At 35.9% G+C, this 144,179-nt stretch overlaps 3 protein-coding genes across 5 annotated transcripts in view; 1 reads left to right on the top strand and 2 right to left on the bottom strand.

Moving 5' to 3' along the window:
* The window catches only part of LOC129746801 (protein outspread), a 609,098-nt gene extending 561,531 nt beyond the window's left edge, over positions 1–47,567 (bottom strand). For 2 of the 3 annotated variants that reach the window (XM_055740681.1, XM_055740684.1), the window contains exon 1: positions 45,173–47,567. In XM_055740681.1, the coding sequence (XP_055596656.1) occupies positions 45,173–45,292 (120 nt within the window). In that variant the 5' untranslated portion in view covers positions 45,293–47,567. The remainder of the gene's footprint in view (positions 1–45,172) is intronic. The other variant, XM_055740680.1, reaches the window with a different exon arrangement.
* A 27,544-nt stretch (positions 47,568–75,111) lies between these two features.
* Positions 75,112–142,035, bottom strand: LOC129744219 (ATP-binding cassette sub-family G member 1). The gene is made up of 7 exons (XM_055736632.1): positions 141,219–142,035; positions 101,301–101,418; positions 100,632–100,821; positions 88,172–88,999; positions 87,937–88,105; positions 87,776–87,876; positions 75,112–76,225 (listed from the first exon to the last, which is right to left on the bottom strand). The coding sequence occupies exons 1-7, from the start codon at positions 141,412–141,414 to the stop codon at positions 75,725–75,727; spliced, it is 2,103 nt and encodes a 700-aa protein (XP_055592607.1). The 5' UTR covers positions 141,415–142,035; the 3' UTR covers positions 75,112–75,724.
* On the top strand, positions 107,032–109,318 carry LOC129744220 (uncharacterized). The gene is made up of 2 exons (XM_055736633.1): positions 107,032–107,623; positions 108,086–109,318. Exons 1-2 carry the CDS (start codon positions 107,442–107,444, stop codon positions 109,188–109,190), a joined length of 1,287 nt encoding a protein of 428 aa, XP_055592608.1. The 5' UTR covers positions 107,032–107,441; the 3' UTR covers positions 109,191–109,318.
* Positions 142,036–144,179: the final 2,144 nt, after the last annotated feature.

The raw sequence follows: 144,179 nt of genomic DNA, 5'->3' as shown, positions 1-144,179 counted from the left end.
CTCTGATTTTTTGACTTCTGATGATTCTGTGCTGAGATACAGTGTCCACCGCAAATCCTGTTTTCTAAAAGGCATCCTCGAAAATGCTCCGTCACCGGCTCATTTTTCAATATTTTTCTACGAAAAATTTACTAAATGTTCTTTTAACAATGCTTTGTATAATGCAAAAAAATTGTATACATTTGTTTGAACGATAGCTCTAGAAAAAAATCGTGAAAATGGTGTTTTTTTATACCCGTTAGACCCTACCCCCCCCTTAATAATATGATTATCGTTCATTCCAGATTTTTTTTAATATACCCAAGCTTGCCCATAAATCAAATAAAGAATTTCAGATAAGGCCGAGATGCCCAAATAATGTTTAAAACTTCCAGGATTTTGCCCGGGTTTATTCAGATTATTGGCTTAATAAAAAAAACTTAAATTTCTCTTAGATTTTTTTTAAAATTTTATGATCCAGAACGACTTATAAAAATAATTAAAATTAAAATAACTTTTTGTTTAATCCTTTGATATGATTTTAACTCTGCTGCTGTAATTTTATGAAAACTACAAATTTAAAATAATTTTTTTCTTTAAAAGTTTTAAAATAATGCCTGAATTTTGTTCAGATTTGCCCTGAATTGCCCGACCATGTGTTAGAAAGTGTGGTATGCTTGAGGTTAAAGATCATCGTTGTTTTAAACAACTATTTTGGAGAAATCTTGATCAAATTCGACCTTCATGAATTACTGCGAGGTTCGAAGTAGGCCTTGGTTGAATAAGCAGCAAAAAATATTTGCTCCTGCCAAAATTCCAGAAATATATTAAATGTTTTTATTTTGTAAAAAAATTATAAATTTAATTATCCTGTTAAGTTTAGTGCACGTAAGTAACAGCCTGCCATCAGTTATTAAAGCGATCTGGATATGTGAAAATTTGAAGAGGAAGCAGCACATCCGATAGATACCGCAAGAACTTCCGACAATTAGAAGATGCACGAGAAATGACAAACAAAAAGCAGCGGAAAATTTATCAGCTGCTAAGTATTTTTATATTTTTTTAAACTTTGATATTCATTGATTGTTAGGAAAGTCGGTTTGTTTCCGCGTTACTTTCGGGTTCATGACTTCTTTTTCTGAAATGTTGCATGTAAATTTTGCTACCTTATACTTTTTACGCCGAAAGATCAGTCAAAAAGATATCAATGAATTTTATTTGGGAAAAGACTAGTTTTTTCAGTTTCCTGCCTTTTCTTAGCGGTTACCAATATATTTTTTCATGAATTTGTTCACATATTTGGAATGTTTGAACCGTTGCCAAAAATGGACCTCAAAAGTTGCTTCAAGGCCGGACCCCTAAAATATAACATGGAGTTTTGCCTCATTGTTTCAAGATTTGAAGTGGCATTACAGGTTCCTTTATACTCCATGGTTGTAAGCATCTACTCGGGTTAAAACAAAACATTGGTAAGCTCTTTCAATTTTATTTGTTTATTTGTGAATATTATTTTTTTTATTCATCAATCCTATCTGTTAAGTAGGATTTCCCATCAAAACAAATAACCTTTCCCTTTCCTGTCTGAAACAGCATCTTCATATGTAGGGTCGTATGAGTTCTCTGCACCTGAAAAGTTATTTTAGCTGTTCAGACTATCCCTCTATGATTACATTGACTTGCCACGGTGTACATTGTGGTACCACACTGATTCTCAATACCAACACTTGAAATGAGTATTGAATCCAGGTACTCATTTCGGCATCTTGTGTTGGGCTTGATTATTAGTTGTACCTCGTGTATCAGCCAATGCAAGATGTGTGTAGTCACCCTATGCTATGCTATCTTGATCAAATTCGACCTTCAACTATTTCGATATAAAATAAGAAAATTCGAATTGATTGGCAGCTGTATCGACATGTTATGTCCCAGATTTTACAGGAACCCAATATTCGGCCAAATATTCGTTTGGCCGAGTAGTTGAAAAGGTCAATTATTCCCCTCTCTCTAGTATATACTGATTGAAAAAAACTATTCAAACCTATTAAATATGCAGAAGTTATTTATTCAAGTTATTCAAATCGTTTTTCACTTTTCTTTATTTTCCCCACGATGTCATGGTTTTACCAAAAAATCAATTCGGAAACGTTATCTTCTTAAATTTCCTAAGTCTAGCAAGGAAAAAACTCTCACTTATAGGGGTTTTACACTTTCACTCACTGCAATAGGTCTCTCGTTTAACCATTTATTGCTTAACAGGTTCGACTGTATCAAGGTAGAACAATCATTTTCTCGACCCAGTTTTTCAACAAAGTTCGCGGAAAAATCTGGAAAGGAGTCTGAGCAAATATGTATAAATTAGGGTTTTCTGGTATAGACGAATGTGCAGTATACGGTTTAAAAGTCGCTATGGGGCCGTGGGAGAAAAAAATCGAATTTAAGCAATTTTATTAGTTTCAGAAGCTTATGTACAACATCACCTGCAGGTTTAGCTCTTTTTTTGGTTCGGGACATCCCGGGATTTACGATCGTTTCACGGGATTCGGGAATTCCCGAAAGTTTTTGACTCCCGGGTATTTCCGATCGGGATTCCCGCGAATGAACCCTGTAGTCACCAGATGCAATGGTTTTGCAAAATTCGACTATAATTGTTTGATATGCCTTATTTACTTGTTCAAAACTCATTTTAAATTCAGTTTGGGCATTTCCAATCGTGCAGCTAGTTGAGCTTGAAGAAATGAATCATTTTATCTATCTACATGCCTTTTTTAATTGAACTTTTTCAACAACAAAATACTTACTTTTGACGTCTTCAAATTTTCATGAATTTCGCTCCGCATTTTAAAGGGCAAATAAAAGTGTTCTTCAACTGGAAGCATGATCCCCATTTACGCAAAACGAGAAAACCGATGGTATATGAAAGTTATCGTTAAATGATCATATTAATAAAAAATCTATCCATCCTAAACTGACAAAATTTTATTTCCTTTGTTTACATTTTTGTCACCCAATATCGAAAAGTTCACAGTTGGCAGGAGCGGAGCTCAAGCAGGCGGTTGCCACCCGTAAAAGTTGTCAATGTTGGGGGTAAGGGTGACTATAGCAACCATGTCAACCATAAAGGGCGAACACGAAATTATTGCGACACATTCAACAGGGTATAACTTTTTTACCATTGGGTAAAAATCAACCAAATTTTGCACACTTGCTTATTGATGTGTTTTGTTTACATGCTGTCAAATTCGAAGTCGTGTTTTTCGATTCAACGAAAATGGAGGTGAACCAACGCAAGTCGAGAGAACAAAATCTTTTCAAACACCTGGAATTTTCGGACCTGTCGCACCGGTAGTTGGGAAAAATATTGAACATTCACCATGCAACCGTCTCCAGAGTGTTGAAGCGGTTCCAGGAGCAGTTGACGTTGAACCACGGCAAAGGAGCTGGAAGAAAACCGGGACCGGAGAACAAAAAGACGGAGGGAAAGGAGAAGGGGATGATTAAAGCAAATCCCAACGTCTCAAGCCGTGGTTTGGCTTAAAAGATCGGCATGTCGTAGAGCTACGTCCAGAATGCAAAGAAGATAGCTGGACTACATACATACAAGATAGAGAACTTCCCAAATCGAGATGAACGGCAACGATCGACGGCTAAAACTCGGACACGGAAGCTCTACGAGAAGATGCTGACAAAATATGGCTGCTGTGTGATGGACGACGAAACGTATATAAAAGCCGATTTCAAGCGAATTCCGGGGTTGGAGTTTTTCACCGGCAAGAGCAAGTTCAATGAAGACTACAAATTTAGGAAGAAGTAAATGTCGAAGTTCGCCTCCAAATATCTCGTTTGGCAAGCCATTTGCTCTTGCGGACTGAGGAGTGAGCTCTTCGTGACAAAGGGCACAGTAAAAGGCGAAATCTACAAATCTGAGTGCCTCGAGAAGCGCCGTTTTCCGTTCTTGCAGTAGCACGACAAAGCTTCGCTATTTTGGCCAGATTTGGCATCATGCCACTATTCTAAAATTGTCCTGGAGTGGTATGAGGCCAATTCTGTTCATTTTGTTCAAAGGAAATGAACCTGTCAAACCGTCCGGAACTGTGTCCGGAGGAGCAGTACTGGGTAATTATATAGCGGGAACTTCGTAAGAGCGAGAAGACATTCAAAGACGAGAAGAACATGTTAAGAAGAACACTTAAGGAAGACACTGTAAAGACTTTGAAGGAGGACATCGAGCGAAAATTCGTGCAATTTTGCACTTAAGGCTCCATAGACTAATTTTTCCTTTGATTTTTTAAGTAAATGTATGAATGAAACTACGCTGAAATTTTGGTTTGATCCTAAACATTATAAGAAAATTGGCATGATATTTTCGGTGTCGCAATAATTTCGTGTTCGCCCTTTGTATTTGCATCATCCCGGGTGACGATTTTGTTTGTTTATTAAGAAAAAGTTTTGCCCCGCGCCAGTGGAGAAAACAGAAACGGCAATAGATTTTGTTATGCTATTGAATCGACGTTTTCAGGTTTCAGGTAATTAGGCTTTCAACTCGCCGAAATACGTCGATTAAATAACAGTATAATAATAACAATACTTCGCTCTGAGAAAATACAACTTAACATGGATTTTAAATGAAAATGGTGGCTCGAAGAACGCGGAAGCTTGGATAAGCGGGGTTCTATTGTAATTCAACAGTCAATTTCAGGCTGTTGCACAATCAAAAAACCTTCAAGGAATACAGTATTTCATAATGTTTGATATTGTTATAGCATAAATTCATATAATACTATGTGTTCAAGCCAATTGAAATGAGCTTGAAGAATTTAAAGGTTCCAGAATATTCTAGAATTTCCTTGCTGAATTTAGCCACGTGTTTTCGAAGCTTCTGGAATCTTATTTGCTTCGTAAGCATTCGCAGGGGTTCCAGAATCATCTTGTATCTTCAAGAGTTGAATGCCGGGAACATTCTAGAAGGATCGATGTGCTAATAAAGGGAGCCTCGCGCTGTGAGGCGAGGTCAGTTTCATTTAAGAATCGCGCGCGTTTATATCGTCTGTAATTAAACCTTCCAAGTAATGTAAAAAGAGAAGAAAATATAGAGAAACTTTAAGTTGAAGTGATTTTCTATCTTATTTGAAGAACAAACCCAAAATACAGTCCATTGCCCAAACACTATGCCTTCAGCATATTCAATTGGAAACATTCATTTTACTTTTCTTTGCATATTTGTCATGTAAATCACATAGCTGGAAACCAATTGGAGGTATGTATTTGAATGGCTGAAGCTGAAAATATACTTTTTTTTTTGAATTTATGACGTTTCTTTCTAGTCTTTTGGAATTGGACTCAATGTACAATTTTTGGTGTTGCCGATACCATTGTTACCATACCCTACCTTACACCATACACGAAATATCAACGAAATGCGATAAAAATCACTCATTCAATTGCGAATATTCCACCACAGTAAATCGTATCGCGTTACAATCTACTACAAACTTATTCTTCATCGATTAACTATAAATTCAGCAAATTCTGAGCTTTAAAGTATACTGAAGGCATAATTTAGAACATAAAGAGTGAAGGTACGTTGATTTTTCATACATTATGTCAAGAATTTCAATAAAAATTCAAAGTAGATTACACCAGCTCGTGCTTAACCAGTTGAGCTAAAACTTTCTGAAAGAAATTTTTTAAACTGTGGCACCAATGCGGGGTGCTGCGTTGAAAAAAATGTTAGATAAATTATCCCATACTAGGGTAAATGTACCCGACATTGGCACCTAAGGCATGGTTTACCCTTCTTTTCGACATTCCTACCTTCCTGTTGAGTGCACCATATAACATCCTTTGAAGAATTTACTTGCTAACTTTCTTAGAGTTCAACAAAAATATGTTTTCTCTATGGAATTTTCATTAATGTGAGCAAAATGCATCCAAAGTACTCACTGCGGTGCTCCAATTACTTGGCCGCCGTACCAATTGTTTGCCGTTTCGATGATCCAATTCTTGGCCACCAGCAAAGTGCAATAGATCTTTACCAACAATGCTCAATTGACAGTTAACAGAATCGTTGGCTATTCTGAATATAAGTCCACTGACAGAATGACGTCAGCTGAGCGTAAAGTTCTATGCGACGATGAAACACCGGGCTTCACTCATACAACAAAAAGGCTTTCGAAAACATTAATGAAATTTGGTTGGAAGGAAAGCACAAAATAAGCTTTCATTTCAAAAAGTCGGAAGTCCAGAAATTCCGCAATGCGATTGCGACACATAGGGTTATTTTCACTACCAAACAACCGTCTTCATATTGTGGAGTTTGGCTTCATAAAGTAAGAAATTGAAAAATTCCTTGAATGGTATTTTAAAATTTTGCCCTTTTGAATTTGTTAGCTGAGATTATGAGCTTCTAGCAAGAGCCATCTCGAATGCCCGGGGCGTTGCGCAGTGGTTTGACACGCCAAACAGTTGTTAGAATATAAACCTTGCTAAAACATTTTTTTTAATTCGACTCACATCAAATATTTAAAGGAATAATTGGAAAGCAATCGATAATTTCCTGAACTTCCAACTTCTATTTCCATGAAAAAAATTAGAACAAAAATCCAAAAAATTAAATCTGAGTAGGTATATGGTTCCCAAGCAATAGAAAACGATTCCAAAACTCAATTAATTATGTATTTTATATACTAAAGTCATAAATTGCCATCGATCTAATAATTTTTAGATAAGAAAAACATCTTAAGTCTTGTGAGATGCTTAATTGAATTTAGTTTTTTTTAATAATTCGAACCACTGTGTTCTGTAGGAGACCACGTGGCTTTTGCTCGGCAGACTGCAATGCAAATGCTGTTCGCACGCATACCAATGTACTTTCGATTCATGGTTCCCAAATAGCGATTTTTGCATTTTCAATGCTCGGATATGACTTTTATTTAGTCGAATCACTTATGTCCTCCAACTTATTTCGAAGCTAAAGTTGATAGCAACGGTCTTATCATACAACCCAATTAGTATGGAAACATTTGTGCGTAGTTTTAAATGAAGTTTTAGGGAAAACATCAGCCCAAAAATACCTCTTTAATGAACATATATTTTTTCCAACTTCCAACACTGGTGGTGTATTTCGATTGAAGTTGCATGCCAAGAAAAGGAACAAAATTAGTTTTAAATTTTTATTCAAAACCTGAATAAATATTCACTCTTTAGTCTTTCTAGTATTTTTTGATTTTTTGCCGAGTTTAACTGTAAGCATGAGTATTTATTGTCAATTTTTCAAATGCATGTCCGCGTTTGAAATCGCATGTGAATTTAACAGTTGCACTAGAAAGGTGAGTTCATCTGATTTTCATACGGTGATTTCCAACATAATTTCCTCGGATGCAGATCGAAAAAAATTTACTTCTTTATTAAAGTACAAACAATCAAAAAGTTCGGTATGCACAGATTTTAAACAAATTATTCTCTTCGCAATGAAAATATATTCAAAATATTTTAAGCTCAATTTGGACCTGAAAAACGTGAAAACACATGTTGGCATGCCAAGAAAAGGACCATGCCAAAATAGGGCTCACTGACCCTAATATGGACCACTCTAGTGAACATTGCTAAGCTGTAACCTGGAATAATTGATTTTTCGGCTACAGTTTTTATACCTCAATAAAGCTCTCCTGATTTCTATTTCTCATTTCATAAAAACTGTGTTGTATTTGGATGTATCGCCGCGAATGTTTGCTCTAGGATTTTATCGACTTTTTTCGGCGAGTTTTAATATCAAAAACCAAAATTTACCAGTTGTCCAGACGTTTCGAGCTACTATGGCATTCACTCCTCTTCAGTGGACACTAAAATAATATTTTTCTTTAAACATTCATGAATGTCCAAAATCCAAGAGCATTTCATAAAAACTAAAACTATTTATAGTAGGAGTGCACTGAATGAAAAATTCTCTAAAATTTACAACAAGCCATAAACGCTTCAGCCGCGCCTCTGTACAATGTTTAGCAGCAGCAATGGCCTTCCGCAGCTTTGAGCGGCCATTGCCACGTAACATTTTGAAATTTGTTGCGTCGTCGTCGTCATTTTTACTTCCTCACCCGTTTATGGCCAAACATGTGCGGGCCGGAAACGTTTGACGGTGAAAGTGATCGTGCACACGCGGGAAAGGCAACTCCAGCTTAGCTTGGCTCAACTTCGTTTGGCTCTCCATCGATCGCTAGATACCAGCCAAAACGTGTGTGGTGCAAATGGCGCGCGCAACCAAAGCCCATGTTTGGACGGTGCCTTTTTCGGGTGGTCAAAGTTTAAATCGGCACTGCACGACGACAACAACAACAGCAAAAATCTGCCGGGGCTGCTTCCTATATCGGAGGTATTGTGACACCGTGCGCCGCCTAAAAACCGTGCGATCCCGGGTGCGTTACAGGCGAACAGACAACGGCAGGCAGGAGGCGGTTCGTTGACTCTCTTGGGATATATCGGGGTGGTCAGACACGTCTCGGAAGAAGAAATGGTGCGCTGGCTGTGTGTGGACATTCAGGAATTTTGTTACGTACTACGCACGATTCTCTCCGCCCTCCACGCCTCTCGATCGCGGCCATAAACGGTCGATCCGTCGATCTGAATTTGGAGAGCTCGTGATGTAAGATTAGTCCAAATCAATCAAACTGGATGACGCTGTACAAAGCTTTGGAGATTTCGAGCTCTTTCGGAGATGTGGGAAGTGATTTACAATCGATCCGCAGACACGTTTTGTACCGATCTCAGTCTCTTACGGAAAGCGTCGCGTCGTCCTTGGTCGTCAGCGTCAAACGATCGTCGTCGTTAGAACGGCGAAGAAATAAAAAAAAGAGTAAATCGAGCACCTCGCAAGAGAAGTCTTAAATGGTCTCGTTACCATTAACCGGTATCACCGTTTTCGATCGAATGGAACATAAATTATCGACCTCGTTCTATCGAGCGCGCTTCTCTCGTAGGTTGGTAGGGAACGAACCAAAAAAAAAAGAAATCCCAAGTGTTATAACTAACTATAGAACCGCTATCTAAAACGACTAATTTCAGTCCGATCTTATCGCGTCGAGATGTTTTACACCATACGAAATAAAGCGAAACCTTATTAGGATCACTTAAGATCTTATTTCACCCAACAACAGAAAACATCTCGCGATCGATCGATCGTTCAGGGGTGAAAACGCAAAGAAGAAAAACGCTGCTCCCATGTTGGAAGATCGCCGAGGCAGCAACGCGGCGCAGCATTGTTGCTGGAAAATATTCTCTAACGTTCAGAACTGGATGCTCGGAATTTGAGGACAAAAAAGCTGCGAAACATTTATCATAGTTGTTCAAAAAACTAGGTGTGGAAGCGAAAAATAAACTGATATGATGAAAGTAATTTTTTATGATATCAAATTCCGCTTCCCTGGAAGTTGGGGTTGCATGAAGCTTCTGTAAGCACATCAAGTGAAAATCATTAACTCGAGTAACTTACTTGTACCTACCACTGATAAATTTTTCAACAAGTTTATGTTTTCAGTTTGCCAATAATCGCTTCCATATTTACCTGAAAAGAAGAAAAATAAAATACATAAGATGAGATCTACCATCGATCAAAGAAAACGTTAAATGGGAGTGTCAATTTATTATATTTAACTCTTTACTGCATATACACAATATACAGGGAATCCCCGATTTTGTCACCCCCAAGAACATTCTAGGGTGACAGATGGGGGCAGTGACAAAGTCGGGTAATGTTAAAAAGCACCTTTTTTTTAAATAATTATGTTAATCAGAAAACATAATTACTGCGTCATTCAAAACAATGTAGGGTGTTTTTTGTGTGTGCTATCAGATGATAATTAAAAAGTTAATTGTCTTTTTCATCGAAATATAATAATTTTTTTTTGCTATGCTTCTTAAAACACTTTGTTTTGACCGGTATTATTGCATAAATTTACCTGATTAGTAGTACACATAATAGTTACGGGAAAATATTTCCGCTTTATCCTGTGAAAAAGTTCAGATAAAGTACGAAACGTCGGAATAATAAGTGAAGGTGTTTTGGATCCGTGAGTTGACAGATAAAGCCGAGATATTTTCCCGTTTGTACAATTTCACCAGTCGAAAACATTTAAAAAAAAACACATTTTTAATAGTTACGGTTTAAAAATACTCCCACCACTTACAACTACTTGTAGCTGAACTAACCGACTAAATTAGGAAACAATTAGGATTTACAAACAATATTTGACGATTCACAAGTTTACCTCGTCACACAACTCACTAGCACACTTGCTCTGCTAGACAAAATCGGGGGCAGACATAATCGGTGCGTCACAAAATCTGGGATTCACTGTATTGTGAATCCGTTGAGAATAAAAATCCGTCAGTAACATTATTGACCTCTTACCACCTTTATGCAAAAAAAAAATGTTTTTTCAATTGCTTTTATTGTTTATATAGTTTATTAATGAGATATAAAGTGTTTAATTTTTTAAAGGTTTCAAGATTGCAAATTGAATTTATGATGCATTGAAATTGTTCGAATTCCTCAACATTACTAAAAAAAAAAGCTTAAAACTGTGTAAAAAAATTGGGTAGAGTAGAGGGTTAAGGGTCAGCCGCCGTCCGTGGCCTAGAGGATAGCGTTTCAGTCTTCTAAGCCAGAGGTCATGAGATCGAGTCTCGGTCACGGCATACATAGTACTCTTTCTGTGGGCTGGTGGTGTTAGCATTAGTAAGATGCTAGCCATTATAGCCTTGAAAGATGTACGCTTTAGTCTTAAGAAAAATTTAGATCTCTTCAAAGAAACATGAAGTTTCACTGAGATCCTATATGTGTGTGTTCGTTTCGCATTCGCATTCGCATGAACAGTCGCCTAAAACTTCGGTTGGCGCTACTCGTCAACTCTCCGTTTTATGAAATTGGAGTCTTTGAACATTGCACCAACTTCTTTCCTAGATGATGTTACATTTTCTGACTTCTAATTTCAAAAGAAGCAAAGTCTTCCAATTCGTTGCCTCAGACTATTGAATCTCTTAAATTGAAAAACTTGCCACCACAGAATGTTGAAGGTGCCCTAGCCGAACCCTGCAGACTGTGTGGGGAAAGGGAAGGGTATATTAGTCGCTTCAAGTGACTATAAACGCTTACTTAAACGGTAGATGCAGAGATCTCTACCATCCACCCATAAACGTGGGGAGGTTTTAGAGAGGTAAGTTGGGGAAGGTAAACCCTGGGAGATGCTAGGCCAGCATTGTGTGAGATGATTTTGTCCTACTCCTCCTATACTCCTTAAGTTTCCTACTGAAACTTCTAGCACTGACAGTGAGGCTTTTTAACAACTATGTATAAAATTGAATATAAATTAGTAATGTTTTGTGAAATGCATTAATATTAAAATTAAAAAAAGGAAGGAAACATTTATGAATCCTTCGAAAAAAAATCAAGTTCATGTATCGAAATCTTTAATCATTTTCTTACATATCCCTGATATACATATAAATTTTTAAACTAAGTATTATTTTGACTTCAAAGAAACATTTTTAAACATATTTATGTCAGATCATATTCATTTAAATGTACTTGAACAAAATTGTAATAAAATTGATCTTTAAAATTTTACTTCAATACTTGTTTTAGAAATTTGTAGTACAATTTCTAACCAGCCTCAATAAAATTATTTATTCTCATCCATCAGTAGATAATAACATATTTTACAATCTCAAAACTAAGATAAGAAAAAAGAAAAATTAAGTAGGTTTTTAGAAAATCTTGGATGTTTCAATGAAAAAAATTTGTTCTGAAAAGAATATTTAATATATATAGAACAGCGTGTTAATATAGTTTTATCTGAAGTAGATCAGAATTGAAACACAAATGTTTGCGAGTGTTTTCTTCGACTTTGAAACATAAAACTAAAAAAAAATCCCTTTCCACTCTAAATCTACACTCAAATCTACTCTGAATCTGAGGGAAAAATTCACGTCTAATCAACCAAGAAATTCTTTTCAACAGTTATGATGTGAAAGTAGATTTTTAATACTTATCTTAAGGGCATCTTACTCCTACAGATTTGACCGATGCTGTACCGATAGACCCACAATCTCCTTTAAGGGCACAACTTTCCACCCCTGGATAAGCTCCCTTGTAGCTTATGACCATGACCTGTCCTGCAGGATCCATCCACACGCATCAGTCGCTCCATTTAAGGCCTTCCGTATCGGCAAAAATAACGATATCACTTTATTTCTATTAATTTATGTTTCTTTTTAAATTAACTGGCGAAAATTAGGACCTTAGAAAGAACTATAATCTACCAAATTTTCAATTCGCAAAAACAAACAAACGGAAAAAACGTGACGACGGAAAAAGCGCGTCCGTTCTCGAGCACGGATTGCTGCGATCTCCCCTATATGTGTGTGTTCGTTTCGTTTCAAAAGTGAAAAAATGCTGTGATTCTATGATTTTACCCAAAGATTCTGTGGTGAATTTCATTTCGTTAAACAAATGGGGCCATTTTAACAATAAAAATATTTTTTTTGAAATATTTTTTTCGAATTTCATAACATTTTTCTGGAGCAATGCAAGGAATATTTAATAAGGTAGTGCCGAGAGCCATATTGGATTTTTTTTTTGTGACGTCACAAAAACGATTGTATCGAAAATGTATATGAGAATGGTAGGAATTTCAAAGAAAAACACGTTTAGAACGAAAATGAATTCCAATTTCGTTTCGATTATGTTGTAAAGCCTATATTTCACTATTGTATGAAGTTTTTTGGTCCTTTGAAGATTGCATTATGTTTTTTTCCTTATTTTATTAATGAATGCAATGTCGCCTTGAAGCTAAAACGTGCAAAAATGAAGAAAAATCAGCTTTTTAAAGGTCTAGCTGGTAGTTATTAAGTGTTCAGCTGATTGTCATGATTATAATTCAACCGGTTTACCATATACAATTCTTATGTAGAACAATTAACATCAATAAATGACTGTTAAATCAGTTTACTAAAATTCCAATAAAAGATTGTTGTTTTAGCTTAGCTTGGTTGACTACTCATATCCACCTTAAATCATTGAACTCGAAATGCTTCATTCAGGTTTTTTTTTTAAATTGATTCTAGAGGAACATCGTATTTTTTACATTTGTTTTTTACATTTCGAATTCCATGATCTTTGGCGTGGCTAAGCAGAACATGTTCCACATCGCCAATGGTTGCTACTCCGTGATTAATCGAGGCCATCAATTTTGCACAAAGTCCAAAAGAATGGTGCTTGGGATTAGTCATTCTCATTGTACAAAACTGATGCTCTCCCTTTTTTATATGATTAATAACGGGGCCGGCCACGTCCTAGTAGTCAATGGGGAAAAAGGAAGGATTGTTAGTAAGATACTATTTAAGTTCAACTAGCAACCTCTCGCTACTGCACTCCAAAAAAAAATTTAAATAGTCAGAACCAGATATACGCTTGTATTACAAACTATAGAAACTGTCTATACGTCTGCGAATCCATATTCAAGTATCCAAGGAAGGGGCTGTGTAAGTTGGTGAAAGGTAGAGATCAGGATCCATTTTGGTAAATGGTGCGATCATGGGTTTCCTACACCTCCTATGCTCCTAGACATTCCCTATGGAAACTCCTATTTCTCTGAGGCATTTGATAAACGTCCAATTAAAATGGATCGAGTAAAATATTGAAGGCAAATCAATACCATCCAAATTTCTTCCTTGATAAACTACCATTTTTTCCTAAACATGATCCCTGTTGAACCAAAGAGTTTGCAAAAGCTTTAATGGTTGGAGACGGAAAGTAACTTAAAATTACAATAAATTTTTCCAAATTGTTTTTCTATGAATATTGAAAACTCTTTGATGGTATGCTTTTTTTTGCCTTACATTTTAGAAGTCTTTCTCATCAATAGTAAATCAATAGTAAGTTGTATTTATTAAAAACATATTTAATCTGGAATAATAAAACATGATGAAGAAAACCAATGTATCCGTGTAATAAATATATCTTTGAAAGGTTATCTTATCAATTTATATGTACTTCATTAAGTAATTTTTCTGCAACGGAAATTTCCGAAAACATCTCTAATTTTCTCTCACTACAAATCAGTGAAACCTTTTATTTTCTTCTCTTGCACTCCCACGGTTCTTAGTCAATCGTCTACGTTAGTTAAGACAAGATGAGACTATTGTTTTAAGAATGATATATATTTTTTATAAATGTTAAAGTAACCCTTTTGAACTAATTTTTCAAGGAAAAAACATTAAAATAAAGAATTACTGTTTTCATGATTAAATTATGATTGTGATTTTTCAATAGTATTTCAAGTGGCTTAACAGTACATAAGAACGATTAAAAATCGAAACTGCGAAATAATAAAACCTCAATGAAAGTATCTAATTTCCCTCAAACTGGATTATATAACACTGACGAATTCGCAAAACGGCATAATAAATCTCATTTTTATTCATCCATTTTAAAAATGTGGAACCATCTGAACTCGAATCAATAGATCAAATAATATTATTGTTTTAAAAACCTTAAAAATGTTATTTCCACTTTACCATCTTGTGATCGATAATAAAAAACGATAGAGGAAAGGAAGTGCAGTACCTGTGATGATTTGTTTTACGGAGACCGGCTGTACGCCATCTCTCCACAAATCTCACGCTAATGTTTGGGGTAATGCGTTATGTTCTGATAAAAAAAGTATTCAATTTAAAAATATTGAAAATGACAAATGTGTTATATAAAATTTACTCAATACTTGATCATGGAAGAAATCATTAAACCTAACCTCAACCTATTTTTGATTTATTTTTTTCCATTTCGAACGTACCAAACTTTAAAAAAAATATCTGAGTATCGATCAACAAGTTCAATTTTCCAATGTTCATATTACAAATTGTAATATTTCAAAACTCCATTTAGCATAAGAAATGTATGAAATTTCCTTATTTTTCTTGCATATTGATTGTTCCAGTTTATAGTTTATCAAGTTTAATTAAGGCTTTTCCTGAATTTTCAAATTTTACAAAGTAAACTATTTTCAAATTTCCAAATATTGGATATCAAATGCAAATTTTGGAATATGTGTGTATCTTGAACATTCGAAATATCTTGGGTCTGAAATCATAAAATGATTCAACTCTCCAGCTTTTGATTTTTGAATTTTCATATTTTATTTTTCTGTCAAACTTTCTAATTAAAAAACAACAAAAATTTCGAACATCCACTTGTTATAAAAATTCCATTGTAATTATATAAAGTTTATCAAAAATTAAAAAAAAACCATTCCGGGCTCAAGTTTCGAATATTTTTATCTCAAAAATGTTTTAAAAAAAACAAGTTTCCTAATATCCAAATTACAACATTTATGAATAATTCAAATATTTAAATTTTTCCAATTTATAACTTCCAAATTGTCTAGAAAACCAAAAGTTAAGAAAATAAAAACAAATCACAAATATTGACTAATTTTAGTTAGTTTTAACATAATTATAAAGTCTGGATCAACTCTGAAATATGTAATTAGAAAGAGAAAACTATCATCTTTAAAAACCACCTTTATTAAGTAAACTCTGTACATAAATAAAAGTTCGTCACATATAAAATTGTTTTTAATTCTCTTTTTATGGCACTTGTAAATCCGTCACAAAACATATATGATTGAAAATTGTGTGGAATTTATAAACCATTAAATGCCGTTCAACTACATCAAATTTGTAAAGGCAGTATATTACTATCGTTTTTAGGAACGCTTACAAACATGAAAAATTAATATAAAGAACGGGCTCACCGGAAAATCCAAATGAAATGACGATCCTAGATGTTGGAGGAGTACGCCAGGAAAACTGCTTGAATCTTCGAAAAGTTTAATTTCCTAAATTTCCTAATGTTTCCGTTCCGATTTAAAAGTTGTGCCGATTTTCCAAATCTTGAAATTTTCAATTTTTGATGACGGATAAAAAACGCGCCCTTTCCACTCAGCCACAGCCTACCAAGCTCAATAAAAGATTGTTGTTTTGCATAAAAATTTGTGTTTAGATCACCTTGTTGTAATAAGGAGCTTAAAAAGCACTGACTTGAACATTTTCATGGAAGACTTTGAACTAATTTTAAAGTTTTGCAAATTTCAGTGGTGAAAATCTATCATTTTTTCTAACTTCGGTGGTCTATTTTATAAAAAAAAATATTCGGAAATACAACTTTTTTGTACCGATCTTGAAGAGCAAGAATCCTTCTACAATATCATGTTTTCAAAGTGGAAAATTTCCAGCAGATTCTTCGAATTATCAGTGAAAAAGACAAGTTTCCTAGTAAATTAACAGATTTGTCGTGATTGTGACGTCTCAGACTGTACCAATACTAAAGCAGAGCTGCCTTGGCACTACCTTCTCTTAATATTCCTCGGGAACAATGTGAAAAATCCTAGCTTAACAGTGTGATAACAAACGATAACTTGAAAATGGGTCTAAAATTTTTAAAATCTTTGTTGTTTTTCATTTAAGTTTTGCATTTTTTGTTATGACCAAGTAATGTTGTAATTATAATGATGATAATAGATTTCTGACAAAAAAGCTTTTACACATTGACTCTTTCCCAGGAGAAAATGTTGCATTTAACAACCATTTTACAGTAATGAACTGGATGTATTCAGATTTGTTCTGCTAGAACTTGCCATGATAAAAATTTAAAAAAAATAATGAAACAGTTGAATTATTTGCTCAGTCGAACAGTTGAAAAAGTTACTATTTGCCGAGATGAGAGTTGAAGAGAAACACTCGAATTATTTTTAAAATAGTGAGTGAGAACCTAATGGGAAAATAATTTGTGTGTAGGTGCCTACTATGTTGTAGGTAGTTTTTAGAATGGTATGGTAAAATGTATCACATTGAAAAAAACGATTGCTACTTGAAGTGGCTATAATGTTTTCTTTAATTAATGTATCAACGTAAGTTTGAGCGCTGGCAACACAGTTGCCAGTTGTCCGAAACACTTGAAGGCATCAAAATCAACAGATCAGAGCAGCGGCGCAGAGAAGAGCCGCCACTTGGCTGAAATCGATAAAATAAATAATTTATTTCAATGATCTCAGTCAGCGAGTAGCCAACCGCATTTTGGAGTCTCCCTCCGACTCTTCATCGATAGCATACATATTTATTCCGGACACAACCTTGGACTAACGGACTTGGGCTGATTCTTGATGATGATCCCTTCCCTTGGCTGCCCTGCTGCCACTGCCTTTACTAAGTTGATATCTCTGATCTTCTGATCTTTGGGGGCAGTCGATGTGTTGTGCTACATAGAAGAATTAAGAAAGAATTTCACTCGTGCCGACTAGCGTTTTTTTCGTAAATGCTTCTGATGATCATTATGTGAAGAGATGCACTCAAAGATTCACACATCAGAATCCCCTGTGATCGCATACGAAGATAGAAAACATGTGAAAGGATCTATTATGATTATGATCAGAAAGTTTTCTGAATTTTTATTTGCTCGGAAGAACTCCGCGTTTTTTATTCTTATCAACCGTTAGGTACGTTTTAAAAGATTTTATCAGCTAGTACATTATACAAAATTTCTTTTTCTTTCTTGGATTTGCTATTTAAGTTAAGAGTTGGTCTGATTTCTTGAATTTCAAAATCAAGTGCAATCAAAACAGTACGTTTTCCCATCTAACATTCCATCTTTGCCCTAATATTGCACTTTGTCATCAAGTGTTCGCTTTTTATCGCACCTCCGAGGTGAGTGGGAAAAATCCAAAAAAAAAACGTCGAGCGGATGCAAACCATCACGAAGGTCGACGACGTCTGCTATTCAACAAGCTGTGAGCAAGCACCGAAGACGGTAGTGACGCCACTGACATTGCGCTAACACGCCAACGCCGCCGCCGACCAAAGTAAATAGGGGAAAGGTTTCCTAAATGGGCCTATCGGGTTAAATGACCCTACGGCTGTTTGATGAAATGGCTGACTCGACAGCTTATCTGACCAATGCATTTTGAGGGTCATACGCTTAGAACATAAGGCAAGAAAGAATTTTATGATTTTACAAACTCCAAAAAATTTATAAAATCATACAAGGTTTTGATACATTTTGATGTAATATTTCGACTTTTAAAATTTATACGTAGAGAAGCTTAAAACAAAAACTAGGATGGTTTTTATTTCTTACTCAAATAAACTTAAGAATTTAAACATATTTCAGCTTTTGTGGAGGTTTAATAATCTTATAAATTATATAGTGGCATAATAGAGTGTTTTTGTATGCTCCCATCATGTTTGTAAAATGCCTCCATCCTAAAATAACAGGTTAAATAGAATAAATAATTGATTTTTATCATTGAACCTTCAAATCTAAGCTCTAAATAACATCTTAAGAGAGAATTGAAGATATAAAAGCAGATTTGATAAAGTTTTTCTCATGGATGAACTGCCTCCATAGTATGGCAACCCTAACTTTTGTTTTATTTCATTAAATTATAATATACATGAATTTTTATCAAACTTCAGCTTTTTCGTACGGAAATTATTACTTTCTAGCAGTTTCAATGAAATTATACGGAAATATTGCCCAAAAAACATAAATTTTGTTCAAAACATAAATAGGCGCATTTAGCCCGCACGGTTTGAGGTTCGGCATTTTAGACAACACTTACAATAAATTCGTTTTCTTGGAAACAGAAGAAAATTTTAACATAAAAATTACTCCATTGTATAGAAAACAGATGCCTGCACACGTGTATATAGTTTTTGTACACATATTCGAAGTGATATTTGATTAAATCAGTGTTCTGCTTAATGGGCGCATATAGCCCGCTCCTCCCCTACCTACAGCAAGTCATGTGCTAAGCTAAGCGACGCGGCAGCGAAGTTTCGGCAAAAAAAAAATGAAAACAAATGCAACCTTCGCAAGGGAACCCATTATTCCGAAAACGGTTCGAGTAGCAAATGCTCCATCAGACACCACAATAACTAAACAGTCCCCCACGAAAACGAAAGGCAACAGGCCAAGGAACGATGAAGCGGGCCCCTTTGGCTGCCGTTAAGTTGGCTCAGCTCAGTACTTTCTACAATATCGCGCAGAGGGCCTAATTAAAAACTAATCGGAAGCAACTAGACCACCAGCTGTTTGCTCATTGAAGAAAGCCGTGCGTTAGGGTGACTTTGAGCTGTCAGAAAACTTCTTTTTTGAGATTTTGAAAAGATCATGAAAAACGTGTATTGTATTGTATTGTATTATCACAATCCCGATCAGGAGAGCATATCAAAATAATAGCTCAAGCGTATCTCACCAAGATATTTACATCTGATTCAGTTATAATTAAGTACTACAAATTATCGATTTTATGTTTCTCCAATCTGAATTATATCTTATTCTGATTGAAGACTTGAATGGGGTTGAGCTCATTTTCAATGATCAGGATTTTTTTCGGATAGTCCTAAAATAAAATGATTATATCTTATTTTGATATACTTACAACTTTTTCTGAAACACGGGCATCGAAGTCAACGGCCCAAACCGTACGTTTATGAGTTACGCTCAACAGATTCATAAAATTGAATTTAAGTTTTGGAAAATTAAAAATGGGGCATGGTCTTAGCAAACAATGTGGTTAATTGACATTCCACTAGAAATTTTTCTCGAAGCTCTCATATCTTACCTACCTACCTAAGGGTCCAACGCCGATTGACCGGCGCATAGGGCTGAGATAAAAGATCTCCACTGCTGGCGATCCGGAGCCAGCGTCTTCACTTGCTGCCAGCCAAGGTTCTCGTCAACTGTGCGGATTTCAGTGGCTAGACTTCGCCGCCACGAGCTTTTGGGCCTGCCTCTTCTCCGATGCCCATCTGGATTCCAGTCAAGCGCCTCTCTGCAAATCTCGTTTTCATCTCTTCGCAGCGTGTGCCCAATCCATCTCCACTTACGTTCCCGAATCTCGATTTCTAGCGCCTTTTGATGACACCGGCTATGAAGTTCAACGTTTGAGATCCAGTTGCCAGGCCACCAAGCGCGGATGATGTTCCGCAGGCAGCGATTCACAAAAACTTGCAGTTTTCGCGTCGTCACCGCATATGTGCACCAAGTTTCACACCCGTACAGCAATACGGATTTGACGTTTGAGTTGAAGATTCGAATCTTAGTTCGTAGAGAGATCTGGCGTGACCGCCAGATGTTTCGGAGACTCGCAAACGCAAATCGGGCTTTTCTGATCCGGGTCTCGATGTCCTTCTTGGTCCCACCATCAGGCGTAATCTGGCTACCAAGATACTGGAAGCACTCCACTGTCTCAACCTGTTGTCCAGCTACCACGAAATTGGAACGATTTTCTGTATTGATTTCCATCGACTTGGTCTTTCCGACATTGATTTTGAGACCTGCTGCCTTGGAGCTTTCGGTGAGGTCGTCGAGTTTGCTCTGCATGTCTTGTTGTGTTTGGGCGAGCAAAACAATATCGTCTGCCAGGTCAAGATCGTTAAGTTGCTCCATGGTTGAAGGATTCCACGGCAATCCTCGGTTTGGTCTACAGTCAATCGATCCAGTCAAGATCTCATCCATTACGATGAGAAAAAGCAGCGGTGACAAAATACATCCTTGTCTCACTCCAGCAGTTACCGGGATTGGTTCAGACAAGACACCGTCGTGCAAGACCTTGCACGAAAACGCCTCGTACTGTGCTTCGATGAGATGGACTAGTTTCTCTGGGACCCCTCGTCGTCTAAGAGCAGCCCAGATGTTTTCGTGGTTCAGTCGGTCAAATGCTTTTTCGAAATCAACGAACACCAGCAAAAGAGAGTCCTGGAATTCGTTGATTTGTTCCAGTATTATTCGTAGCGTAGTGATGTGGTCCACACATGATCGTCCGGATCGGAATCCAGCTTGTTGCCGTCGGAGTGTAGCGTCGATTTTCTCCTGGATCCTGTTCAGGATCACTTTGCAGAGTACTTTGAGGGTTGTACAGATCAAAGTTATGCCACGCCAGTTACCGCACTCTGTTAGGTCTCCTTTCTTTGGGACCTTTACGAGGATACCCTGCATCCAGTCGGCCGGGAATGTTGCAGTATCCCAAATGTCAGCGAAAAGACGGTGCAACATTTGTGCTGATAGGGCAGGGTCGGCTTTGAGCATTTCAGCAGGAATGCAATCGATTCCAGGCGCTTTGTTGGATTTCATGTCCTTGATTGCCGCTTCTATCTCAGCCAGCGAGGGCGCTTCCGAGTTGACGCCATTAATGCGACTTACTGTGGGCGCCTCGAGCTGCGGGTTCTGTTGGCCATTGCTACTTGTAACTCGGAAAAGTTGATCAAAATGCTCAGTCCAACGCTTGAGCTGATCTGTTCGATCTGTCAGCAGCTGACCTGCTCGGTCTTTCAGCGGCATTCTTGCATTAGTCCTTGCACCACTAAGGCGGCGAGAAATATCATATAATAATCGGATATCTCCAATGGCGGCGGCTCTTTCTCCCTCTTCGGCTAGGGAGTTTGTCCAGGCTCTCTTGTCTCGTCTACAAGCTCGTTTAACTGCCTTTTCCAGCTCCGCATATCGTAAGCGGGCGGCTGCTTTGGCTGACCCGGTACATGCCTGCTCAATTCCGACTTTCGCCTTTCTCCGATCATCGATCATCCTCCAGGTTTCATCCGACATCCATTCACTTCGTCTTCCACAAACTTTACCGAGAGTACCATGGCTCGTCGTGATAAAGGCATTCTTGATTCCACACCACTGTTCTTCGACTGTTCCGTCTGTCGGCAGCTCCGAGGCTCGGGATTCTAGCTGTTCAACGTATGCCCTTTTCACCTCTGGATTCTCCAACCGGCGGACGTCGTATCGACACCCGACTTTCTCCTCGCGCCGTTGGACACGCGCAACTCTCAGTCGTATCTCGCCAAGGACGAGGTGATGGTCAGATGCAATGTCTGCGCTTCGTTTGTTGCGGACATCAAGAAGGCTCCTTCTCCATTTTCGACTGATGCAGATGTGGTCAATTTGATTTTCTGTTCGGCCATCTCGGGATACCCAAGTGACCTTATGTGCTGGTCGATGGGGGAAGAGCGATCCACCGATCATCATGTTGTTGTTGCCACAAAATTCTACAAACAGTTCTCCGTTTTCGCTCATCTGTCCTAGGCCATGGCGCCCCATGATGCGCTCAAAGTCCTGATTATCGGAGCCAATCTTTGCGTTGAAGTCGCCTAAGTGGATTTGAATGTCACCCTTCGGAATTCTCTCAACCACGCTGTTCAATTGACTGTAAAACAGCTCTTTCTCCTGCAAATCGGCAACGTCTGTTGGCGCATAACACTGGACCATTGTGAGGTTTCTAACCCGTGTTCTGAATCTGGCTACGATTATTCTTTCGTTTATCGGTTCCCATCTTATGAGGGCCGCATGGGCCTGCGGGCTTAACAGGAAACCAACTCCTCGTTCCCGAGTAGCATGTTCTCCTCGTATGCCAGAGTAAAGCAGTACTTGCCCGGACTGTGTCTTGTGTTCTCCAGTGTTAGGCCAACGGACTTCGCTGAGTCCCAATATCTCTAGCTTGAGGTGGCTAGCTTCTCTAGCAAGTTGAGCCAGCTTTCCTGGCTGGGCAAGGGTCAAAACATTCCAAGTTCCAATTCTAGTCCGTGTTTTCATGCTAAAAGTCGTTGCCAAAGTTCCAATTCGGTTATTTCTTCTCTCAGTTTCTGTAACAATACAAGATATCAGGAGCAGTAGGTTGTTAGCCTAAAGTCCCTATCCCGCGATGGGGCTGCCATCTTGGACTTAGCTGGCGGGAGCCGCATTTCATAAATTCAGCCGCTTGCTGCAAGACAGACGCTGTTTGAGCCGCCCCTGACCTGGAGAACAGACGCTCGGTTGTTGTTGCACGCCGCCCCTGACATGGGGAACAGACGCGTGCGGCCACCTTCTCAGTCTGCATGCGACCAAAGCATCCACCGGGGTTGGGTACCCGATCTCCGCTTAGGTTACTCGCACCCCAGCCGGCACCACGGGGAGGTAGAGATAGGAGTTGTGGATAAGAGGTGATATGACCACTATGGGGTCTCGTGTTGCACATTATCCACCGTTTACCAGCCCATATCTTGATAAGTTATCTCTCATATCTTGATAAGTTATAATTTTGATAGGTTTTGTTCTGCCCGATATCAAACTACGATATCTGAACGAGATATAATCTTGTAAGGAGCATATCTAAAATTGATATTATTTAGCTATGATCACATAGATTTTTTAATATAATTTGAGATATTTTAACATCCTACGAGTACTGAATAATAACTCATTTAAATAGGAAAAATATTAGTATCAAAATATCTCATCTTGATATAATTTAGTTTTTACCTCCTGATCGGGATGTCACAAGAACGAAAATTGTCAAAAATTTAAAACTTTCAATAATTAAAACAGTCGAAATTTTCAAAAATATTAATTCTCCCAAAATTGATATAAAAAATTACATTGATTAAATGAACAAGTTTGTCAAAATCGACAAAACAGAAAAAATAATAAAAATTGGCAAAATCGACAACCTTGACCAAATTGATAAAATTGATAAAATTGACAAAATTGACAAAATTGATAAAATTGACAAAATTGAGAATATTGACAAAACTGACAAAACTGACAAAATTAACAAAATTGACAAAATTGACAAAATAGACAAAATAGACAAAATTGACAAAATTGACAAAATTGACAAAATAGACAAAATTGACAAAATTGACAAAATTGACAAAATTAACAAAATTGACAAAATTGAATAAATTGACAAAATTGACAAAACTGACAACATTGACAAAATCGATAAAAGTGATAAAATTGACAAAATTGATAAAATTGACAAAATTGATAAAATTGACAAAATTCACGAGATTGACAAAATTGACGAAATTGACAAAATTGACAGAATTTACAAAATTGACTAAATTGACTAAATTGAAAAAATAAACAAAATTGACAAAATCGCCAAATCTGACAAAATTAACAAAATTGACAAAATTGATCAAATTGACAAAATTGACAAAAATTACAAAATTGACAAAATTGTTAAAATCTACAAAAACAAAATATTTAACAAAATTTACAAAATTTACAAAATTTACAAAACTTACAAAATTTACAAAATTGACAAAATAAACTAAATTCACAAAATTGACAAAATTGACTAATTTTACAAAATTTACAAAATTTACAAAATTTACAAAATTTACAAAATTTACAAAACTTACAAAATTTACAAAATAAACTAAATTTACAAAATTTACAAAATTTACAAAATTTACAAAATTTACAAAATTTACAAAATTTACAAAGTTTACCAAATTTACAAAATTTACAAAATTTACAAAATTTACAAAATTTACAAAATTTACAAAATTTACAAAATTTACAAAATTTACAAAATTTACAAAATTTACAAAATTTAAAAAATTTACTAAATTTATAAAATTTATAAAATTTACAAAATTTACAAAACTTACAAAATATACAAAATTTACAAAATTGACAAAATTGACAAAATTTACAAAATTTACAAAATTTACAAAATGGACAAAGTTTACAAAATTTGCAAAATTGACAAAATTGACAAAATTGACAAAATTGACAAAATTGACAAAATTGACAAAATTGACAAAATTGACAAAATTGACAAAATTGACAAAATTGACAAAATTGACAAAATTGACAAAATTGACAAAATTGACAAAATTGACAAAAATTACAAAATTCACAAAATTTACAAAATTCACAAAATTGACAAAATTCACCAAATTTTCAAAATTTACAATTTTTACAAAATTTACAAAATTTTGTTTTTTCTTAGAATTTTTTTTTCGGCCAGAATTTGTTTTCACGATGCTGAGATCCTGACGTTTCGTGCATTTGGTTTCAAGTTATGTATCATCAAAATCAATAATTATGTTTCCCAGTTTTGTTTGGTCGCCAGGTATCGCCAGGTCACCCAATTTTGCTTTTAACAGTTTATTTTTTAAGGCAAATCAACAAATATTTACCATCAGTTTTCGAAATTTGAAATGGCCATTTTGGCTGATAATACCCTCACGAAAAGTCACGAATATTGATGTCAGATTAAATTTATGTATATAAAAATCAGATGAACGAAATAGACGATGGTTGGTTATGTTTTTTCCGCTCCGCCGCGGTGAAAAATTAAGTATTAGAAGTTTAAGCACGTTTAACTATTTTGTTATTGTGAAATTGTTGATTTTTATTGACTAAGTGGATTTAGCGTAGTGATACATCATTGCATGTTTCTTTCTTTTCAGATTCTCCGTTGATTTCATCCACCTCCAGCAGTTGACATCGTTAAATGATTCGCCAGAAGAGAAAACACACTTCCTACTTCTAAAATCTGTGAGTTCGTTCCATATTTATTATTCATAACTCCTGAACTGATGTTCCGGGAATTTCTACCTTAGAATTCTCAGGTGCCTACAAAATTTGGAAATTCTGATAATTAATTCATGAAGAGACGTGAGTTGATCCCCCGCATTTTGTAGAGAGCGCAGAGGAGTTTTTTTTCTATTGGAACCTACTCTCCACTAAAGAAGAACAATGTCGGAAACATTATTAAGTTTCATGTATAAAGCTGTGTTGAAATAACTACTTATTTTGATTTTAAAACAAGTGGCTGGAAGGGAAGTGAGATGGGTATAAGACAGAAATCGTCGAAAGAATCAGGGGATTCTTCAAAAAATGTTGCGCCTCGGAACTCGACAGTTTGTTCATGTGCTTCTTTGTATAAATAATTTGCCAAGTTTTGTGTAAGTAATGGATGTATGGCTACAGTCCCCAACTTTTAGTTTTAGTCTCGATGTTGAAACTTTCACATTTATTGCGCAAAATCTTTTGGAAGAGTTCATTTCTAAAGATTTTGTGGCAATACTAAATTTTTCTTGGTTCTTTCTACAGTGAGTGAAATAAGAAAAGCACCACTATGTGTTTTGCTTGTAAAAATATGAATTATTGAAAGTTACGAAAATTGTCTTCCACAGTTTCTTATGAAATGCTTAACAGATAAATCAAGAATAAGTTTACTTTTTTTGGACGTAGCAATGGACGGCATTTTGAGGACCAAAAAATGTGAAAAAGGGGTGCGAAATAAGAATAGCACCACTTGAGTTTTTCAACAAAAACAAGATTATTTTTAAAAATTTACTGGGTAAAAGTGAATAATAATGCTTCTAAATACGAATTATGTTGTACGCAAATTCGACCACTGTGCGTCAGAAAAACATTGATGACGGATCGATGATGATTGATAAGATAGGTGTAGAATTGTGTACAGAATAGGTATAGAATTGTGTACAGAAATTTGTGTTAGTAAAAGTATGATGAATGTTTACACCATTTTGTTCTGTTATGAATTCGGTTTAGCTAGAAAGAGTTTGTGATCAAATTGATTTGGAGTAATTTGAGTGATTACGGGCACTGCCGCTTATCGGAAAGTTTTAGCGAAACTCTAGACTGGATCTGTAAGTAGAAAGAGTAGAGAAAAGGATCAAGTGCTAATAGGAAGCTTTTATTTAGATCGAGTGCGAGTGCCGTTGAATCGACAGGAATTACTGAGCAAATTGATTGAGTCCATGCGTACCCTAAGTAACCGAATTTCGGAAGGAGAGCAAAATTTAAATGTTTATATGTTTAGGTTTAATGTGATGAAAGCCGTGTATTGTGGAAAGAAGTTGGCCAGTCTCATCTCACGTGACGTAAGTTTTTAGATTTAGTTTAAAGCCTAGCCTAATAAGAAAATTATTTAATAGGACCTGATAAAAAGCAGTCGTAGTAGCCATCGAGGAAGTAATCTTGTGTGAAGTAGGAAACTTTGAATGTAAGCGACCATGTGATATGTTTTTTTTTGTATCTAATTGTAATTCAATTATAGCTTTGAGTCCTTTTGAATCCATCACTACAAAGACTTGTTTCCCTACCCTTGAGAAGTCCGAATAACAAATTATTGAATAGATAACTGCATTTTAGGGAGTGTTCCAGAATTCCAAAGGTTTTCAAAGGTATTAAAAGGGGGTTTTGAGAGATGCTCCTCTCTTTTCATACTTTAATCAAGAGCGAGTATCGGCGGTGTATCCAAGGTCAAGGATCAGAGATGATGGTGCACAAAAATTCGAAATAAATATTAGCGCTTGAACTTAAGTTCAGACTTTTATGCAAGAAATTTTAGCATTTTTATGAATTTTTATTCTGAAGCGCATAACCGATGCATTTTAAGCTACAAAATACTGAATCGAGATTAAAGATTAAAGATTTCAACAAACTGTGTGTAACTGTGATAGCAAAGTCACTCTCCCCAACGGTCGCGGGGTACTTGAAGGGAACTTGCCGAACAAACAATGCGAAAAGTTACACGCGACGACGACGACCGCGACGTTTGAAAGCTTTAAAGCAACCGCAAAACTCGCGCGATTTGGATACTACCTTCAGAGGTAAGTAGGTATGTACCTACTCTTGAAAGGAAAGTGAACGTGCGCCATCGTAAATGACTTTTGATGAGAGTGCAGAAGTGGGAAAGAAACTATTTAGGGGAGGGGAGGGCACCACACTTAAAGTGGCGTTTAGGGCTTTACTCGGGCGCGTGTGGATAGAGTTGTGGCGGATTGTTGATTGTGAGCTGCTGCATGGGAGGCTTATTCCGAAATTTCTAAAAAAAACCGCACCATCGGAATTTTCGCTTGAGTTTCTGCTGTTGCTGTGTTGATCAAAGGTTACATTAACCGAACCCGGGCGTCGTTGTTTTGCGGACTTATGTTCGTACACTCGAAACAACCCCGGTATTCCAACCAATTATCGATGGAAATTGAACCCTTCATTCGATCGGCCACCCTCCAATCGCCCTGAGATGAATATACCATTTTCTGGTGGCTACCTTTTCAGTGGTAGGCGATCGATCTTATTTTTAGGGTGGTTTTTTCATTCAAAACGCATAGCTTTGCTAGTCTGTTAAATTTTTACTATTTCAATCTCATTTGTACAAAACAAACACAATCTCAACCAAAGCAAAATTAAATAACACATTTCAATTTCAATATTTACATTTTTTCGAGGAAACATACAAATTAATGTCAAATGTGTAAAAGGACCATTCAAATATTACGTAACGCGTTTAGGGGGGAGGGGAGGAAGTGTTACAGTTTGGATAGAAAATATGAAATGAATGCGTTACGTAGGGGAGAGGGGAATAGGCAATGATCGAAAATTATGTTACGCAATATTTAAACGGCCCCAAACAGATCAAAATATTGATCCAAGTTACGCAGCAAAAAATATTTTCTGTCAAATTACGCAAATGTCCTGTAACAAAAAGGAGCAGGACATTTACCGTAATTTTACAGGTCGAAAACATAATTACGTGACATTTAATTATTAGTGTACAACTTTTTTACAGGACATTTGCTGTAATAATAAATTAATCTTCGTTAACTTTCAAGGAAAACAATCTAAAATTACAGGTTTTGTTATTTACAGATGATTTATTTTAAAGGTTGCAGTTTTCAGTGACACGTAATAGTTAAGATAAAACAGCCGAACAACTGAACCGCTATCATCAAACATGTTGAAAGAATGAATATGCTTCACGTTTTCAATGAATTCACACTCAATGCGTACCAGTCATTCAAACTTGAAACTAAACTACACGATCCAGAATTAGTCTTTAATTTTGTTTCAAATACACAGTCTTTAATAATTCAATCTTAATGCTATATTCCGCTAATTTTAATATTTCCTACTCCCATCCACATTCGCTCCCTTTTGAACAATCAAATCAATCAATCAAAATTTAAAGGAAACAAATTTTGTTAGTTTTATTTTGTGTTGACCGGGAAAGATATTATTATTTAGAAACATTCCTCAAGCTTTGCTTTCGCCCATATCCAAACTATTCTTTGCTGAAAACGCCAGAAGAGTGACTTATTAAGAGAAAGCTTGGAATTTGAAACAAAACAAAACTGATTTTGATTTGAAACTTCTTCTTCTTTGACGAACTTCTTTTTATTTGAAATAATTTATTATGATTTAGATTCAAAATAACAAATTTTGAAACCGAGGATTTATTTTTGGAACTGAAAAACACTTTGAATCCAAGAATTTGTTTTAATTCCAAAGGTGAAAGATTGTTTAAATTAAAAGAAAGGGAATAAAAACAAAAGAATTTTTATTTGTTTTGGAATCGATTTTTTTTTCTTTTTTTTTGGCTTCTAATCAAAGGAAAGTTTCTTTGTCCTGAAATTTTTTTTCGCTGCGTGTTATTGTTTTTTACACATTTTTAAAGTCACCCTTTTCACGTTTTTTTTCTGAATCTGATGAATGAGCTCATTACAAAGACCATCACTTATACGAGCAATTCAAATATTTAATTTTATAAATAACTATTTCGTCACTCATTTCCACAACATTTGTTTTCTTCCCACTCTTGGTGGAAAAGTTTACAAATAAATCATTGAATACTTTGATAAGTAACTATTTATCTTTAGTCTTCATAATGTCAGCTTTTAAAATGGTTGAGCCGTAAAAATATTAACCTTTAAAAATCTCGATACTAATAAATGTATGATTGATTGAAATTAGAAATCAATTTGAATTATGTTCTCCCGAAAGTTTTTTCAATTAGGACTAATAACGATCAGTAGGGGCATGCAATCTGTGATCAACCAAGCAAGCCATCTTCTTCTTTCATTTCATTAAATAAAATAATGGGGTTTTGTACTTTGACGATTTCATTAATTTTGTTCAACAACTTGTCCTCTTGCAAGCCATCTATAATTCAATTTCACTAAAAAAGAGGGGAGACGTGTCCTCTTGCAAGCCATCTTTTATTTAATTTCATTCAAAACAATGCTTTGGTCGCATTATAATAGTGAGCAAAATAATTTTAGTTATTTACTCGGTGTCTATTAGTCAGAGTCAGGCAACACGTCTCGGTGGTCGAGTGATTAGCGTGCTAAGACGGTAATCGCTGGTCCGCTGATGACATGGGTTCGATTCCCATCTCGGTACTGGGTGTTTAATGTTATTCTTAAGTTGTCCATGTCATTTATTCAGTCTGAAGAGCCTAAATCGGCTAAGACGGTGTATGTCTTTTAAAACACTTTTTAGTTGCCGGAAATGGATTTACTGCATTGTAAAGGGGTCTGCTAATCCCCAATATCCAAAGTCTTTCAAACACAATTGAGATCCAGGGTTCCACTCCGATGCTTGGTTTGAACTTCGTGAGCATTCAAGAGTGGCTCCTCATACATCTTAACCATTTGAGCCAAATACAATTCAGAAAAACCCAACAGTTCATGATTTTACAAGGCGACAGTGAAGAATTTCCAAAGCGATTGTGCAAAATTATTTCTATCATGTCTTTTTGCATCGTAAATATCTCAAACACACTTTAACTTAAAAATCTGAGATAAGCAAGATAGTCCTTTTTATAACCAACACAACGCTGCTAAAGTTTTGCATATCCGAGGTAGTAACGTAGCTATCAACGAAGTAAAGTGCCCGGATACTAAATGATCACGTTACTTAGCATGAACCGACAAAAGCGATCAAAATTAATAGAGGCTGAACGGTAAACGATAGACACTTCATGTCTTCGAGACAATTTTTCTGGGCAACAAGGACTTTCGTTTTCTAATGGAAAACATAATAATAATTCATCTAAAAAGGAGATAAAATAAACATCTTAAAGAATATTTAGTTTAAACACTTAATTTATGAAACAAAGTTGTGGATCGTGGAATTTTAAGGAACTTCCTTCAGGACATAATTGAGATCGGATGAAAAATATTAAAGTTTCCTGCATTTAAAAAACCTTTAACACTGAAAGGACCGGCAAATTGAATATATTTACCTATTCGGACCGTGACCAGTCAAAATGACTGGTAAAGGGGAAATTTTTTCTGTCAAAATATTTTTAATTTTTTTCTTTTGAAATTATTTTGTTATTAATTCGATAACATTTTTGTTATAAAATTGAAATATTTTTTCACCATGGGTGCCCGAAATCACCTCAGTTTGGCATAGTTGACGAATGCGTGTATGTCATAAAATGAATATGTCAAATAATTATCAAAAAATTGAAACACATTATCAATCTAATAATAAAAACATGCACGGTTTCTCTTCAGTTTTGTTTTAGTAGATACTTTCTAGCATCCATCGCTCTGAAGTTTTTCAACCCGATGCCTATAAATTATACCTGATATTGTAGGTTTTGAAGCATATTTTTTATATAAGTAGAGCAATTTACCATGGGTGCACGGATTCACCACTATTCATCCAAAATCATTTTTTTTGCATGTCAAAGGTAAAGAATAAAGACTTTTAAAGATTCAAATGAAAATTTGTGTTATATACATGGTTTTTACTATGAATGCACGGATTCACCGCGTTTTAGTCAAATATTGGACTTTTTGCAATTTTTTAAAAAGCATTATTACAAATCTTAACTAAACCAAAGTCGAAATCATGTCTTTCATGCTGAGATATAATTATTTAAATAATGATTTTTATTTTAAGCTCCGTTTTTTCATTCCTGGAAAAGAATATTTCAATTATATCTTGAAATAATAAATTTATTTATTTATTATTAAAAAACAGGTTTTTGCCATCGTATATTTATCTGATAAGATCTGATCAACATCCAAGAAATTGGAAAACGGTTATCATGGATCGAGTGAATTTTAGGAATTATAGCATCAAGTTATGTCGTGCGACGGAAAACAGTGGAAATAAAAATAATGAATCAACATTGTCAAATGTACACATTGATTTGTTTTTCCTTAAAAGTTTTTCGATTGACTAATGTTGCATTTCAAATGCCTATCATATCTAACTCAAAAATATTTTGTGTTCTGAAGCAAGTTGAAAACTATTTATTTCTATATAATTAACAACGGCGAATTTACAGCCATTCCGTGCACCCATGTTGAAAAATCTTAGCGCCAATGTGGTCTATCAGATAGACTGGCGTGAGTCTAGTCTAGGTATGCCAGGTGTACTGGGTTCGATTCCCGGTATCGGCAAGAAACTCTAGGGTTCAAACCCCGTAAGTTGTCGACAGGTAAGATGCGTTTCCTCTTATAATAAGAATGTTCAATAAGAATGTTCAATCAGTTGCCAGTTTTATACACGGGAGCCGGAATACCTGTAAAGGAACTTGAAGTGGAAATTTGTCGAACCTAATAATCTAAGAATGCATGTGAATACATACTTGGGCAGAAACTGCGGTGAATCCGTGCACCCATGGTGGATAACCAACATATGAAGAATAATCAAATATAAAAAAATCATTTAAATTGTTCAGTTTAATAGACATAAGGTTTTCAAATTTGAATGAATAGGTACACAATTCATAATTATTTTACTCATACTAGTTTAGTATAAAACATATTTATCACCTAAAATTACTCGATTACTCGAATGGACATGTATTAAAACTTACATAACTTTTTCAAATCTTGATGAAATTTCGCCAAATTTTGACAGAAAGTTCGATTATAATTGAGCAACAAAACAGATCAAAAAAATTGGGAGTCAAGTGCTTGAAGCGCCACACAGCGGTCGATCCGAGAACTTTTTCTACAAATTTTCATGACTTCGCATCGAAAATCAATTATTTCATAGCGAATGACACACTCCTGCCCACCGTAAATCAACTAAGGCTCTTTGTCTTGAATGTAGATTGCAAATAAAACCAAAAGCAAGCGAAAAAAATTTATCTTGTTTGAGGTATAGGTTTGTGAATTTTACCAGTCATTTTGACTGGTCGCGGTCCGAGTGTCCATGGCGAAATGTTTCTCGCTTATTAAAAGAGCTAGAAAAATAATAAATACACAGTTTTGTAGAGATTCAAAATTCATGAAAAGTCGTATTTTTTGCGATTTTTTAGAGCGTAGTGTTTAAAAGATATTCAACAAACAAAGCGTCCCACCAGTCATTTTGACTGGTGAGGTCTTTCTAGTGTTAATACCCATTTACAATCAATTATAACTTAAAGAGTTTGGCTTAATTCGTATGTTTTCATAAGTGGATTAATTTAGTAAAGTAAATAAACATTGCAATTTGCAAACTGCCAATCAAAATTAAGGCGTTTACATCTAAAAACAGTCAATAAATGAACGATAAATTATCGTTTTTTTAACGACTATTTGGAGAAACAACTCAATAATGATTGAAAATGTGTAAATATTGAAATGAAATCTTATACATCATTTTAAAACTGATAACTTGAATAATTGAATCCAATTATTAAAAAAAATGAAATCTCGTGAATTAATAACTGCTTGAAAAGACATTTAATTGATATGAATTCATTTATCTCAGTTGTGAAATAAAAAATGTCTTGATAATGTTCAACAAACTTGTGTGTCTTACATATTTGAACATTTTTTTTTAAACACGGATTTTCTAAAACTCAATAAAAAAAGTTTTTTTAACCCTCAAGCATTTGTCAAAAGCTACAGCTTAGAAAAACTTAATAACATGAGAAAATTAAAAATTGACCTATTTTTCGAAAAATGATCAATTTTGTAGCCTCAGAAATCCTTATTCAATGAGTTTTCGATCCAAAAAAAATATTGACGTTAAGGTCAAGGTTTTGGATTGATTATTTGAATTTTTTTTCTTAACTTAGGTAGGAGAGATGAAACATAAACCCCGTCTGAATGGGGCTTTGAGGAAGTAAGACAATAATTCGAAAAATATACACAATGTTGAAATATCTCTGTTATTTGTGGAACAATTTCAACAAAAATTACATGAAAATATAGCTATGGGTCAGTGTTTATATATTTCAGAATTAAGGAAAAAATAGTTGAAGTTTATAAAAACCACAACCGAAAAAGTACTGAAAGTGAAATTTCTTAGCCCCTGTGGTTATGCAACAAAAACATTATTTGTTTGTTATTATATAACTAAGCTTCTGTGAATTGTGAAAAAAATGGGTTCTAGAAGATTGGCAAAAACTGAAAAAATCTCATTTTATTTTTTATTTGCTTATAACCTTTTTGTTTTTCATTCGATTGTTCTCGACAAAGTTTCTTTAAATTGTACGATCTACAACTTTGTTAAATACATCAGGTGTCTAAACAAAGTATTCTTAAAAATATTTTTTAACTAGCATCTAGGTGAAATAATCTGTTATTTTTTTTAAATAGAACATGAAAGATCTTACTGCGTAAATTGATTCATTCGAAGACTTTAAGTTTCTATCGTTTACCGTTTAGTTGCTATTAATTTGATAGTTTTGCGCCGAGAACAACGGGACTTGTTCTCTTGCAAGCCATACTTTATTTATTTCATTAAAAAAACAATGGGGAATTGTCCTCTAGCAAGCCATCTTTTATTTGATGTTATTAAAAACTATGGGGACTTGTTCTCTTGCAAGCCACTTTTAATTAATTTCATAAAAAAACAACGGAGACTTGTCCTCTTGCAAGCCATCTTTTATTTAATTATAATACAATAGAGACTTGTCCTCTTGCAAGCCATCATTTGTTTAATTTCACTCAAAAACAAAGGGGACTAGCCATCTTTTATTTAATTTCATTCAAAGCAATGCGGGCTTATCCCCTTGCAAGCCATCTTTTTTTTAAATTTCTAATACAATAAGGACTTGTCCTCTTGCAAGCCATCTTTAATTTAATTTCAGTTAAAACAATCGGGACTTTTCCTTTTGCAAGCCATCTTTTATTCAGTTTCACCCAAAAACAATGGAGACCAGCAATTGATAATTTGATAATTTGATCCGGAAAAAGATTAAATCACAGTTGCACGTATTACAAGTTAGAAAAATCATAAATACTTAAATTTTTATATATCATAATATAAATAAAATATCATTAAAAATTTAAAAAGCATGGAAAAACATTTGAGTTGTCCATTTAGTATAGAATTACACTTTAGTGCCCTGGTCAAAGAATAGAAATTTCACTTAAAACTGTTATCACACGTTTGTGTTCATGATCACTAACATCTAATTTGACTATATTTATTCTTCATTTCAATACTAAGAATTTCTACTAATGTTTGATTACAAATTCGCTGTTAACTGCACGATTTCAAGTTGTTCTGCAACATTCCGAGAAAAAGTTGAGGATTTTTTCAAATTTGGACAAAATAAATTTGCGTCGGGAAACTTCGAGTGGCGCGTTTCCAACTATCAAAAAATCGACATTTGAAAAAATACAGTGTCAATAATACATTTTAAACTATCTATGTGCAAGTTTTCATGATAAAATATTCAATGGATTATTTTCTACAGCGTTTTTTCCGTGATGCAATTTGAGTTGGAACAGGCCTTAAAATGTCTATCATTTATATTTTTCATTTCTATTTTACAATAAATTCTCCTATTTCGGAAGGACTTTTACAAAGCTCCTGAAGAAGAACTAGCAATTTAGATTGTACGGTTCGACAGGTTTTTATTCCGATTCTTTTTGTGTTTTGATTAATCTTTATAAATTGATATTAAATGGTGTGGACGACTGTTCGCAGCAGAAATGGCTACCGGAATAAGTGCTCCAAGCTTAAGGAAGAGGGTTTCAGAAAGATTTAAAATTTGCTTAAAGGAGTTGAAACAACCTTGCTTGTTGCGGGTCTGTTGTTCGTGTCGAAGGAAGTGGTCAAATTTATGATCCCTAAAATTTTAAATTCAAAGCTTATATAGTTCTAGTGCAAGTGGGAAATAATTGACCTTATACTGTGGAGTTTTTATTGAAAGATTCGAACAGCTTGGCTCATGTGGTATTATGAATTGCATTTTATTCACAAATGAATTATACAATAACTTTTCTGAATCAAAGCAATCGAAAGATTCCCTTTAATTCTACCACGGTTAAAGAAAATTCAGATTTAGTAGAATTATTCAACCAAGTAGGCTCTCAACACATAAAAGAACAATAATTTCGTTTCATATTGTTCAAATTGAGTTCTTTAATTTTCACCGAATTTCCTATTTCTTTTTCCTTCAATCAATTATATCATCCATAGTCGTATTAAAACTTAAGCGACACAAATTGTTAATAAATTCGTCATACAGTAAAGTGGATAATTGTGTTTATCCAAGCTGCCAGATTACTTGTCATATTCTGGCGTCAGTAGATTAAACACTGGAATAATCTGCATGATAAATCAACGATACGAAGCTGATCTTATCATGATTATTCCACCGTGTGCCGATCCTTGAGCTCCCATGATGTCGGTATTTGTTATTGGTAGGGTTTCAATGAAGCGCCACTTGAAAATCCGGTTTAGTCATAGTCTCTAATCGGTTACAACGCTTTATTGCAGCTTAAGTGACATTTTGTAAGTTATTACAACTGCCAATTATCTATGGAATATATTGTTTGAGTGGAAATCAATTAGCTTATTTGTTCAAATATTGTTCTCCAGAACAGCTTTTAAACGAGATAGTTTCAAATAGAAGGATACAATTTATCAACAAATTTAATTTAAAATAGAGCTTAACCTTGCTACACAACCCACCTCTAATTGGAAATCAAAACCTTCTAATTAACATCTTACTCGGTAGCAAATCCGTTGATTGATTGTTGTTAATTTCAAAACCACCAGCCTTAATCATCGCCTTCCTATTTCGATAACTGGTGGGGGAGGGATGAGATAAATAATAGCATTTCACTGACCATAGCGAGAAAGAATGAACGATCGAGCGAATCGAACCGAACCGAACGCCCTCTCCAAGATTATTGGCCCCATTATGCCGATGATTCCGAGAAGTTAATCCTCTTAAAAATAACACAGAGCCACTCGCCAAAAAGGATGATGGGGTTTGATTTAGAGCGTGGTACTGAACTAGGTTTTGGTCTGCTGGATGAAAGATGATTTAGCTCCATAGAACCACGAATTGTTTTATTTGTTTTATTATACGGTTTAATTTATAGATGTACCGAATATTCGGTGAGCCGAATATTCGGCGCCGAATACCGCCAAAAAACCCTTAAGCCGAATATTCGGCTCACCGAATAGTTGGGCCAAGTATTCGGCCGAATACTTATTTTTCAATTTTCTATACTAACAGACTTATCAAATTTTTCAACTGATGTTGGATAATTTCTAAAATATCCAAAAGTAATGTTGAAAAAGCTACAAAATCATCAAAAACTTATAGTTTCAGTAAAAGATCTAAGGTGTATCCGTGTATATTTCACTATAGATAGCTTTATACTTTGATTATCGGTTATTCCAGATTTTTTCATATATCCAGGCTTTTCCAATAAAGAATTCGAGAAAAGTCAAATCTGACCGAAATGGCCAGATATTATTTGAAATTTTCCGGATTTTACGCGGCAATACCAGACTCGCGCCAGCTTACCCACTAGACCACATCGGCGCTCTTGTCACTATCCTTAATTTGTCACCCGAAAATGCATCATAGGAGTGACAAAATCAGAAATTCACAGTAATCATTGTTATGTCTGATGTTAGAAAAAAAGCAGAATTCTGAAGCCAAAGTTATAAATTTTGACAATGTTGACGAACTCGATCATTCTGATTATTTTACCAGTTTTGACAATTCATCTACATATTTTCGGTAATTTTTTCATACATGTGTCTTAAAATTTTGGCACGGTTCGATTTGTGTGATTTCTGGTACAATAATTTCAAATATTTTTGGCATTCGTGGGATTAAATAATTTTAAAAACACCAAATACAGCTTCTTTATATTCTTTAACACTGCTCAAATATAACAACAACAACACAAAACTTTAAAACTGCCTAAGAGTATGAAAAAAAAGATAACTTTGTTTTTGGTCTGAAATGACATTTCACAAACATGATGGATGGTTACTTTCGTGGTAAGAAAAGTGAACATAAATTTAGACCGATTCTTTCAACACGGAATTTAAAAAAAGTTATTCAATGATCATATTAGCCATTTGATGAACAGCTTCTGTCTTTCTCTGTTCATATTATTTATTAACAAAACATGAATCGGACCATCCCTTTGTAATACAAATGACCGAGTGTACTGTCCACCACAAAGTATTTTTTATGTTTCATTTTCTGTTAAATTCATATACACCAAAGGAACGGACAATTCTTCAGCTTTGTTTTGCATTTAAAAAAATTAAATTTGACTTATAACAAACGAGATACATAAAATTCAATAAGGTTTTTTTTAAAACAAAAATGTACTTTATGAAGAATGCTTACATTTTTTTCTTCTTGCACGGGTTATACTTAAAAAAACGTGACGAATGAAAACTGCTTTCAGCATGTCAAGGCGTTTAGAGCAAGTTTTCAATAGTGTTGGATTTAAAGACGGTGGAAAAAGAGAACCTTTAAAGATGTGTCGCGACAAATGTAGATTTTTTTTAGGATAACAACGCACTTTATTGATATATTGTAATGTAAATTAGAATTCTCTTCAAACTTTCGAAGCCATGTTCAAAGCTTTTTTACAGAATTAAAATCAGTTGAGAATATACAAAGCTCTTGTAAATTCTTCACAGTGATGCAGTGATTTACAGTGATAGCTATTTCGAATAAATTTTCACTGCGTTTTCTTTATTTTCTTCAAGTTTTTTATTCGGGTCAGGTTAGAAATTAATAGGTTTATTCGTATTTTTCAAAGGGTTCGTAATTTTTTTAAACAAATCGTAACATACTTGAGCTTTAAAAATTCTAATTTGGAATTTTCAGTGTAAAGGCCAGTAATCTGAATTTGAAAAAAAGTGAATTTTCAAAGCTCAACTCAAAAGAAATAATTTTAGATCCTCTGATGGTTTTTTTACAAACAGTTCGTTTGATGGCAGAAAGTTTCCTATTTGTTGGTTTGAAGCTATAAAATAGACACAGTGCCGTACGTAGAGATGATTTTTAGATTTATTTTAAAATATTTCATTGTCCTGTGTTTACCCTGAATTAAACCCTATCACTGAAAAATTATATAAGCCTCTTTTTACATTTCCAAGTTTGTAACAAAGAGATCTGAATTAACAATTTAACTTTGATTTACTTGTTTGCATATGATTGAATGATTTTTCAATGATAGTAATGACATGCGGTACATGAACAAATTTTAAGAGACTTTTTGAATTTTCATTGAATTTAAGAGACAGTTTTGAACTCTAAGTTTGCATAAGAAATGTGAGTTTTCTTAAATTTTGAGGCAATTGGAAAAACAGAGGAAAGCTTAACTATTTTGGAAATGGGACAATTTTGAGTGTGTGTTTAATCGAAAAACTTTCAGAGAAGGAAACCAAGGTAATGTTATGATTATTATCTATGGAAAAATATTTAAATTTTTTTTATCGCTTTTATATCTGTGATTTAGGGGACTGCATCATTCAACTTCAATTTACGCTACTGTTTTGACCAATCCTTCGCATTTGACAGAAACTGGAGACAATTCGGTGGGTTCTGCTGTTTCGAATTTACCAAAACTTGATTTTTGTGCCACTAAAACACGTTTTTACTGGAATGTCAATTGGCAAAATCAGATAAAAGCATAGCAAAAGATGCACAAGACTCAATTAAAAGTATAATCGATTAGTTGAGATCATGAATTGCGAAGTTTTCAAACAAGGCTAATACTTTTGGACTTTTAAAAACATCGAAATCCAAAATTTTCGTCAGGAGATTCTGTTTTTTTCCACAGGAGCATGATTGTGGCAAATTATAATGTTTTTTTTTTCTAAAAAAAACCCGCAAATGTAAACTTAATTTCGCTAGGGATTTTATCAGAAGCAGAGATGTCACAGAGTTCAACTGCATTAGCTTGTGAAACATTGTTTTTTCACAAATTTTGTCGTCCATCATTACTAATCTGTCGCATTGGCTAGGTTCCGGATACACGAGGTCTGCAACAAGCAAAAATTGGTCATTTGACGTTTAGTTTACATGACTGATTGCTGGACAACACTTCTAATCTCGCAAAGACAATTTTTCTGGAAATTTCAACGCTCTACCCTGAGTTTTTCACTCATTCATAATTTAAAATTCTGGTAAAGAGCAGATTTCTATGGAGTCCGAACGGTTGCAGATGAGTATTCCATTTTATTTTCTGATGAAAGTATTTTAGTAAAACCCCCAGCTTGAGGTATAAGAATAGATTACTAGAATATCCCCTGGGTTTTTAAGAGATTGAAATGTTTTACTACCAGAAGTGCAGTGAAAACCATTTGGATAATGTTGAGGATCGCATTTTTTTTCATCTACCGCATACACTGGATTCTTTTTTTAAACGATCTTATTTTACGCGATTTTATTTTAAACGATTTTTTTTAAACGATTTTCTCGAAATAAGACGATTTTCGAACATGTCAAAAATAGATTTTAGACATTCCCCCTTTTTGTCAAACCACTCTTGGATGGTAAATTGGTTCGGACGTTGCTTCCCGACAGCAACATGAGCCGGAATGGCCACTTAGAGACTGTGCGGAAGTTCCGGAACAACCGTGGCTTAAAACCCAAAACAGATCAATCTAAAACAAATCTTTGAGCTTCCCAATTAAACTCAAATCACCACAGAATGGTCTACCTGGTTGGAAATGATCGATTTGCAGTCCAAGTTGGCCATTTTACTCGAAATGAGCGATGAATTTTGCCCGATTGTTTTGAACTTTTTTTAAACGATTTCTTTTTTTGCATTGCACGAACACAACAATCGTTTAAAAAAAGAATTCAGTGTACTATGACAGCGTTATTTACTCATGAATATTGAAGGTTCTAAACACAATCTTTTGTTTACTAGTTGATTAGCAAATTAAAGTCTGTTTATACGGTTCCAATGCAAACAATTAAAGAAGTAAACTCTCGAATACCTGGTTGGGTCTCTGGGGCCTGTTATACCCGTTTAATCTGGTTTTTGATTATTGTTTTAATAAGGTTGTTTGAAGGGTAGAAGAAAAATTAAAAACTGCAAAATCAGGAAAAAGGAAATAAAATGCCCTTGAAAATGCTTTTCATTCGCGGTGTTTGAACTCGTGCAGCCTGTCAATGAACTCAATTGAGGAACATGTGTATGTACATTTTTGAATGAAAATGTATTATACAGAATAGAAAACTGTACTCCTTTAATTGCTCATATAACGGAATTTTACTGTGTTGAATTTTGTTGATCTTTTTTTTATTATTATTTTTTCTTTAAAAAAGGTTATTTTAACTTTTTTTCCATGGTGTTCGTGTACCTACTGATATCCAATAAAGGTTCAAATTATGTTCATTTCCTTTTTATCAGATCACGGTTCAAGGGTTAATTAAACATTAAATAGCATACTCTCTTTTTTAAACAATTGAGTAAAATGATTTGAAAGTTATCATTTAGTTAAAGCTTTTGTGCTAAGCCATCGACATCATTATGGTTAAATCGCATTAATAACAGATAAAGTTCATCATTCTATATGTGCATTACAATTCGTACAAGCGTTTTTTTGTTTTAACAATCTGTACAAATATTGAATGAAAAATTTTATTATCTAATCGAGATACGTAAAACATTTTTGATTTTTCTGTCGTACCTTTTTTATCTTTTATACTCATGCAGTGATGGTAAATTTCGCCCGTCACGCTTGACCCGACTAGTTTTGTTTCATCAAACGACTGGCACTGTTCTCAATTGACGGAGCCTCACTACTCGCATGACGGATAAAGCACGACAACAATCAACATTTCTCCATCATCGACTGGCGAAGCTCCTACACATGGTCAAAATTTCTTCTGAGAGTGACTGGCATCGGCTTGCTGGCAGGAGCAACAATAATAATAAATGCGTTTCTTTTTGTCATCGGTCGCTTGAATGCGATTGCTTGACTAGGTTATTATTTTAGCTTCAAATGAATGGGGAATGAATGACTGGCAAACGAAGTGACTGGTCGTTAAGGAACAGTCAATTGAGTTTGACGGACCAAGAGGCTTCACAGTCACAGCTTCACGCCTCATGACGATGACTATTGCCAAGCATGCTCATAAGAAACTTTTTTTTGCAAATATGTTTATGCTTTCACCAAATAACTGAAACCATATTTTTCTTAAATTTGTACTCGCTAACTCTACAACTAGTTTTTTTCCAGAATTATTAAGCGTCAATGAATGATGGATAGTGAACTGATTAAATTTTAATCACATATCGTGATATCAATGTATGTAGGATTGTACATCTAAACCACCTAAACTAGATGAATTTATTTTCTAATAGGAGTATTGTTGCTAAGGCAGAGTAGGAAAAAATTATATCAATAGAGTGGATTTTACGATAGTCGAATCTGGATATTCCTTAAAATAATTACCCCGGTTTATTTTTCTATTTTGATTCAATTATTTGAATGTTCGAAGTTATTTTGAAATTGGTATGTAGTGCTCGCGAGTAACAGTTTTTGTAAAATACGTGCCGTCATTTGGACGTTATGTGGAAGTCGAGCTACAATGTAGTATTGGGAAGCTATTTAGCTTGTTAAAAATAGCTGTATGCATCTTAATTCATTTTAAGTTTTCATTTTTTCAGTTTCGCAGGATAATTGATAGAGATTTATTGCATATGCTAATTTTATCGACAATGTCATAACTTAAATTGCTTAGCATTCCTAGTTGAATTAGGGACTAGATTATCAACCCTGGTTTTGATTGTGAGATATGACGCACATTTGATTTTGAATATTATAAAGTTGTAGGAACAATTAGATTATGATGATTGACAAAATCGAGATAAATGATATCGCAGCCATTAAAAATGATTTAATTTTTAGCAAATTATCGTTTTTTGAAATCTACAACAATAATTCATCAGTAGAAGGAAAGTAAAAAATTGTTTTGTAATTTTTTTTTTGTAGAGAGGTGGGTCCAGCTGTGTTGGATGGGGTTTCAGGGACTGGATGGGAGAAAATCGATATTGAAAAACATGCGCCCCGGAGAGGCGCAAGACGTGGGTTCAAGTCCTACCGGGAGACAAGGCGAATTTTTTTCGCATGTTTTTCAATATCGATTTTCTCTTGTCTAGTCCCTGAAGTTTCATCTAGCACAGTTGGATTCATTTCTCTACAAAAAAAGTTTCGCTGACTGAATGTTTGAGTCAAGACCCATCTCTGGGTCGCAGTTTAAAAATTGTTTTGTAATTTTTATTATAGATTGATTTATTTACGGAATTTTAACATTGATGTCATTCACCCCCATGTTTTTTTTTTATAATTTCGTTTTATTACCCCTATGTTTTGTAATGGTTATATTAGCCTGTAATGGTTTATTTTTTTTTTGTACTTCTTGACAAATCTATCATTCATAGGAAACATTAGATTGATTAATTGGTAAATGTTCTTCATAATGATTTATCAAAAAAGTGCTAATTGATTTAATGAAAATTTTGTTCATGTTTTGTATGAAAAAAAAACCGACATAAGATTAAGGTAAAAATTACACTTTATTTAGATCTTTACACTTGTCAGAAGTGTCTCCTGATCGTATCCTTTCACCCCATCCCAAAAAAAATTATTTGCTAGGATGCAGAGGTGACCTCGGTCCTAAAGCGCAAAGTTATATCTTTCATCCCTTTCTATATTTTTCCTAACTATCTTTTGACTACTAGGACGGGGCCGGCGCCGTTATTGATGTTCAAAGAGAGAGCATCAGTTTTGTACAATGAGAATGAACTGCTAATCCCAAGTACCATTCTTTTGACCTTTGTATAAAATTGATGGCCTCGGTCAATCACGGAGTAGCAACCATTGGCGATGTGGAATAATTTCTACTGAGCCACGCCTGCGATCATGGTGTTCGAAATGCATTAATAATAATGATATGATTCAAGATATATTCTTAAAATACATTCAATTTACAAAGCCAGAATCATGTACAGAATCAGGATGAAAAAAAAACTTTTTAATGATGAGACATTTCGGATTCAATGATTAAAGGTGGATGTGAGTAGTCAACCAAGCTAAGCTAAGCTAAGCTATTCATAATTTAAAATTCTGGTAAATGCCTTGACTTCCTGATGATCTTTAACCGTAGTTTCCGATCATGTGCTTCACTTTTTCACTAGGTTTGAACTTTGTGAACATTCTTGAAAGTGTTTTCAAACTTTTTCAAAACTCAAGCATAGTAATGTTCGGTATACAAAACGGGTTTGTCAGCTTTCGATTCTAAGAGATGAATTTTGAAGAAAACTGTGCACAATTATTTTTGTCTTCTTCTCTTGCATTATAAATATCTCGGGAATACATATGTCAGTTTTAAATTTTGAAAAAAATAGGCAGGACGGTACTTTTTACAGGCAACACAATACTGTCAATTTTTCATGTCCAATTACTAGGGACTTAGCTATAACCAAATAAAAGAGTTCCATTTCTAAATGAACTAAGCTGTAATTTTAAATTTCAAAACTTATTATCTTCTTTCGATTTTTTTTATCTATTGAATTTTGATTCGAAAAGTTAATTTCGAATTTTGGTTTGAATTCCTGATCTTGTAGGCAAAAATTTATTTTGATTTCCTTGTGTATTTTTTCCGGTTTTGGATTATCAATTCCCGGTATTTTCCCGATTTTCCCGGTTCTGTGGCCACACTGTCATTGTCATGATATATGCTTTAAAAAAAACTTACATTCAAAACAAATCGATCTCTTTTGAATGAAAACCCAGTGCTACAATTTTGCCTGGCGTCACATCAGGAGCAATATTGTGTTGTGAAGCCACCAAAGTAGATCGCTCATAAAATTACAAAACACACTGAAATTGAGAACCAAAAACTACACTTTGTTAATCAATTCATAATAAACGGTTTCGGTGTAATCTCTTGAAAATCTTCGATACTGTAATGAATTTTGAAAACCCTGAAAAGTCGGCTGATGTAACGGAGGAAAATGGCTTGATCTTGTTAAACACTATTTATAAAAAACTCTTATAGGTTGAAAATTAAAGTTAACTTGTGCATAGCACGGCGATATGCTGATCGTCCCTTCATATTTGAACACCCAAACGTTATTACAAAAATCATTAAAAAGTTTTTCCCAAATGATGTGACGCAACCTGGAAAGTGTGAAATATATCATCAATTAACCTACTAACTCAACGTTTATAAAGATTTGAGTGCAGCAAAATAATCCTTAGCATAGCTTTGAACGCTGCAGTTTAGGTGACAATCAGCCTAACTCCAATCTACGTTTCAGGCTTTACAACACCAACGACATTAAAAAAAAGTGCACTCACCCGATTGCATTCCAGAGCTGCGGCGCTGTGTTCCTCCCGTTGACGAAAGCATTGCGTACATTTGCTCTTGTTAAAGATGTTGGGCGAAAATTTACGGCATTCCACGTTTCGGCTACCCATGATGGCTTACGAATTTATCTCGCCGCCGAAAATAAAAACACAATCAATGATCAGATCGCTCTTCCCATTCGCGTACGTATGTACAACAGGAATTATTTTTCTTCTTCTCTTTCACTGCTTCTTTGATCTCAACAGACGACGACGGTAATCACTTCTTGAACAGCAGCTTAGGTTTGTCAAGAAACTTGATAAAAAAAAACAACACCAGAGATCCAGCGATCGAAAGTAAAATTAAAACTCACTTAGCTTTTCAAAATTGAAGGGAAATTGAAGATATTTTTACTGTTGTTGTCGTTTCGACGATTCAATGGAAACCGCGAGCATATCTTTTCAATCAAGGCGATTCCAACATGCCTGCGTACTCCAAGCTAAATAGCTCGCTTGGAAATTTCGGTGAAGACGAGAACGTAGAAACGATATTTACACATATACACACTTGAAAAAACAGAACGGAGGGAAAAAAATCACATCGAACCACCGAAAGCCAGACAAGGCGAAAGCATTTAGGGCCAAATCAATGCGAAGAACATCGATGCGACGACGAAATACAAGAAAACTTAATCCACATAGCTTCAGGTTTGGTTGCTTGGCTTTTCCTTCTTGATTTGTCTTCGTCGATTTTGGTTTGGCGGCACTTCTAGTGTTTTGTGCTCTCCTTCCGAAATCGATCGATATTGTGAAATCTAATTAATGGGGTAGGTACACAAAACACACTTCAAACACCTGCATCAACAACAAATTGTTTCGCTATTTCGTCACTGGAAGATCGCGGAAACAATTTTTCAAACTCACTGCATTGGTTACAAATTCGCTGGATTTGCCGTTTCCTGCCGTCACTTGTTGTCGATGTTTGCACTTCTTCTTACTACGGCTGTAGGTGTATTCTCTTTCGCTTCACCTGATGGCGCTTTGCCACCTTTTTTTCTTCTTCGCTGCTTCCAATACAAATATTTTGTTATCTACACTTCCAATTCTGCGCTGGTTTCACTCACTCAGACGCGCAACCTGCCGCCTCCTAGACTCCTAGGCAGGCGATCCGGGATCTAGACGCGGACACACACTATTCGTGACAGCTTTCTAATAAATATTAGCTGTCAAAACCGTACAAAACTCGATCCACTGCGGGACAGCCACTCGCGGGCCAGGCACACCACATCATTAATTCATTAGAAATCGCCCGGACATCTCGCTATACGGCGCAACCTGGCAGGCAGCCAGCGCAAATGAACAGCGGCGATATTATCTGCTTTTTCACCTTCCTGCCTTCCATGGGTACACACCTTTCGCGCAACACGCGTCCTCTCTTTAACAAACCCGTCCGGGCAGAGCCCAAGGTCTCGTCAACCGAAATCAGCACCACTCGCTTGCTGCCTTACGCAGAGCCACAACACAACACAAGTGCCAAACACTCTCACACACACGGCACGGTCGATCGGTTCAGGCGCAGAGCACCTCGCGCAAGCCAAACCTGTTACACGGCGGCGCAGCGCAACAACACAACTTTGACGACGACGACGACGATGAGGAAACCGGGAACCTCGCACACTAAACTCGCAACTCGTGTGAATATGTTAATTTTTTGTGACGTTTCCTCCAAACACGAAAAATTAGCCATCCGCTGCTGCCGTCACCAAAATCCACATCCCGGGACAGCCAAAACCTGGCTGAACGCGGCCTCTTAAAGTAGCAGCACAACAACGTAACTACCAGAGACCCACTTTTCCCACTTGGATATCGATGCGTACGCGATCAACAACAATGGGATCTCGGTTCGGTCCCACAGGCCAGAGTCCAGTGCACACGAAACGATATACTTTACATTTTCCAAACTCACACACTCAATCACGATCTGCGCAACTCAATCCGCTCGAAGCTGTGCAGCGTGTCACTTATCCCAAGTTTCACGCCGTTTCCAGCTACTCCCACATCGATATTCAAAAGCTCAGCCTCAATGTTGTTACACTTTAACAATTTCAATTCGATTTTTGCTTGCGTTTTGCTGTTACTCCTTCACAACACCGCGAAATTCCTTGGCCAGAATCGGTACCCCCTGTGTCTCGGTATCGATCACCGATCTTCGGCCACAAACAAGAATGACACTCTGTTGCGTACACCACCACAACCTCTACGAACAAACTACACAATTGCTTCAGAAAAAAACACCCCAAATTAATAAACTTCGAAAGTTCGAACGCGTAAAAAAATCGGATAGCTTCCTGCGCGATACTTCAGCTAGCTTAGCAGGCAGAAACACGCGAGTCTCGACAAGATCACCGACGTTTCACAACTAACGCCTATCGCCAAGACCAAAGGTAACGAGACTCGAGGTTTCGTTCGCGTATAGATGGACAGACCAAACGTGAGGGTGCTCAAAAACATTCGCTCCTTCTTAACTTTGCTCGCGAGAAGTTGTCAGTCGAGAGAAACAGAGAGTCAACGCGCCACGCGGCCGTCGAACAACAAAACGAGGTACAAAAATTCAAAACAAGCAAGCAAGCAGCCAGCACCAATCGAATCGAACGGAGCATGCAACCATGTGGCTAACGTTAGAGGTTGCGTTTGTTGAGGCGTTGAGGCGACAAGTGTGTGGGAGAGCAACTCATCGTGGCAGAGGAGCGAACTATCAATTCGATTTTGGAGAATAGCAGAGCAACAGCGATTTAGCGAAAATGTAAACAGAGAAACAGGTATAGCGGGGACACCCGGATGCAAGGTGATTTCATAAAGTTGTACGCTGCCGTGTGTATCAGGTGTATTTGTTGTATGCAACTGCCCGGTCTCCGAAAGTTTGAACTGAACCTGCAGCTAGCTGATAATGACGAAGTGTTGTTATTCAGGGCAGAATTCAGGCTGGTGTTGACTCCGAAATTTGTAATCAAAATTTAATTTTATCTATCCTCTTAATTATTGTTGTTATTAATGCAATTTTCAATTATTTTGATATTTGAAAACTTTGTAATTTTTTAAATTTCAAGGATTTGATTAACAATTTTTGTAATTTTTTTTAATTTTTGTATTTTTGTACTTTTGGTATTTTTTGTAATTTTTATAATTTTTGTAATTTTTGTAATTTTTTGTAACTTTTATAATTTTTGTAATTTTTGTACTTTTTGTACACGCAGCGAAAAGTAGTACCATTGAGATAAAAAAAATACATCTTTGATTCAAAAACCTTGTGTTCATTGAAACAAAATCCAATTTCATTGACTCAAGTAAATTATGAATTGAACCGAATTCATTTTTTATCAAAACGATGTGCCAAATCTTTGAATCCAAGTATTTAATTTGAGTTCAAAGAATTTTTTTTTCGACTCAAAATCAATGTAATAATTCTTTGATTTAGATTAATTTTCCTTTGAAACAAAGTATTTTTTTGTTTCCATGCAGTCTTAGATGTTATTCTTATTCCTTTTCTTATGTTTTCAAAATTGTTTTACAAAAATGTTGTTTTGTGACGAAGGTGAAGTGAATGTTCAGCTGCCGCTCCCACGGTCAACATATTATTCAGATTCTTTTTGGAAAACGGTGGCCTGTCCTCCACGACGGCTGCGGAACACGAACCAAACAGGAAAAAACAACCCGTCAGAACCGAACCACCTGTGAACCGGCACAGGGCACCGGAAGGCTTAGATGGGACGATCCGGCGTTGGAAACTTCCACAGCTTTGAGGGAAGAATCGATAGTGGATGCCTAGGTAGGTCTTTCAAAATCAATCAAATTCCAAATAAACCGTCAACGTAACAATTTTTTAGGGCAGCCAATTGGAATGTACTAACTGTTCCGGTGTTCCGGCTAAACGGTTGCAATCTTCCGATCCAGTCAAAGGAGACTCAAAGTTTGGCGTCGAAACCATTCATCAGTTGTTCCAATGGAACTGTCCGTCAACGAACTTCTTTTGATATTTTAACAGTAAGTATAGTTTCGGGAAGTAATTTTTTTTTCATTCAGTAACATGTCAATTCTGCTGTGGTCTAATTAGACTTCTATTTTCTATTTACAGATATGGCTGAAAGATCTTAAAGTGATGTCCTGAGAGGCGAAATTTGGACAATGAAGCCTAATTTTCAAACAGTGATATTAGGTAATTGAAATGTAAAACATATAAACATTCATAATTTAATAAAATGGATAAATTAAAAAAATGTTTTGATTTTCTTATAACGAAAGAAATCTGGAGGTACTAGAGTTTCTAGGACCACATTAACGGAATCAAAGAAAGAATCCTTTCAAATTAAAATCAAAATTACTTAAAAGTTAAGGAAAATTTCATGAAAACAAACGAAAAACGACATTGGTTTCGAAGAATGTCGTCTTTTGAATCAAAGAAAATGATTCATGTCAAAAAAAGCATTTCTTTGAACCAAAGGAAAATGTATTTGAATCAAAGTATTTTTATTTATCCCAAAATCAAAGGAAAAAATCCTTTGTTTTCGTGGCACTTTCCTTTGAAATAAAAAACCTTTTCGCTGCGTGTACTTTTTGTAATTTTTAATAATTTTTGTTATTTTTGTAATTTTTGTAATTTTTGTAATATTTGTTATTTTAGTAATTTTTGTAATTTTTGTATTATTAAATTTTTTGTATTTTTTGTAATTTTTGTAATATTTGTAATTTTTGTAATTTTTGTAATTTTTGTAATTTTTGTAATTTTTGTAATTTTTGTAATTTTTGTAATTTTTGAAGTTTTTGTAATTTTTGTAATTTTTGTGATTTTTGTAATTTTTGTAATTTTTGTAATTTTTGTAATTTTTGTAATTTTTGTAATTTTTGTAATTTTTGTAATTTTTGTAATTTTTGTAATTTTTGTAATTTTTGTAATTTTTGTAATTTTTGTAATTTTTGTAATTTTTGTAATTTTTGTAATTTTTGTAATTTTTGTAATTTTTGTAATTTTTGTAATTTTTGTAATTTTTGTAATTTTTGTAATTTTTGTAATTTTTGTAATTTTTGTAATTTTTGTAATTTTTGTAATTTTTGTAATTTTTGTAATTTTTGTAATTTTTAATTTTTGTAATTTTTGTAATTTTTGTAATTTTTGTAATTTTTGTAATTTTTGTAATTTTTGTCATTTTTGTAATTTTTGTAATTTTTGTAATTTTTGTAATTTTTGTAATTTTTGTAATTTTTGTAATTTTTGTAATTTTTGTAATTTTTGTAATTTTTGTAATTTTTGTAATTTTTGTAATTTTTGTAATTTTTGTAATTTTTGTAATTTTTGTAATTTTTGTAATTTTTGTAATTTTTGTAATTTTTGTAATTTTTGTAATTTTTGTAATTTTTGTAATTTTTGTAATTTTTGTAATTTTTGTAATTTTTGTAATTTTTGTAATTTTTTTCATTTTTGTAATTTTTGTAATTTTTGTAATTTTTGTTATCTTTGTAATTTTTGTAATTTTTGTAATTTTTGTTATTTTTGTAATTTTTGTAATTTTTGTAATTTTTGTAATTTTTGTAATTTTTGTAATTTTTGTAATTTTTGTAATTTTTGTAATTTTTGTAATTTTTGTAATTTTTGTAATTTTTGTTATTTTTCAATTTTTGTAATTTTGGTAATTTTTGTTTTTTTTTGTTATTTTTGTAATTTTTGTAATTTTTGTAATTTATGAAATTTTTATAATTTTAGTAATTTTTATAATTTTTGTAGTTGTAGTTTTTGTATTTTTTTTGTAATTTTTGTAGTTTTTAATTTGTTTATTGTTTTGTAACATCTGTTATTTTTGAAATTTTTGAAATTTTTGTAATTTTTGAAATTTTTGTTTTTTGTAATTTTTTTATTTTTTTGTTATTTGTAAAATGTTTTTCATTTTTGCATTTTAATGATTTTATGTACATATTAATTTTTCACAAAACCTCTGTTATTTTCAAAACGAACACACACTTATAAGATCTCAGTGGTACTTAAGTTTCTTTTATGAAATCTTCTTCGCAGAAAGAGAAAGAGAAAGCTACCCCTTGGTTTTTCCTAATTTTGAGAAGATATTTTAACTGTTTTTTAATTTGTTTTTTTTTCCATTTGCCAATTATTGATTCTATTTAAATTTAGTTTTTCTAATTTTGCCATTATGAATCAAACCTTATCCGGGTTGGACCTCATTATTTCAGAAACAAGTAGATATCGGCATGTGCCCTCAGCTGTTTTCACTTTACCATGTTTGGAACACATTTCGGATTTGGGTCACATACTGACGGAGGCGATTCATAAAGCACAATGTATCATCACTCATCTGCATCCTACGCGCATAAATAAATACGACAAAAATGAAACTAAACTATCCAGGCATCGGCAGGAATGTCCAGTCCAGTCAGTCCATCGGCAAAGTGTTACAACTGCCGGAATGGATCAAGCCGGAGGAGTGGCCGATTCGATGGATGGACTGGACTGGACAGGCCCGGCGCTTGTTGGATGTAACAAACTTCAGCTCTTTATTTTTTACTTTATTGAGCTGTACACATCATTACTTCGCTGTGAACGATGAAGCACAACCCAAAAATAATAACAATAATAATAACTCGCAAGTGTCGTTCATCGCTCATCGGAATCATGTAGGACATAAATAACTATCATATTGCGTTCCGGCTGCGAGAAATTCAATGAAACAATTAACATAAATACCAACGTCCGAAAATGGGAATGAGTTGGCCGACGGAAGAAATGCTTTCGTGCGTTGTGTTGCCAAGTATTTATGTAGGTAAGTTCGTAAGTACGAAAATCACTTATGATGGTGGTCCATAGTTTGATTCCGAAATGTCACTGACTGGAAAAGAGTGAAATCGACCATTGGTGTGGGCACGTGTAAACGATTGATTAAAGGCCTGAATTATGACCACTTCGAATCGAACTGGATTCTCAGAAGTCGTAAATAGAATGGAATATGTTTCACTAAAGTAGGTACTGGGTTACTGGTAGAAAGAAATTAATACTGGTGAGGTGAGCCAGTTCGCAATTTAAGAATGCATATTTCAAACATTTAATTCACTTTCTTCAAAAGCATGTGAGACATCAAGCACTATGAAGAAATCTAAGAAAAGAAGCATCGAAATTCGGCATTCTATATCTCAAAAATCGCTGGACCAAATTTTACAAATTTGATATTTTAGAATTACCGGAAGTATTGGGTTCAATTATGTAAAAGACAGTTTCATTATAGAATTTATAACAATTGAGTTATGCTTCTAACTAAAAGTAGCACATTCGTGGCAAGCGGAAATACGAGAATTCTCGTTCTTGGTCCGCAATGTGTTAAGAGCAAATTCACTTGTGTAGGGAGTTTCGGAGATTTTACCATGCAAACATGTTTTCAAGATCTATGGCCGTCATTTTTTTTCATTAACACTGTTTCTATTTCAGCCGTATGTGATAGAAATCCAAACATCACGGCTTGTAAAAATAGAAAAAGTGTTGGAGAAAAACTTGGTAAAATTTTCAAAAAATACAAGTATAAAATATTTTATCACATTTTCTCAACACGAGTGAACTTGCTCTATATATGGTAAGTGATGGTTACTTTAAATCAGCAGTACACAGCAAAAAATTTCTAAAAGTATACGCAATCTAAAACTTGTGGCATCTATTTTTTCCTTAGTGTAATTGAAAAAAGATGTAATTTTATACTCTTTTTGATCTATTTTTCATCGGTTTAATATAAAAAGTGTTAAATTAAATTCTTTGCAATAAGTTTACACGGCATGGGAGCCACATCCCCAGCCCCTGTCGTAAGTTCGCAGAAGATCGCGTACCGTCAACATTCGTCAGCTAACTTCGAGGGCGAGGCTCCGTATAGAAACCGCATGAGCAAGAGGTGCTTAATTTGCTGTTTGCTGCGGGACTGGTGGTTGGATCAATTTGTTGTTTGAATACAGAATCAAAAAGCCCGAGAAAGCCACGAAATTCCGAACGGATGAAGGTAAATAACGGGTGTTAAATAAAAAATGAGAATTTTTTCAATCACATATAAAAAAATTGTTATTTTTTTTAATCAATTTCAGTATTTTTTATTGATAACATAATGTATTTTCTTCAAAAAAATGTCAGTGAATGTTTGAGTAAGGGCCGTGGTTTGATGTTCGACGCAACTTTGTCGCGATGCTCTCACAAGAACGTTGTACGGCACTCACGTCAATTTTCCGGATACAATTCCAGATTCTTGTAGTCAGTTGCTTCGTGTCCTTGGCCCTCCAATTGTTTTTATACACTAGGACATAGGTCGGCAACCTGCGGCTCGCGAGCCACATGCGGCTCTTTGGATCTATAACTGCGGCTCTTTAGCTCAATGTGTTAAAATTTTGAAAATCTTCGAAATTTTCTAGAGTAAACGGAGGCAACATAAGTTCCTACAGTTCAGATAATATTTCGCAGGATTTAAAAAGAACTACTATAAATAGAACAAATTAACAGCATCTTGTCAGATTGAAACCCAGTTGAAATTTAGAAATTAGTGAACGTTCTTCATAAAAGTCTGATATAGCATTTGGAGGCCTGGAGAAATTTTTCTTCGGGGCAAGGGAAGTTATCCGTTAAATTTGATTTTCTGATTTAATTGGATAAAAACCTAGCATTTTTTAATTGTCAAATAAAGTCCTCACTGTTAAGATTATGAAATTGAGTTTGTTTTTCTTGAATTGAATATTTTAAAAATAATGATGATGATGATTTTTATAATGCTTTGAATACTGATAATAATTGTTTTGTGCATTAAAATTTCTTTCTTAAAACATTTTGTTTTTAAATTTTTCAAATATTGAATTCCATCTCTCAATGTTCCTTTTCAAATCCATGAAAAAAAAACCAAGTTCTTCGTTCTAATTTTGAACATGAGTTCAAGTGAACAAAATTTTCAAGTTTGTTAAAAAATATTTTTGTAAACCGGGAGGTGAGTGCTGATCTAATTTTTGAATTTCATGTATAATATGAATATTTTAAGAATTTATTCGATGGAGAAACTGTATTTGGCAATGAAGCATTTTCTTCCATAAACTTTAATATACCTTCTAACATCTTTTTTTTTCAATTCTAAACCTTATTCCTAATTCTGCAATTATTTTTAAAACGCCATGGCTGTTCTAAAAGTTGATTTTGATTTCTAAGTCTTTATCAGAATTTTGGTTATGGTTTGTTCTATGAAGTGATGATCAAAATAACGTCAAAAAACAAAATTTAAGTTTGAAAAATCGGTTCGTTGAAAAATGAAATACAGCTAAGCAAAGCCAAAATGAGATGTCTATTATTATGTAAGATTTATTATTATTATGGGAAATCCGAGATAGCTATCAAAACTTTCATCGGACCCCAGCATATTTCTACATCATCGGTTGAATATATTCTTGACGATTCCAAAAATCCAAGATACACTGAAATACAGTAAATCTGTCAAGAATTTAAAGTATTTTAAAAATATTTTTTTGACTGTTTGAAATATTTGAAATTGTTTTGTTTTGAATAATTGAAAAATTAGAAATAAATATTCACACCACGAATCTTCTATCATTAAAATTGGTTAACATTTTCTGTCAGGAAACCGCCAACAAAGTACTATAAAATTTAACATTAGAAATTCGCAAGTGAAAGTTGAGAATTCATTCAACAAATTAAAATATCTGTTTGAAAAAATCAAATAGATTAAATTTCAAATTGCTAATTGTAAAATTAAAATATGAATTTGTGATTACAATTCATCGAAACTTTGACAGAAGGATCAATCTGAATCCATGATATATTTGAAACTCAGAGGTTTAGACATTATTTTTAAGATTTCATTAGTATGGAGAAGAAACAACTTGGAAAGGTTACGATTTTGAACAGAATTAAGAATTTAAACTTAAATTTTCGTTATCGAAAAATATAATTTTTGAAACCTATTTTTAAATTTTATCAGAAATCAAAATGAGAACTAGAGAGCTGAACCACACCACCACCACATCTCGCGACCGATTGTTAAATTTTGTAAAATTTTGACATTTTTTTCCAATCCGTAAAATGAGCACTTATGTATTAAAATTTGTTGGTTTATTTATTCTAAGGCCCGAAAAATATTTATCTTTTTAAAATGATAGTTTTATGCGCATAACAAACAAATGAACCTCGATGGATTTTAACGTATGTTTAAAACCAAAAGAATTTGAAGGCTTATTCGTAGGAGTTCCGAGTAGGCCTTGATTGGATGCGGACGAGTTTTCTGTTTTCTCGCTGCGCTGCATTTTTTTTCGGGTCGCTAATGATGGTCGATTTGTGATTTGTGTTAAAATCAAACTGTTTACAAATGAAATCGGGCTCCGCCTTGTTTTTTTTTTCAAGAGCAGTGATTGATTAGTGAGAATCTGGGAGAGCAGAAAAATTCGGGGTTGATTACTTGAGTGAAGTGCTTAATATGTGTGCAGGTGCAGAAAGAAAATTGAATTAGAAGGAAATAGTTAAAACAAAAAATGGCGTACGTTTTATAAGCGGACTTGCACGAGAGTATGTTTGTGTGTTTTGATTTTCTTTGCTGAGGCTATACGCAGTGGGGGAGGGCTTGATAGCTAATATTTGTGCATTAAAGAGCGTTCACACCGGCTTTCATTTATTGGGTCGGTTAAGAGGGTACATAGTGCTGCAGGTTTTGTTGAAACTTCACTTGGTGCAGTTTTTATTGGAGAAAAGGTTGTTAAAAGATGGCTCAAAAGTCGAGCATTTGAAAATTCGAGCAGCCTACTTCGATTGACCAAGCAACACAAGTAACGTCCCAAGCAACCAAAAGTTCGGATAACATTCCTCTATCAGGTTTAATCAGCTTAATCGAGTATGCTAATACAACTTCTTTTCAGCTCAATTTTTAAGTAGTTAAACGAACTTTAAAGTTGAAAAAAAAATTCGCATAAATCGCCAAACAACTTCTAACCAGCTTCAAAATCCACTTTATAAGCAGCATAAAAAATCGAAAAAATTACTCTTCCGCTCCTTCAATTGCCTTCTCAAGTCTGCTATTTTGATTCATATTAATCAACTATATTTGTTACTAACTCACATTACATTTAAAAAACATGTTCTTACCAAACCCGAGCTCACCGCTTGAAAGTTGAGATGTTGCCCTATATGAACATCATGAGTAGGCAACGATTTTACTCGATGTGATGATTTTCTTTAAAACGACTTTCAGGTTCTTTATTTCTACTTAATTCCCTCTTTCAAGCTGTTAAAAAGTTCTTCCGGAACTTAATGTGTACTTCATATAGTTGTTTCCCAAGTAACGATGTGTTTATTTATGCAAACACGTGTTGAAGTTCGAAAAAAGTAGATTTTAGCCTTTAAATCTACTTCAAAGTTTCTATAATACGAAGTTGCTTTTGAACGCCCGTTGGGACTAATTAAAAACTTTCAAGTTTACAAAATAGTACAACAGAGACTTTTTACGAACTATTGAGCTGTACAAAAAGACTTGCAACCCTTTGATAGCTACTTGATTTTGAAAAAATGAGAAGTACGTAACAAGTAGATTGTTTTTCTACATACAAACTTTAAAGTTCCCAAAAAGTAGAAACAGAAACCAAAACAGTACTTTAAAGCTTTTTTTGAGTATTGGCTGAACTTGATAAAGAATGAAGTTCCATGGACCTCGAAAAAGCATTTTGAACAGCAAAAAAGTTCCACAGAACTTTTGTACAGCTATATATGAACTTATTAGATCGTTCCTTAAGTGATATTCGAATTTTTGGTTGCTTGGGGTGTTCCTTCCTGTGCAACTTCAAATCACTACGTGGGAATCATCCTTAGCACGAAGACCAAGCGCTACACACGAGTCAACTTAGCCGGCCGAATGCTGGCGCGCGAATGAGTATTGAATTGCTGACATCCATGTACGTGAGCCTGACGGAATATAGTGTGCGTGATGTATCACCCAGTGGATAATATCCATGTACTACACGACGATTATACAATACTGTCTCTCACAGTTACAAGCCCTCTCAAGTCTTCTCGTGCCTTCGTATGGGAGACGTTCAACACAGTGGGTAATCTATATACAATGTGGCTGTTCATATATTCGTGCACCACACACTTCCTAGGTTTGCGGTAGGCGGTACACGATGGATGCGTTTGAGTACCAAACGCTTGAAGACGGAAAACCACAGCTAAGTAGAAGTTTACAATTATTCAAAAATATTCCATTCGCTTTCTATTTTGTTTGAATAGATTAATCTAATTTTAAATGTAGGGGTTCTCACAGATTTAAACAAACGAAGTCTCAGGTTATACCAAGCTACATAACTCAAAAGGCTGTTACAAAGCCAATGGAAATACATAATAAGATGCTTTGTGTTTCAACCGTTTACTAAAATTTTTCTGATCATTATCCCCTCATACTATCCACAGAGTAGACGGAAAGATACGAAGGCAAAATAGCTGATCTACAGAAACCCAACAGGTAATACGCTGAAAAGAAAAATGATAGACGCAAGTCTTCCATTTTCCAGGATGCCTACATGTTTTGGCCATGTTGATGTAAGAAGAAGAAGAAGAAGAAAAGAATTTGAAGGCTTATTCGTAGAATTTGTAGAAAAAATAATAGAGACAAACCCTCGTAAAGTTTTTTTTTATATTAATTTACATCTTGTAACATGCATTTTTATGATATAAAATTTTCAATGCTTCTTTTTTATATTTCAACAGAACACATCGAAAGTCTATTTTTTATCTGGGAATAGGTGTAAGGAAAGAATTGCACCAAAGTTTAAAATAATATATTTTATCAGGTCACAATGGTAAATCGCCAAAATTTCAACGTTACTAAGCTGTACCCTAGACTGCCCCAAATTTGTATGGGAAATTCAAAACCTGTAAAATGTTATGCGCTGCAGGCTGAAATTGATCCTAGTCCTTGTACAAGATCTCATGCCAAATTTGGGCGAGATCGGATCACGGGAAGGGGTCGCTCAACGAGCCTGAAGTTTGTATGGGATTTTGAGACATTTTGTTCGGGAGAAACATGAAAAACCAGTTTTTCATCAATAACTTTGGTTTCCGTCGGCCGATTTCTTTCAAGAACGGTTTTTCTTGAAGCCTAAGTTATGAAAAATATTTCATCCGAAGACTGCATTTCAATTAGAGTTAAGATAATGCTGAATACCATCCTTAAAAAAGTTAGCCCATTTTTGGAGCCTAATAACTTTCTTATCTTAACTCTAATTGAAATGCAGTGTTCGGATGAAATATTTTTCATAACTTAGGCTTCAAGAAAAACCGTTCTTGAAAGAAATCGGCCGACGGAAACCAAAGTTATTGATGAAAAACTGGTTTTTCATGTTTCTCCCGAACAAAATGTCTCAAAATCCCATACAAACTTCAGGCTCGTTGAGCGACCCCTTCCCGCGATCCGATCTCGCCCAAATTTGGCATGAGATCTTGTACTAGGCTAAGAATCAATTTTAGCCTGCAGCACATAACTTTTTCAAAAGTCGGGTCATTTGGGGCACTCTACTGTACCCGTTATGAAAATGTATTGATTCAGAGGAATGAAAATCGCTTCCGTTTGCCAATAAACAACGGAAATCTGTGGAGTTGTGAAAAATGGCAATAAAACTGAATTAACATCAGGATGCAATGTATCTTAGCGATCCTTATTATTTGTAGTAAGGATAAAATGAGTTGCGGCTCTTCGAAACTTGGACATTTCCTTAATTTGCAATTTTTGGCTCTTCTGTCTCAAAAGGTTGCCGACCGCTGCACTAGGACACTGAGTGAGCCAAAGAAATCCTCTATTGGGCGGCACTGGGGCAAGTTTGTTGGGTTACGATTAGAGATGTACCGAATAGTGGTATTCGGCGAACGGCCGAATACCGAATATTGACCTTTTCAACTATTCGGCCAAACGAATATTCGGCCGAATATTCGGTCGAACATTCTGTTGAATTTTTAATAGAATTTAAAAAGCGACAATTTAATTTTTCTTCTACTTTCTCCATCTTAATACTCCTTATGTTTTTGAATCGATTATTTTCAACCTGATGTAAAAAGCATCAGATATTCTTTAATTAGAGGTCTCTTTGATTTTCAAAAATTTACCAATAGCTGAAAGGACATCAGATGAATTGTCGCTTCTAGAACGTTTATTACCAAATAAATTGGGTTCCAGTGAAATCCGGGACAAAACTTGTCAAAACAGGTGCAAAGCTATTTGAAATTGTTTATTTTAAATTGAATAAGATGAATGTCGAGTTTTAGCTAGATGTCTGCAAAATAGTTGCCAAAAAAAAACAACGATCTTTAACGTTAAGAATAGTTTCGAAAACGAACCCATTCGGCCGCGTCTAGACTCTTTTTGAAAAATTAGTAAAAAAGGAAACTATCTTAAACAGAATCTAGAATAAAAAAGAAAAAAAGGAAAATTAAACATACAAGAGGAAAAAGAAAGTAAATTACTTTAAATTTAATGTTTTCATCGAATAACAGAAGCAGTGTTAAAATCGTATCTAAGGGTTAATGAAAAATTGATGTTTTGAACGTAAAATCTAAAAAATTTCAAAGAGAAATTTCAGTATTTATTAGATTCAGCAAATAATCTGAATAAACCTGGGAAAAATCCGGAGAATTTCAAATAATATCTGGCTGTCCTGGTCAGATAGGACTTTTTTCGAATTCTTTATTGGATTTATTGGCAAGCCTGGATGTATGAAAAACCTGGAATAAACGATAATCAAAGTATAAAGTTATATATTAGGAAATATACACTGATATACCTAAGATCTTTTACTGAAACCATAAGTTTTTGATGATTTTGTAGCTTTTTCATCATTACTTTTGGATATTTTATAAATTATCCAACATCAGTTGAAAAATTTCACAAGTCTGTTAATGCATAAAATTTGAAAAATAAGTATTCGGCCTATTCGGCCTATTCGGCCGAATACTTGGCTCAACTATTCGGTGGGCCGAATATTCGGCTTAACGGTTTTTCGGCGGTATTCGGCGCCGAATATTCGGCCGACCGAATATTCGGTACATCTCTAGTTACGATCTTTCGGCACGAACGGTATCTTTTTCTCCTCAAGGTACGCCAGCGTCTTCTTGGCATAATGGGAAGACGCCTTGTCCGGCCAGAAGACGTACTTCCCATCCGCGTGATGCTCGTTCAGGAACGGCAGCAGGATTTTATCGATGCACTCTTCTTGATAGATTTGTTGGTTGATTGCCAGACCGCTCGGCTAAACCAAGGCTTTGAAATGCCCCGGTCGGAAATGGCGATGTACAACATAACCTTTTTTTCAAACTTGTGCTTGAACTTGTATTTCACTTCAGGCGGTGTGGATGACTTGTCGCTGGAGTAGTAATTATTATTTCCTGGAATATGCGTTTTGGACAGCGGAAAATAGCTTTCGTCATCCAGAACGAATGACGTCCCGCGGTATTTTTTGGTCATCCACCAACACTGTGATTTAACCGTCTCAATCTGCTCCTCCGTGTACTCAGGCGACCTCGTCTTCTTCCTGCAGACGATTCCTTCCATCTTGAGGGTACGATGGATCAATACGTGGGAGCAGCCATATTTCCGACCGGCGTCACGCAGGCTGGTTGCTTCCTTGTCAAACAGCTTATTTAACGATGTTTTCCTCTGCTTCGTCATTATCGTCACCGGACGACCACTTCCGACCTTCCGCTCTACGTTCAGGGAACCCAGGATACGATATACCGTACTGACAGGTACATTTTCTTCCTTAAAATGTACCACCGTGAACTTTTTTCCTTGCTGGAAATGCGTTTCGTAGAACCGTACAATGCGTTCGCGGAGCGCGTGCTGTTTCGACGCCATCTTTGCTTTGACTAAGTTCAAACTAGCAAAACCAAACACGCCTACTGTTTCTAGGGAGCCCAAAGAGCAATTTTCTTGGAGAAAGAAAATTATAGTGACGTGAATCCGGATTGACCATATAGGAATTCCTCTCAACAATTCAACTGGTGACGCTGGCCAGGTTCATCCTGGTTAACGTTTGTGGCATCTTAGGGCGCAGCCCATGGTAGTGGGTGAAGGTTTTTATTTTACTTTTAATGATTTACTTAATAATAAATTTCAAATAAAAATAAGAATCGTATAGTTATCATTTTTCAATATTTGAAACCTGAATATTTACTAAAAACTGCCAATATCCAGAAAAATCTCAAATTTTACATCACGATGTATTATTACACGACAATAGGCCGTTCCTTTTTCGTGCATTGCTTTCGTTCTAAATTTACACGCCGTGATAGAATTTTAGATCGAAAACGGTGTTCCGTTTTCGTGCATCATTTCCTATCTAAAATTACACGAATTATTTTTGCTGTGTAGTTGGCATCCAGAATTCAATTTTTAGAAAAACTTAGAGCAAGTGGTGGAAGAAAGAGGTTGAAATGTTGACATTTGTAGCATATTTTGAAAAATTACAAAGCGAAAAAAATTGTAAATTTTTCTACTACACTGTCTATTTCAGCCGTATCTATCTTATATATGGGTCATTCCATGTCAAGTGTGCACAGCGAAAAAAAAAATCTTATCGAAAATTCACCGAACTTGGCCGAAATACTTTCTGAGGCCTACAAAATAAATCCTCAATTTTTGAGAATGATCCGCCCACCCCTCGTTCCAGGACCCTCCCTTCTTTTTTCACGATTTTGAAAAATTCATCATTTTTAAAATACTATATCTCCGGACTAAAAAATCATACCAAAATGACAAAATATGCGTTGTGTAGATTTAATTAAAATCTATCAATTGATGTTATTCATTTTTTGAAATAGTGACGTTTTAAACGTCAAAACATAGCTCTAAAAATAAAACGTTATTTTTCGCAAGGAAAGTATATTTTTTTCTTGAATTTTATGATTTCATTGTTTTTTTGAGAAAATTTTACGTAAGAACCAATTAAAATCCCAATATAATATTTCTTGTTTTCGAGATATGAAAGATTTAAGTTGCATTGTCTTACAATTATTTACTCGCAGCACTCAGTAGTTTCACTAGAGTGTACCAATCGTCGAAATTTTTAGTCACATCATCCAAGCTTGAACAGATTTTTTGTTTTCGTGATTTGTTTTATAACTAAAGAACATTTGATATAATATTTTGAATGAACGGAAAACAATATTTTCGGTTTATGAAATATTTTTATTCGAAATATAACTATTTTGTTTTTTTTTTTCGTTCCAACTCTGCAAGTTAAATCATCTTTAGATTGTCTTTTCTTTTTGCATACATTGAATATTTCAAATTCCGTGGAGCTTGAAAATGTTTTCATTCCAATTTTTCCAGCTTCTAAAGAGATTGCGGCGTGAAACGAACGAATTCCTTTGATTGCCACAGATGCTTCAAACCTGCCAGTCAATGTTATTCTGATTTGAAAGCATTCAACATAAGCAACATTTTGCGAAACAGGATACAATTTACCGAACTTGTTAAAATGGTTTTTGCAGACAGATTTTAAATTATGCACTCCTGATCGCAATTTGAACAAATTCCACTCCCTTGAGGTAAAAAAGCGTGTGTTCTTGAAAAATGTATCCACTAAGCATCGCTTATGAAGTTCTTTTCAAATTGAACACGTTGCTTTTGCCATGCTCAGAAAACAAATAAAAGTCACTAATACAACTCCATTCTAATGCAGTAACAGAAGGCAACTGGATATTTCAACCGCAATCTTCGATTTTAGAAGTTGTATTCATAACTACTAGCAAGTAGCAGTAAGGGAGCGGTTGCAGCAACAATTCGTTCACAATGGTCAGTGAATCAGTTAAAAAAATGCTATTGTTCAGTGCCACTCGGTGTCAACAAAAAAAATCTGCTGTGCTTACTTTGCATGAACAAATGCTGTGCGTCAATAGTCAGTATTGTTAGACCAGTATCGCCATAATTCATGTAAGTTTAGTAGGTAATCAACATACGAGCAGATTCTCGACATTTACACATTTTCTGTGAATAAGTTTAACAGTTTTATGGAAAATTGAACCAAATCCTCACATTAATTCATCCGCAGTTTTCGCTAAGGAAGCTCTTGCTTAATGATTTTATACAGTGTGATAATGAATAAAATTATTATTCAATAGCAAAACGAATTGAAACAAAAAAGTGTTATTTTATTTTTTAAGCATCTTATCTTTACAAAATATTGCTGCTCACAAGAAGGTAACATCATTTGTATGCTGATTTTAAATTTAAATCGTCCAGAAAATCGTGAATGGGATTACCAAAAGTTTAAGGGGATACTGTAAGAAAATATTTGATGGACATTAAAACTTAAATCTTTCATATCTCGAAAACGAGAAATATTATATTGGGATTTTAATTGGTTCTTACGTAAAATTTTCTCAAAAAAACACTGAAATCATAAAATTCAAGAAAAAAATATACTTTCCTTGCGAAAAATAACGTTTTATTTTTAGAGCTATGTTTTGACGTTTAAAACGTCACTATTTCAAAAAATGAATAACATCAATTGATAGATTTTAATTAAATCTACACAACGCATATTTTGTCATTTTGGTATGATTTTTTAGTCCGGAGATATAGTATTTTAAAAATGATGAATTTTTCAAAATCGTGAAAAAAAGAAGGGAGGGTCCTGGAACGAGGGGTGGGCGGATCATTCTCAAAAATTGAGGATTTATTTTGTAGGCCTCAGAAAGTATTTCGGCCAAGTTTGGCGAATTTTCGATAAGATTTTTTTTTTCGCTGTGCACACTTGACATGGAATGACCCATATATAAAAATGAATTTCTGTCTGTCTGTCTGTCTGTCTGTCTGTCTGTCTGTCTGTCTGTCTGTCTGTCTGTCTGTTCCCTATAGACTCGGAAACTACTGTACCGATTTACGTGAAACTTGGCAGGTGGGGGTATTGGAGGCAGGGAAAGGTTCCTATTATGGTTTGAGACCCCTCCCTCTCTCATGAAGGGGGGGGGGGGAGGGGTCCCAAACAAAAGACAATTTTTTGCATAACTCGAAAACTAATCAAGCCAAGGGTATCCAATTTGGCATGGGTTGGTATTTGGGAAAGAGGAATATTCCTTTGAATATTAGATACCCCTCCCTCCTCTCAGTGGGCTGATAGGAAGGGGGAGGGGGGCTACCATACAATTTTTCATATATCTCAAAAACTAATCAAGATATTGGAACCAAATTTGGCATGGGAAGGTATTTGGATACGTAAAATATTTCAATAATTATTTGAGACCCCTCCTTCTTTCCAGTAGGGAGATATTAAGGGGGGAGGGGCCTCTTTTTTAATTTTTTACATAACTCAAAAACTAATTAAGCTGATGGAACCAAATTTGGCATGGGCAGGTATTTGGGAACGTGACATGTTCTAATGATTGTTTGAGACCCCTTCCTTCTTCCAGCGGGGAGTAAGGAAAGAGGAAGGGGAGTTTCATACAATTTTTACTGCATAACTCGAGAACTACAACAGCAAATGGAACCAAATTTGGCGTGGAACGATATTTGGGTACGAGAAATGCTTCTATGAATATTTGGTATCCCTCACTCCTTCAAAGAAGTGGATGAAAAGGAGGGGAGAGGTCTTCCTTTCAATTTTCAGTATAATTGGAGAGCTGATCGAGAAAATTGAACCATATTTGGCATGTGAGGGTATCTGGAGACGAGAAATGTTTTTATAATAAATTGAAGCCCCACCTTTTCTCAGCGGAAAGATATAAAAGGGGAAAAAGGGGCTTCCATACAAATTTTTTGCATAACTTGAGAATAAATCGTGCAAATGATACCAAATTTGGCATCATAAAGTATTTGAAAACGAAAAATATTTTTAGGAATATTAAGTTTTCACCCCTCCATTCAATGGGGAGAACGGAAGGGGGGATGGTACTTCCTTTCAAGTTTATGCATAACCCAATAAATTACAACGCAAATAAAACGAAATTTGGCATGGGATGGTATTTTAATACTAGAAATTTTCCTATGTGAAACGATTCCTTTCTTGCAGAAGGAGGATGGAATTTTGAATATAGGAAGGGAAGAGGAACGCATTTAACTTTTTTTTTACAAAATCCGAGAAATGGACAAAACTTAACATTAAAAATTTATTTTGGTATGATTCGATGATTATCTGACACACCATCCTCCTTTCATTGTGTAGGTACAGGAGGAGGGAGTTGAGCCCAATACAATTTTGTAAGTCTAAGTTCTCAATTCATGCTAACGAAACCAACAAATGGAAACAAATATGGCATTGAAAGGTACTTGGTTACGAGATATGTTTCTACGATTGTTATAGACTCTTACGCTTCACAGTGTTGAGAAGGGAAGAAAGGAGGGGGCTCCATATAAATTTTGTTGCAAAGCTCAAAAACTTATCAACCAATGGAACTATATATGATATAAGAGGATTTTGGGGAACGAAAAAAATGGGTATGATTATTAAAGATCCCGTCCTCCATTCAGCAGGGGGTGAAAGGGAGGACAGGAGGGCTCTCTTATCAGTTTTTAGAACATATCAAGCAAAAACAACCAGATTTCATAAGTTAGATTGTTTGCGTAAGATTAATTTGAGACCCTCCTTTTTCATGGCGAAGCTTAAAGAAACAGATTAAAATTATCATATTTTTAACACAAATTCACAGATCAAGATTCAGAATATTTGTTTAAGTCATCTTTGTATTGCAATTCGAAACTCCAGCTGTAGTTCTCATTTTAAAGCGGTTGCTTATGAATTATGTTGTTATTTGATTTAAAATAATGCCAACAAAACATTCAAAATTTAAAAAGTTTCTGAAAATAACATTTGTTTTTGAAAGGTGTAGCAAAGCACACCGGGTCATCTAGTGTAGTATAAATCCAGCTATTTTAACGTCACAACATGCGAAAATAGACAAAGTGTTATCGAAAAAATTAACAGCCGCAGAACTTACTCTAAGCAACCGATGAAAACGGGTAGCAATTAGTTGTCACTGACAACTTGTCAGTCAACCAAGCGAATTGAATAATTAATATGAGTCCTCGTAACGGAAACTTCTAAAAAATATGTGTTTCAGATGATTTTAAGTAAGCCTCATTGGCGACAAGCTGATCCTAAAGTAGGAAAAAAGTATTCATTTAAATTCATTTGGCAGGGAAAATGAGAATTATCTTAAAGGTTGGTATACGTTTTTTTATGGAATTCTTCAACAAGTTTAAGAAGTTTATAATTTCAAAGGGATCCACAAAACTAAAGAATCTTGAAGGTGAAAAAGAATAACCTGATGAATGATTAGAAAATAATCCTATGGTAGACGCAAAATTATTCTAATCATTCGAATTAAAAAAAGTTACAGTGGTTGTATATATGAAACGACCGAGTAGTTCACGTAGAATTACTACAGCCTATCCCGAGTCAATGTGTTTTTCGTTTCAAATAAGCATTCTAGAATAAAGTATGTCGAATTTTTTAAAGGAACTTAACTTCGAAAAAAATCATTCTTCCATAAATTGTCGTTTTAATAACTATTAATGGTCTAAATCGACCCATAAAGATAGTATGCAGCTTTTTCAACTGCATAACAAAAGGCGAATTAAATATAAGTATAAGCAGAAACAAGGCCGATGTCGTCGAAATTATGCGCCCGGCAGTTATGCAAATAATGTGATAAACACATGAGCTTTGTATCAAACGCTTGCGAGAAAAGCCTACAATAACTGCTTTGATCTAAACGCTTGACTCAGGGCAAAAGCTCTCAAACTGTTTTTAGTCTCATGCGTCTCGTTGGATTGGAATCAGTATCATGTTTTCATTTCCCTTAAGATCACATAGCAATCACTAGCTTAAACTGATGCTTAAACACGAGATTCCCGAGGAAGCGTTAGATTGACCATGTTTTCATATCTACAAATAACAAAAAAGGCCCTTTTCAGGGCCAAAATCTTAAAGAGAGTTGCGCTTGACTTTTCTGACGAGTGCGTTGTGTTGGTGGTGCGTGATGGGTGGGTGGTGTGTGATGGGTGGGTGGTGTGTGATGGGTGGGTGGTGTGTGATGGGTGGGTGGTGTGTGATGGGTGGGTGGTGTGTGATGGGTGGGTGGTGTGTGATGGGTGGTTGGTGTGTGATGGGTGGGTGGTGTGTGATGGGTGGGTGGTGTGTGATGGGTGGGTGGTGTGTGATGGGTGGGTGGGTGGGTGATGAGCTGTGGTGTGCGGTGGGTGGTGGTGGTGCGTGATGAGCTGTGGTGTGCGGTGGGTGGTGATGGTGCGTGATGGGTGGGTGGAGTGTGATGGGTGGGTGATGTGTGATGGATGGGTGGTGTGCGATGGGTGGGTGGTGGTGGTATTTGATGGGCGGGTGGTGTGTTACGTGCGGGTGGTGTGCGATGGTGGGTGTTAAGCGAAGGGTGGGGATGGGGAGTGTGGTGGGCAACCCCCTGGCAACTTGACGTTTCCCATACAAATCGCGTGTGCCAGTTTTTTCTGGTTCTCTGGTTCTGTCAAAGCGAAAATCAAGCGGCTTAACATGACGGAAGGACACATATCGAAATATTTTTTATTTCAATTGATTCAAGAAATGGAAAAACGATTCAAATTTAAAAATTTTTGCTCAGTTATATGTAAAATGAATCTGTTTTCGAAAGTTCAGTCGAAGTCGAACACAGACGTAAATCTGTGTGTCCTTTATTAGGTTTTAAACTTCTGGACTGATCAAAATAATTCACTGAAATACGGCTGTTGTTTGGGACAAGTATCCCTTCCACCGAAACTATTGAGGACAACCGCACACAATGAATGTAAAACAAAACATTACCACAACAATCATCAAGGGATTTTCATTAACTGCGATACATATGATAATTCTAGATAGGCAAAATTTTCATATTATATCAGAACATTTCCCGTTTTATGGAAAAACTGTTCTTATACAATATAAAAACAGGTAGATTATTGAATGAAAATAATAATTTCGCTTGAATCTTTTTTTCATTCATTTGAAAGTTATGAATTTGCTTGATTCGCACCACATTTGATGATGTGCCCTTTCTATACGCATGGCACGAAAAGTATGTAAACAAGCGGTACACATGCGACATCTGCGATTTTGAATCAGGCACACGAAACTCGCCAGAACTGTCAAGTTGCCAGGGGGTTGGTGGTGGGTGAAGATGGTAAGTGGGTTGCGGCTGTGTGTGTGTGTGTGTGTGTGTGTGTGTGTGTGTGTGTGTGTGTGTGTGTGTGTGTGTGTGTGTGTGTGTGTGTGTGTGTGTGTGTGTTTGTGTGTTTGTGTGTGTGTGTGTGTGTGTGTGTGTGTGTGTGTGTGTGTGTGTGTGTGTGTGTGTGTGTGTGTGTGTGTGTGTGTGTGTGTGTGTGTGTGTGTGTGTGTGTGTGTGTGTGTGTGTGTGTGTGTGTGTGTGTGTGTGTGTGTGTGTGTGTGTGTGTGTGTGATGGGTTAGTGAGGTGGGTTAGTGAGGTTCTGAGCTGTCACAACACAACTTGCTTCCGCCGCTGTTGGTCAGCTCTGCTACTGCCCGTGTCACTAGTTTCAATTTCTCTGATACAATGAACCAAACCGTCAGTTGACCCCTTGTTTTATACCTTTCGTAGGCTGGAAATAACAAAACTCATGAAGGGGCGGGGCGTCTAATTTTTTTTCCATTTTCGAATAACCAATCAACGTTGAGCAGGCTTGGTATGTCTTTTAAGAGAGATGTCTTTGAAAGAGGCGTTTTTCGTGACGCGAGATCGGTTCGTGAATTTCAATTTGCCCCCCTATAGTGTTGCCGTAAGACGTAATTCTACGTCAAAAGGAACAAAAGTAACCGTATGAGATAAAGTGATTAATTCATCATAATTCAAAAGGCCAGCCAAATATATTATCAATTCAAAAACACTGACATTGAAGGTGGAGAACACTCTCACCTAACCTACCTACCTAAGGGTCCGGCGCCGATTAACCGACGCATAGGACTGAGATAAAAGATCTCCACTGCTGGCGATCCGGAGCAGGCGTCTTCACTTGCTGCCAGCCAAGGTTCTCGTCAACTGTGCGGATTTCAGCGGCTAGACTACGCCGCCACGAGCTTCTGGGCCTGCCTCTTCTTCGATGCCCATCTGGATTCCAGTCAAGCGCCTCTCTGCAAATCTCGTTTTCATCTCTTCGCAGCGTGTGCCCAATCCATCTCCACTTACGTTCCCGAATCTCGATTTCTAGCGCCTTCTGATGACACCGGCGATGAAGTTCAACGTTTGAGATCCAGTTGCCAGGCCACCAAGCGCGGATGATGTTCCGCAGGCAGCGATTCACAAAAACTTGCAGTTTTCGCGTCGTCACCGCATATGTGCACCAAGTTTCACACCCGTACAACAATACAGATTTGACGTTTTAGTTGAAGATTCGGATCTTAGTTCGTAGAGAGATCTGGCGTGAGCGCCACGGCTATCCTCGGTTTGGTCTACAGTCAATCGATCCAGTCAAGATCTCATCCATTACGATGAGAAAAAGCAGCGGTGACAAAATACATCCTTGTCTCACTCCAGCAGTTACCGGGATTGGTTCGGACAGGACACCTCCGTGCAAGACTTTGCACGAAAAAGCCTCGTACTGTGCTTCGATGAGATGGACTATCTCTGGGACCCCTCTTCGTTTTAGAGCAGCCCAGATGTTTTCGTGGTTCAGTCGGTCAAATGCTTTTTCGAAATCAGCGAACACCAGCAGAAGAGAGTCCTGGAATTCGTATTATTCGTAGCGTTGTGATGTGGTCCACACATGATCGTCCGGATCGGAATCCAGCTTGTTGCCGTCGGAGTGTAGCGTCGATTTTCTCCTGGATCCTGTTCAGGATCACTTTGCAGAGTACTTTGAGAATTGTACAGATCAAAGTTATGCCGGAAAAGTTGTTCAAAATGCTCAGTCCAACGCTTGAGCTGATCTGTTCGATCTGTCAGCAGCTGACCTGCTCGGTCTTTCAGCGGCATTCTTGCATTAGTCCTTGCACCACTAAGGCGGTGAGAAATATCATATAATAATCGGATATCTCCAATGGCGGCGGCTCTTTCTCCCTCTTCGGCTTTGGGAGTTTGTCCAGGCTCTCTTGTCTCGTCTACAAGCTCGTTTAACTGCCTTTTCCAGCTCCGCATATCGTAAGGGGCGGCTGCTTTGGCTGACCCGGTACATGCCTGCTCAATTCCGACTTTCGCCTTTCTTCGATCATCGATCATCCTCCAGGTTTTATCCGACATCCATTCTCTTTCCCGAGAGTACCATGGCTCGTTGTAATGAAGGCATTTTTGATTCTACACCACTGTTCTTCAACTGTTCCGCCTGTCGGCAGTTCAGATGCTCGGGATTCAAGCTGTTCAACGTATGCCCTTTTCACCTCTAGATTCTCCAACCGGCGGACGTCGTATCGACACCCGACTTTTTCCTGGCGCCGTTGGGCACGCGCCATTCTCATTCGTATCTCGCCAAGGACGAGGTGATGGTCAGATGCAATGTCTGCGCTTCGCTTGTTGCGGACATCAAGAAGGCTCCTTCTCCATTTTCGCAGATGCAGGTGCGGTCAATTTGATTTTCTGTTCGGCCATCTCGGGATACCCAAGTGACCTTATGTGCTGGTCGATGGGGGAAGAGCGATCCACCGATCACCATGTTGTTGTTGCCACAAAATTCTACAAACAGCTCTCCGTTTTCGCTCATCTGTCCTAGGCCATGGCGCCCCAAGTTGTGCTCAAAGTCCTGATTATCGTAGCCAATCTTTGCGTTGAAGTCGCCTAAGTGGATTTGAATGTCACCATTCGGAATTTTCTCAACCAAGCTGTTCAATTGACTGTAAAACTGCTCTTTCTCCTGCAAATCGGCAACGTCGGTTGGCGCATAACACTGAACCATTGTAAGGTACACTCTCAGGTCTCTCAAACTGCCTTTTTTTAGTTCCCTATTGTTTCTGATTTTTTTGATTGGTCCGTCTCCAGAAATGCTCTATATAGTTGAACTGTGGGCAATTTGGTTGGAGGAATTTTGGAGCTGAGAGAAGTTACTCTCAGACGATATATTTAACCAATTTTCTCGGGTTCAATAAAGTATCGGAAGAAGCTATCACGCGACAGAGTCAATTTCTTAATTTGCGGTTAGCTGGTTAGGGTCGTATAGACCCGGATTACTATTTTGACTGTATCCTAAAGGGTGATACGGTCGAAATCTGGTCAAGGGAAAACGCGTGTAAATCGGTGAAATCGTTTATTTAAAAAATCAAATTAAGTTTCTTTTTCAAGTTTAATTAGTATAAAATTAAGGAAAAATATTCAGTTAGGCTTCCGCTTTTCCAAATCCGAATTGCCGGGCCTTACGCTTAACCCCTGCCATCAGATATTGTACAGCCACCTTGTCCACCTTCTTCGCCGCAGAAAGCCAGTTTGCCTTGAACTGCTGCTCGTCCTTAGCAGTTTTTTTTTTTGGTCTTCTTTAGGTTCCGCTTGACAATAGCCCAGTATTTCTCAATTGGGCGGAGCTCTGGCGTGTTGGGAGGGTTCTTGTCCTTGGGAACCACCTGCACGTTGTGGGCGGCGTACCACTCCATGGCCTTGTTACCGTAATGGCAGGATGCCAAATCCGGCCAAAACAGTACGGAACAACCATGTTTCTTCAGGATAGGCAGCAGACGTTTATTCAAACACTCTTTCACGTAAATTTCTTGGTTGACAGTCCCGGAAGCTATGAAAATGCTGCTTTTCAAGCCACAGGTACAGATGGCTTGCCAAACCAGATATTTTTTCGCGAACTTTGACAGTTTCATGTGCTTGAAAATATCTGCTACCTTTCCCCTTCCTTTTGCCGTATAAAACTCCTGTCCCGGAAGCTGCTTGTAGTCGGCTTTGACGTAGGTTTCGTCGTCCATTACCACGCAGTCAAACTTCGTCAGTATCGTCGTGTATAGCCTCCGGGATCGCGCTTTGGCAGTCGTATTTAGTTTATCATTGCGATTTGGAGTCACTACCTTCTTGTAAGTCGATAGTCCGGCTCGTGTTTTGGCTCGATGCACGGTTGTAGACGATTCACCCAGCATATTTGCGGCATCTCGGAGAGAGAGGTTAGGGTTTCGCTTGAAACTACCGGCAACTCTCTTTGTCGTATCAGCGGCTTCCGGTTTTTGATTTCCCCCCGATCCAGACTTCCTGCCTGTCGACAATCGTTCTCAAAAAATACTAAAATTACATTTGTAACGGTTGATTTGGCAACTTTTAGCGATTTTGCCAGCTTTGCGTGCGTGTAGCTCGGATTTTCGCAATGCGCGAGCAAAATTTTGATACGCTGCTCTTCTTCCTTGGATGGCATTTTGACAACTGAAGAGTGAATTCCAAAATCAAAATAGGAGCAACATTCTACACACACACCTTCAAAATGAGGGGTGTTCAGGTTTTTTAACTGCAATATTTAAAGAGATAATCTATAAAAACATGAAAATCAATGGAAATTTTTTTTTATTTGTTCATTACATCAAAAACATGCAACAGCGCAATAACACAAATGCCGGATGCCGTTGACAAGTTTGAACTGAAAGCATTGTGAAGGCTTTGGAGCTTTTCAATGTTGATGGCTTTCCTTTTTTTAACTCTAATAATTCGTTTGTATTAGCTTACCATTTCTCTATTTTCTAATACTTATCATAGCATCGAACCTTATGCTTTCACGAAAACCATTCATCGCATTTCACTAACCAACGGCTGCGCTGCTTTCATTGCACAAATTCGTCAAAGTTGGGTGGCACTTAATCGGTACTTATTTTAATGCTTACAGTTATGCATGCTCAACTGCCGGCCGATTTTTCTTCGCTCATTTCTCCAACACCCCGTCACTTGAGGTGAGCTCAAAAATCACCGCCTAGCATGCGTAAAAGTAATTGTCTTCAATGCGCAATTTACTAGAAACAATTTCCCGGGAGCGATCATTGTGAAATTCTCCAGCATGGCAAGTAGACGATGTTGTGGAATGATGGCGGTTTTATTTTGATCATTTGATGCGTGTTACTCACTAGATAGGAGCCCTATCTGATCTTATGATGGTGATGAGATTGAATGGTGATCGTCACTTTTTTTACTTCTTCCTTCACTATTTCACTGTAAGGTATCTACTTGAGCTTCGCGTGTTTTCAAGTACCTAGATTTGCTGGAGAAATGGCACGTGGAATGGGTAATTAACATGCCGAACTGATCATTGATCTTCATTGCCACCGGCAAATTGCTGCTTAAGGCCTGATGAACATGTAGTTCAATGACATCTCGACAATTTGATAGGAAAATCATCACGGTGTAAAACTTACCGTTCGAATTGTAGACACGTCTTGGCGAATATGTACTTTTTGAAAAAACAAATTAGAGATTTTTTTTTTAAATTCTGCTGCACAGACCAGTACGATGTTTTTTTAGATGAGAGGAATCGAATTTTCTTCAGCAATACTTATACAACACTCCCACTTCTAGCTTAACATGTATAAATGGCAAAAATGACAAAAATGACAAAATGAAAAAAATGGAGAAAAAATGACAAAAATAAACAAAAGTGACAGAAATGACAAAAATGACAAAAATACAAAATACCGAGATTTTTGTTTTAAAATTATTAAGAAAAAATTAAAAAAAAAGACCAATCAAAAGTTAAAAATGAATACCAAATGACAAAAAATACAAAATTAACTAACAAAAGTGACAGAACTGACAAAATAAGAGATATGCGATAAAATTATACGATCCACAACAATGGATAAATTTTCTTTCGTATGTTTGTTTATCTTGCTGTTGTTGTTTTATCATATTTTATGATAACTGGGCTCATTTATGTGAAGTTTCTTTTTGTGATTTTTATCACTTGTTTTTGATTTGTCATTTTTGTTATTTTTATTTTGTTTTTTTTTTAAATAAACGTTAAATTTTTTCATCTAATTAGACAATTCGTTATTTTTGACACAGCATTTCAATATAAAACAATATTGAAACAAAGTTCATTTTTGAAAAAAAATATCAACTCATAGCTGAAATAAACCCGCAAAAATGTTCCCAACCATATAGAAATTTTTTTTCTATATTTCTTTAATTTATTAATTCAGGTCATCGATAAAGATGTTCGAAGCTCAAACTCAATTATACTAAATAGAGTTGGAAGAGGGGAATAACTTCCTTAGAAAAAAAAAACTACCAGATACATTCAAAAAAAAAAAAGATTTATCTTACGATGCGGCATTTGCGATATTTCCACAGAAGTGGAAGCTTAAAATATACTTGACATGGGACTGTTATGTGGGTAGATTTTCAATTATTTTCGAATAAACACACATAACCAGAGATGCCAATGTGCCTGATTTTTCAGGTAATGCCTGATTTTTTGAGGCTCTGCCTGACAACCTGATAAGCCATTGAATTTGCCTGATTTTTGAAAATATGCCTGATTTGCCTGATTTTTGCGAATGTGATGAAAAATGCGTAGTAAAGAGCTGGATTAGGTACCATTGCTGAAGTGGAAAAGTGGCTGAATCAAAGCAATCGAAAGATTCCCTTGAATTCTTATTTAAAAAGGGAATTAAAGGGAATCTTTCGATAGCTTTGATGCTTTGACTCAGTGGAATTCTTCGACCAAGTAGGCTCACAACACGTATAAGGGAGAAAGTGAGGAGCGTGACCAATAAAAAAAGGTCATCACTTTTAGCGAAATATCCGTTAATTTATCGTAGCCTGATTTTGCCTGATTTTTATTTCGCCAGTTCCCTGATTTTAAAAAAAATTGGCAACCCTGCACATAACAGTCCCAAAACGAATAAAAAGGTAGAAAAAAAAAGGAATCACAAATGAAAATAAGCTCGAAGTATCTCTTCAAACTTCATGGACAATTTCGGAAACTTTTTTAGTCTGAGAAATAGAACAAACTTTAATAATATCACCATACGTTTTGTTAAATTCCATTTGTTTTTTGCCTATAAATCTATCACATTTCGATTGCTGATTTCTTTTCCTTTCTTTTTTTTTTGAAAACTATGATTACATTGTACCATATAAACACTTTTCGAAAAAATCTTTTCTTTTAAAATCGATTTGTTACTTTTAACTTTAATAAATGTATCAGAAATCCTTTGTCCCATTGTGAAGAAGAAAAAAATGTTAATTCACCGAAGAAGAATTCCAGTATAACGAGAGTGATATAATTTAGATAATTAAATTACTTATATGATTGTTTTCATTGATATCAATTCATTTTTGACAACATTTCCTCTAAGCACAGCCTATTAGGAAAACTTCTTCAAGAATGCTTTTATTTGTGTGTGTGTCCTGCAGTGCATATTACTTATCTAACTAGCTATTGCTGTCTATGAATGTAGCTATCTTCTACTACAGAACAGAAGTTACGCCAATTTGTGACATTTTGGTGATATCGGTTTCCTATCACCTGCTCCCATGACATTTTACTGTATTTGTGCCTATGTGTAAATTACACATCTAATAAAATTAAAGAAAAAATATTATGTAAAATGGAAATCATGAATTATCTGGTGGTCTTCAGTTTCCATCGCAGGAACAGGAAAGCGGAAACTCTCAGCACAACAAAGATAATGATCAGCGCCACAATGTCCAGAGTGAAGTTGGCATCCTTCATGTCCAGTTCTTCCAAAGTCGTCGAAGGCAACTTAAAGTGACAGTACACCTGGTAGCACTTGAGCTTTTCGCGACCGAACGAGTAGGTGGCCAGGGCAGTTCCCTCGAAACCGTACCGGATGTAGGACAGATACGTGATCCACCGTAGGTAGATCGGAATGGCATCGAACGAAACGAAGAAGCCGGAGAACAGCAGGAATGGCACGGACATGACCGGAGCCAGGAAGACACCATTCTGGACGTTCATGGCTGCACCGACGACCAATCCAACGCTTTGGGCCACGAAGGAAATCAGCAGGCACGATCCGAGGAACATGGCAAATCGGAACCATTCCATCGGTTGGGATGTGAAGTAGTAAACGATCGACACGTAGAACACGCAGAATATGGCCTAAAAGAATGAAAAAAATTATAGAGAATTTTTTTTAACTTAAGCCCCTTTAAAATATTTCCATAATGTATGACGTTATAACAGGGCCGTAGGAAGAACCGACTCATGGGGGGGGGGGTTTTGGTGAATGATTTTTACCTATGATGTTTTGCTCAACAATGTACGAAAAAAAAAACAAATTATATTTGTTACTATTTATATGATTATCTATTCATTTTAAAGTTTTCATTAATAGTTTTTGTATTAAAACGTAACTTTTGAAAAATGGTCCTTAGCCTGAAGGATGAGCTTATTTTTTTATGAAACCTTTAGAAACAAAATATGAAATTAGTTTTCATCGAAAGTTAAAATTTAATGTTTAAGAGTCTGGTAGGTCGAAAAATAAAAAAAGTTCTTTTAAAGCTAAATAGCCTTCATTTAAAAAAAAAAAAAACGTATTCCATGCTCAAATCATACGAGCCCAATCTTTCAAACTCTTTTGCAAATTCCAAGAATTTAACCTTTGAAGAAAATAAATAAAATTTTTCAAAAAAAGAAAAAACAGAAAGCGATAACAAATTTTCGGATCGAATTTACTCGATGCTAACTTAAACTAAATATATGATTTCAGTTTGAAATTGAGCTTTAAAAAACTTTAAAATCAATAATGTTAATCAATACACTGAGAAAATACAGAATTTTTTGCAGATTTTTTAGGTGAAGAACAGATAGGAACTTGTTTTTTTTTAACAGGAAATATTTTTCATAAATAATCAATTCCATAATGGAAATCCTGTGGGTAATTTTTTTTAATATAATTTGGGATACTTTGCATAAAACAAAAGACAGAATATTAACTCAAATTCTACATTATATAAGTGATTTTCAGCTGAATTGTGTGTAGAAACTTCTTCTGATTAAAAAAAAGTAAATCTGGCAATTGACAAGCAAATTTTTATGTTCATGTTCTCTCAAATTCCTTTACAATTTTATGTTGATTGAAAAACTCGTTCACTCATTCCTGAGTTTTCAATCTGAATACTGAACCTGAATTCAAAAATTGTTTCTGAATTCCTATGCCATTTCTAAAATATACAAAAAATACGATTTCCGAATCTTAATTCCAGATCAAAATTTTATGAGCCAATCATTCATGAATCTTTTATTTAAATTCTGTATTGCTGGTTTAATCTTAATTAATTTTTTTTTCAATTATTTATTTTTAATCTGTATTGTGAATCAGAATTTAAATGTGAATTTCAAATGATGAATCTGAATCTGAGTTTTCAATTTTGGATTGCCACTTAGAAGCTTTTAATGTTTGAATGTTGTTTTAGAATAAAGTTTGAGAACTTCGATATAAAATGTAAAACAAAATTCTTATTTTTTTCATATTCGGAATAGAGTTATCAAAATAATATATTGAAAATGGAAATGATTTTCAAAAAACATGATTCAAATTTGATATGAAATGCAAAACCGAATCAGGAAAGCAGCTTTTCATTCCTAATTTCTTATGGTTATTCGAACTGAAAATCAAGAATTTTTAACTTGATACAGAATCAGAAATACGAAAATATGTAGAAATACAATTTTGGTTATGGGAATATAGAATCAGAATTTCCAAAATGGGTTTTATTTCAAATCTAATATTCGATACAAATTTCTATGATAAGGTTGCCAGATTATCCGACAAATAATATAAATATTCCTGGATATTTAATATAAAATTTGGAAATAAATTGGTCTGACCCGGTTGCCCGGATTTCATTGGAAAAGCCGGGTTTGTTCTCATTCTCATTTTAAATCAAACTTTTAAAAACAAATTGAGTTGTAAAATATTTTTTATTCATGCGTCCAAAATTTTTGGAGCAAGTTTCAAAAAAAAAATCAGGGATGGTTTTTAAAAAAATTTATTCATGATTTTTAATGAGCAATTCCTAAGTTTTGATCAAAATTGCCCGATATTGCCTAGATTATGGTAGAAAATGTTGAAATCAAATACCCGGATTCCGCCTGGTTTTACATAGAACAGCCCGGATTTGTTCGGCCCGGATCCGTGCTGAAAAAATTCTGACAACCTAAGTCTATGAACATGTGAGAGAATTTTGAAAAACTGTAGCAAAATTTTGAACTTGGGATATATTTTTGAGGTTTTGGCATTAATTTTTAGTCTAGACTGTTTTTCTTTAATATATTTGCTCTATTATCATAATATGATTATGGATTTAAAATTTTGAGTGTATAGTAGAATACCTCGCTTGCTTTTTTGGACACTCATAGGGGGGGTTTAACCCCCAAAACCCCCCCCCGTTCCTACGGCCATGCGTTATAATGTACATTATAAAATGAATCAAGTACAAAATCAAAAATAAGGTTAGAGATACAAGCTAGAAGAATAGTTGGGGACGATTCAATAGAATTGTTTAGAAAAATCAATATGTTCAAGATCAAGGCTAAAAATATTCAAAACCATACTCAGATCGAAATAAAAAAAAAAGCTTCTTTGCTTAAATGATTTAAACTGACATTAAATTTTGCAATGAAATATGATTAAAATCAGAAAACAATAGATAGAGCGAAAACATTTCAATTTAATCATGAAAAGAGTAAGGATTCAACTATTCCATAAATGTTAGGATCAAACAGTAGAAACTGCAACTTTAATCATAGATAATAATCCAGATTTACAAATGTTAAATACAAGAATTGAAAATTTTAAAGAAATCTGCATTCAGAAATCATAAAAAAGCACATCAAAACGCATTGAAATTTAATCAGCTTTTCAAATAAAATAAATAAAAAATTTTAAGTTATTATGGGGTGTCCCATTATATCTGAGCACGTTGTAAATTAACAGTATAAACACAATTTTTCTAACCATTTCAAATATTACATTTTTCAGCTAAGCTGTGTTAAGATTAAATTTTAATTGTTTGATAAAACGGATTTTGAATAAAAAAGTATTTACAAAAATGTTCAAATTTCTAAGATAATCATACACCTTTATTACAGTGCTCTTGTTTACTTGCTACAGTGGTGCGTTTAAATTTTATAACTAAACCTAGTTCATTTTTATCGTAATTGGCAAATTTTCTTCGAAATTTAACATTTTTTGCCAGAATTTTTGTTCTAAAATCATTGTACCGTAAAACGGGGTAAGATTGATCACTTTTTTCAATATTTTTCGATTTTTTTTTTCTGTCACGGGAATGTGGCATGTTTCATATTTTTAAAACCAGTACTGGACCCCTATGAACGTAAAACACGGTTGTAGATTTTTTTTTGAACTACTTTAAATTTGATTTACAAATCGATTTTGTCTTTGTTTAGAATTGAATGCATTGGGGTAACATTGATCAGTCTCTCAGTTCGTGTTTAGATCTCGTGCAAGTCAGACGCGTTATACACACTGGCTAGTTTGAGTGCCTTTTGTAAAAGTTCTCAGCCAAGTGCTGAAATATACCTTTGTTACTGGAGTTTATTAAAGTGAACATAAAGGAAGATGGCGGACTTGTTGATTTAGTAAAGTTGAAAGATGTTGCAATTGAACTCAAGAAAAAATGTTTTACTTTTTATCGCGGTGAGTTTTCATCTCGACTAGATCGTTTCTATGTTTCTTCAAATGTACTCGAAAACTCTCTTTCTTTTGACACCATCCCAGCTCCCTTTTCTGATCAATGTGGAATAATGTTGAAACTTAAAATTGATCAAGTTTCCCTCAAAGGCCGTGGGTATTGGAAGGTAAACAGCTCTATCGTTCACAATCCGGAAGTGTGTGATCGTCTCCAAGAAAATTATCAAAACTGGCAATTGCAGCAATCTTACACAGGCGATAGGAATAGATGGTGGAATGAGGTAGCAAAAATCAAACTAAGGCAATATTTTAAACATGAAAGTTGGATTCTTAATAGCTAACTTAATAACTAACGAAAAAAGTTATTTCTATGGGAAATTGTATGAATGGATGGATAAAAAAAATAATGATATTCCAACGTTATTGGATATAAAACTAATAAAATCGAGATTAATGGAAATTGAAGCAAAAAGACTTAAACATTTTACAAATCATTTACCTGAAACTACTTTAGTACAAGATGAATTAGTTAATATTTTTCATGTTTCAGCTCACATCAAACGTTTAGAATATAGTGGTTCATTTAAATTGAAAGAAAATAATATTATGATAACTGATAACAATATACTATTAAATAAAGCATACGATTATTATGCTGATTTATTTAAAAACTGTTCGCCTTTGAATAATACATATAATGACCCAGTAAATATGTTACAAAAACAACTATCAGAAAATGATAAAAATATGCTTATGAGTAATATAACGGAAGAGGAATTAAAAACTGTCTTGTTAGGTTGCTCTAAAAAAAGAGTCCGGGCCAGACGGTTTAACCTATGAGGTTTATATAAAAAACTACGATTCTATAAAAAACGATTTGTTACATATTTTCATTTCATATCTTTCAGGGGCTAGTAAACCACCTAAAAGTTTCACTGAAGGAATCATAACACTTATTCCAAAACAAGGTAAAAAATCGTATAAGCTTAACGATTATCGCCCGATCAGTTTATATACTATAAGCTATAAGCTATAAGCTTTTCATGAAACTTATATCAGAACGAATTAAAACAGTTTTAGGGAAAATAATAGGGCCTGGTCAAGCAGCATATTGAAATGTAAATTCATGTGTAGAGAATTTAAAAGATGTCAGACAAATTTTAACAAAATCTGTAGAATCAAAAAAATATAAGGGCTGTTTGGTGAGTTTAGATTTAAACAAGGCATTTGATAGGGTAAATCATGGTTATATTTGGACAATTTTAGAAAAATTAAATTTTCCCCAATGTCTAATTAATTGTTTTAAAAATATGTATGGTTACGCCTCTTCAAAAATTCTTATTAATGGTTTTTTCACTAAAGAAATATCAATAAAAAGTTCAGTTCGCCAAGGTTGTCCGATGAGTATGATTTTTTTCATTCTATATACATATTGAACCCCTTATTCGTAGTATTTCACAAAACATTTCTGCTGTTCTTGTTGATGAAAAATTCCTTAATGTAATTGCTTACGCCGATGATCTACTGATTTTTGTTCGAAATGATTGTGAATTTGATAAGTTATTGGAAATACTTGATTCTTATAGTTAGTTTGCTAATATTAAATTAAATGATAAAAAATCCGGTTTCATCCGATTAAATAATGCTCGAGTGGGTCCTCAAAAAATTCAAGAGTTAGAAAGTCTCAAAGTTCTAGGAGTTACGTTTGAAAAAAATTGGACATCTTCAGTTACAACTAACTTTGACCGTTTGATAAATACAATGAAATCGACGTTACAGCTACACAGCATTCGTTCCTTGAATATTTATCAAAGATGTATTGTTCTAAATGTTTTTATATTATCTAAGTTGTGGTACACTGCTCAAATATTTCCCCCTTCAAATAAGCACTTAGCACAAATGAAATCAGCTTGCGGAAAGTTTCTGTGGAGCGGGTATATGTTTAAATTGGATAGAAGACAACTTTATTTGGATTATTGTAAAGGTGGTTTACGTTTGATAGATCCAGAGTCCAAAGCAAAGGCATTATTTTTGAAAAATATTTTTTACAATTTAAATGAGGATGGTACTTACTCGAAAGATAAATATTTAATTGATTTCAATTCGAAACAACGACTCACACGGAATGCAAGAGATTGGATATCTGTAGGTAAGATCTTGGATAATAATTTTGATTTAACATCTACCAAATCACTTTATGAATACTTCATCAAAGAACAAAATTATCAACCTGAGATTGAAAAGAAGATAATTGCTCCTTGGAATATTGTATGGGAAAATTTAAATGATAAAGTTATATCTCTCAAAGACCGTCAAATAATTTTTACGTTTGTAAATGATCTGATCCCGAATAAATATAAATTAAAACAATATAATATCGGTAATTTAACTAACATTTCCTGTGATAAATGTCATGTAATGGATACGAACAAACATAGAATTAAATTTTGCCCCAAATCGAAATTTGTCTGGAATTGGTGTACTTCAATAATCAAAAGTCGTTACAAAATAAGTTGTCATGATATAGAAGAGATTTTGTTTATCCCTGTTTCAAGGAAGTCAAAAAAATCTGTGGCTTCATTATGGTTGTTAACGAAAGTAATATCTTTTAATTTGAGGGTAAAAGAATCTGATTTGTATGTTTTAAAAAAAGAAATAAGAGAAATGAGATGGAACAAAGAAGATGGTTCAGTAAAGAGTTCGGTAATGAGTTGAATATTTGTTGATGAACCTTTATGAGTCGTGTTGCGAGAGCTGGAAGAGTAGAATAGAGCAAGTTAAAACGATGAATTGTTAAACCGGAACATTTAGTTTTAAATAATTAATTTTAATAAAAAAAAATGCATTGGGGTCAGTGGTCGGAAAATCGCTCAAGAAAAGCAATCAGGAATGGTTTCTAGCTAGAATGATGCTACCTCCGAGTGCTGTGATACGCACGTGGTAAAAGTACCCATTGAATATATGTCGAAAATCAACACTAACTTGATACAAGAAGATATACCATGCTCCACCGGAGGCTACCGTTGCTATTCGTCACGTGGCTAATCGACGGTGATCGACATACTTGGTGATGCATTTTGAACGTCGCTCCCTCAATCATTCCCGAACGTCTATCCTCGCATCATTGTTGATAATGCTCTTTATTGATAGACGATCATTAATGTTTCAAAAGGAAAAATCTGAATAAATACCAGGACCACATGTTCAAAAAAGCTGTAGCACATGCTGGACAGTTCATTGCGGTTACCTAGTCATGATTTTGTCCTTCTAGGCAAAACGAAAAATAAAAAATCATCTGATAGCCTACATAGATCGCTCAGAACTGATGCATACCAGTTATGATCCTAAAGGTTGAAAGTCGTTAGGGGAAGGAAAGCAGCATCGAGACGTTCGTTGCTGATAGTCTGCGTCCTTTTTTACCTCATCATGTATCGCAAAAGTGTTTCAAATACAGAAGCGTCGTTGTCATGCATGATTGTTTGTATGATTTGATTGAAGAAGGAAAATTTGACTGCTTTGATTTTTTGGCTCTGAATGTAGTCAAGCATGGCTCAGTGAAAATGATTGATTTTCGGAAGCATGATTGGGGTAACATTGATCAGTCTCTATTTTAAGGGTTTTTACGAGTTTTCTTGATCATAAAGGATACAAAACACCTTCATAATATTTACAAATGCTAGTTATTGATAAACTAAGGCATTTCGTGTGTTAAGGCCGAACAATAATTCAAATCTAAAGATGGACAATGATGCTGCATAAATTAAGGTACTAATTTTTTTAGCATTAATAATAAATTTCAAACTTTACCGTTTGATAGGGTTTCTAGACTTTCGTCCTAGACTTACTCTTGGAAAACGACCCTACTTTTAAAATATCAAAAACCCCAAACCCCAATGTTACGATCAACACCGCTGGGCTCGATGGACAGCCCTGTCGAAAAGACAAAATGTCAGCTGAATGTCACGAATGTCATGAGAGAGGAAAAGTAGTAAATCGGAAGAAAAAGTGATAGTAGGAAAATTAAAGTCATTCTAAGATCAGATTGTATAAGAAGTAAAGGAAAGTTAAGCAGAGAAAAGTTCAAGTAGAGGAATAGTTAAATTGAAAATTATAGTTCAAAAGAGTACAATAGAAAGTTAAGTGTTTGGTCGTGGATGAAGTAAAGCTATCTCATTTAATCAGGTTAAACCTTTTACATTGCCAAAAATACGTGGAACGTACAATATTGTTTGATTTACAGGCAAATTTCTATTGAGCTCGTGAACAACATTTATCGTTTGCCACGTGTGAACAAAAATTAGTTTTCGGATTGTTGGAAATATCAAACTGTAAGTATTCGATCTCCCTCTACGATTGACTCAAGATTTGCTTAATATAAAGTTTGTTGTACATCCAGATCTATCTCAAAAATTCACTAAGGTCAGGCAATCTGCTTGAGGAAAACCTCATGTGCGAAACTAAAATTGTAAGTTTCTTTTATTCGCATATTTTCTGAAAAACCTATCTAACATGCATTATAAATAAATATTTTAGCTTTGATCTGCTACTGGCTGATACAAGGAATAGTTAAAAACCTGGTTTAAATATTATCCGAACACCTAAAATATAACAAAAACTACACCAAAACTATAAATTTATTAAGGAGAAAAGTTGAACTGTCACACAAATCAACCTGCTGCTTCTAAACGATTTGATTTCATCAGGAAGGATGTTTGTTTACGAGCCTTTGAAAAAATTATCTTTCAAGATTTTTAAAATAACATTTTTACTAACATTTGAAATTAAAAAAAAAATAAACCAAGTTTTTACAAATTTGAAACTCAACATGTAGGTTTTTAAACGTAAAATTTTTTTAAAAGATTTTTTAAATTTAGTCTTAGTTATTGATGATATATTGGAAAAATTTCATGTCGATCAAAGCTACCCCGGTGATCAATGTTACCCCGTTTCAAAATTTCAATTTAATAAAAAAAATTTTTAGTTATGATGTATATTAGAAGGACTTAACACTTATAAGTTAAAAAAAAACAAAAATTTTATATTCTTAGGAAAAATTATAAACTTGAAAATTTTACTCGTATACTATGATTGCAAATCTTAAAAAAAATGTTCTAAACCCTCCGATCGATTTGTTTACTAAATAGTGCGTTGTATAGGAACAGTCTTCTCTATAATGTGTAAATTTTCAGAGATGTCGATTATTTGCTCGAAGTTGTTCTGAAAAAGACAACGTGATACTTGCAATCGAAATCAGAAGTCTGGTATATGAAATATGAGATCCGAAATAAACACATTTCTGAAATTAAAACTGAAGTCTGAAACATGAAATTAAAATTTTTGAACTACAAATGAGGCCCTTGGAGTCAGAGAACGCTCATTTAAAAATTCAAAAATTTGTACATGGAATGAATCTTTGATCACCAAATACTATATGCTATTTAAATCAGAATTTTATTTCACTATTTCATAGAATTTTTACTATTTTTAAAAACTCGTACTTAATAAAACCCTAATTTGGTTTGTCCCAGAGGGGTTCAAGTGCAGCACCTATACCCCCTTTCACCAACGTACAATTAAAGTCATCACAAAACGGGAATCAGGAATTGGAATTTTTAGACATTAGATATATAAAATCTTAAATTTGGAGTTTATTATCTGCAATCTGATTCAAAAACTGTTAAATTAACAGTTGAACAGTGTTAATGAATATCTCAAACCAGAAATTTGAAATCTGGAATCTGAAATTTCAAATTTCAAATCTGGAATCTGATATCTGAAGTCCAAATCAGTTATCTGAAATCTGAAATTTTAAATCTGAAGTCTGAAAGCTCTAGAATTCGAAATTAGAAATCGATTAGCTTTATTCAAAAAAAAATCTTACATCGTGTAATACAGAAATCAGATATGAGAAATCAAAAATCTGAAATCAGATTCAGAAATCAGAAGCTAAAATTTATAAATATATAGTTTCCTACCCGGGATTTCCCGAGCAGAAATTCCCGGGAATAAAAAAAATCGGAAATATTCGAATTTCGGAAAACGCTTAAAAAATCCCGAGAATTCCCGAAGACAATAAAAATGCTAAATTACTTAAAATTTACACGATTAAGATTGGAAAATGGATCAGATTGAGCAAGGAAAATAAAAGTTCTACCAGTTCTACCTTGATATATGGCTTTGATTTAAACCTTGTTTGACTAAAAACCGGTAAATACATTGAATTTGATCATTCAAAAATTAGTATAAAAGTGAAAACGACAAACAATCCAAAAAACCAAACAAATCCAATAAAGACGTTACAAAAAGAATCTGAATAATCTATTTTGTCACACTCAGACACATATTATGACATATTATGAAACAAAAGGATATAGTTATCTTAAAATTTAAAAGATATTAAGAATAACCTGAAGTTTAGCTAACCAACTTATATTGGTAGTGAAGAATCTTTCTCAATTTTTTATTTATCATTGACGTAGAATTACGTCTTACGGCAACACTATAGGGGTGCAAATTGAAATTCACGAACGGATCTCGCATCACGAAAATAGCCTCTTTAAGGGACATCTCTTCCAAACATCATTTCGGGATGGTTGTGTGTTGGTACACCAATACCATTAAAGCGCAAAACTCGAATCGGTGCTAAAAAATTTATAAATATACCTCCCGCGAAAATCAATTGGCAAGTTGTGTCTAAATATTTCAGAGTTGCGGATATGTATTAGCCAATCTCCATCTAGAAAGCTTTCAAGCCAAGGTGAATGCCGCCTACTAGTGTGGTACGCATAAAGAGTACATTTAAAATTTCTAGTTAAAAAGCCACAGCAATCAAATCCAGTCCTTCTTAGGAACTCTGAAAAAAATAAGAATAATATAGCTGGCGACACAAAAAAATGCAAAAAACTGGCGACACGAGCTACAAATTTATTTTCAAATATTTTTATGACAAGTTACGGTATACTTTTCCCCATCCTTGAGAGGCATTTTCCCTAGAATAGTTGGTGTACCTACTACCTACACTGCCACTGCTGGCTTAAAGTTTGGAATCACCCCTTCAAAAACATGATTTTTTTCGCGGCTTTATCTTAGCCAACTAATGATACATTGCATATCTTTTCTCCATATGTATTTTTTTTAAAGTACCTATATATTTAGCTCAAAAGATCCTCAATAACCCGTTTGATGACAAAGTTATGATGAAAAAATTCCAGGTATTTTTAGGTCAGGCATTTTGGTAATTTTTTTCGGAAAATAATCAATCTTTAGTTGAAGTTTATATGAGGTATGACTAGATTAAATTTAACTAAATTGTTTGGTATTTAGCTTAACAGATTAGCGATACTCTGTTTGATAACATAGATACAGATGAAATTAAATTACATGCTTTTGAAGACCGATCTAAAACTTTTGGCCTACTGCAGGATGATCCCAAACTTTTGAGCGATCACTTAGATAGCTATTTGATAATTTGAAGTACAAGTCAGTTTATTATTCAAAATTTAACAAATGTTTTTTTGATAAGTTTGTTTTCATGTTTTAGAAGGAGTGATCAAAAACTTTTGGTCGGCAGTATACTTTCAATGGACTTTGAAGAAAAACCGACGGATCAAAGCAAGCTTTTGTTCGTCGATACTCTGACGTGTGTCCATCCTTTTTTCGGTATTATGCTTTTGCACCATACCTATCACATTTTACGTACGCTATGATATGTTCGGCATACAAAATAAAAATTTGAGCGAATTCGATTTGTTGCTCAGCAACTTTTGAACTAAAAACATTCAAGTTTAACTCGAGCTAGGCTTTATCGCTTTTGCGATAGTGTAGCAATGCTTAGGAGGTATATTGTATATTAAAGTCAAAATGATTCAAAAACGACAAATTTATTAAGTTTTCGTGAAAAGGTATGAAAAAAGCCGTAATTCTACGTAATTCTTGTTGTTGTATCTCAATCTCTTTAAGTATTTTTTAATAAAAAAACTAAGTTTACAACTTACCTGGAATGGAATGTCGGAAACCGTAATCGCTAAATAGTAGGACCTCAACGAATACCATCGATTGAAATTTTCCTTTAGCAAAACAGGCATTTCGAGTGGGACTACAAAAAAAATTTAAATCAGAAAACTTGTTCCAAAATTTCTTGAAAATATAAGCTTACATGATAGAATGGTAATAGTCATCGAAGTGTACATCAGAAACAGCATATTGAAGAACAGGAAACCCAAGTTACTCAATACTTTTCCGCCATCGTTACCAATATCGTAGTACAGCGCTCCGATCAGAAAACCAACCAGAATGTGAGCAAACAGACGAAGGTACATAAGGGTCTGTAAGAGAAAGTATTTATTTTTTACAAATTAGTTTAACTAAGATATAGAGTGCAAGAAACAAACCCAATCTCGCCGGCTGAAAAGAAGCGTCCGTTTGAGCACTACCCAAAATTGGTGGAATTCCGAGGTCGGGTACCGTTCCGGAGAAAGTCCAGCATCCAGCTGGCCATCAATAGGCAGCAGAGCTGTGTTAACTTCCGGTTCCTTTTCCGGTTCCATCGTAATTTTGATAGTTTCAGTTGTCGTTTCCTTGGCAATATCGTTGACCATCGACGACGGAAGCAGTCCATTTCCGCTAAGGTTCAAATTGTCCGCATACTTGTTGCTGTTGCCGTTCAATTTGTCATAGTTGGACTTCAGATTGGCGTTAGCATTTCCGTTTTCATTTTTCTTGTTCTTCAGGGCGGGGAAGTCCAATTCGCCCCGGATGTCCCGCTTTCCGTTATCGATCGCATTCACGAGCTTGCGCGTGTGATCTCCGTGCTCACCGCAGGCTACTTCAATGATATAGCTGGCCGGATTATGGTAGGATGGACACTCCAGATCGAGAGTTCCCAAAAATGGAACCAACTGCTTTGTGTTACCCTGATAGACGCACTGGCCATCGGCCAGAGTATACAGCTGATCGAACATTTCGAACAAACGGGCGGACGGTTGATGGATAGTACAGATGATCGTTCGTCCACCACGGGCCAGGAACTTTAGCAAACTCACGCACTGGAAGCAGGTCGAACTGTCCAGACCGGAAGTGGGTTCGTCGAAAAACATAATCGGCGGATTGCTCACCAGCTCCAGAGCAATCGAAAGACGCTTCTGCTGGCCACCGGACAGGTTCCTCGTCAACGTTGGTCGGTGCTCTTCCAGGCCGAGCGTTTCCAGGATCTCTTTGATCTGAAATTCATCAACACAATTGTTAAATGTAATTTTAACATTGATATTCTAATATGGCTTATTCATAAAGGTCAATAGAGAAAAAGCGAATAAAACGGCAGGATATTCAATATTTATTTGCCTCAGGTTTTCAGATCATGGCGAAGACAACTTTTTATATGCTGAGACGGATCAGCACATGGTACAAATGGAGGAAAAAAAGTCAGTTAAACTTTTTGATCAAGGCTGGTAAATTTCAGTCAATTGCGTTCGATCCTGACCAACGTCTAGTAGTCAATTTTATCGAAAAAATATCAAATTCGTCTACGAGTTTAATGACCAAGCTACACAATGTCAGTCAGGCAGCAATGGCTTTTTTTTTATTTATTTGATCATTTTAACATCTATGGGGTCATTCATCCCTCAGGCAGCAATGTCAATATTGAATGACATTTTCGTACTCCAATCGCATCATACATACGGTCATCTTTTTATTTCAATTACTGGCTGTGTTGAGAAAGATTTCACGTTGTAAGTTGCATAACAGTTGAAAAAAATGTAGTTTTTGGCTGTAAGAAGAAAAAAGTCGCAGCAAGCACGATGTTGTTCATTCAACTTGTACATGACATTGCACAGTGGTCCAGAAATGAAATTTAACGGGAAACCATTAGGCCGGAACAAATTTCAAATCCTTCTTTTGTCACTCGGAGTTGGAACATCGCGAGGGGGGGGGGAGACAATAAAAAATAATGCGAAAAACTAATAAATTGGAATAAATTGCACGAAAGCTTGTATACAACCAAATTGCATACTATATTATTGCATAAAACTTATAAATCATGTATTTTTTTTTATCGAAAAATTCAATAAAATCAAGAAAACAAAATGTGAATTCATTTCCATCTTCCAAAATTTAGTTCTTAGTCTTGTAATCTTTCGGATATTTGAATTTTTATTTGAAATTTACCTAAAATATTTCAAACTTTATTTATTCTCCCCTTCGGGATTTTGGAAATTTCGAAGGGCAGGGTGACAAAAGAAGAAATTGATATTTGTTCCAGCCTCATTAGCGTCTTCCCCTTAAGTTTGATGCATTTTATGTCTACGACAAACTTTTACAACAACTCAAGGTGGTCATTTTGACTGAATTTTTTTTAGGGTGGTCAAAAGATTTCTGAGATTCAAAAATGATTTCCAAACTGTGATAAGATAGAGGCCTACATTATTTTACAATATTGTAGAACATAATAACACATTGAACTTTGTCGAAGACATCAAACATCTATCGCTTGATCTGAAAGTTTTATGAGAACTTGTTTTCATGAAGTTAGAGGGTGGTCCTATAAAAATCAGTTTTTTCTCGATATCTTTTCAAGGTGATATTTTATCAAAATAATTTATTGAACAACATTTTAGATAGTGGAGAGTGGGGTATCGTGGGCCATGGGGAAACGTGGGCCACTTTTAATATCTCAGATGTGTGTTGAGATAAAAATCTCAAACCAACTGTCATCGTCGTCGCTTTGCGTGAGCATATATTCCTATATGTTGTTGACTGAAATACGCATCATATGCTTCTTTTATTTATCAAGCTAAAAAAAGTTACAAAAATTTACTTACATAATTAAAAAAACACCCGCTAATTTCATCGATGGGGAACCTAGAGTGCATAACAAAAATATGCTCATACGCTTATGATCTAAGTTTTGTCATGATCTTTCACGTGGAAAAGGAATTTTTGATGAAACATCAATAAGTCACACAAACGCAACCAATTTGCAAATCATAACTTGAATCACCTATATTTTCTTGATTTTATACACATTCAGAACTCAAAATACGTTTTTCCTATCTGTAAAGTTTTCTTATGCCAAATGAAGAGTTATGAAAAATATTTTGTCCATCCTATATAAGAAATTTTGCCAAAACGTTCGCGAGCCAGGTTTTGGAATCTATGCGATCATACACAGCTCTCTTTTTTATTTCATCATCTGAAATTGCTTCAAAATAACGAAATGAATTAGGAAATCACAGTTTTGGGTCAACTCATAAAATTTGCATGTTATTTGATCAATTTGGATTTGGTGGCCCACAATTCCCCACCATTTTTCAAAATCCAAAAAATATTGCTTTTTTAAACAGTCAGAATTTGGGGAAAATAACTTATTAAAAAATTTTAAAAAAAATACCTTATGATACCTTGAGAATGTAGAAAACCATACCATTTTTTATTTTCATTTTATCTTTTATAGTAAAGAAGTTATGGAACAACGAAAAAAAGTGGCCCATGATTCCCCACTCTCCCATAATTATAATGCGCATCTTTTGTTGAAAACATATTGCCTAAATTTGTTTTTTTCTTTATACTCGTGTTTTCTTTATACTGGATAGAGACCCCCTTTTCTTTGAAGGGAGGGGCCTCTGTATACTAAAATTATCTGAACATATAAATGTAATCATTTTCACAACATTTTATCAGCTTCACTCGTCAATAGATTGAATTTTTCCAATATTTATCGTATTTTACGATTATTTTGTATGTGAGCCCTCCCTCCCTTGAGTGCGACGGACTTAAAACTCCACAGCCGGATTTCACAACAATCGGTTCAGAATTACTGAGTTTTTGAAGAACTGAAGTAGAAATTCTCTCTTTTTTTAAAGATATTTTGACGGTTTTTAGTAAATTTCATACAGCAATTAAACGCATTCATCCTTAAACATACCTGTATTTTTTTTATATTGTAAATATTGTAACATGAACTTTAAAATGCAATCAACAATAACATTTTCAACTCGCTCCATTTGGAGTTATTTAAGCTTTCAAAGTGTCATTTTCAACACATATTGTTTCATAACTTCAAAACACAGTTGCCAGTGGACAGCCGAACGATATGGTTTGAATTCATGTGAGCTCCGTGCGCGGGTGTTGTTTTCGTGTTATGTGTGTTCTCTTTTTCTTTCGATATATCGCTTGGTTCTCGTGCGATAAGCGGTAAAGTGGCTACAGTTTGTACATAGTAGAAATGAATCACTTTTGGATATATCCGAAATAAAAATGATTAGTGATTAATTTTTCTGCTCCCTATTAAAAAATATGGCGTCGGCCTCAAAAATAAAAAAAAAAGTGGTGAAAAATTACTGTGCGATGTTTTTTTGGCGCTAAGCAGGCCAGGTGGCCTTCGTGTGTGCCTGTGTTGGTGTAACCAAAGTGAACACATCGAAATCAGAGGAAGAGCTTCAAGAGAGGGAGAGATACCGACATTCATGCTCTCGCACTAATGTTCGGTATATGCGAATCAATGAATTTTGTTGCCAGTACGAGACGGAACGGACCCGCCAGCGAATGATGAACCAATTTGGTGAGATCCTTCCATATTTTTCATTAACTTAAATTGTAGGTAGTATAAACGGGAAAATATTTCGGCTTTTTCAGTCAATTCACGGATCCAAAACACCTTCTCTTCTTATTCCGACGTTTCGTTCTTTATTTGAACTTTTTCACAGGAATCTACAACAAACATTACAATCTCTTAAAGAACTAATTGACAACATAGAACAGTAGAAAACTTACAGAAAATTGTGTTTCTTCATCTGGAGGATCGATTACAATTAAATTCACATACAATAATTGGACACTTTTTACCATTAAAAACGCTAAAAGATATTAAAATGAAAACTTAGATGAAAAGGCTTACTTAAATATTTATAAAATGAAAATTACTGCCTAGAGCAAACTCCAAACACGAAAGAAAATCTCAAAAAAAACTCAGCAAACAAACACTCCGATCACTAGCTGGTTGCACTACCAAATGATGTTGTTGATGTAGCAGTACCGGTCTGTTTGGGTATGTTTTTCTTCGGTCTATTTCCTTTCTTGATAGTGTTGAGGATCCCGGAATATGTAGAGCTCAGATGGTCAACATCGGATCTCTTATTCACTGTTGCATCTGTGTTGATGATGTGACAAACTTCCAGTATGGGCAATGCAGACTCCCGACGGCTTTCATCCAGAATGGCAGCACCTTTTAAATTGAAGCGATGTTCTGTCTCTATGCAATGTTGTAATAGAGCCGTTTTCCCTTTGAGTTCAGAAATTTCGTGTTGTTTCCTTGGGCTATTGTTGATGGCATATTCAGTCAGTAGCTGATTCAATTTGTTGATATTACTTGCATGGCCTCCTATGCGTGTTTTCAACGTGTTGGTGCTATATCCAACATATTTCGCTGGGCAATCGTTGCACGAAATGCAGTAAACAACGTTATTTTTCATATCTGGCGGAATTGGGTCTTTGGTTCTACTGAAAAGTTGGCTTGTAGTTTTTTCATAACGAGCAGCTAATTTTATGTTGGGAAAATCATTTTTCAAAACATTTTGTAGCTTATTCGTCAATCCGCTGACAAATGGAATTGATCTGTATCGTACAGTTTCGGGTGGAGAGGGAGAAACAATTTGCGTTGAATTATTTCTTGCTATTGTGTTCCTGATTCTGTGGCGAAGTGAAACTGGGTAGTGATTTATTTTTAGGTGTTCATCAATGATTCGATCAATTTCTTCTCCGGTGAGATTGGTGCTGAATGTCTGTACTCTTCGGATGAAATTATTGACCATGTTGATTTTCATGTGTAACGGGTCATCCGAAGAGTACAGACATTCAGCACCAATCTCACCGGAGAAGAAATTGATCGAATCATTGATGAACACCTAAAAATAAATCACTACCCAGTTTCACTTCGCCACAGAATCAGGAACACAATAGCAAGAAATAATTCAACGCAAATTGTTTCTCCCTCTCCACCCGAAACTGTACGATACAGATCAATTCCATTTGTCAGCGGATTGACGAATAAGCTACAAAATGTTTTGAAAAATGATTTTCCCAACATAAAATTAGCTGCTCGTTATGAAAAAACTACAAGCCAACTTTTCAGTAGAACCAAAGACCCAATTCCGCCAGATATGAAAAATAACGTTGTTTACTGCATTTCGTGCAACGATTGCCCAGCGAAATATGTTGGATATAGCACCAACACGTTGAAAACACGCATAGGAGGCCATGCAAGTAATATCAACAAATTGAATCAGCTACTGACTGAATATGCCATCAACAATAGCCCAAGGAAACAACACGAAATTTCTGAACTCAAAGGGAAAACGGCTCTATTACAACATTGCATAGAGACAGAACATCGCTTCAATTTAAAAGGTGCTGCCATTCTGGATGAAAGCCGTCGGGAGTCTGCATTGCCCATACTGGAAGTTTGTCACATCATCAACACAGATGCAACAGTGAATAAGAGATCCGATGTTGACCATCTGAGCTCTACATATTCCGGGATCCTCAACACTATCAAGTAAGGAAATAGACCGAAGAAAAACATACCCAAACAGACCGGTACTGCTACATCAACAACATCATTTGGTAGTGCAACCAGCTAGTGATCGGAGTGTTTGTTTGCTGAGTTTTTTTGAGATTTTCTTTCGTGTTTGGAGTTTGCTCTAGGCAGTAATTTTCATTTTATAAATATTTAAGTAAGCCTTTTCATCTAAGTTTTCATTTTAATATCTTTTAGCGTTTTTAATGGTAAAAAGTGTCCAATTATTGTATGTGAATTTAATTGTAATCGATCCTCCAGATGAAGAAACACAATTTTCTGTAAGTTTTCTACTGTTCTATGTTGTCAATTAGTTCTTTAAGAGATTGTAATGTTTGTTGTAGATTCCTGTGAAAAAGTTCAAATAAAGAACGAAACGTCGGAATAAGAAGAGAAGGTGTTTTGGATCCGTGAATTGACTGAAAAAGCCGAAATATTTTCCCGTTTATACAGTTTTACCAGTCGAGAACAATTATCTATTGTAGGTAGTTGTGAGGCAATAATTTGCACTCAGTCCTCACGTGGAGAGAGGCGGGGGTTTCAGTTGTCGGAATGGTGGCTAAGTGTGAATTCCACCTGAATGATTTCCAACACGTTTTGAACATTACTAAAGAAGTCCCTCCAGCATTTCAATAATTGATCTCTTGAAGTAACATGTCATAAAATAAGTTTTTGAACAAAATATAAAAGAAGAAGTAATTTTTTTTTTCGTTTTCTCACATAAAATTTGCACATACTACTGGCTTTTTAAGGGAATATTAATTTGGTTAATTAGAAAATACAGCTGAAAAATTGATAATTCTGCCTTTCAAGTAATTCTTCAAAATGAATACAAAGCACAAAAAAAGTTAAACATATTTTCTCTAACATATTCATCCGTGCGCCTTAAGCATGTTAACAACGCAATGAACCAGAAAATAGATTTATTCATTCTAAATTAAATAAATTGAACGGAAAACTACTTTTTTCATTCACAATAGTTTTAGTGAAAAAGCGTACATTATTAGTGTAACTATCATGTAAGGGCTCGCGTTTGGCAATGAAATCGCACTGCAACTGATTTTTTGGTTTTATTATGGTAAGTTTCATTCAAAGAATTCAAATGACAACAATTTGTATTCTATACAAAACATAAGGTTGAGACATTTTTTGTTTAGTAAATAAGTATAAATTGCTTTAAACTCAAGTGAACTAGGTTTGATCATTAAAACTTGTAGAATTTTTCAATACGAATTTGTAGAATGACATTTTTGCACTTAAATTTACAGAGTTCCATTAACAGCAAGTTTTTTTCAAATAGAAATATTATCAGGTAACAATTTTCAATTTCCTTATTCCCAAAGCCTAATGTTTTAAAGGATATTTATCAATCATGCCTTTCAAGTTTATACTTCAATTTTAACAATAAATGAAGTTCATTACACAATTATAATTAAATTCATCTGATCTACACCTTTTATTTCTTCACATATTATTCATATTTTATATTTTTCATTTTGATTATATTGCATATTGAATTCATTTTATATTGATTATAATCGACTACATTTAAAATTTATTAGATTTCATTTATATTGTTATATTATATATTTATTTTATTGTAATTATATATTTACTAGAGAGAAAGCATCTGGGGATAACCCAAAGCGATTATTGCAAGCGGAGTGGAGTGCCAACCATTGTAGGTTTCTGAGGGTTGGATGCTTTCCCTCGACGAACCATCGGCCGTGGAAGCCCTAGAATTTAATTCGAAGGCCAAGCCACACAGACATAGGCTGGACCTTGCTACCGATGGGGGACCCATACATACATACATACATATTGTTTCATAACTTCAAAACAAAAAAAAATTGGCAATCTCTTTTCAACAAAAGATGCGCATTATAATTATCTAAAGTGTTGCGCATTTGATGATTATGATTCTAATAATCAAAGGTTTGAAGAACCTCTTAGCTGAATGAAACTATGATTTCAAAGTAGTCGAAAATTCCTTTGAATTCAGCTACAGTATTTGAAAGACCCAAATACTAGTATTTCACTAGCTACTTGCTAGCATCCTCAGTGGGGTATCGACTGAAGAAAGTGTATCATTTCCCTCCCTTAAATTGTCCAAGCTAGGTACAGTGAGGGGCAAAATAAAGTGTCCAAATTATTTTTTTTCAAATTCTTTTATTTTTCTGGTTAAAATTCAACGAAAACGCATCGTAATCATTATTTAAATATTGTTTATTATGTTCTTTTCAATTTTTGTTAATGTTGCGCTGTTTAAAAAAAGGTTATTCTGATAGAAAAAAAAACAGTTAATATTCCAAAAAAAACAGGGGCAAAATAAAGTGTCCAGATCGGTACATCTTCAAATTGATTCAAACTGAAGGCAAACAAGAACGATTTAATAATGGGTATGGCCTCCTTCGGCCTTCAACACCTCCTACAAGTGCTTCAGTATACTTTCAACAAGATTGTGCAAGTGTTGTGGGTCGGGTTGCTCCCACGCATGCTCCATGGCATCAAATTAAGTATTTTTAATTTGTCACACCAGTTTTATCAATCAGAGCATCGAGGATGGCCCACAGATTATCGATGGGGTTCAGATCAGGACTTTGTGGGGGCCATTCAAGGGGTTTGATGCGGCAGGAACGGGAGAATGACTTCATCAGATTGGCCGTATGCTTCGGATCGTTATTCTGCTGTAAAACGAAGCGCTCTTCGAGGCCCGTCTTGATGAGGGATACCTCGAGGTTTTCCCGCCGGATATTGGAATATGACTCAGCTGTCATAATTCCGTCAATTTTTACCAAATTGCCCACCCCACCCCAAGAAAAGCACCCCCACACCATCACGTTACCTCCTCCGTGCTTGACTGTTCCTTGGATATGGCGACCTTGGAGCTCCTCACCCGACTTGCGCCACATATGTTCCCGCTTCTTCCGGTTGAATAGCTCGAATTTGGATTCTTCGGTCCACAACAATGTTTTCCAGTACTCGAGCCGTTTATCGGCGTGTTCCTTGACGAACTTGAGCCGCTTAGCCTTGTTCACCTGGCTGATGAAAGGCCTTCTCACTGCGATCTTTCTATGGTACTCCTTTGCATAGATGCGGCGACGGACAGTACAACGCAATACCGAAAATTGGAGCTCATCCTGTATCTGCCGGATCGTTATTATTGCGTTCTCCTTCACTTCAAAAATGATTTTCTTGTCCGTTCTGGCATCTGTCTTGAGCTTCAGTCTTCTTCCTGGGCGATCCATCTCCGATCTGAACGTTTTCATCTTCTTCATGATTTTTGGTACCGCTATCTTGCTGATTTCGTAGTGCTTGGCCACTTCCCGGTGCGTTTGACCGTTATTCACATCTCGAACAACCAGTTTCCGGATGGACAACGGAATACAACCAGAAATTTATGCGTTCTCCATATTTTACAACTTATTCGAATGTAGAAACCTGTTTGAATACTCCAGAGCCAAGCCAATTGTTTATGAAACGTCAAAATACACAAAACAAACAAATTCGAGGGGCCTCGCGATGGAAACTTATCGAAATTATATTGATTTTTGAGTTGGACACTTTATTTTGCCCATTTTTTTTGGAATATTAATTGATTATTTTTTCTATCAGAAAAACTTTCTTTTTTTACCAGCGCAACATTAACAAAACTTAAAAAGAACATAATAAACAATATTTTAAAAATGTTTACGATGTGTTTTCGGTGAATTTTAACCAGGAAAATAAAAGAAATGATAAAAAAAATAATTTGGACACTTTATTTTGCCCCTCACTGTAGCTCTGAATTATTTGTAGGTAAAAAGAACCTTCGAATGCTCGGCAAATGCGCCATTGTCAGTTTCTTGGGCTTACCTACCCTTTTCTGGGTGTTGTCAGGTAGATTATTATTGTTACCCGCCCTATTTTGGGCGTTGTCAGGTAAATTATATTTCTTCTTACCTAAGAACTTGAACAGCCAACTATGACCTGGTCCGTTGTCTCCGTTCAACAGATTAGCTGAATTTTGATTGAAAATTTCAATACTTTCCGCTACATCTAACTTCAGCGAATTACTGTTACTGAAGTAGCTAGTGAAATACTAGTATTTGGGTCTTTCAAATACTGTAGCTGAATTCAAAGGAATCTTCGACTACTTTGAAATCATGATTTTGATAAAATATGACCATGAAAAGATATAGATAAAAAATTGATTTTTATAGGACTACCCTAACTTCATGAAAATAAGTTGTCATAAAACTATTAGATCGAGAGATAGATGTTTGATGTCTCTACAAAGTTTAATGAATTATGTTCTACAATATTGTAAAATAATGTAGGCCTCTATCTAATCACAGTTAGGAAATCATTTTTGAATCTCAGAAATCTTATGAACCACGCTATGCATTGTTGTTATTTTTTTTAAATTTTATTGATTTTTTATCAAGTTATTTTTGTCCATATTTCTTATTTTTTACAATTTAATCATTTTTAAAGAAATACATGATATTATGGTTAAAATTGATGAATTAGAAAAAAAAACAATAACGACATTGACAAAAAAAGCAAAAATTGACAAAATTTAGAAAAAATTACCAAATTTGGAAATTGACAAAATTGTTAAAAATTACTTAACTTGTCATTTTTGTTAATCGGGCCAATTTTGTCAAGAATGTTAAGTTTGTCATTTTTGTCAACTTTGTAAATTTTGTCAATTTTATTTACTTTTACATTTTTGTAGTTTTTTTTTTAATTTTATAATTTTTTAACAATTTTTTCGCATTTTGCCATTTTTACCTTATTTGTCAATTTGTGTCATTTTGGTTATTTTTTCGATTTTGTCATTTTTTTTCGTTTTTGTTATATTTATCATGTTTTTAATTTTAATCGTTTTGTCATCCAATGTCCAATTTGTCCAATTTATCGAGTTTGTCATTTTTCTCCATTTGGTCTATCATTTTGATTTTTTTTATTATGCCAAATTTGTCAACTTTTTCAATTAGGTAAATTTTGGAATTTTTTTTCTTGTCAATTTTGTTATTTTTATCATTTTTATCATTTTTTTATTTTTGTATTTTTTGTATTTTCTGTCATTTTTGTCAATAGACAAAACGCCAAACTTTTACCTGGCATCGCGGAATTCTACTCATTCGTCTCGAGCTTTATGCTTTTTCTCTTCTTTTCTACATAACTCACGTTCGTGGCTCGCATTGTAAAACCTGTCCAGTACGATTGTTTGGTAGTTGTTGTTGCCAATCGAGCATTTTTCGATAATGCTGAAGAACCAAGAATGGCTTCATAACATATTTGTTGAATTTTTTCACGGAATAGTAAATTGCATGATACGTATGTCAAAATCGACAAAAATGAAAAATTGATAAAATTTACAAAATTGTCTAAATTGACTAAATTGACGGAAATGCTTAAATTGACAAATGGCAAGAATTGTCCAAAATTAGAAAATTGACAAAAAAGACTGAAATGATAATATTGAAAAAATTTAATAAAAACGATCAAATCAACCAAAATTGTCAAAAGTTAAAACTGACAAAATAGAAGTCTATTTTTTAAGCTTTGGCTCTCATTTTTGAAACCAGATCGGCTGAAATCTGAACTGGGAACCTACAGTTGATCAATGTGGTATTTTTCATTATTTTGACGTCGTCACTTTTTTAATTTTGTCGAAGGCAAATGCGAGCATGCATATCGCTCATCGTATCTATGACGTAATTTTAAACTAGACGTCATATTTTCGACCTTCTTGATTAGTGATGGCTGAATTTTGATAGCAAGCAATATCCTTTTTAAGATTGATCATTTTAATAATATTTAAACTAGTATTTTTAAACATATTTTCTAATCTCTCCGTTCTTTTATAGATTGAATAGAAGAAAAAAAACAGTTTTTTAGGTTAAAATCATTTCAATTGTTCAGCCCAGTTTCGCTAAAACAGCAAGAGGGTACGAAAATCCACACTATCAGAATGGGGGTAGGCTTAATAGCGGCACGTTATCCAAACATACAGGAAAATTGTGCCTATAAAAAAATCTCTCAAATCGACCGATAACTATACCTTTCTATGAGAATGGCAAACAAATGAAGAGCTTAGAAGCTGAAAAGCGGAAGCAAACGCAAAATTCATAACTACTTGCTCGTGATGAATTTTGGCATACAGGGGGAAAGTAGTGACGTTTTTTCAAAATATAGTTGTCTCTATAATTCATTACGTAGCTCAAAATTCCGATATGTATAGAAGATAAATTGTATACAAAATTGAAACTTAAACCCTTATTTAAACCTACCACGTGCTGTTTTTCGCTCTTCTCCACCTTCTGGCTGAGTTTAAGGCTGGCGGCCACGTGCATCGCTTCCTCGACCGTTAGATTGGCATGGAGCTGATTGTCCTGCATGATGTAGGCGGACAACTTCCGGAACTGACTCAGATTGCGCTCCTTGCCGTTCATCGTGATCGACCCCTCGATGTTGGTAGTCCTAAAAGTAAAAATGTGTATTGTTAAATAGTTCCTACTAGAAAATAGAGGTATTTATCGAAGACAATATATTCAAGATTTTCTTGTAGTAATCTATGAGCTTGACCCTAGTTATGTTTTTTCAGGGCCTCATGCTGTAATTTTTCTTGTTCTTTGTTTACATGAAATTAGTCTGATAAACAGTTGGTAGTATAATTTGTAAATTCAAATGCCTCTGTTCTACTTTGTCAATTTTTATTACATCTCTAGAAAACTGCACTACGCAAAAATCTGCCCCCATGGCAATGGTGTGTCAATCATAGCTCATTGTAATGAATCATTGACTTCAGCACAACAATCATTACGTTACGCGTGTTTATTTGTGTTTTGTGTAGCAACTATCACGTCGTGGAAAGAAATGAAAGTCATTAAGAACGTTCCAAAATAAAAATAACAAACAACATCGATAATTAAGTATTGTTCTGTTTCCATTCCACTCACTTGTAACCAGTCAGGATGTTGAGCAGGGTACTTTTACCGGCACCCGAAGGTCCCATGATGGCCGTCAATTCGCCAGATCGAAGCCGTCCGCTGACCTCCTTCAGGATCGTTTTGACATCTGCGCGAGAGTGGGGAAAATAGGAAAGAAAAAAAGCCGGTTAGTACTTAAGTGGTGTTGCGGTTATGGAGCATCGTAGAGAAGGCAGAACGTAGAACGTAACGACGACGTTGTCCTAGGTTGCCGGTTGCATGGTAGATCAGATCAGATCAGGTTCAGCAAACAAGAAATCGCCGGCAACCACTACTACGACGACGACAACGAAGACAACGTGCTCAAATAGGAAAACGACTGATTGAACTTCAACTTCGAAAGCCAAGGTTTCGTGCCACTACAGGTTTGCGTATCTGGCTTTTTTTTCTCACATTCAATAATGATTTGCACGCCGCCGCTTAGTTCGTTGTGGTAGGGTAGACGAATCTGTTTCCGTAATATTTCCACTGTTGCGTGATTAAAATAAAGATTAACATTTAAAACGCAAGTGAACAAAAAAACTGTTAGAATTTAGATTAAAATCATTTGAGTTTAAAAAACGCCCCGCGATGATCAAACGCAAAGTTGAGATGAAACCGTGAGAAGTTGTTTTTATGACGGAATTTGAGCTGTTGGATGATTTTTTTTCTTTACAATTTGACTTATGGCATTGAATTGCCGCAGAGAATTTCAAACTTTTTACAAATACTCCGGGGAATTAGACATTCTTTCTTGAACAAGAATAATTAGCCAAAAATGTACAAGATTATTTCCAAAAACAAAGTTTGAGCAATTTCAATCGAAATAATATCCTTCAGGTCGGTAAGTTTAAAACATTAATCAATGACAATAATTGCCTTTAAAGTTTGACTTTAAGGGCATCAATTGTCAATGATTTGCCTTTGAATTTTATTTTTTAGCTATTATACTTTATCAAACTGCATTATTTCTTCATAAACATTCATTAACATGACGTAACATGATAAAGGCTGAATTTGAATCCAATAAACATGTTTCTCATTCAAAAATACTAATGTTTTTAAACAGTCAAACACTATTTCCTCTGTTTAAAGTCATAGATGGCAGCACTATCCTGCTGTTAATCGGAATTGAGACCCATTTTAGACTTAAGGTATGCTGGATGATTTCGGTCAAGAAATAAGTCCTTGTTACCAAGTAGTATTTAAAGAAGGCAGCCCTGCTCTTGTATTGGTACAGCCTGTGTCGTCACAATCACGGAAAATCTGTCAATTTACTACGAAAATTGCCTTTTTCGTTGATAATTCAAAGAATTTGCGAAAAATTTTCCACTTTTAAAACTTGTTATTCTAGAAAAATTCTTGCTCTTCAAGATCGGTACAGAAAAAGTTTGATTTTCTAGTAATGTTTATATAAAATAGGCCAAATTTGCAAAACTTTAAAATTAGTTCAAAGTCTTTCATTGAAATTTTTAAGTCAGTGCTGTTTAAGATCCTTATTATTCTTGTGCTGGTGATTTTTTGCAAATCCGAAAAAGCTTTCTGCAGCGTAAACTCCAACAAAACTATGTTGGAAAACTACCTCGAAATGATGAATATGGGCCTAAAAAACCCTGAAGATCAATATTGAGATTTAATTTGGTTTTAACTGCAAGATAGTGCTGCCAGCTACTACTTGAAACTGGAAAAGCGTGGTTTAGTGAAAAAAAAATCTAAGTTTTCGAATTTCATCCTGTTTTTTTCTGATTCTAAATTAACTCAAAATATCTGTTCCATCATTTCCCGATATTTTAATGAAGAGTTTGGTAAATAATTACAGCTCAAAAATCAAATTCCATAGTACTAGAGGAGCATCTCTTAAAAACATCTTAAAATCCTTTGGAATGCTGGAAAACGTCTAAAAATGCAGGGATCTATTCAAATAGTTTGTAGAAGCTTACTTTTAACATTTACACAGTAAATTTTAACAAATAATCTTGATAATTGTAGAAAAACACAAGTGTTACTATTCTTATTTTGCACTTTTTCCATATTTTTGGTCCTTAACGCCAATTGCTTCGTCTTATAAAAGTAAACTTATGCTTGATTTATCCGTTGAGAAATTTAAACAAGTTGTAGAAGAAAATTTTGGTGATTTTCAATCATTTATATTTTAACAGGCAAGACACATAGTGGTATTATTTTTTTTTTCCCCAACACTATTGACCAGAGAGAACTGGAAAATATTGTCGCTGGCAAGAAACGATTTGATGGCTATTAGATCAAATCTTGCGCTCTCTTGCATTCTTGTGATAGGTACGAATAAGGTGTTGGATCACTTCTCATTGGTGTTGTTTTCGCAGTTCTCGTCGCTTTAGAAAGAAATTAAATGTATATATCTAGGTAGGTATATTAGCCCCCAGGAGTAGGCTTTTATTTTTTTTAAAGTAGCACGCATTTCTTAAGAAATCAGTAAAAAATTTAATGTAATGAAGTTTAAAAAGCTTAGCTTAGCTTAGCTTAGCTTGATTAACTACTCACATCCACCTTAAACCGTTAAACCCGAAATGCATAGTTATAGAAAATGGATTACTTCCTTCAAAATCAAATTATGATTTCAATCAGTTCGAGTTCCACGATCGCTGGTGTGGCTCAGTAGAACAAGTTCCACATCGCCAATGGTTGCTACTCCGTGATTGACCGAGGCCATCAATTTTGTTCAGAGGTCAAATGAATGGTGCTTGGGATTAGCAACTCATTCACACTGCACAAAACTAATGCTCTCTCTTTGAACGTCAATAACGGCGCCGGCCACGTCCTAGTAGTCAATGGATAGATTGGAAAAAAAGAAAGGGATGAAAGATTTATTTTGTGCATTAGGACCGAGGTTACCTCTGCATCCTAGCAAATTAATTTTGGTTGGGACTGGGTCAAGGAATTAATTGGGACACACTTTTGACAAGTGTTACGGTGAACCATAAAAATTATTTTCCTTACTCCTATTAGCTCCTATTTGACGCTTTCAGTTAATACGGGGGCATGAGGTTGTTCAGTGTAATGATGACAAAAAATAACTAAGTGCCTATTTTTCATGAACATTCCTACTATCTTTCTCCAACATAAATTTGTAAAAAAATAAGCCTATAGTATAACCGTAATATTCAGTGAAATATCAATTCGAAGATTTACCTTCTTTTAAATTTGTTTATATCTATATGTTAAAAATCTATCCTGAATTGCCACAAGTTTAGCGGTGATGAATGAGTGAATAATAAATAAAAAAGAAAACCGTTTAACGCGATTTACTTAAAAAAATCATATCAACAAAACCATCCCTTAAAAAAAGTTCATCAATTCAAAATGCTCATCGTAAAATTATAGCTCTGAATTTAACTAGATGACACATTTTAAAACATAATTTTTCTATTCAATTTTTAGTACATCGAATTTTAAATATTTTTAATTTAAACAAAATAGTCCTACATGAAACAGGGTTGTGAAGGTTAGGTGGGAATATCCCTATCAATTTCCTGTTCTCTCCAAAAAGTGACGATCTCGACCTAAGCACACAATTGTAAACATACACAACGAGTTTAGCTCCTTAAAACCTCAAGTTAATGTAATGAAGTTTAAAAAGTTAGAATAAGGGTTTTTTCACTGTAGTGTTGTTCTTAAATGTTTGTGAAACACATATCCAGTTTATTAGCTTAGCTTGATTGACTACTCACATCCACCTGAATCAGTGAACCCGAAATGCTCTGTTACTATTTGAAAAAAAAAAAAGATCTTCATAGAAATGGTTTTTCCTTATTTAATTGTTGATTAGTGATATGATTGTTCATCTTTTATTGTTTGAAAATAAATGCATTTCGAATACCATGATCGCAGGCGTGGCTCAGTGGAACGAATTCCACATCGCCAATGGTTGCTACTCCGTGATTGACCGAGGCCATCAATTTTGTTCAAAGGTCAAATGAAAGGTGTCTGGGACTGACAGCACATTCACAATGCCCAAAACTGATGCTCTCTCTTTAATCATCAATAACGGCGCCGGCCACGTCCTAGTAGTCAAAAGATAGTTTGGAAAAGAGAGAAAGGGATTAAAGAAATAATTCGTGCTTTAGGACCGAGGTCACCTCTGCATCCTAGCAAATAATGTTTTGGGAGTGTGGGTCAAAGGATATGATCAGGAAACACTTTTGACCAGTGCGATCTAGTAAACCAAGAAAATCTGCTAAAACTGAAACCCTAATTTATTGCCTAATTGTTTGCATTTACCTCACTTTTTTACAAAGGTATTTTGTTAATCAAAATATTCAAAACAAATATTTATTTTCAAGGATTTCCTAAAAATATCTCGTATTTCTCATCAATTAAAAGGGCCATTATAAAAGAAATGTCTAATCGCTAAAATTCTTTAAAAGCCTTAATTTTTCAACTACTGTTCAAGACATATTTGACTTTTTTTCTTATCTGTGTGAGCTTACTAATTTATATCTCCAAAATTAATGAATTTGTAGGTACATATACTAATCACTCTCAACATGTCATGCAAATCTTTTTATTTTTCAATAAGCTAATCTGAACAAAAAAATTTTGTTAGCAAATATATGGTGAATATTTTGGAAATGGTAAAATTATGCATTTAAATGTGAAGACTATTGATTCCAAATATTTTAATGTGATCTTTTTCGATTTGTAGGTTTAATCAGCTCTGAGAACTCAATTTTGTTGTGAAAAAAATTTATTTTAGAAGGTTTCGATAAAATTTCAACGATAATAAAAACAATTATTTTTCATTTTTGTTGTGTTATATTGATTTTTGTCAAAGTTGTTAGTCCTATCTTCTTTACTACAATCTCATGCAAAAAGCAAATTACTTTTAAATAAAATCTTTAAAATGGTTAACCCTAATATCAACTATGATCTACTCAAAACAAAAATAGGAACTAACGATAATAATATGCTAGAATGAATTTGCTAAGTTGGATCTCATTGGAATTTTTATAAAGAGGCAAAGTAAGAGAACCAATTTGGATAAAAAACAACACATTTGAAAGAATGCTTTTAAGAAATGGACCTTTAACAGACAACAGAAACAAGATCCGGCTGTGGCCCAGACACATTGAAAGAAAAAAACGCTAGACCAAAATTGTTAATCCAAATCCATCAAGAGTCTTGTGCCCATGCACCTCTACTAAGGCTCGCCAGCGTTCAAGTAATGAAAATATATAAAAACAGATACTTAGCTTCGATTTGTCGGAACTCCATTCCAAATATACAATTTTTATTCATCCAGCTGAATGTACTGCTCCATTGTTTTGGTTGCCTTTCTTCGCTTTGCCTGTTCCTGTAGATCCCGGTCCATTGTAAATAATCACCGAAGTAGTTAAAAGACTTTATAATTTTTCAATTTGAAATTTTCACCATTTTGACAATCGAAAAAAAAAACGCTTCCTTTCTGTAGGATAATGTACTAGAACTGGAAATAATAATAATAATAATAAATAAAAAAAATATATATAGTTAAATTTAATACAATATTTGTCCGTTGGTAACCCTATGCACTTTTGGTCTGAAACCCACAGCAACGCGAACGCGCGTTCTGGTAAGAAGAAAAGAAAGAAAAAAATCCACTCGCGTTTTCCTCTGCCCACCCGAGTATTTTAAACGTGACGCGCGGGTATCACTCGCTATAAATAAAGCAACCTGTTCGCTTAAGACGTCATTCTGAAATCGGAGCTCTTATGAGCAACAAGTAGTGCTTGTGCTTGGTGGTCCGCATCAAAGGTCCGCATCAAGGGTCCGCATCAAAGGTCCGCATCAAGGGTCCGCATCAAGGGTCCGCATCAAGGGTCCGCATCAAGGGTCCGCATCAAGGGTCCGCATCAAGGGTCTGCATCAAAGGGTCCGCATCAAAGGGTCCGCATCAAAGGGTCCGTATCAAAAGGTCCGCATCAAGGGTCCACATCAGGGGTCCGCATTAAAGGTCCGCATCAAGGGTCCGCATCAAAGGGTCCGCATCAAGGGTCAGCATCAAGGGTCCGCATCAAAAGGTCCGCATCAAGGGTCCGCATCAAGGGTCCGCATTAAAGGTCCGCATCAAAGGTCTGCATCAAGGGTCCGCATCAAGGGTCCGCATCAAAAGTCCGCATGAGTGCCAAATTAGAGAAGACGGGGAAACGGATCAGCACTAATGCTGATCTGAGACGTGTGGCAAAACAAGCCACAAATCACGACAATGGCGCAGACGGTAGCAGCTCTGGAAAAGTTAAGCCACAGGAGAAAACCAAAACTTCACTGAAAAGTTTGTTTGGTGATTCTCCCAAAAAAAGGTGAGTTTTGTATATGGAAACCAATAAGAATATAATCAATGGACATCGATAGTGAAGGCGATGTTCAGATCTTAACTTCGATTGGAATGGCGAAGTTCAAAATGATTAATAAATTGGGTTTTTTTTTGACTTCGATTGAAATGGCGAAGTTAAAAAAAAAAAATCTTGATTTAGATAGTACTCTGATAGTAAAGGCAGAGATACTTTAGGTAGACACTCTGATGGTAAAGGCAGAGATGATCAATGTAAATAATCTGATGGTAAAGGCAGAGATATTTTGAAAAAAAAAGGAAGATCAAATGTGATATTTCTTTTGTGGAAAGCAGCAACTCATGTCAATCTGATTGTAAAGGCAGATTACAGAAAAAAAGAACTTTGATTGAATAGGCAAAGTGTTTGAAATATTAATCATCCGGTAACTGAAAAAAAAAATCCTAAAACCTGTGTTTCTTATAATTACAGGAAGTCAAACATAAATCCTCTGGAAGAAATCAACAAAATGAAAGCAAAAATGGAAAAACTCGAAAAGGAGAATGAGGAATTGCGCCGTGCTTTGGCCAGTTTTGTCGAGAGTAAAACGACCGCAGAGACAGATGAACGCAGAGCGATGAATCAAATGAATTTTGTAAACATTTCCGAATGTATCCCTATCAATGGCGAAACTGAAATCAATAAACGTAGCTACGAACATTGGAAAAATGTTATCAACTCGGCATTCAATATAGCCCAAACCAGCGATGAAAACATCAAAATAGATGTTTTAAAAATGAAAGCCGGTTCCTATCTTTTGGACTTACTGAAAAGCACGACAACTCAACAAGGGATGCCTGACGAGAAAATCCAACCTTATTCCAACGCAATATCTCGATTAGACAGCTACTTCAATTCAAGTGCATATTCCTTGTCGCAAAAAATGAAGCTTTCAAATATGGTGCAGAAACCCAGTGAAACAAATATGGAGTACGTCAACAGGGTGACCCAAGCATCCAAACTGTGTAACTTCAATTTGCCAAGTGAAGAGTTCGAAGCCATTTCACGCACCATCACCAGAGGATCGAAAGACAGCCGGATCAGGACACTAGCATATCGTGTGCTCACGGAAGGTGGAACACTGGGTCAGTTTATTGACCATGTAAGGAACCGTGAGGTGGAGCTGGAAAACGAAGAAGAATATCAAAGGTTACACCAACAGAAACTAGTAACAGTTGCAGCAGTTTCTTATAAAACCAGACCAAACATCTCCAATAACCGCGGTGGCCAAAATAGACGTGGATATTTTCATGGACGAGGACGTGGAAGTAACACTAAGTATCTCGAAAGAAAGAGTTACTACCCGAAAGCTTGCTGGAGATGCTTGAGCACTTATCACTCCCCGGATGATTGCGAATACAGGACAAAAGTTTGCCATATTTGCAATGAATCGGGGCATATAAAGAGGGCATGTAAGCAATCAATGGTAAACTCCAGGAAAAGATTTCGAGAAGACAACGAAGAGGAACAGCCAAAGAAAATCGCGTGTATTAAACAAAACGAAGATTTTGTAGAAGATGAGGTGATGGAAAACTGAAAATAAAATACTTTCTAAACTAACTAAATCTAAAATTACTAATTTTACAGAATGTAAAAATTACATCATGGGAAAGAAACACTTCTTTTACAAACGAAAATTCTGGATATGTATCGGGACATGTTGCAGGAACACCAGTATCCTTTTTCATTGACTCGGGTGCCCAGGTTAATACTATAACATCGTCAACATTTGACAAGCTGCTTCGGAATAGAAAAACAAAAGAACAATTATATGAATTGAGCTATGAATCTGATAAAGTCTTGCGAGCGTATGCATCAGAAGGTAACATAGACGTCATAGCAACTTTCTGTGCTGAGCTGTTTGTTTCAAATGACAGACCAGTCACTATTGAAAAATTTTATGTAGTAAGAGACTCGAGATCTCTTCTTGGATTCAATACAGCCGTGAGGTATAGTCTTTTGGCAGTTGGCATAGATGTGCCAGTACAAAGAAATGATTCGACTTGGCGATGTGAATTTCTTGCCCTTGCTGGTATCAAAGCGTCCCAGCAACAAGAGTTTCCAAAATTCAACGTGCCTCCAATAAAATTAAACTATGATACCTCGATACCACCCTCCAGAAATGTCTATACACATATTCCAGCGGCATTCAAAGAACTTACCCAAAACAAGCTAAAGGAGCTACTTGATACAGGCATAATTGAAAAAGTTAATTCCGAAATGGATAAAAGCTTTTGTTCCTCTCTGTTGGTTATCCCGAAAGGAAATAACGATATTCGACTGGTTGTCGACTTGCGAGGTCCCAACAAGTGCATACACAGAACACCATTTAAAATGCCCACTTTCGAATCAATACTGTTACAGTTACATGATGCAACATATTTTTCAACAATCGATATGAAAAACGCCTTCTTTCATATAGTACTGGACGAATCGTGTCGACATTTAACAAATTTCTTCGCTGGTGATGCTCTGTATAGGTGCTGTCGTCTACCTTTTGGACTAACAAATGCACCAGACATTTTCAAGAGGTCATGCAAACAGTAATATTAACCCAATGCAATGGAGTCGTAAATTATCTGGACGACATACTAGTATTTGGTAAAACGAAAGAGGAACATGATCTCAGATTGAAGCAAACGATGAATAAGCTACAAGAACATAACGTAGCAATTAACTTAGCAAAATGTGCATTTGGTCAGAAAAGTGTGAAGTTTCTTGGATTCACATTATCCTCAAAGGGCTGGCAAGTTGAGGACGAAAAAATCAGTGCAATAAAGAACTTCCGTCAACCGGAATCACAGTCAGAAGTCAGAAGTTTCTTAGGGCTTATCACGTTCTTGGAAAGATTTATTCCGCTAAGAGCAGATAAAACAAGACATCTAAGGGAGCTAGCGAAAGCAGATAAATTTTATTGGAATCAAGAGATTGACAGTGAATTCGAGGAATTAAGAAACTGTTCATGGAATACCATAAAAACTCTTGGATATTTTAACAGACAAGATGAAACTGAACTGTTTGTTGACGCTTCTCCTCATGGCCTTGGGGCTGTTCTAGTGCAATATGACCAGGACTGTAAGCCAAGAATAATAGCATGTGCTTCTAAAGCACTGACTCCGACGGAACAAAAATACCCCCAAACCCAAAAAGAAGCACTGGCGATGGTCTGGGGAGTAGAACGCTTTTCAACATATCTACTTAATGTTGAATTTACGATCCGCACAGATGCTGAATCAAATAAATTCATTTTTGGAGGACAACATCGAATAGGGAAAAGAGCAGTTTCACGAGCAGAGGCTTGGGCACTACGACTACAGCCATTCAACTTCAAAGTAGCTCACATACCAGGAGAAATGAACATTGCCGATGCACTTTCCCGTCTGGTGAACGAAACGCAAAACAACGAGCCATTCGATGATGCTTCCGAGAAACATCTTCTGTTTTTCCTGGATACAGGATCAATTGAACTTACTTGGGAAGAAATTGAAAAAGAATCTGAACAAGATGTGGAACTAGAGGAAATCAGATCAGCAATCAAAACAAGACGTTGGAACAGAAATCATAAAAGATATGAGTCAGAATCAAAACATTTGCGAGTGCTTGGATCATTAGTATTCCACTCAGATCGACTTGTTTTACCGATTGCACTCCGGAATAAAGCACTTCAATCAGCACATCAAGGACACATAGGGGCATCTTCGATGAAAAAAATTGTGAGAAACTATTTCTGGTGGCCAGGAATGGCGAAACAGGTGGATATATTTGTAAAAGGATGCGAAACCGGTTTTCGTCTTTCAAGGAGAAATCAACCAATTCCATTAACTAACCGTGAATTACCCAAAGGACCGTGGGAAATCCTTCAAATAGATTTTTTCAAATACAACGACTGTGGTTCAGGGGAATTTCTGGTAGTAGTAGATACATATTCGAGATATCTTCATGTGGTTGAAATGAAATTCACGGACGTCAACAGTACGAACGAAGCGCTTAATCGAATTTTCCTCACATGGGGATATCCCTTAGCACTACACAGCGATAATGGTCCACCATTCCAGAGTGAAAAGTTTTGTAAAACCTGGGAAGACAGAGGAGTGAAGATACGTAAGTCCATCCCGTTATGTGCTCAGTCCAACGGAGCAGTTGAGCGACAAAACAAGGGATTGAAAGATGCTTTGACTGCGGCAAAAATCGATAACATAAATTGGAAAGTAGCATTAGAAAAATATGTTCACGTGCACAACAAAGTGAGACCCCTTTCTCGTTTCGGCGTTACGCCTTTTGAATTATTGGTCGGATGGAAATACAGAGGAACATTTCCATTTTTATGGGAAACAAACTTAATGGAACAACTAGATCGAACAGATGTGCGAGAAAAAGATGCTTCATCAAAACTCGAGAGCAAAAGATATGCAGATGCCAAAAGGAACGCAGAACCATCAGATATTGTTGTGGGAGACAAAGTACTTTTGGCCAATAACAATAAATCGAAAGGAGACCCAACATTTTCAGAAGAACGTTACACTGTTTTGACAAGAGATGGAGCAAAAGTTGTAATACAAAGCGAAAGAGGAGTTACATATGCAAGAATAGTTGATGACATCAAAAGGGTTCCTAATACAATTCAAGAAGTGGACAGTCAAACTTATGAAAATAGCCCGGAAATTGAAATTCCGGAAAAAGATATAACGAAAATGTTAGAGCAAAGAGAACGACCAAAACGAATTACAAAAATACCATCACGTTTTCATAACATGGTTATATTCAGTGTATTTGATTAAAGAGTACAGTAGTTAAGTATTGTAGGATAATGTACTAGAACTGGAAATAATAATAATAATAATAAATAAAAAAAATATATATAGTTAAATTTAATACAATATTTGTCCGTTGGTAACCCTATGCACTTTTGGTCTGAAACCCACAGCAACGCGAACGCGCGTTCTGGTAAGAAGAAAAGAAAGAAAAAAATCCACTCGCGTTTTCCTCTGCCCACCCGAGTATTTTAAACGTGACGCGCGGGTATCACTCGCTATAAATAAAGCAACCTGTTCGCTTAAGACGTCATTCTGAAATCGGAGCTCTTATGAGCAACAAGTAGTGCTTGTGCTTGGTGGTCCGCATCAAAGGTCCGCATCAAGGGTCCGCATCAAAGGTCCGCATCAAGGGTCCGCATCAAGGGTCCGCATCAAGGGTCCGCATCAAGGGTCCGCATCAAGGGTCCGCATCAAGGGTCTGCATCAAAGGGTCCGCATCAAAGGGTCCGCATCAAAGGGTCCGTATCAAAAGGTCCGCATCAAGGGTCCACATCAGGGGTCCGCATTAAAGGTCCGCATCAAGGGTCCGCATCAAAGGGTCCGCATCAAGGGTCAGCATCAAGGGTCCGCATCAAAAGGTCCGCATCAAGGGTCCGCATCAAGGGTCCGCATTAAAGGTCCGCATCAAAGGTCTGCATCAAGGGTCCGCATCAAGGGTCCGCATCAAAAGTCCGCATGAGTGCCAAATTAGAGAAGACGGGGAAACGGATCAGCACTAATGCTGATCTGAGACGTGTGGCAAAACAAGCCACAAATCACGACACTTTCAACTCTACCAAAGCCTGCTCAGTCTGTGAAACACATATCCAGTTTATTGTGCAAAAAGTGAAACGAAATGTACCCCCAGCGTGGGTGATCAATTGAAGTTAGAGATATAAGCCATCATGGTAGAGAATTTGATGTCTTTGATGTCTTCAGCAACATTGTTCAGTTTTACATGGAGCATATTCTAGTATCAAAATTTTTGCCAAGGAGTCCACCAATACCTATCTACCTACCTAAGGGTCCGGCGCCGATGGACCGACGCATAGGGCTGAGATAAAAGATCTCCACTGCTGGCGATCCGGAGCCAGCGTCTTCACTTGCTGCCATCCAAGGTTCTCGTCAACTGTGCGGATTTCAGCGGCTAGACTTCGCCGCCACGAGCTTTTGGGTCTGCCTCTTCTTCGATGCCCTTCTGGATTCCAGTCAAGCGCCTCTCTGCAAATCTCGTTTTCATCTCTTCGCAGCGTGTGCCCAATCCATCTTGACTTACGTTCCCGAATCTCGATTTCTAGCGCCTTTTGATGACACCGGCGATGAAGTTCCACGTTTGAGATCCAGTTGCCAGGCCACCAAGCGCGGATGATGTTCCGCAGGCAGCGATTCACAAAAACTTGCAGTTTTCGCGTCGTCACCGCATATGTGCACCAAGTTTCACACCCGTACAGCAATACGGATTTGACGTTTGAGTTGAAGATTCGGATCTTAGCGCCAGATGTTTCGGAGACTCGCAAACGCAAATCGGGCTTTTCTGATCCGGGTTTCGATGTCCTTCTTGGTACCACCATCAGGCGTAATCTGGCTACCAAGATACTGGAAGCACTCCACTGTCTCAACCTGTTGTCCAGCTACCACGAAATTGGAACGATTTTCTTTGTTGATTTCTATCGACTTGGTCTTTCCGACATTGATTTTGAGATCTACTGCCTTGGAGCTTTCGGTGAGGTAGTCGAGTTTGCTCTGCATGTCTTGTAGTGTTTGGGCGAGCAAAACAATATCGTCTGCGAGGTCAAGGTCGTTCAGTTGCTCAATTGCTGAAGGATTCCACCGCAATCCTCGGTTTGGTCTACAGTCCATCGATCCAGTCAAGATCTCATCCATTACGATGAGAAAAAGCAGCGGTGACAAAATACATCTTTGTCTCACTCCAGCAGTTACCGGGATTGGTTCGGACAAGACAGCGTCGTGCAAGACCTTGCACGAAAATGCCTCGTATTGTGCTTCGATGAGATGGACTAGTTTCTCTGGGACCCCTCGTTCGCCTTAGAGCCGCCCAGATGTTTTCATGGTTAAGTCGGTCAAATGCTTTTTCGAAATCAACGAACACCAGCAGAAGAGAGTCCTGGAATTCATTGATTTGTTCCAGTATTATTCGTAGCGTTGTGATGTGGTCCACACATGATCGTCCGGATCGGAATCCAGCTTGTTGCCGTCGGAGTGTAGCGTCGATTTTCTCCTGGATCCTGTTCAGGATCACTTTGCAGAGTACTTTGAGGGTTGTACAGATCAAAGTTATGCCACGCCAGTTACTGCACTCTGTTAGGTCTCCTTTCTTCGGGACCTTCACGAGGATACCCTGCTTCCAGTCGGCCGGGAATGTTGCAGTATCCCAGATGTCAGCGAAAAGACGGTGCAACATTTGTGCTGACAAGGCAGGGTCGGCTTTGAGCATTTCAGCAGGAATGCAATCGATTCCAGGCGCTTTGTTGGATTTCATGTGCTTGAGTGCCGCTTATATTTCAGCCAGCGAGGGCGCTTCCGAGTTGACGCCATTAATGCGACTTACTGTGGGCGCCTCGAGCTGCGGGTTCTGTTGGCCATTGCTATTTGTAACTCGGAAAAGTTGTTCAAAATGCTCACCCAGCAAACATTTTTGTAGGTATATTTCTCAACAAACTTTGCTATACGTTTCATATCTACAGTGTATCAAAAAATTGTCCGTACAGCACGTACCTTGAGATCCAAACAATCAAAAAGTGCACTTTTTAAGTCAATAAAAATACTACAATTACATCATTCGCTGCAGAAACTAATCCTTTTTGTAGATCAGTATTGAAAATGTTTATAAATTAAACCTTAAAAATAATCAAATTCATTTTGTATAGAAAGTCCCAAAAATGATGTCAAAAAATTGTCCGTACACTGAGGCCTTTGTCAAATATTAGTCAAGTAAACAGTTATGTGTCAGTCTGTCAAACGCAGAAACGCGAATTGAATCTCAGCAAAGACAATTTCCAGTGTTCTGAGCGATAAATACGGTAAAATGAACTTTATTTAGCATAAATCAGTAGATTTCAACAATTTGTGGATTAAATTAACACGAAAATGTCTGCTCCCCACAAAAAAATACCCGTTGACATCCGGAAACTGATTGTTGACTTGAAGAATGACGACAAAAGGTTGTCCTAAATTTATTTATTTACTTGTCTTCGAATTACGCATAGAATTGTAAAACGGCCATGATCGTCGGTTCAGTATGTCCTTCAGAACTTTAAGAATACTAACTCCCTGGAGACTAATCGTATAAACTGATGGTTGGTTTGATCGTATCTGAAACAATCATATTTATATTCCTGTAGACGCGTAATATGACTGATAAATCTATTTATTTTTCTCCATGAACGAATGTCAAGTTTCCGGTTCCATTTGCGCTGAAAGCATACCACACCATTACATGGCCACCACCGTGCTTAACTGTCGGTCACAAATTTTTCGGATCCAATTATGGATTACGCCATATCTTTACATGTCCGTCAGACCCAAAAATATTAAATTTGCTTTTGTCAGCGAATATGACGTTCTACCAGAACTCTTCCGGTTCCATGACATACTTTTTAGCGTATTCCAGCCGCTTTTTCTTATTTTTAGCAGATATAAACGGCTTCTTAAGAGCAACATGACCTCGGTATTTTTTCTCATGAAGTATGTTCCGTACCGTTTGAGGATTAACCTGTATGTTTTTAAAATTCTTCAGGCTGTCTGCTAGTTTCGGGGCATTGATTCTAGGATTCTGATTGATTTCCCTAACAATGATGCGATGGTGACGATCCGTACGCATCAGTTTGAGGCCTCTTCCTGGAGTGGTCTCCAGGAAGTTAGTCTTCTTAAAGTTCTAAAGGATAAATAGAACTGACGATCCTGGCCGTTTTACTATACCTGCAATTTCGGACAAGCTTTTACCATCATTCTTCAGGTCAGCAATCAGTTTCCGGATGTCAACGGGTATTTTTTTGTGAGAAGCAGACATTTTCTTGTTAATTTTTGTGGATTTAATTAACAGGAAAATGTCTGCTTTTCACAAAAAAATACCCGTTGACATCCGGAAACACAAAAATCTACTGATTAAAGCTAGATAAAGTTCATTTTACCGTATTTATCGCTCAGACCACTGGAAATCGTCTTTGCTGAGATTCAACTCACGTTTCTGCGTTTGACAGACTGACACATAACTGTTTACTTGACTAATATTTGACAAAGGCCTCAGTGTACGGACAATTTTTTGACGTCGTTTTTGGGACTTTCTATACAAAATGTATTGGATTATTTTTAAGGCTTAATTTATAAACATTTTTAATACTGATCTACAAAAAGGACTAGTTTCTGCAGCGAATGATGTAATTGTAGTATTTTTATTGACTGATAAAGTGCACTTTTTGTTTGTTTGGATTTCAAGGTACGTGCTGTACGGACAATTTTTTGATACAGTGTATATATATAAAAATGGATTTCTGTCTGTCCGTCTGTCTGTCTGTCTGTCTGTCTGTCTGTCTGTTCCCTATAGACTCGGAAACTACTGAACCGATATGCGTGAAACTTGGCAGATGGGGGTATTGGAGGCCGGGGAAGGTTCCTATTATGGTTTGAGACCACTCCTTCCCTCATGAAGGGAGGGAGGGGCCTCCCAAATAAAAGTCAATTTTTTGCATAACTCGAAAACCCATCAAGCAAATCGTATCAAATTTGGCATGGGGTGGTATTTGGGAACGAGGAATATTTCTATGAATTTTTGATACCCCTCCCTCCTCTCAGTGGGGTGATAGGAAAGGGGAAGGGGGGCTACCTTACAATTTTTCATATAACTCGAAAACTAATCAAGATATTGGAACCAAATTTGGCACGGGAAGGTATTTAGACACGAAAAAATTCCAATGATTATTAAAGACCCCTCCCTCTTTTCAGTAGAAAGGGGGAGGGGCCTCTTTCATATTTTTTTGCATAACTAAAAAACTAATAAAGCAAATGGAACCAAATTTGGCAGGGGAGGATATGTGGATACGAAAAGTATTTTTATGAATATTTGAAACCCCTCCCTCTTTCCAGTAGGGAGATTTAAAGGGGGGAGGGGGCCTCTTTAATAATTTTTTACATAACTCAAACACCAATAAAGCAAATGGAACCAAATTTGGCATGAGCAGGTATTTGGGAACGTGACATGTTCTAATGATTGTTTGAGACCCCTTCCTCCTTCCAGCGGGGAGAAAGGAAAGAGGAATGGAAGTTCCATACAATTTTTATTGCATAACTCAAGAACTACAGCAGCAAATGGAACCAAATTTGGCATGGAACGATATTTGGGTACGAGAAATACTTCTATGAATATTTGGTATCCCTCACTCCTTCAAAGAGGTGGATGAAAAGGGGGAGGAGAGATCTCCCTTACAATTTTCAGTATAACTGGAGAGCTGATCGAGCAAATATAACCATATTTGGCATATAAGGATATTTGGATATGAGAAATGTTTCTATTATAAACTGAAGCCCCGCCTTTTTTCAGTGGAAAGAGGGGCTTCCATACAATTGTTTTGCACAACTCGAGAATTAATCGAACAAATGAAGCAAAATTTGGCATCAAAAAGTATTTGAGTACGAAAAATACATTTTTACTACTTCTTTATACAATTCCTTTCTTGCAGTAGGATGATGGAATTGGGATTATAGGAAGGGAAGAGGAAGCTTACATTTAATTGTTTTTTTTCCAAAATCCGAGAAATGGACAAAACTTAACATGGAAAATCATTTTGGTATGATTCTATGATTATCTGACACACCATCCTCCTTCCAGTGAGTAGGTACATAGGAGGAGGGAGGTGAGCCCAATACAATTTTGTTAGCATAAGTTCTCAATTTATGCCAACGATGCCAACAAATGAAGACAAATATGGCATGGAAAGGTACTTGATTACGAGATATGTTTCTACGATTGTTATAGACCTTTACGCTTTACAGTGTAGAGAGGGTAAAAATGGAGGAGGATCCATATACATTTTGTTGTAAGGCTTAAAAACTTATCAACCAATGGAACCAAATTTGATATAAAAGAATGTTTGGGAACGAAAAAAATGGGTATGATTATTAAAGATCACGACCTCCATTCAGCAGGGGGTGAAGGGAAGGACAGGGGAGAGGGCTCTCTTATCAGTTTTTTAGCATGAATCTAGAACATATCCAGAAAAAACAACCATATTTTATAAGTTAGATTGTTTGCGTACAATTAATTTGAGACATTTCAGACAGATTAAAATTATCAAATCATTAACACAAATTTGTTGAGCAAGATTCAGAATATTAGTTCAAGTTATCTTTGTGTTGCAATTTGAAACTCCAGCTGCTGCTCTCATTTTATAGCGGTTGCGGTTATGTTATAATTTGATTTAAAATAATGCCGATGAAACAATAAAAATTTGAATAATTTTTGAAAATATCATTTGATTTTGAAAGGTGTAGCAAAGCACACCGGGTCAGCTAGTACATTATAAAATCATCTTATATAACTCGAAAAAAACAGCATTTACGTACTAAAGTGGAGGCAATATACATATCTACATATTTTTAACTTCTGGCTTATGCGATAAGTGTTGTAAAAATTGAACGATATACAACACCTTTTAACGTACATCCTGACAGTATGCGAGAGAGCGCAAGTTCTGCTCTCAATGCATGCAAACCGTTGCCAGCGACAATATTTGCTGCTTCTCTCATTGGACAGTTTTACCAAATGGACCCTCTGATTTTTAGAAATCTGGTTGCACTGCTAATCGCAGAGAGAACAACAAGGTTGTTTTCTCACTTGAATCCCGCACGCGGAAGACAAATTTGCAAACATGGCGCAATTTTGTCATATCCGAGTCGGTAGACTTTAACCAACCATTTTTACGATCATTTACTTGGTTTGGTAGGAATTACGATTCGCATTAACATTGTTAACGAGTTGAACTGACATTTCTAATGCGATGTTATGTTTGCTGGGCAGTCCAACGCTTGAGCTGATCTGTTCGACCTGTCAACAGCTGACCTGCTCGGTCTTTCAGCGGCATTCTTGCATTAGTCCTTGCACCATTAAGGCGGCGAGAAATATCATATAAAAATCGGATATCTCCAATGGCGGCGGCTCTTTCTCCCTCTTCTGCTAGGGAGTTTGTCCAGGCTCTCTTGTCTCGTCTACAAGCTCGTTTAACTGCCTTTTCCAGCTCCGAATATCGTAAGCGGGCGGCTGCTTTGGCTGACCCGGTACATGCCTGCTCAATTCCGACTTTCGCCTTTCTCCGATCATCGATCATCCTCCAGGTTTCATCCGACATCCATTCACTTCGTCTTCCACAAACTTTACCGAGAGTACCATGGCTCGTCGTGATAAAGGCATTCTTGATTCCAAACCACTGTTCTTAGACTGTTCCGTCTTTCGGCAACTCCGAGGCTCGGGATTCTAGTTGTTCAACGTATTCCCTTTTCACCTCTGGATTCTCCAACAGGCGGACGTCGTATCGACACCCGACTTTCTCCTCGCGCCGTTGGACACGCGCCACTCTCAGTCGTATCTCGCCAAGGACGAGGTGATGGTCAGATGCAATGTCTGCGCTTCGTTTGTTGCGGACATCAAGAAGGCTCCTTCTCCATTTACGGCTGATGCAGATGTGGTCAATTTGATTTTTTGTTCGGCCATCTCGGGATACCCAAGTGACCTAATGTGCTGGTCGATGGGGAAGAGCGATCCACCGATCACCATGTTGTTGTTGCCACAAAATTCTACAAACAGCCCCCGTTTTCGCTCATCTGTCCTAGGCCGTGGCGCCCCATGATGCGCTCAAGATTATCGGAGCCAATCTTTGCGTTGAAGTCACCTAAGTGGATTTGAATGTCACCCTTCGGAATTCTCTCAACCACGCTGTTCAATTGACTGTAAAACTGCTCTTTCTCCTGCAAATCGGCAACGTCAGTTGGCGCATAACACTGGACCATTGTAAGGTTTCTAACCCGTGTTCTGAATCTGGCTACGATTATTCTTTCGTTGATCGGTTCCCATCTTATAAGGGCCGCATGGGCCTGCGGGCTTAATAGGAAACCAACTCCTCGTTCCCGAGTAGCGTGTTCTCCTCGTATGCCAGAGTAAAGCAGTACTTGCCCAGACTGTGTCTTGTTTTCTGCAGTGTTAGGCCAACGGCCTTCGCTCAGTCCCAATATCTCTAGCTTGAGGCGGCTAGCTTCTCTAGCAAGTTGAGCCAGCTTACCTGGCTGGGCAAGGGTCAAAACATTCCAAGTTCCAATTCTAGTCCGTGTTTTCATGCTTAAAGTCGTTGCCAAAGTTCCAATTCGGTTATTTCTTCTCTCAGTTTCTGTAACAATACAAGATATCAGGAGCAGTAGGTTGTTAGCCTAAAGTCCCTATCCCGCGATGGGGCTGCCATCTTGGACTTAGCTGGCGGGAGCCGCATTTCATAAATTAAGCCGCTCGCTGCAAGACAGACGCTGTTTGAGCCGCCCCTAACCTGGAGAACAGACGCTCGGTTGTTGTTGCACGCCGCCCCTGACCTGGGAAACAGACGCGTGCGGCCACCTTTTCAGTCTGCATGCGACCAAAGCATCCACCGGGGTTGGTTACCCGATCTCCGCTTAGGTTACTCGCATCCCAGCCGGCACCGCGGGGAGGTAGAGATAGGAGTTGTGAATAAGAGGTGATATGACCACTATGCCACTATTTTGTGCCATATATATCCAAATATAATTTACAGGCTGTAAGAAAGGCTACAATCCACTGTCAAGTGTATTAAATCGGGGTTTTTCAAATGGTGCAGTAAAAGTCTTCTTGAGCTAAACGTGAAAAAATGTCACATATTGTATTTACAAGGAAAAAATATCCGTCATATGAAATTGTTACATTATGAAATGAGCCTGTGGAGAGAATCAATAAGATAAGAGATCTAGGTATTATATTGGACTCAAAACATACCTTTGTAGATCACTATAACTCAGTAATTCGAAAATCAAATAGTAGATATGCTTGGCTTTAAAAAACGTTTTAGTGATAATTTTCAAAACCCATATACAGTAAAACATTGTACACAGCTTATGTTCGATCCATACTTGAGTACTGTAGCGTTGTGTGGTCCCCCTTTCAAATTTCTCATAAAAACCGTTTAGAAACCATTCAGAAACAATTTGTTCTATTTGCTTTACGAAATCTAGGATGGTCTCAAAGCCAATTACCAAGCTACGAATCACGCTGTTTGGTAATAAATATTGAACCATTAAGTGTTAGAAGAGAATTTGCTGCAATCTCCTTTGTAAACGACATAATTAATAACATACAATAACATAAGTCTACTTATCTACTAAATCAGTTAAACTTTTATTGTCCGAGTCGCCAGTTTAGAACCAGAAATCTGTTTATTTTAACCTCTGCTCTAACTGATTATGGTAAAAATAGTCCAATCAATTGTCTAATGCAGAATTATAATAAAAACTACCAGAACATAGATTTTACTATGTCTAAACAGCAGCTAAAAAGTGCTTTTTACGGCAACAGGCACTTAAGAACCTAATATTGTAATATTTAAAGTAATATTAAGATTGTAACTACTAGGTTTAAGAATACATATGTACGATGTTCGGCGAAATAAATACATAAATTTTTTCAATAAATTATGCTATCTTTCTATGTATTCTCAAAAAAGGTAAATATTCACAAGAAATTTATTTCATATTATCAGTTTGATGATTTCTATAGATTCTATCCACTAGTTGAAATTCCTTGTTGAAATGCAAAAATGTATAATGCCAGAATGACACTTCCGTCAGAAGTCCAGACGAGTGTATTTTCGATTACACTCCATATTAGCATATGTAGGTACGTACATACATGGGTGTTTCTTTGCTTTTCTTCCTCGTATGACAAGGTCACGATTATTGGCGACTTACGTAGGCTGAGTGGCTAGTGTGGATTTAGGCACTGTGTGCTACTGGGGACCAGTATTTATTCTTGTTTTCAATTTTTGTTTCAAATGCATGTCTCACCATGCTTAGGCTAGCTCCCACCAAAACAAATATAAGTACGCAGACTAGCCACACGGTAGTTTTTTTGTCTCACCGGCAACCGGTAAATGGCATTGTCACACGAATTCAAATGTGTTGCTTTATGAATGGGTAGAGCAACAATGGTTTGTTTTTGTTTTTTTTTTCGTTACATTTTAGGAAGCAATATTAAAACCAACTACAACTAATGCAGGTAAAGGAAAATCAATACAATTCCAAGTCTCCTTTATCCAGATTTAGAAACCATCGTTCTTTTATTGATTCAGCTTGAGTCACAGATTTGTTTGTTTGTTCAAATAAAAAAAAACATATCCTTAACTAGTTCAATTTAAGCGTTTTAGAAAATTCACACAGCCAGAAGCTTCTTATTGAAACAGCCTCATGGGAAGTTCTGGTTCTCCACGTGAGTAGTTAGAACTCATTAAATCAGACCGGTTTACACATCTAGATTTGCGCTAATGTCAGTACGAATAGGTGAAAAAGTCAAGCTATATAATTAGAAAAATTTTAACAAGCACCAGCCGGAGATAAATACACGCAAGCTAACTGTCGTGATTCTAACCTGGCTCGGTCAGATGAGACACGTGTGACGTGACAGGTGAAGAACAGTTACTGCACTTTGAGATGAAACGCTGATCTCAGCTGACTTTAAATGTGAATAAATGTTGTTGATTTAATGGTTGCACAGTTGCTTTTGTATTTAACATCTCTAATGCAAGCTGAACTGCTGATGCTTTTCTTGGAGTTATATTTAAATTCAGCTCTTTTCTTCTGAATGTATTTCAACATGTTTTAACACCTCTTCTGTATAGCTACAATTTGTTTGTTCTGCAAACACAACATTACGACGGTTGGCGGTACGAATAGTATCTACACATCACTTTCGATAAATATTAGACATATTTTATCACTTTTGAGTACATCTTAATGATGGTCTCATTGTGAGCATACCTTCTAATGTAAAATATTTTCCGCTATGTGTGTACTATAACTACAACAAAGAAGCCTGAACTGGCTTGCTTTTAAAATTTTCTCCTATTCGAAAAGTTCGCGACAATTTGAGAGGTTAAGAAAGTTTTTACTGTTAAGAACTATCAATCTTCGCCAAAGACCTTATGCACAAAATTGATTTGATTATTTGGAGCTGTTTCAGAAGCTACCAATCTTTCAGTGGTTTCTGTTCAAATCCTTATCTTTTCTACCTAGCGCATGAAAAAGATTAAAAACACATTAACGAATGTTCAAAAATAAGGTTTATTATACATTCAAGAACATTCAGAAAATTTCGCATCATTTTTTACCGGTGGAAAAAAACGATGCACGCTTAATGAGGACCACAAGGGATGCGAGAAGAAAAAGCCAAAGGCGTCGTTGACTTTTGATCTTCGGTTTATTCACTTGCTTTCTGTATTTGCAAAAGATGATTGTGATGATGATGATATGTAGTGATTTCCAATCAAAGCTGGCTATGAACTTCAATGCATGCCTCCCGACTCAATCGTTTGAGCAAATATTGAACATCTTGCTAGAGTGACGAGTCATACACTTTGCCCTGGCTGGTCTGTTGTGCACGTCTGGAGTTTACTGCCAGTGTATTAGTTATCACGATAGCTCATGCATGCACGTATCTCGTCATTTTCAAGCACGATTGACGCGTTACGTTTGTACAACGGAAACAAAGGCCCTGTAGTCGGTACACCCGTCCCAATCCCGTCATTCAGCAGCAGTACTAAGGTTCCTACATGTGTGAGGCCGTTGGTCATTATCAGGGATTAATTATTTATTCGCCTATTTTTCTCCCACACCACGCTCGCCATGTTTGAGCGATTAGGTTCTACAGGCAGCGGGAAAGCGATTATCGATAAAAACCTTCCAGGCACACACAGTCGGCCCACTATCGATGGGAATCCTAACACTTGACAACACACAAGCGGGAAAAATGTATCATTTGTGCTGCATATCAATGGCCAAGGTCCGATGAACTGGAGCCACTTGAAGTAAACCTAGAAAGGTATCAACCGAAGAACTGACTCACAAAGAGTCGGTCTGAATATGGTAGAAGTGTTGTAGGACAAAGAAAGTCATCACTGCAAACGACAAATGTAACTGAACTTTGAGACCACCATGCAGCGTACCCGCTTTGAATCATTAACGCCCAGAAAGAGTGATTAATAATTTGATGGCGTATTCATTGGAAAAAATTTGTAGAAGTAGTGATTCTGGTTAATATTCGATAACTTATTTCCGTGGAACAATCTGAAAAGCTTTATGATGTATGTGATCCTCTTACAGATTTAGGTTCATTTCTGTTTTCTCATATGTATTTATTTCCGCAAAGCCACTGAACAACTATACGATATAATACTAGAAATATCTATCAGTGTGATTGACAGTTTAGGCCGTTGCCTGATTTGGTGGAAGCCGTCGTCTATCGCATGATAGGAATGTACCTGTTAACTACACGTTCCTCAGGTGGTAGTGACGTCAATGTTGGGTACAAAGTACATTGCATACTTCAGTTCTTATCAGTCACGGGAAAACCAAATCAAATATTTCCGATATGAAAACGAGGCGTGTCAGCCATCACGAGCACTAGGTTTATGTTTCAGAAATAGGAGGTTGGTTAATTTCTAAAACTGTAAATAGCTAGCACAATATGAAAAACACAGTGAATGCAAAAAAAAGATATGGCTTTAAACATATATGTGTTCTGTACTTCGAGAACTAATCAAACTTAGCTAGGCTCACTAGAGTAAAATAATGAACAGTCGGGCATATTGTAGCAGAGATTAACCCTCATCCGCATTAGAGTGTCATTTTGACACTATTGCAAGTTTGAAGGCTTGTAACTTTTTTCAGAAGCTTCAAAATACGAAAATTTCTTCGGGGACCCTTAATAAATCCAAAAGTTCTTAAATATTGTATCTTTACTTTTTTATGGACGAACCCTGAAAGCCTGGACAAAAAAACTCCCTTCTCCGACTTAGAGTGTCAATTTGACACTCTAAAAGTAAATCTATCTAAGTCGTTTGAATTATTATGACTTTCATATAAAACTTATATCAATAGAAACCTTATAATGTCAGTAAAATATGTTTAGAAAATTATATATAGCTAAAGCTTGTAGTTTTCTCGTTATTCAGCATGAAAGAAAAAAAACCGAAAAAACATGACTCAGGAAAACTGCTCGACTCATGCCTCAGTGAAAGACTTTCGACTTCATATTAGAAGAGGTAAAGTATTCAAACAACTGTCAGAGACATTTGTTGTTCTACTTCTAGAGATGTAAAATTTCCAGTTTACATTACCTCTCGTACTATAAGAGTAGATCTCCGAAATGAAAGTAAGTGTAATGTTGGTTTTTCTCAAGTTTTTAAAGATTGTATAGATTAAAATAAAGTTTTCAAATTTATTTTAAATATGCATGGGAAGCACATTCGCGAAGTAAAGTTTATTAGCAGGAAAAAAGTTTTGAAAGCTTTTTCACAATTTTCAATGCTTTATTTTGTTACGTTTAAAGAGGTTTCAGATGTACAGAAGCTGCACATCCCTATATAATATACTATTCATATACACAAAGTGCGGGTGTATATAAGCATAATATATTTTCCATGCTACATTTTCAGAAATAAGATGTCTAATTTTCTTTAGAGCGAATATGAATGTAGTGACTTTGGAGCTTACTTGAAATATGTGTTCGTTTCAGCGTAGATTTTCATCAATCAATCAATCCGAGATATTTGACTTTAGAAACTTGTTCAATAGCTATATCATTAACAGAAATTGAAAAAACAGAAAAAAACATTTTATCTGATGTTTTATGTAGATTAAATAAAATGAAGTTCGGCTATATCGGTGAAATGTTATACTCTTTGAGAAAGAATATTTTAGAATTGAAAGATTATAGACGAATAGAAGATTAGAATAAGATGAATGATGTTGAAAGTGTTCCGTTCGTTCGCACTGCAAGTCTTCCTCTTGTGGGCGAACCATGCACGGCCTACTGTTGTGTGGTGGTAGCTACAACTCTATATGTAACTACCACTGCAAGGTAGTAGACCCATGAGGAACATAGAGATGAAATCCCGAATAGACCAAGACCATGCGGTTCTACATTGTAATAACAATGGTTTTCGCCTTGAAACAATGAAAAACAATGTAAAATCTCAATCCCATCAAAAAGTAAAATTTGTGTTGTATTGTAAAATTACGTAAATATGGCTATAACCATGATAAATATGGTTAATACATAATATTTCATTGTGTGTATTACCTAGACAGCTGGGACTTCAAGATGAGCGTGTACGGTGGTAAGCGGTAAACAAAAAATTCCATCCAATGTGCAACATTTTTTTGCGATTCAGAACATGATTTTTCCGGACAATTCCCGATATGCAGGAACTAAAGTGGCATCGAATCAGAAGCTGTTTTAACAATGAACTTTATATTTTTGGGCTTCCGAATGTATGAAAAATCGCCATTTTTTCATGGTCACGCTGCCTAACAATACCCTTTTTCATGGTAATTTTCGTCAAAACTATGAAATGTATGGTCGTAAACTATGAACTTCAATGTGTATAAAACTGCCCCAAATTTGTATGGGAAATTCAAAACCTGTGAAATGTTATGCGCTGCAGGCTGAAATTGATCCTAGTTCTAGTAAAGGTCTCATGCCAAATTTGGGCCAGATCGGATCACGGGAAGGAGTCGCTCAACGAGCCTGAAGTTTGTATGGGATTTTGAGACATTTTGTTCGGGAGGAACCTGAAAAGCCAGTTTTTCCTCAATAACTTTGGTTCCCGTCGGGCCATTTCTTTACAAAACGGGTTTTCTTAAAGCCTAAACTATGAAAAATATTTCATCCGAAGACTGTATTTCAATAAGAGTTAAGATAAGAAAGTTATAAGGCTTCAAAAATGGGTTAACTTTCTTAAGGATGGTATTCATCACTGTTAATGAGTCGAGGCGGTCGAACATATTGACGCCTCATTAAAAGTGCTGAATACCACCGTTAAAAAAGTTAGTCCATTTTTGAAGCCATATAACTTTTTTATCTTAACTTTTATCGAAATGCAATGTACGGATAAATTATTTTTCATAATTTAGGCTATAAGAAAAACCCGTTTTTGAAAGAAATTGGCCGACATGAACCAAAGTTATTGAGGAAAAACTGGCTTTTCATGTTTCTCCCGAACAAAATGTCTCAAAATCCCATACAAATTTCAGTTAATAGAACTATTTGACAAATTTCTCTGTTTCAAATATTTGATGTTGAATTTACAATCCGCATCACATTATTATAGTTTTAACACATTACGTAAAAACGATTTTTTGTGTTTATGATTATGAAATTGTAATAAAATTTAAATTTGCGATTCAAAATTCAGTAATTCCATCTGAGGCTCTGATTGTAACTTTGATTCCCAAGTTTGTATATGAATTGTTTTTATAATTCTCAAATATTGTTTTGAAGATATTATTTTTATTTGAGACACTGAATTTTGGTTCTGAATAAAATCTGATTTCAGGGATCGAATAATACTCTTGAACCCTTATATCCGTATCTTCATAGAATTTGAATTTAGGTCATTTGGTTTTTTTTTTTAATTTGGAATCAAGTCTGAAATCTTAATGTTCCCAATTGTTATGAGGGAAATATTTATCTTTAGCTTTCCTGAATTACGAATCAAATTTTGAAATAAACAGCTGTTATAAGAGTTTTCATTTTCGATTTGTTGGCATATTAAAAAAAATCGTTATAGGACTGAAAATCGCAAATCTCTTCCAAATAACACACAATTAGATTTTTTGTTTGTTTCTTTTACCCCTAATTGGTCATCAATAACTTTTTTAGCACATTTAGCGGTTTAAATTGGCAGTCGCTAACATTGACTCAATTATTGGTTTCATTGCCGGCGCAAAGTTTTAAGTTAGCGATGCCTGACACTGCTAAATGATAAATATTTTAAATTTTAACAAACCGTTTGTGTTCTAAACGCAACATGAGGATTTTGGCCACTAGAGCGTCCTTAAAAAAAATTTATCAGATTTAAGTTCCTAGCTAGACAAAGAACAGTCCCTATTCGAAAAACCAAACAGGCGAAAGAGTATTCCGCAGAAAAACCAATTTCCTAGCTAACACGTGGTTTTTGTCCTTCTATTTAAGGTTGCACTCAGTTCACTTTGGGGCAACGCATATTAGCCATTTACCTTGCCTGCAATATTGATTTTTTCCAATTGAATCTTTAAAACTTAAAAAAAAAAGTTCTGTTTCTGGAAAGTAGATACTGCCTATTCAGATTTTTTGGACGGTTTTGAACAAAAAGGTAAAAAAATGATGTTTAGAATGAAAAAAGAGCTATTTTTACTGTTTTGAGGTTTGGCTGTACAAAAAGTAGGCCATTTAAGGTAGGCTTGCCAGATATTTTCAGAAAAAAGCGGGACATTTCACGAAAAAAGCGGGACATAGCCGAAAAAAGCGGGACGTTTAAGAAAATCTTTAAAAAAACTTAATTGTGTAGCCAAACTTATACGATTATCATCAGCAAAAATTGTTTATAGAAAGTACACTTAGGTTTTTTTTTCAACGCAGATTGATTTTGCTAATTTTTTCTTACATGACTTCCATTTAGATGGTATTTTGCTATATGCACCGTTATTTTCCACGGTTCTAGCGAATCAACACGTTTTTTGAGAGAAAATATTTCAAGTCGTACATGTAAACGGCATATTCGATACCGCGTGAAAATCCTTTGTGTAATTTGTATAAAAATTAGTTGTTTGGTGATTTGTTTAAAAATTTGAAAACTCAAGAAAACTTTCATCTTTATATACTTTGGACAGTTGAGTTAAAAAAGCTGGTGTACAATATAAGGCAATTCAACTAAGATTACGGCGAAAAAATTAATCTCTTTGATTCATTAATCTATAATTTTTTAGAATCAACTTAAACAATATTTCTTCGTACACTGAACACTTAACTGAATCAGAATCTTGCTATAATGCAAAGAGCTTCAGAGTTATTCAGTATTGTCAACTATGAAAAATGTTGCTTATTTTTAGAAAAAAGTTTATTTGAAAGCATTTCTGTTTCTAACAGAATTCAATTTGAGACTAAAGTTTGATTTTTTCCTGTGTTAATCAGTTAACTTTGTGAAAGTTTTTCAAGAAAAAGCGGGACATTTTGAGGAAAAAGCGGGACAGCGGGACAGCGGGACATTCAACAAAAAATCGGGACATGTCCCGCTTTTACGGGACGGATGGCAACCCTAATTTAAGGTCATTTTAACAAATGGTAATTTGTTTTTATCATTTTTATCAAATAAACCAGGGGTGAGCAACCTTTTGTACCAACGGGCCAATTTAATTTTGAAATTTTGTTAGCGGGCCGCACTTAAAATATTTTCTTTTTATTAATTAGTAGAGCTTCACGTCATATTTTAGAAATACAAATTTTTCGCCCAATTGAATTTTAAATAGGAAAGATAAAACGAATTCACGTGTTGAAAAACAGAAATTCAACACCACTTTTTCAATATCCCATATTAAAAAGGGACACCCCTGAATCTTTGCCATTTTAAAATTATCTCAAGGTCTTAATAGTACTTTTTGGCGAACATTCGATCTGACAACATTCTTGTTAAAACCGATTGTACTATTTGTCATCACTCCCATTTAATAATTTTCTGGAGCTTACCACAGTGATAACTGATTGTATGTAAAATATATATTCAATGTAATCACCGTCTTCTTAGCGTTGGAAGTTGAATCGTTAATTGACTTTCTGTGATTTTTTTACACAATTAAAACTTGTCCTCAAAGCCTAGATATTTTCTCAACAACCGGTAAATAACACCGTTTTTTAAATTGAAGTTCTGTATCGGATCATTGCATTGATATGTTGAGCAAAATTGTCGAAATCACAGAAAAATGTTCAATTTCACATATTTTTAAGCAACTATCTTCAAAACTAAATTCTTGATTCTGGAATTTTTATCCAGGTTTTTATTATTTTTAATCTTATTAAGATTTCATTGGGATAGGATTTCTAAAGCTATATTTTTACTTTGATAATGTGGAATGAGTTAATTATAAATCAAATAACTGAATTTATCGACGTTTGTCATAAATTTTCTTTCAAATTACTGAAAAAAGCATCACAGATAATCGCAAAGACCTTTTGGATCTAATCACATAATTTCAGATATCTTTTGTTTTCATCAAGAACTCATAAATTTTGTCGATAAATTTGATACCGGCAGATTCATGTTGATAAAAAATCTAAAATCATTCACCCAGGCTTTATTATTAAAATTTCGCAATTTTCGTCAATATTCAGAAATAAAAAAATATTTCACAGGGTTTTGGTTTAATTTTTTTTGTCAGTGTTTGAATGCTAACAGAACAAGCCTTTTAGCCAAATTTGATAAAATAATTTTAAAAAATCCGCTGAGCACATTTTTTATCAGGCTACTTTATTTTAGCTTGAAACAAAAATAATGACTTCCGTAACGCACTTCGCGATTCCTTCGATCATGTGTAGCTTCCGATTTTTGGCTGTTCTTCCGATTCACTTTGATGGAGTTTGCTTTTCAAAGAAGTAAATAATTAGGAAAAATGTATGCTGAATAAAAAAAAAACTCCAATATTACGTTATTATATTATTATAATATTGCATTTATGCATTGAACAGAACATAATAAATGCTTGAAATGTCAGAAAACAGTCAATAATCTGACTGATTGTGAGGCAGGTAACTGCATATTTGATCAAGTCATATAAATTTTTCCAACAATCCATTGTAGAAAAAAGTTAAGGCATAAAAACTAGAAAAAAGCTTCGCGGGTCGCACAAAAGGGTCTCGCGGGCCACATGCGGCCCGCGGGCCGCGGGTTGCTCACCCCTGAAATAAACCATAAAGTGGATTTTCTTATGTCATACCCACAAAGCAAGCAATTCAGTGAACCGATTCCTACTGAGCTAAGAATAAAATTAAATAATAAAACTTTAATTTTGCAATGATCTTAAAACTCCAGCTTTCTAACAAACTCATTAAAATTTTGTTAGATTTTGAGAAACTGGCAATATCGGAATTTTTTATGATTAAAACGATGAGTGGATTTTTATTCGTGCTGGTCACTGTAGGTCAACATATTTTGCATCTGTTGCAATGGATAACTCAAGTTTTTTTTTAAATTATTTTGACGTTCCGTTCGGTCTGGTCGAACCCCGACCAAGTAATCTTGATAATACCATCGAAATCAGCTTTGAGTTCTTTACTAAAATTAAACAAAAATGTGTTAAAGCAAGCAGTTTACAGTACAGCCAGCTGTGAGACGAAAAAACTGTTCAATGCTCACTTAAACACTCTACTTAGGCACTGAGCTGTACTTGTTAGATGTTTTAATTATAGGCAAACATTTCCCACTGTTATTAAAAATTGAACCTCAACGGACAGCACCGTCTTTGATTATAGTCTGAACAATCGAGTGTCGATAATTACTGACCGAGATCAATTACAAGCTTCGATTATTAATTGCATTGTTCTCTCAGAGTAAGTCCCCTTCTCACAGAACGGGTGGAATGTCTGCCAAGGTTAAATTTTTCAGAAAATTTGGTTGAATATCAATATTGAAAGGCAATTATTCTTGTTCACAAAATAGCATCTTGAATCAAATTTCCACTTTAGGACCAGTAGTGCTAGCAAAGATTCTCCGGAAATGTACACAACAATTCAAAACACAACCGTGCGAGGACAACCATGTTTTGCAAATGATGCACAGCGAAAGCTGAATCCGGTTCAATACTAGTGCAGCGCCGCGTTGCAAAAACAAAAATGAATCGACTCGAACCTACCTAAACTAGGGCACTTAACTTCGTGATGATAACTACAAACAGTGCTAAGCTCTTCGAATGTGTTTCTCAAATCGATTAGTGAAATGAATTGAAACAGCACGAATGGAAATATCTTAACTTGCTTGATAATCGAATTGAAAAAAATCGTTGAACAAAATTTGAGTCAATTCTGTGGATGGGGAGAATTGAAGCCTTGTTGTGATGAAAGTTTAAGAAAATTTGACCATAGGAATCAATCGAAAATTTTTCAACGTAAATAATAAACTGCCAATTGTCGATCCGACTTTTCCACGTACAGAATTTGTCTTAACAAACAGTCATTGAGAACCACCGGCAGGAGAAGGAAGTTATTATGCCGTACCCTTCATGACGTTTCAATTTCTCTTTCTGAAAGGCCTCTTGGCCGGGTGCCGGCTGTGAATCGAGTTGCGTATTCAATGCTGAGTTCAATCAAATTTCGTTCCATTCAACATTCGGATCGCGCAAGGCATTTGTGTGCCAGACTAGAAGATCAATTCATAAGCTGGCTGAACCCGACAAATGCCTCTTTTGTTTAAACATCTTTTAAAAAAAAAATTACCCGGTACTTGCCATTCGTAAATATGTCTTGCATTTTGTGGGAAGATCGAATCGTTGGAATCTTGTCATTGTAGATATATCGCCTCCACTTTTGTAGCTATTTGCTATTGTGGTAAGTTTAATACAATCTGTTCGTCTGGTATAATTGTTTGAATAATTCTGTTGTTCCTGCGATATACCTTCTTAAATGTTTGCTGGGAACATTCCATACAAATATCATTGCCAAAAAACATCACACAATGCCCAACGATTTGTTCCATTGTCCTATTTTGTGCAATTTTTCTACGGTCCTTCAAATTTTAAATTGTTTTACCACTATTGAAGCCGATTCTGAATTAAAACTTTGCTTTCCCTTGCGTGATTTAAATTGTTTGGATAATTTAGTAAATTCACTTGGTAAAACATTAACACCGAACATTATTCAACGTACTCATAAACTTTTTTTTTCTTTTTCTTTTTAAACATTTATGCTGATTAGATCTTGAATTCATAGTTTAAATGATAAAAGTCATAAATTTATTCTATTTAATCTGTTTTCTGGAAAAGTGGAATTTAACATACATAATGGGGGATATACAAAACACTCTCTCATTCCACCTTCTTTATTATTAAACCTTCATAAAAGCTCAAATTCGTTGTACTTTTAATTTTCAATTGAATTAAAAACAAAAACCCCAAAAGTTTTGTTTTGAAATTCTCTACGAATAATTTTTAAATGTCAAAATATTACATCAAATTGTATAAAAACCTTAGGTATATGAATTTTTCATTTTTTATTTAGTTTGTAAATCCATGAAATTCTTTCATGCCTCATGTGTCAAGCGTATTACCCTCAAAATGCGTTCATTAGATGTGTTGTTTTGTCAGCTATATCGTCAAATGGCTATAGGCCCATAGGAAAACTTTCCCCTATCAAGAAAAATAGCGTACACAAACTAGGTACCGCAAGAGAAAGGGATAGTAGGCTTTGACCTGTTGGTATCGCACTTGTTTATTTGTTGGGCTGTGAAAATATTTCATCATTTTATCGTTTTGAATAGGACACATTCCACGCACTTGCGTCCTGAGAGTCGAAATTTTCAAATAACTCCTACAGCAAAAACAAATTTTTGAAGCTAGCCAATGGAATGGTTAGGTAACCTTTTTTTCTATTGTATTTTTTTTAAAATAAAAAATTACCTTTGAATACTATTGAATTATTCATTTTTCAGTTCTTTTACATACATAGTTTTACGTGTTCAATAAACACTTTTGAAAATACATCCTAAAATCTTTCAAATGATGATTGAGATTTGTATAAAGAATTCTTTAGTAACAAAATAGGAAACATACTTTCATCGATGGTTGAAATCTAAAAACTTGAATCAAAATCTGGTGAACTTAGCATAAGATTGTCAGAAGTTCAGCCGCACTAGAGTGTCCATTTTCCGGGATTTTTTACGTTCCCGGAAATCGGGAGATCCGATGACACATTTCCCTGGAATTCCCGGGTTCCCACGAAAAAGTGATACAGGAGATATTCATCCTGTACTACATACTAAAACAAATACTGACATTTGGTATTTTTACACTATTTAGCTTGATTTAGTATTGTGAAATATTTTGCAATATTAAAACAATCAGATTTATTGAAAAAAGGCATACATTTCTATCATCTTCCATAATGTATACTGTCTAAAAGTTTGAAACCTTTATCTAAGAAATTTCAGCCACAAACAAACTTTAAAAAAAATATTTTGTACTATGTTGTGTTAAAAAATCAAATTGAAAAAAAAAATTAATTGTATTTTAATGCATTAAAATAGTTCGAATCACAATATTAAATTATGCTAAAAATGTTTTAAAAAATTGTAACCATATGTTGGCTCTTATGTGGAAGGGGATTAACTTTAAGCAAATAATACAAAAAATACCTACATGCACTTAATTAATCAGTGTTTTCCAAAATACCTATAAATAGAGTGTTTTACTTCATTACTTACTTACTTAATGATCCCGCGCCGATCCTCCGGTGCATAGGGCCGTGGTAAAAGACCTCCACTGTTGACGATCCGGAGCCAGCGACTTCACCTGGTCCCAGTCAAGATTCTCGTCGACAGTTCGGATTTCAGCGGCTAGGCTTCGCCGCCATGAGTTTCTGGGCCTGCCTCTTCTTCGATGACCTTCTGGATTCCAGTCAAGCGCCTCTCTGCAAATCTCGTTTTCATCTTTTCGCAGCGTGTGCCCAATCCATCTCCACTTACGTTCCCGAATCTCGATTTCTAGCGCCCTCTGATGACACCGGCGATGTAGTTCCTCATTCGAGATCCAGTTGCCAGGCCACCAAGCGCGGATGATGTTCCGCAGGCAGCGGTTTACAAATACTTGCAGTTTTCGCGTCGTCACCGCATATGTGCACCAAGTTTCGCACCCGTACAGCAATACGGATTTGACGTTTGAGTTGAAGATTCGGATTTTTGTTCGTAGAGAGATCTGGCGTGACCGCCAGATGTTTCGGAGACTCGCAAACGCAAATCGGGCCTTTCTGATCCGGGTTTCGATGTCTTTCCTGGTACCACCATCAGGCGTTATCTGGCTACCAAGATACTGGAAGCACTCCACTTTCTCAACTTGTTGCCCAGCTACCATGAAACTGGAGGGATTTCCTGTGTTGATCTCCATCGACTTGGTCTTTCCGACATTGACTTTGAGACCTGCTGCCTTGGAACTTTCGGTGAGGTCGTCGAGTTTGCTCTGCATGTCCGGTTGTGTTTGGGCGAGCAAAACAATATCGTCAGCCAGGTCAAGGTCGTTCAGTTGCTCCATTGTTAAAGGATTCCACGGCAATCCTCGGTTCGGTGCACAGTCGATCGATCCAGTCAGAATCTCATCCATTACGATGAGGAAAAGTAGCGGTGATAAGATACATCCTTGTCTCACTCCAGCAGTTACCGGGATTGGTTCGGACAAGACACCGTCGTGCAAGACCTTGCACGAAAATGCCTCGTACTGTGCTTCGATGAGATGGACTAGTTTCTCAGGGACCCCTCGTCGCCTTAGAGCCGCCCAGATGTTTTCATGATTAAGTCGGTCGAATGCTTTTTCGAAATCAACGAACACCAGCAGAAGAGAGTCCTGGAATTCGTTGATTTGTTCCAATATGATTCGTAGCGTTGTGATGTGGTCCACACATGATCGTCCGGATCGGAATCCAGCTTGTTGCCGTCGGAGTGTAGCGTCGATTTTCTCCTGGATCCTGTTCAGGATCACTTTGCAGAGTACTTTAAGGGTTGTACAGATCAACGTTATGCCTCGCCAGTTACCGCACTCTGTCAGGTCTCCTTTCTTCGGGACCTTCACGAGGATACCCTGCATCCAGTCGGCCGGGAATGTTGCAGTATCCCAGATGTCAGCGAAAAGACGGTGCAACATTTGCGCTGACAGGGCAGGGTCGGCTTTCAGCATTTCAGCAGGGATGCAATCGATCCCAGGTGCTTTGTTGGATTTCATGTTTTTGATTGCCGCTTCTATTTCAGCCAGCGAGGGCGCTTCCGAGTTGACGCCATTTATGCGACTTACTGTTGGCGCTTCAAGCTGCGGGTTTTGTTGACCATCGCTATTCGTGACTCGGAAGAGTTGTTCGAAGTGCTCAGTCCATCGTTTGAGCTGATCTGTTCGATCGGTCAATAACTGACCTGCTCGGTCTTTCAGCGGCATTCTTGCATTAGTCCTTGCACCACTGAGGCGGCGAGAAATGTCATAAAGTAATCGGATATCTCCATTGGCGGCGGCTCTTTCCCCCTCTACGGCTAGGGAGTTTGTCCAGGCTCTCTTGTCTCGTCTACAAGCTCGTTTAACTGCCTTTTCCAGTTCCGCATATCGTAAGCGGGCGGCTGCTTTGGCTGACCCGGTACATGCCTGCTCAATTCCGACTTTCGCCTTTCTCCGATCATCGACCATCATCCAAGTTTCATCCGACATCCATTCACTTCTTCTTCCACAAACTTTACCGAGAGTACCATGGCTCGTCGTGATAAAGGCATTCTTGATTCCACACCACTGTTCTTCGACTGTTCCGTCTGTCGGCAGCTCCGAGGCTCGGGATTCTAGCTGTTCAACGTATGCCCTTTTCACCTCTGGATTCTCCAACCGGCGGACGTCGTATCGACACCCGACTTTCTCCTCGCGCCGTTGGACACGCGCAACTCTTAGTCGTATCTCGCCAAGGACGAGGTGATGGTCAGATGCAATGTCTGCGCTTCGCTTGTTGCGGACATCAAGAAGGCTCCTTCTCCATTTTCGGCTGATGCAGATGTGGTCAATTTGATTTTCTGTTCGGCCATCTCGGGATACCCAAGTGACCTTATGTGCTGGTCGATGGGGGAAGAGCGATCCACCGATCACCATGTTGTTGTTGCCACAAAATTCTACAAACAGCTCTCCGTTTTCGCTCATCTGTCCTAGGCCATGGCGCCCCATGATGCGCTCAAGGTCTTGATTGTCGGAGCCAATCTTTGCGTTGAAGTCGCCCAAATGGATTTGAATGTCACCCTTCGGAATTCTCTCAACCACGCTGTTCAGTTGACTGTAAAACTGCTCTTTCTCCTGCAAGTCGGCAACGTCAGTTGGCGCATAACACTGGACCATTGTAAGGTTTCTAACCCGTGTTCTGAATCTGGCTACGATTATTCTTTCGTTTATCGGTTCCCATCTAATGAGGGCCGCGTAGGCCTGCGGGCTTAACAGGAAACCAACTCCTCGTTCCCGAGTAGCATGTTCTCCTCGTATGCCAGAGTAAAGCAGGACTTGCCCGGATTGTGTCTTGTGTTCTCCAGTATTAGGCCAACGGACTTCGCTCAGTCCCAGAATTTCAAGCTTGAGGCGGCTAGCCTCTCTAGCAAGTTGTTCCAGTTTGCCTTGTTGGGCAAGGGTTAAAACATTCCAAGTTCCAATTCGTGTCCGTGTTTTCATGCTAAAAGTCGTCGCCAAAGTTCCAGATCGGTCATTTCTTTCGGATTCCGTAACAAGTTATGAATCGGGAGCAGTAGGTTGTTAGCCTAAAGTCCCTATCCCGCGATGGGGCTGCCATCTTGGACTTAGCTGGCGGGAGCCGCATTTCATAAATTCAGCCGCTTGCTGCAAGACAGACGCTGTTTGAGCCGCCCCTGACCTGGAGAACAGACGCTCGGTTGTTGTTGCACGCCGCCCCTGACCTGGGGAACAGACGCGTGCGGCCACCTTCTCAGTCTGCATGCGACCAAAGCATCCACCGGGGTTGGGTACCCGATCTCCGCTTAGGTTACTCGCACCCCAGCCGGCACCGCGGGGAGGTAGAGATAGGAGTTGTGAATAAGAGGTGATATGACCACTATGGGGTCTCGTGTTGCACATTATCCACCGTTTACCAGCCATGTTTTACTTCATTGACCGTCATAATTGACTGCATTGTTCTGCATAACATTAAGAAGATTGAGGAAGATTTTTCACTATTGATAGACATTGGTTTGCTAAGCTTCAGATTATTCGTCGTGTCGTTTCTTTTAACAGATTAATTTGTAGGTTTAGACTTTTAACACCGAATTCTCAGACAAACAAAACCTGTTATTAAATGCGATGTTGTTTTCTTTCCTGAACCTGGCAATTTTTCAATTTTTGGTCGTGTTAACTTTTACAAATTTAGCTCTATTTGTTGGATTTGGGAGTTCCCGGGATTTTCCATCCGTTTCCCGGGATTCGAAACGGATGGGAATTTTCTAAATACCTGAGAATTCCCGGTCGGGAAATCCCGAGATGGACACTCTATGCCGCACGTATCCGGGCCGGTCAAATCCGGGATATTTTATTTAAAACCTGGCAAATTCGGGCATTCAAATTCCAATTTTTTAATCAAAATCCGGCAACATCCGGGGAAATTTGAGAAAAATCCAGAAACTATTCAACAAAAATTAAGAATAAATAAAAATTGAATCATTTTTTTTTATCGAAAAACATAACTAGATTTTGAATCGTATTCAGGCTCCAAAAAATCACTTACCTATGTTTATTTTAACAAATCTGGCTTGAAAAATTTTATTTTTTGGCGACAAAATTTAAAATTATAATGAATATTTCAACAAAATTTGGCAACCGGGCCGGGCCAAAGCTTTCCTAATTTGGTTTTTATTTAATATTCGGGCAAGTCCGGGTAATCTGGCTAGCTTGTTTTCACTAATTTGATTTGAACTTTTTTTTAAGAAAGCCTTCAATTTCGAAAAAAAATCTAAAAATAAATCCAATTTTCAAAAAATAAAAGTAAATGATTAAAATTTTGCGGTTCTAATCGGATTTATGCCATCTCTATCCAAATTCATGATTTTATTTGAAATTAAGTTTAAAAAATCTGCCATATTAATAATGTTGAACAATACGCCAAAACATATGTAATTTCTTTTAGAGAAGATACATGTTTCTTTACCATCAATTACTTTTCATTCTGTGCCGGAGAGCATTATTGAAGTTCGAACTTGCCACCTATCAAATTCTGTGGATATTTTTTTCAAATAGTTTTTTTTATGTTAGCTTTATGTTTTCGACCGAGAAGATGTTTTTAATTAATAATTTTGGCTTTTTACGGTCTGAGTTTTCAATCAAACAACTTATTATTTGAAATACCCGAAATTACGACAATTTTTTGTGGTTTCAAGGGAATTATCTGTCTGCTGTTATTATCGATATTGACAATAACAGCAGACAGATAATTCCCTTCAGAAAGGATCAAATCTTGCAAAATGAGCTCGAATTGTACTTAATTTTTTGTCATTTTTAGAATTGTGCAAACGAACTGACTTTGGTTCAATTTTAAAATCGAACTAACAATCAGAATTATAAGCCTGCGAAATTTGAACCTGAAATCAAAATTTTAATTTTCAATCTGTTTCGGAATTTCAATAAGTTTTCTGGATTTCTGAATTTAGAAGTTTAGAAAGTTAAAGAGCCCTCAATCATGAATCCATAATTATAGTTCGGATGTTTCGGGTTTCAATGATTATTCCATATTTCAATTATGTATCTCTAACCCGACTTACAAATCAAAATAAAAATAAAGAAAAAGTATGATAAATCTATATGGCCATTTTTGAATTTCTTCTAGAGTTTCGAATCTGAATATGAAAAGAAAAACTCAGAATGATTTCTTAGTTTTTTTTTTAAGATTCAGAAAATTTTTAACTAAACTAACTAACTAACGAACTAAATTAACAAACTTATGAATTTCGAAAATCATGATTCAAATTTTAAAGGAAATGTAAAACCAAAATTTAAACAACGATTTCAAACACAGCGTTTCATTTTTTAATGATGATTTGAACCGAGAATAAAAAATCTAAAACAGGATACAAAACACGAAAACACAATTAAAATTTCAATTTTGATTATAAGGAACCAGGAACTCTCAAATGAGTTTTATTTTATTTAAAATTTAGTATTCAGATATGAATTACTACCAACACGCAAAGAAAACTTGTGCATTGTATCAAAAGGAATACATCTTCGAATCAAGATGCTAGCGTTCTTTGAGTCCAAATCTTATTTCTTTGATTCGAATAAATGCAAAATGGCCAATTTCAAAAAGTTCAAAATGGGGTTGAATCCAAAACGCTCCCCGCTCCGTTCCTTCGGCTTTGATGTGTACAATGAGTTTTTTTAAATTTTACTATTTTTGTTACTTTACGGAAAGAAGGGTTTAAGAATTTGTGCGGAGTATTGAGAGAATTTGCATTTCATCGCCAAACAAAATTCATCGAAACAGCAGAAATCTATATAACGAGAAATTCATCCAAATATTAGAACGTATTTTTTCCCAAGTGAAAAGCGAGCTTTCAAACTGCTTTTTTTCTCAACAATCCAAACTGCTTAGTGCCAAGGCAAAAAGAAGAAATAAGTTGAGTTAGTATTCACTGCATGGGATTTTTTTAAATTTCCCCCCCGAAAATTATGTAGGTACTATTTTATGTATAAAGTATATAATTTATAATTATGAAATCAAATCTTAGACCATAATTAACACATTAAGGACCGCGAACAAATCTAAGAAATAGCGAAATTCGGCATTCTCAATCTCAAAACCTGCTGGATCCAATTTCACAAGAATTTGCATTCATGAGTTACCAAAAGTTTTGTGTTCAAGAACGAGTATACTCATATACTCGTATTTTGTGCTGAATGGGATTTCGTACGTATAAGATAAATTCCGGTTCTGAATTAAAAAAAAAAAAAAGAAAAAATGCACTTACTGTTTCGACGTCCTTCCTTGACCCGATAGGTGAGATTGTGGAAGGCCAAATCAACGGCTGGCCGCGTCGGCAAATGGGACAATGTTTTCGGCTGCGATGGGACAATCTGGACCCGGACGGCGCCATTTTTCCTATTGTCATCGAGTAGATTGTGAGTAAAACTACTACTACTGCTTTCATTCGCTGCTTCCGACATGGTTTTTCTTCTCTTTCCTTTTTCTTCTGTGCCTAGTGATTTGTTTTCAAATTATACCCTCTGGGATGTTCAGGTTACTCACTCAAAAGCCCCCTTCTTTGTTTTGTTTTGTTTCGTTTCGTTGTTGTTGCTTTGCGCTTTATGGCCAATGATTATGATGACTTACTACTATCTTTCACTGTTGCTTATACGCAACACCTCATAGGAAGATTATTCACACTTTCATCCATTCACATACTGCTTTAGCACAAAGCCACACATCCGATCTTGGGGAGAAGATCGTAATGGATGTTGCAAAACGATCTCACTTATCCATGAAATTTAAGCACTCTTTTCTCGTAGACTTCAAAAAACTACTGAAATCGAAGTAAGATCTAACCCGTTAGAGTCAAACACAAAACTAAGCGGACGGATTCGCGCAAATGAGTCACTTGACCCGAAGCTACATGCGCACTACACCGGAAACAGAGCTCTTTGTCTCTCGCTCGACGACGACGACGGCGATCGAGGCGTACAGATTCACTTGAATTTTAGAAGATCTACCAGAAGCAGCAGAATGCTTCATCCAAAGCTTTAGAACAGCCTGTAGACACTGCTGTCCAAAGAACGACTGAATCTGGTGCGTGCGCTAGTACGATATACGATGTTTCCTCGCTTCACTGAATGGCGCCGAAACAACAACAACAAAAACGACGGCGAACGACGACAACGATGAAGGCTAAAAATATGTATGAGAATAAGCGGGCCCAAGTGACTAGACAGCAAGTGGGGCGTGTCAATGCTTAGATCAATTGAAACTGATTCTACAATTCAGAATTAAAAAGAGGCACACCGAATGTGCCAAAATCGAATTAAAAATATTATCGAAAGTTCGAAAAATAACTTTGTTTAAATGCTTTTGAATGTTGATAAAATACAGCAATAGAAAAAAATATAATTTATTCAAAAATAACGAAAAATATAAAATTTCATAAAACTCATAAACAAATAAATAAAGACTTGGTAGTAATGACAAAAAAATCTAAAATAAATGACGTAAACGATGTAAAATGATAAAGAAAACAAACATTATAAAAACAACAAACATTCTAAACAAAACATAAAAAAAGGTCAAAATATGTTTAAAACATAACAAAAAATAACAAAAAATGACTCAACATTATCAACATTTGATGAGAAATGGTAACTTTGAGTAATAAAGGGTGATACAGTCAAAATTTAGTCAAGGGAAAACGCGTGTAAATCGGTGAAATCGTTTATCTAAAAAATCAAATCAAATTTCTTTTTCAAGTTTAATTAGTGTTAAATTCAGGAAAAATATTCTGTTAGGCTTCCGCTTTTCAAAATCCGAATTGCCGGGCCTTACGCTTAACCCCTGCCATCAGATTTTGTACAGCCACCTTGTCCACCTTCTTCGCCGCAGAAAGCCAGTTTGCCTTGAACTGCTACTCGTCCTTAGCAGTTTTTTTGGTCTTCTTTAGGTTCCGCTTGACAACAACCCAGTATTTCTCAATTGGGCGGAGCTCTGGCGTGTTGGGAGGGTTCTTGTCCTTGGGAACCACCTGCACGTTGTTGGCGGCGTACCACTTCTTGGCCTTTTTACCGTAATGGCATGTACCAAATCCGGCCAAAACAGTACGGAACAACCGTGTTTCTTCAGGAAAGGCAGCAGATGTTTATTCAAACACTCTTTCACGTAAATTTCTTGGTTGACAGTCCCGGAAGCTATGAAAATGCTGCTTTTCAAGCCACAGGTACAGATGGCTTGCCAAACCAGATATTTCTTCGCGAACTTTGACAGTTTCATGAGCTTGAAAATATCTGCCACCTTTCCCCTTTCTTTTGCCGTATAAAACTCCTGTCCCGGAAGCTGCTTGTAGTCGGCTTTGACGTAGGTTTCGTCGTCCATTACCACGCAGTCAAACTTCGTCAGCATCGTCGCGTACAGCCTCCGGGATCGCGCTTTGGCCTTCGTATTTTGTTTATCATCGCGATTTGGAGTCACTACCTTCTTGTAAGTCGATAGTCCGGCTCGTTTTTTGGCTCGATGCACGGTTGTAGACGATACACCCAGCATATTTTCGGCATCTCGGAGAGAGAGGTTAGGGTTTCGCTTGAAACTACCGGCAACTCTCTTTGTCGTCTCAGCGGCTTCCGGTTTTCGATTTCTCCCCGATCCAGACTTCCTGGCTGTCGACAAACGTTCCCCAAACACTATAATTACATTTGTAACGGTTGATTTGGCAACTTTTAGCAATTTTGCCAGCTTTGCGTGCAAGTAGCTCGGATTTTCGCGATTCGCGAGCAAAATTTGGATACGCTGCTCTTCTTCCTTGGACGGCATTTTGACAACTGAAGAGTGAATTCCAAAATCAAAATAGGAGCAACATTCTACACACACATATTCAAAATGAGGGGTGTTCAGGTTTTTTAAATGCAAAATTGAAAGAAATACGTCAAGTTGATATTGACCAAATTTTGACCGTATCACCCTTAAAGTGCGAAAAAATTATGAAAAAATCATCTGATATTGGCAACATTCGTTTTGGCAACATGAAGTTTTGGAGCGTGCTGCCAAGAACGAAAGAAACCTGTGCTTAAAAACGTTATATTTCTAAAACAAGAACATCGAGGCAATATCTTGATCGATTAATGTGGGATAATGAATTGATTCAAAATCAGCACAAAAATTCTGTTCCCCTGTGTATGTAGTATTCAGTATAAAGAATTAAGAAGCTTAAAAATACTAAATGATTTAATAAAAG

This window comes from Uranotaenia lowii, chromosome 2 (assembly GCF_029784155.1).
Source record: "Uranotaenia lowii strain MFRU-FL chromosome 2, ASM2978415v1, whole genome shotgun sequence".
Taxonomy (NCBI): Eukaryota; Metazoa; Arthropoda; class Insecta; order Diptera; family Culicidae; genus Uranotaenia; species Uranotaenia lowii.
Note: the sequence above shows the minus strand (reverse complement) of the source record. Positions and strands in the feature narration are given on the sequence as shown.

Excerpts from the sequence above, each read along its gene's own strand:
- LOC129744219 (XM_055736632.1), bottom strand. The coding sequence starts at position 141,414 with ATGTCGGAAGCAGCGAATGAAAGCAGTAGTAGTAGTTTTACTCACAAT. Across the intron at positions 101,419-141,218 it reads CAAGGAAGGACGTCGAAACA|ATGTCAAAACGATCCTGAAG; the intron begins GTAAGTGCATTT and ends ACTCTCGCGCAG. Across the intron at positions 87,877-87,936 it reads GACTATTACCATTCTATCAT|TCCCACTCGAAATGCCTGTT; the intron begins GTAAGCTTATAT and ends TTTTTTTTGTAG.
- LOC129744220 (XM_055736633.1), top strand. The coding sequence starts at position 107,442 with ATGAGTGCCAAATTAGAGAAGACGGGGAAACGGATCAGCACTAATGCT. Across the intron at positions 107,624-108,085 it reads GGTGATTCTCCCAAAAAAAG|GAAGTCAAACATAAATCCTC; the intron begins GTGAGTTTTGTA and ends TTATAATTACAG.